This window comes from Felis catus, chromosome A1 (assembly GCF_018350175.1).
Source record: "Felis catus isolate Fca126 chromosome A1, F.catus_Fca126_mat1.0, whole genome shotgun sequence".
NCBI classification, from domain to species: domain Eukaryota; kingdom Metazoa; phylum Chordata; class Mammalia; order Carnivora; family Felidae; genus Felis; species Felis catus.
The window spans coordinates 184733650-184877828 of record NC_058368.1 but is presented as its reverse complement, the minus strand read 5'-3'; the positions used below and the strand labels follow the sequence as shown (position 1 = coordinate 184877828).

General features: G+C 39.1%; 1 long non-coding RNA gene across 1 annotated transcript; it reads left to right on the top strand.

Moving 5' to 3' along the window:
• Window positions 1–31434: 31434 nt before the first annotated feature.
• LOC109503252 lies at window positions 31435–118929 on the top strand. Its single transcript, XR_002744981.2, has 6 exons — window positions 31435–31486; window positions 33015–33099; window positions 64175–64219; window positions 65058–65110; window positions 74880–74971; window positions 117534–118929. It is a non-coding gene; the product is annotated as an uncharacterized LOC109503252 (long non-coding RNA).
• Window positions 118930–144179: the final 25250 nt, after the last annotated feature.

Below are 144179 nucleotides of genomic sequence, written 5' to 3'. Positions count from 1 at the left end.
AGTGAGTTGATGGAAAAGTCATTGTATAATATTCACTATGTGCCACACTAAGCAAAGAACTTTGTAGATGTAGCATGTGGTAGAACCCTATCTGTATCATACTAAAGCCCACTTTTCTTGGGGAAAACCCATTCCATGTGGTTCTTAGAGACTGAACTCCTCCTCCCTGCCTGTCAAGGAGTGGTCATTTGATCAGTACTTGGGCAGAGTACCCCGTTTCCATGGCCGAAGGGATTGGATTAGAAATGGGCATATGATCCAGTCTGTGTTAATTTAACCTCTTCATGGGATTTTTGCTGTGACTATCAAGAGTTTTCTCTTTTCTCTTAGGAAAAATAGTTGTAAGGGTAAGCATTAGTGGCCATCTTGGCCACCATGTGTAGGCTAGAATGTAGTCTAGGAATGAAAGCTGAGAAAAGCAGAGCCAAAAGTTTGAGAGAAATATTTGAATTCCAAATGACATCAGTTGAAACCTTTGATTCAGCTATGCCTGAAGCCAGTCTCATTGCCTGGAACTTGTCAATGACATGGGACTCCTTGGAGTAATGGCATATTCCAGGGCTGGAATTATGAGATGCACATAGGTGCCAGAAAATAAGAAAGTGATCAAAAAATAACAGGGGCATGTCAAAAAGACATAGGAACCAACGTGAAGACTATCCCAATAGCCACATCTAGGACAATTTTAGCATAACAACAATAATAATAATAATAATAATAAATTATATCCCATAGAATAAATATTTGTGAATATGGACTTACAAATATTTCAATAAACTATTTAAATTATTTAAGTAAATAATGGAATAAACAAATAAATCAGGGAAATGGGTCAACTCTTTCTTCACAGTAGAATTCCAGTTAATAAATGTAGGATGCATGGTGGAAACAGAAGTTTACCATTTGCCAAACACCACGCTAATAATTGTTGCAGGCAATAATCATTGTGGAGACTAAAATGAGTGAAAGTGTGATGAGAAAAAATATATTTATACTTTCCCAAGGTATCACCTTGCAAAATACTTACTTATGAAGGAAAAAACTCTACAATAGAAAAATTTTGTAGGCACTACCCTGACCAAATGATCAAAGTTAATATCACAGCAATGAGACATTGACATGTGGCTTCTGATATGATGCCCTAAGAAGGGCACAATGTCACTTCTATGGCATTCTTATAAAAAATGTGTAATCTGAATCTAAATCATGAGAAAATATCAAACTCAAGTTGAGGGACTTATTTAAAATTCTAGCTAGTATGCTCGCTTCGGCAGCACATATACTAAAATAGCTAGCTAATATTCTTCAAACTTGAGGACACAGTGTTACTTCTGTGGTATTCTTATCAAAAATGCATAAGTGATTGCCTGGGCGGCTTGGTCGGTTGAGCATTCAACTCTTGATTTCAGCTCAGGTCATGATCTCATGGTAAAGCCCCTGAGCCCCTAGTCGGGTGCTGTGCTGACAGTGTGAAGCCTGCTTGGGATTCTCTCTCTCCCTCTCTCTGTCTGCCCCTCCCCCACTCATGCTCTCTTTCCCTCCCCCCCCCCAAATAAATAAATATTTTTTTTAATGTATAATTTAAGGGGTGCTTGGGTGGCTCAGGTCATGATCTCAGGGTTCGTGGGTTCCAGCCCTGCATTGGGCTGTGCACTGACAGCTTGGAGCCTGGAGTCTGCTTTGGATTGTGTATCTTCCTCTTTTTCCCCACCCCCCCATTCCCCCCACCCCCCACCGCCACCCAGCTTGTGCTGTCTCTTTCTTTTAAAAATAAATAAACTGGGGCGCCTGGGTGGCGCAGTCGGTTAAGTGTCCGACTTCAGCCAGGTCACGATCTCGCGGTCCGTGAGTTCCAGCCCCGCGTCAGGCTCTGGGCTGATGGCTCGGAGCCTGGAGCCTGTTTCCGATTCTGTGTCTCCCTCTCTCTCTGCCCCTCCCCCGTTCATGCTCTGTCTCTCTCTGTCCCAAAAATAAATAAAAACGTTGAAAAAAAATTAAAAAAAAATAAAATAAATAAATAAACTCCTCAAAAAACTAAAAATACAACTACCCTACGACCCAGCAATTGTACTACTAGGCATTTATCCAAGGGATACAGGTGTGCTGTTTCGAAGGGACACATGTACCCCCATGTTTATAGCAGCACTATCAACAATGGCCAAAGTATGGAAAGAGCCCAAATGTCCATCGAAGGTTGAATGGATAAAGAACATGTGGTATATATATACAATGGGGTATTACTCAGCAATCAAAAAGAATGAAATCTTGCCATTTGCAACTACGTGGATGGAACTGGAGGGTATTATGCTAAGTGAAATTAGAGAAAGACAAAAAATATATGAGGACTTTAAGAAACAAAACAGATGAACATAAGGGAAGGGAAACAAAAATAATATAAAAACAGGGAGGCGGACAAAACAAAAGATTCGTAAATATGGAGAACAAACTAAGGGTTACTGGAGGGGTTGTGGGAGGGGGGATGGGCTAAATGGGTAAGGGGTACTAAGGAATCTACTCCTGAAGTCATTGTTGCACTATATGCTAACTAATTTGGATGCAAATTTAAAAAATAAAAATAAAATCAAAAATAAATATGTAAATAAATAAATAAACAAACATTTTTCTTAACGTGTAATTTGAATCATGAGAAAATATCAGACAAACTCAAGTTGAGGGACTTATTTAAAATAATTAGCTGGTATTCTTGAAACTTGTCAAAGTCAAGAAGGATAAAGACAGACTGAGGAACTTTCCCAGATGGGTGGAGACCAAGGAGATATGAAGCCTCAAAGCAACATAGCATCCTGGACCACAAAAAGACAATTGTCAAAATTTGAATTTGAAACTGGTTTTCATAGTTTATGACAGTAATTTGTTTATATTTGGGGAAGCTGGGTGAAGGGTGTATGGAAACTGAGTAACATTTCTGTAATTCTTTTGGAAATATAAAATTATTCTAAATAAAAGCTATTTCCCTCTTTTGTTATTTTATGTTAGGTTTCTCTCTGAAACTGAAAATTCCATAATTGAATAAAATATACTTATTTTGTTGAATTTTCACAACAGCCCTCTATAAAAAAGCTTTAGGTGGTTTAAATAATTTTCCGAAGATCACATAGTGAATGACAAAGCCAGGATTTGAATCTACATCTGCTTGACTTCAAAATTTTATACATGTTATAAAAATAACCAACTGAGTAAGCAATCCAGCTTATTTTAAAATTTACTGGCTTTTCAAAAATGCTGCCTTGTTCCAGAGAAGACTTGAGGCAGAAGACTTGTGATTTGAGTGCAGGTTAGGAGAAATATTGGCAAAATATTAGAAAATGTTTTGGTGTTTATGTTTTATAAGCATACAGCAGAACTCTGTAATTATGTGGTGCAGGAGGGCATACCAATTAGCCTCAATATGGACTTCCTCTGAAAATAATTAACATTTGACAGACAGTATGATCTAATAAACCAGATGACTGAGGCATTTTCCAATGGGATACATACTTAGTTTAAGCCTTCGATGAGTTGTTTTTTTATATGGGAGTCGTTTAAATTTAAGAAAAAGCAAACAGTAGGGCATGTTAAAATATCTATTAACTAAACACCCTGAAAGGGTATAAAATGCCTCCAGCTGCCAAAAAACAATTAGGCTGCAAATATGCCTTTGGTTACCTAACTACACATTCCCTAAACATTTAGTTCTAATTAATTTTCTTCATTACACAACAATGCCTCTCCTAATTACACTAGAGAAATTCTATAAACCTACCAGCTATTCGAAGTCTTTATTGCACAAATTATTCTGGTAGGCCCCTATTAGAAGCAAATCCTCACTCTCTAATTTATACATACCTCATCTCAGCGGACATGGGCTACTTAGTAAACCCTTGACAGCCAGGCAAACTAATCCTGTATGTGACCATTTTCCAAATTAGTAATTTCAGCGTGATGGAACATCAAGGCTGAATAATTTAAAACATACCAAGGTAAAGGTGAAAAGCACAAGCACAAGAACCGTGTAGCATCTGAATTTGTACACATGGTGCCAAAGCTTGTGATCCCTGGATCAGCAGTAGAGGCTGACTCAGAGGAACAGAATGCCTGTGCTCTCAGTTGAGTACAAAGGGTAAGCTAAGTACAAAGGGAAGGCGGTGGCAGTCTGCAGGCACCAGAAACAATACAGCAAGTACAGTAAGAAAAAAGGACTGAAGGGGCCATAGAACCATAGATTTTTAAGGGTAGGCAAAGACCCCAGACCCATCACTCAATAAGTGAGGAAATCAAGGCCCATTGAAGTGATGTGGGCTGATAGCAGGACTCTTCGAGGTCCTGACAGAGCCAGCTACACAGCACACTGTCACTCTAGAGAGGGTTAGTACACTTTATTGGAACCTATTAGCTGTTTGAAAGTTGGACAAAGGCAGAGTTTGATTCCTGCAAAGCCATTTTGTCTCCCTTTCCTGGAAGATGGCATGTAGGCCAATCAGTACAAATGCATGCTTAGTATTCAAAACTCAAAACCAACTGATGGTGTTTTGGTAGCTTCACTTTCTACGCCTGGGGTATGCTGATTAGCCAACCATTTCAGCCCAGGCCTGGGGATCTGCTTCTGACTTCTTTTTTTTTTGTACATATGAATTTTCTCTCATGACATTAGATAAAAAGTAACTTAGAGTTTTGCTACTCAAAATGTGGTCTGTGAATCAGCAGCATCAACGGCACTGGGGAGATTATTAGTTCCCAAACCTACTGAAACAGAATTTGCATTTTAACAAGATCCCCAGGTAATTCATATGCTCACTGAAGTTTGAGCAGCACGGGTCTACAGCAGTAATCCTCAAATTTTAGCACGCTTCCACTCATCCGGAGGGTACCCCATCCCCAGAGGTTCTTATTCACTAGGTCTTGGCCGAGGCCTAGCACTCTCATCTCCTAACAAGTGTCTCAGGAGACTTCTGAGACAAAACCTTGGATTCTGGCATAGACTCTGCTTTGTCAGATCTTTGCAGGGGTTGGATATTCAATTGCTGGAGGTTTTGGTAGACAAGCGCTCTTCATTGTTCACAAAGTGCCGATTTGTGCAGTCTTTTAGGTGATTCTGGAAATTCTACACATTTGAGGATAGCAATAAGTCAGGTAAATTGTCAACAATGCAGATTCCTGATCCCCACCACCAACCCTCCCACCTATTTTAGTGGGTCCTGGATGAGATCCAGAAATCTGCATTTTCAATAAACATCCACATGATTCTGACAAGGGTAGTCAAACAACACAGTCAGAGAAACATTGATTTAAATGCGGAGCATCTTAGGGCAGAAGCAGGATTTGTGCCCTCTCAGCAGCAGGATTTCAACGTTCTCCCAGTGCGGCAGCAAGCCCTTCTCATAATTTAGCATTTGAAGCAGTTCCAGGAAATCAGTCCATTGAGCCTTTCCCTCACCGAAGCCCCAGTAGAACTTGCTCACTCCTCCTTTCTTAATTATGTCTGGCCAGCAGTGAGCACTCCAGCCGCTGTGTTCTTTAATCTACTTATCCATCTTACAACTGCAATTAATCAGGTGCATCCATCCATCTGGTTAATATGAGGACAAGCTGTTAATTTGTGAATGAAGATAAAGGTCTATAGACAACAAACAAACTAGCAAGAAGCTCTGGAAGGTGACATTTACCCCAATCCTTGCAAAGCAGGGTGAAGGAACAGGGGAATTCATTTGTTATAATAAAAGAAGGAAATGCTTTTTGGTGGAGGGAAGTGAATATAGAATTTAGGCACCCCTGGGTACCCATGTGGCTTGCCCTAGGTCATCTCTGAGTGGAGAATCTTTAGCTGAAAATAGGAAAATAATAGGACTTAATCTTCATCTCAGGGAAGTGAGGAGACTCCACTGAGATTAGGTGAGACAAAACACTTTGTAAAATGCAGCAGAAATATTTTTGGTCATTTCTGTGTATTTCTTTTACTCATTTAATACATATACATAGGGGAATCTCTTTTCATGCACATCTAACACTGAGATTTCTAGCAAGCGGATTGTGCACTTTGATCACATGGTAGCTTTACTGTTTTATAGTCTTCCAAGTTTTTTTGCTTTGTTTTGTTTTCTTTTTTGGTTTCTAAAATCCACAGGACAGATTCCCCCATCCTTTCCAACCCCAGTATTAAACTTAAGTGCACATTTCAGTGTATTATGGACTGAATGTGTCTCCTTCAAATTCACTTGTTGAAACCCTTACCCCCCAATGTGATGCTATTTGGAGTTGGTGCCTTTGAGGGGTAATTAGATTAAAGGTTAGTGCCTTCATAAGAAGAGAAAGAGAGCACCTAGGAAAGGCTCTGTGAGCACACAGCAGGAAGGCACTCTTCATCAAACTTGGAAGAGAGCCCTCACTGAGAACTGAATCTGTCAGCACCTTGATATTGAACATCACAGCCTCCAGAAGTATGAGAAATAAGTATTTGTTAAGTATCCTGCATGCCCCTCCCCCGCTTCAGCTTATGCTATTTTGTTATAGCAGCCTGAGCTGACTCAGATGGTGGGCTTGCTGCCACAGTTTCTGATTCAGTAGGTCTGGGAGGGGCCTGATAATTTGCATTTTTTGACAAGATAACTTTCTTTTTTAATTCTGCTAGTTGTGGACTTCATTTTGAGGACCACTGCATTAAAACAAAATTTCCCCTGATTATGAAATGTAAGCTTTCTTTACTTTAAAAAAGTTTATGTTCTCTACCTCATATTTCTGCTCCTCGTCTCCAATTTAAAAGGAAGCATACCCCAGATTTAGAGCTAAATGAAGTGTAGTAGAAAATATACACCTAATGACCTTGGATGCACTTTTGTCAACAACACTGCGCTAAGCACAATTTCTTTCTTTCCATGTCATTAAGAAATATTTTGAAAGCCTTTCAGCTACCCCAGGAGTTTACGATCAAGCTGGGGAGACTGAATATATCCTGTAAAACACTTGGCGAATAATTACTGAGCAAAATAAACTATAAATGCAAAACAGCCTTGCCTAAAGTCCCCAGGTGAGAACACTGTCACATTCCTAAAAGGAGAAATTGATATTTAAATCCCAAATGCTCAGAAAATCTACTTTATCACTTCAGCATTTTTTACAGCTAGCTAGAGGCAAACCTCTTGACTTCAGTTCAGTCACAGATGGGGTAAAACTTTGAGGCACTTCCATTGGCCTAACGGCCTGTCCTGTGTCATTAAATAAAGTCTGAAACCACTATTTCTCAGAATGTGATCCATGGACCATCTGCAGCAGAATTGCCTTAGAAACATATTCATTGTACACATTAAAAATGACCTACCCAAAAACAACAACAACCACCACCACCCTTGGAAGCCAGGTCATGGAAACTTGTCATTTACCTAGCTCCTCAGATTAATCTTATGTTTAGTTTGAGGGGACATCCTCCAGGAACTTCTCCCTATCCCCACCCAGTACATCTGACTTTGGGATGACCACTTTGTTCTTAAGACAACACCATGCAGTAGGCAGCAGTAAGCCTGAAGATGCAAGGAGATGTTTAGTTTTCAGTTTGAGTCTTAGTTTTTGGGTAGATACAGATAGGATAGGAACCTTCTGTTTGCACCTGCAAGAAACACAAAGATCTGTGATGGACAAATGGGAGGCAAGACTTTGGAACATAGATAAGAAAAGGAATCCAAAGTAAGAGAAAGGATCAGAGGATACTTGGAAGAGCCATGTTGCTGTTGCGTGAGTCCCAGGGAGTTTAACAGATTAGGTTGAGATTATAGTGTAAACCCTGACAGGTGTTGTATGTTTGTTTGTTTGTTTGTTTGTGATGCAAGTGCCTGATTTAAGCTTTGATGGCCCAGGCATCCATTTCAAAGAGGCATCCATTTCAAAGATGACTATTTCCCATAAACACATGCCAGCCAGTGAATAGGTATAGAGCCAGGCCACCTCCCCTTTATAGTCATCTTTTTTCCCCTTTAAAATATATTCTGTAATCTGATTTTTAAAATGGCTACATAGTTTCCCATCATATTGAAATTATGTTTTTTATAAATAGCCATTGATTATGGGGGGCAGTGTCCTTTGATAGTTCCCAACAAGATCTATTTTATACCAGATGGCTTTTCCTAGCTCTTGCTTAATGATCAAGGGGTAATGTTCTGATTACAGTAGTTGTTCCATTTCCCTCCCTCTAGATCACTTAAGTTCTCATATCATCCTTAGGGGCTTTCTAAAAGCAACTGCAGCATTCTCAACCCCTTGTATTTCATCCATTAATTTATTTATTCATCAAATATTGAGGAAATGGAGGTGACAGATACAAACCCTGCCTTTTGTGGGTTTGATTCTGGTTTGAGCTCAGGAGCAATATACAAGTAAAAATAAATATAATACCAGGTAGTGAGAAGAATAACTTAAATAGGTCTAGACTTAATTGCTCTTAATTGGAAGGACATCTGTTATACTACAAACATCACCTTGAGCAAAATCCGGGTAGCAGGCTTAGGTCATTATAGGTCAAGAGAAGGAGGTTAGAGACACTTCTCCAATATATATACACTTCTTGCTCTGTCACTGATGGTATCCCCTTTTATGGTACTGATGGAGCCATATAAAGAGATGATCCAATTAATAGCTCACTGGATGACAATATTCAAATTAGATGGAGAATACCAAACCTCCTTGCTGAAGCAGATCATTTTATTTATAATGGTCTTGCCTTTGGCTTGCTGCCTGCTATTTGTGTGGTCTTTCTCTCTCCTCTCTTTTTTTCTTTCTTTCATCAGTGAAGGATTTAGACTGGATGGATAATGTTGGGAGTCTGGTTAGTATTTTCAAGTTGGAGGGCTGCCTGGGTGGCTCAGTTGGTTGAGCATCCCAGTCTTGATTTCAGCTCAGGTCATGATCCTAGGATTGTGGGATTGTAGGTAAGCATGGAGGCTATCTGAGATTCTCTCTCTTTCTCCCTCTGCCCCTCTCCCACTTGCTTGCGTGTGTTCTCTGTCTTTAAAATAAAATAAAATAAAATAATAAATAGTTGAACATAATGTTATTTATTGTGTATTTCTGGGGTCAAGCAAATCAATAAAGGAGGCCAACAAAAGTTTGTCCTTCAGAAGTCACCAGCTCACTGAATGTGTGTTGTGGCAAAAGCAGAACTATCATAAGAAAGAGGGATGGATCCCAATATTATCTGACTTCTCCACCTAGACCACAAATGAAGAAAAACCTGTCTAAAAATTGTTATGTTTCCTCACTGGACTTTCAAACGCCTGTTCATAAATGAGCTTCCAATTAACCAAAATCTGGCTCCCATGAGGTCACTAAAAATCTGACACTTTTTCAGAAGTAAATTTTAGAGTGACTTTCTGGTCATTTTACAGAGTACTGAAGCATACAAGCATTTTGCTTTCCAACGGAAGTTCTTTTCTGTTAGTGTCAAACATAAAGTCTCCATGATCCCTTCTGTTTTTCTAAACATCATAGCTAAACAACGAAAGGAACTTTTCCATCATTTTTCTATAATTTAAACCTAAGCAGGCTTGAAGGGAGCAGTAATGATATCTAGGATGGCTTTGTGTAGACCCTATGGCTTTTGCATATTTTCATTATGCATTTATTTAGTAATCAGTGGAAGTTATTTGCTTCTTATATATCCAATTCCTCAGACAAACAGAGTAACGTCAGAATAAAGTGAACCATCAAGTGTTATAAAATATCCATATTAGAGGAAAATATCCTTTTAGCTTTATTTTTATGAAAAGGTAATTAGGGAGTGCAAGTTCAAAATCTGGTTAAGTCTGACTATTGTAGAATCTATTTCCTTAGTATGGCATGGGTCAATTTTTGTGGGTTAAAAAGCAAGGGTGATGTATTAATTGACTTGGGCTGCGACTTGGGCTGAGTAGCTTAAACAATAGACATTCATTTTCTCACAGTTCTGGAGGCTGGAAATCCCAAATCAAGGTGCTGTTAGGGTGGGTTTCTGGTAAGAGCTCTCCTTTTGGCTAGCAAACAGAGAAGGCGCCTTCTCACCTTCTCACTGAGTGTTTACATGGCCTTTTCTCAGTGCATGCGCAGAGAGAGTGCTCTAGTTTCTTTCCCTCTTTTTGTAAGGACCAGTCCATTTGGATTAGGACTCCACCCTTGTGACCTTATTAACTTTAATTATCTTGAAAGCCTTATTTTCAAATATGGTCACATTATGGGTTAGGGTTTCACCATATAAATTTTGGGGGACACAATTCTGTCCATAACAGATGGATCAATTCTGATGGACTTTTGTGTGAGATCTTTCTGACAGAGTTCTTCTCAAGTGTGAAAACCCTGTAACCTCTATCACTGAAGTGGGTAGGGAGGGGAATGATAATTTGAAGTGGAACCTTTCCTACGTGCTGACAGAGCCTCAGACCTGAGCATTCATGTTGATCTGGGACCCATAGTCCTTGTTCAGGAGCTTTTTGAAACCTTTGAATCTACCTATGTGAGGGTCCCCTAATTCAAGCCTGGAGAATTTCCACAGGGTAGTGTGATACTTTAGTTTCCCAAAAGCTTTCTCAGCTTTCTTTCTTAAGTAAGAAATATATTTATTAATAACCAAGTCACCTTTTCCTTTACCTTTGGTGCCAATCTCCAGCCAAGCTAAACACATGTTTCTGAACTGGATTTAATGCATATCTAATGGCCACTTTTGTCAAGGATTTATGCAGTCTTCCTTGTACTCTTTGAGAAACTTCAAGTTCACATAATTTTTTTTAACCTGCCTCATTCTACTCTATACATGTCCAGCCTCTCAGTCTTTGTAAGGGAACAATTGTGCTCTCTTTGGAAATAAATGCTCTTGCTGCCAGTGAAATCAGGTCTGTTTGTTCAATTATAGGACTCTCTCTGGATGCCTATAATGGAACATTGTGTCTGGTCAGTTAGTGGTCCGTTTACTTCCAGGTAAAATCTGCATGGCCAGGAGAAGAAAATTTATTTGTTTCTCCTGATTAAAAAAAAAAAAAGGTCATGAATGATCGTTATAGAAAACAGGAAGAAGAAGAAAAAGAGCAAACCACACATACAAGAAAGCAAACTCACAATCTTACGATGCATAAATAGTCATTGTTAACATTTTGGCTTATTTTCACCCAGTGTTTGTTTTAATAGTATTGACAGAGTATTTGTCACCTGCTAAATACTTTGCATCCATTGAGAGATAGATCTTGTTAAGTTCTTAGAAACTGCTGTGCCACACACAGACTAAAGGGAAATGTACACACTCCCTTGGATGGAGTCCTCTGTATGTGTTTCTTGCTATCTTATTTTCCTCAATATGCTATTATAGACATTTAACCATGAAAATAAATAATCTTTAAAAATATCTCTTTCACCTTTGACCCAGCAATAGGTATTTATCCAAAGAATACAAAAATGCTGATTCAAAGGGGCACATGCACCCAAATGTTTATAGCAGCACTATCAACAATAGCCAAAGTGTAGAGAGCCCAAATGTCCATCAACTGATGAATGGATAAAGAAGATGTGATATATATATATATATATATATATATATATATGTGTGTGTGTGTGTGTGTGTGTATTTATATATGTATATATATATATGTATATTGCTCCTGAGCTCAAACTATATATATATATATATATATATATATATATATATATATATGCAATGGAATATTACTCGGTGATCAAAAAGAATGAAATCTTGCCATTTGCAAAAACCTGGATGGAACTAGAGTGTATTATGCTAAGTGAAATAACTCAGAGAAAGGCAGATATCATGTGATTTCACTCATATGCGGAATTTAAGAAACAAAACAGATGAACATAGGGGAAGGGAAGCAAAAATAAGATTTAAAAAAAGAGGGAAACTAACCATAAGAGACTCTTAAATACAGAGAACAAACTGAGGGTTGCTGGAAGAGAACTGGGTGGGGGGATGGGCTAAATGGGCGATGGGCATTAAGGAGGGCACTTATTGGGATGAACCCTAGGTGTTATATATAAGTGATGAACCACTAAATTCTATTCCTGAAATCATTATTACACTATAAGTTAGCTAACTTGGATTTAAATAAAAAAAAAAAAATCCATTTCATACTATTACAGGCTGTAGATGGAACACGATGTATTTAATCACTTACCTACTATTGACTTTTGAAGTTGTTCCTCTTTTGATGCTGTTGCTTTCAGCATACTTGTATATTCTGCCAAATCAGAACTAAATTGTCTATATTCTGAACCTTGATTTTACAATAGGTATCACGGCATTTTTTTTAACTACCTGGAAATTCTCTCTTATCCAGGGTTATAGACAAGCAGGTTTTGAATATGAGCATTTCCAGAAAGGGGGAGGGGCATTAAAACTACTCTAAAGATTTGAAAGCAAGATCTCAAGTCCTCTTAGACCACAACTCTGTCTATCTCTTGACCCCTTCCATCAATTCTATACACATCTGTTTGGACGCCACTGGATAGGTAACTTTTTATTTTGATAAAATTATAACATCTCAAAATATTTGTTAAGAGTAAGAATACAAAGAAATCCCCTTTAAAAAGGCAAATTTTAAGAAGAAGTTTTAGGTTCACAGCAAAATTGAAGGGAAGGTATAGAGATTTCCCATATACTGCCTGCCCGACACATTCACAGCTTCCCACATTATCAACATCTCCCGCCAGAGAGGTCCATTTGTTGCAATCGATGAACCTACATTGGCACATCATAGTCACCCAAAGATGTTGGTTTAATTAGGGTTCACTCTTGGTGTTGTACATTCCACAGGTGTGGACAAATCTGTAATGACATGTATCCATCATTACAGTACCATACAGAGTAGTTTTACTGCCCTAAAAATCCCCTATGCACTCCCTTTCTCAGACCCATGGCAACCACTGATCTTTTTACTGTCTCCATGGATTTTGCCTTTTCCAAAATTTCATATAATTGGAATCATACAAGTCTGATCATTTTTAAGAATAAGGCACAAAAAGCTGCAGTGAGTGTGGGGGTTGTCAACTGTGAGCTTCACTGTAAGGTGACTTCACTGGCTATTTCATTAGGATAACCCAGTATCAGTATTGTTAGGTATTTCCTCTTTGACTGGTCAGATTCCCTAGAGAAGTCTTTTATTATATCATGCCTAGAGGGTATAATTTGGGTGTCAACATTCTGGGCTCAAGTAGGGGAGGAAGGCTGGCTTCTCAGGTTCTGGTATGTAAACTTTCTCTTAATTCTCTGGCTTTTGGTAGACAGTCCCTGCCTCGGCCTCTGTATTACCCTCACTGGCCCTCTGCCTGCAGAGTAGGGGAGGAAATCTGTGCTCCTAACTGCTTATGAAACAGATAACACCAGTTTTGAGGTTTTTAGTCCCATCCTTACTCCATAGTCCCAGAAGTATCTAATGTGACAAACTGCTGTGCCTTTTAGGTTCTGATGTCAAATGGGTTGCTTCTTGGATCTCTCTACTGTCAGCTGACGATTCTGTTTCCCAGGTCAGCTAGCTAAATCAATGACCACTTTGTCTGTTTTCCAAATCCCCAAATTTTATTTTCACGTTCACTTCTCTTCTTATTCTTTGGCCTTATGAGTTTATGCCTTTTTTCCTTTAAAATCCCTTTAGTATTGATATAGTGAGGTTTTGGGAGGCAGGGGAGATAATGTGTGTGTGCTGTTTCCTGAATTTTATTGAAAGCCTCCTAACACTTTCTTTAGATGATGATAAGACACTTTTGGTGTGTGTTATATTTTTATTCCTATGTACGTGAAGCATACTATTGATTACGAAGCCCTCCTAGTTTATCTTACTGCACCATTCTTAACAATCACAAGTGCTAGAGGAAGACAGAATTCTGTTCAAACAATGGCTCTGCCGTTTGTGACCCAGGGAAAGTCACTTCATCTCACCAAACCTCCATTTCCTTACTTGTAAAATGAAGATGAAAATGGTACTTGCCTCATCTGAGTGTTTTAGGGTATAACTGAGACAATAGATTTAATGTGTTATCACAGTGCCTGCCGCATAGTAGGTGCTCAGGAAATGGCTGCCTTTAGCCTTGTGCTCATCCTTAAGTCAGTGTAAGCTTCAGGAAAAGTTCGAAAGAGCTAAGACATTTTCAGGAATCGAGCCTGCTCCTGAAATGCTGGTTTCAGTAAAAAGTAAGCTTTAGATCTCACTTGGATGGGCAACTCTTGGCATTTGAAGCAGTGAGACCTAATCCACAGGTGAAGGTCATAGCAATCCTCATTCATTCATTCAACAAGGAGTGCTAGCTGTGTGGAACATTTTAAGGTAAATATTATATAGCCTGTGAGTGAATCACTGAATACTTCAGAATGCCTCTTATAAAGGGAGGTTGTTTCATATTAAGACTTAATGGAATTAACAAAGCATGCTTAATATTATCTAATATTCAGTACATTTTTTTTTCAGTACATATGAAAACTACTTTATCATAATTTTCATTTTCTAAATATTTGCTGTTTGTCGATTTGGTTTCCAAATGTCTTTTTGTTGTTTTTTCCTTTTTTTTTTTTCTCAAGTTTTTTTTTATTTATTTGGAGAGAGAGAGGGAGCATGAGCATGCGTGAGCGGGAGAGGGGCAGAGAGAGAGGGAGAGAGAGAATCCCAAGGAGGCGCTGTGCTATCAGCACAGAGCCCGCTGTGGGGCTCGATTTCATGAACCTATGAGACTGTGACATGAACTGAACCCAAGAGTTGGAGCCACCCATGGTCCCTGTTTTTTCATTCTTAAATCTCAATTTTCTTTCATCTCTATCTCTCCTGCCCGAGAACACTCCCCTTTCCTTTTTTTCCCCATGTTTTTGTTTGTTGAAGAAACAAGGCAGTCGTTCCATAGAAAGTCCTATATTCTGGATTTGGCCAACGCATCCTCCTGGTACAGTTTAACTTGTTTCTCTGTCTCTAGTACCCTGTATGTTGGGGGAGATAGGACAAAAGGCAAATTAATTTCCGCAACAATTTATTTTTTATTTGTTTTGGAAGAATATAATTTATTTGGTGCCATGCAGTTTTTATTTTATCATTTCATGTGATACATAATGTTTTGTTATTTAGCTATTAGTGATACTAATAGATCCGTGGTTTCAGGTGGTGATATTCTCACTCTTTCAGTGTAAAATTTCCCACCAACATTTTATTTAATCTTTCTGTCATCTATTATTGACTGTTATACACTGAATTGTGTCTTCCCAAGAAATGTATTGAAATTCTAACCTCTGGTACCTATGAATGTAGTCTTGTTTGTGACAGGGTCTTTACAGATATAATCCAGTTAAGATGAGGTCCTTAGGGTGGGCTTAAATCCAATATGACTGGTGTCTTCACAAGCAGAAGAAAATGTCATGTAAAGTCAGAGACACACAAGGAGAATGCCATGCCTCAAAGAGTGGGGAGACCTTCCAGTTGCCCTCACTCAGATGAAACATGGGCTGATCTGGCCCCCAGTGATCCAGCTGGTGGGTGAGAATGCTCCAGGCCAGATTCTGGACAATGTACACAAGGAGCCAGCAAGGATGCTTTCTCCTCCCACTATGCTCTCCCGAACATAATAGGCAAATCTTTTTATAACCCAGTTTCTTAGGTATAAGGGGGATGTATTTTTATTTCATTTTGTGAGTCCTGGCACTCAACAGAAAAGCCTTTTAAATATTCTTTTCTATTAGTTTTTAAAATGTACTTTATTTTAAATGTATTTTAATGTACTTTACATGTATTTTAAATATACTTAAAAAAATGTGTATCTACTTTGTGAGAAAGTGAGAGAGCACACACGTGTGAGCAAGTAAGCCAGGGAGGGTCAGAGAGAGGGGGAGAGAGAGAATGCCAAGTAGGCCCAGCGTTTTCAGCACAGAGACGGATGTGGGGCTTGTGTGGGGCTTGATCTCACAAACTGTGAGCCAAATCAAGAGTTGGACATTTAACCAACTGAGCCATCCAGGCAAACCTAGTTTTATACTTTATATATATTTTAAATACAACCAACCAGTCTTTTTCCTAGCTGATCATCTCCAAAGCATTGCTGTTTTTTACTAATAATGAAAATGGTTTCAAGGCTCCAGTTAAAAAAAAAAAAAGAAAAAGAAAAAGGCAAAGACTGAAATAATACAGCTGCAAGCCAAGGAGTGTGCAAGGATTGATGGAGCTGCCACCAGAAATGAGGACGAGGCAAAGTAGGATTCTGTCCAGAGTCTCAAAGGGAGCATTTCCCTGATGTCATTTTAGACCACCAGCCTTCAGAACTGAGAGAGTAGATTTCTGTGGTTTTAAGCCACCAGTTCTGTGGTACTTGGTTACAACATCCCTAGGAAACTAACACAGTGACCATTTTCCAGATTTGGTTATTTCATTGAATGTTGTGAAGTGGTAATATTTGAATTCTATCATTTCTTCTGTATTTATTAGCTGGAATTATTTTAGTAGAAACTTTTTTTCCTTCACTAAGGCTATTTTCATTGTCTTGAAAAATATTTACTCTAGAAAGGTATAGTATATGCTGATGTTTGTTTGTTTGTTTGTTTGTTTGTTTGTTTAAAGTAAGCTCCATGCCCAATGTGGGGCTTGAATTCAGAACACTGAGATCAAGAGTCACACACTCTACTAACTGAGCCAGCCAGGCAGACTTGTTCTCTCCGTTTTAATTATCAAATTTCAAAGTAATGACTTGACAACACTTAGTGATGTCCAGTGAGCTTATTTTGTTCCCCATTTTTTGTTTTGAATATATTATGGACTTATGAAGAGAGATTATTTAAAAAAGAATGTCATTAATAAATTATTCTGGGCCTCTGGGCTTCTCCCAGTTGTAAATGAAATGTAGGATTGATATCTTGCCCTTGAGTAAAATGTATACTAAGAAAAATGACCTTGTTAGGATGTGTAAGAAAATACCTTTTGGTGACCCAGGGGAGTCTATTTAAATTCCAGTAGGGTCAAAGTTGAGTTTGGTTCAGATAATTCTCTGAATACCAGTATATTAAGTGTAATTATATTGCTATTTGTTTTCCAGCTAGATAAATCTTGTACCTCCTTAGAATGGCCACCATTTTATCTGGGGAGGAATTAAATACTCTCAGAATTTCTTCCCTTCTTAAAACCATTACAAGCTATGAATAGAATCCTTCTTTTTATGGGGCGGATGGATAAAGAGTTGCATAGTAGCAACTGAATGGAGATTTGTGTTTGTTTTTGAAAATAAAAACTTGGGTTTGGGAGAATTAGTGTATTTGAGGGAAAAGCACAGATTAATTAAAATTAGAAATGTCCTGAAAAATTCTATTTTATAGTGTTAGCTATAGTTCCTACCTCCCCATAAAATTCAAGCTCCTTCAGTGCAACACCATGTCTAACTTATTAGTATATCCTCAAATCCTCAGTATCAAGATTTCACAGAGTGGGTGCTTCATAAATAAATGAATATAATTAGAATTCAGTGTAGGTAAGCCTCTTTAAAAGATCAATATATGTCAGACAAATTTGGAACATGATGTGAGGATAATGAATTGGATCCAATTACCATAAAATGATGTATTAATTGTATTCAAAGTGGTGTGGCAGTACACTGGTAAAGATGCCCACGACATAAAACAGGTTACAGCACAGCATACTAGTCCATCATGTAAAGAAAAATGGTAGGTAATATTTCAATATGAATTAAAAGAAACTTATGGGGCACCTGGGTAGCTCAGTCAGTTAAGCGTCCAACTTCGGCTCAGGTCATGATCTCATGGCTTGTGAGTTCAAGCCCTGCGTAGGGCTTTGTGCTGACAGCTCAGAGCCTGGAGACCACTTCAGATTCTGTGCCTCCCTCTCTCTCTGCCCCCCCAACCCCCGCCCCAGCTCATGCCCTGTCTCTCTCTCAAAAATAAATAAACATTTAAAAATGTAAAAAAAAAACTTAGAGGAATATATTATATCTATAATGGGCTTAGTCGGCATGCAGGTAAGCAAAAAGAAACCACACAAAATATTTCAACATAAGAGATTTCATATAGGTTGGAGGTGCTCAAAGAGCAGGCAGGGTTATTGAGGTGTCACAAGGACAGTACTGTGGGGAAACAGCTGCCATCTAGGAGTGAGAAACAGAGGTTGAGGTCATATGTGATTAGAATCTCAGAGGAGGGCTGTGATCTCTGGGAAGGGAGCAATGCTTCCCTTCTGCTGGGGCCTCTCTGCTGGGATGTTGTGGCAAAGGTGCTAGGTGAGCTGGAAGATGCTGGAGATTGGGTCCGGAACTCAGTGCACTCCTGGGGATGAGTGGGGTTGCTGGAGTGACACTGATAGGGGCAGCAAGCAAATCAGAAGTGGAACTTTCCTTGCTCATCCTGCCTCCAGCTCTCCCTCTTGTGAGAAATGGGAAGTGCAGAGTCTCAAGCAAAGCATCACAAAGCAGATTATAGGAAAGTAGGTGTGGAGCCCAGAGACAAGAACTTAATAAATCATGTGGGGGTAAGAGAACGCAGACACTTACTCACGTTTATGTACTTCAGCATTGTTGAATTGGGTTACAGCGATCAAACCTTTTTCTTTTTTTTGTTTTATTTATTTATCTTGAGAGAGAGAAAATAAAGAGGGCAGGGGCTAGAGAGAGAGAGGGAGAGAGAGAATCCCTAGTAGACTCTGTGCTGTCAGCACAGAGCCCAACACGGGGCTTAATCCCATGAACCATGAGATCATGATCTGAGTGGAAATCAAGAATCAAATGCTGAACCAGCTGAGCCACCCAGGTGCCCCAAACCTTAATTTTCTTTAAGCTTATTTTTTTTATTTTTGAGTAATCTCTACACCCACTATGCAGTTCAAAATTCATGACCCTGTGATGAAAACTCACATGCTCTTCTGACTGAACCAGCCAGGCCTTATTTTTCACTGAGATATATTTCACATACCCGTTTCAGTATACAGTTAAAATATACAATACAGTGGTTTTTAGTGTATTTACAATGTTATGCAGTTATCACCACTAATTGCACAATAGTTTAATCAGCCCGAAAAGAAACTTTGTGCCCTTTAGCTATCACCTCCTATCCCACTACATCCCCCACCCTCCCCTTAACCCTAAGGCAACCATAAACCTGCTTTTCAATACTACGGAATTGCCTATTCTGGACATTTAATATAAATGGAATCATACATTATGTGAGCTTCTTTCTTTTTGTTTGGGTTCTTTTACTTGGCAAAATGTTTTCAAGATTCATCCATGTTGGAGCATGTATCAGTATGTCATTAGTTTTTATAGCTAAACTATAGCTTTATATAGTTTTTATATAATATTCCATTATATAAGTATACAGCCTTTTATTTACCCACCACCCATCAGTTGATGGATATTTGGGTTGTTGCTGCTTTGGGGCTATTATGAATATTGCTGTTTGTGAACATTTTTGCACAAGTTTTGTGTGGATGTATTTTTTTTCAGTTCTATTTGGTATAGTTCTATTTTCTGGGTCATATGGAAACTCTATGTCTAACATTTTGAGGAACCATTTAACTGTTTCCCATAGCAGCTGCACCGTTTTATATTCCGACCAGCAATGTATGAAGGTTCCAAGTCTATACATCCTTACTAAGACTTGTTATTGTCTGTCTTTTTGATCATAGCCATCCTAATGGGCATGAAGTGATATCTTACTGTCATTTTTTTGTATAAAATGAAATTATATTTTATTAATAATCCTAGCATCTTTTCATGTGCTTATTACCATTTGTATATATTCTTTGGAGAAATGTCTATTCAAGTCCTTTACCTATCTTTAATTGGATTGTTTGTTTTTTGTTGTTGGGTTGTAAGAGTTCTTTATATAGGACATTCGACTCTTATCAGAAATATGATTTGCAAATATTCTCTCCCTTCTGTAGGTTGTCTTTTCAGTTTCTTAATAATGTCCTTTGATGCAGAAATTTTGCAGTTCTGATGAAGTCTAATTTATTTCTTTTTACTCATATTTTTGGTGTCATATCTCAGAATCCATTGCATAATCCAAGGTCACAAAGATTTACATACGTTTTCCTGTAAGAATTTTATGCTTTTAACACTTATGTTTAGTTTTTTTTTTAATCTGAGTTAATTTTTGCACGTGGATATCCAGTCATTCCAGCATCATTTGTTGAAAAGACTGTTCTTTCCCCCAATGCATTATTTCAGCACGCATGTTGAAAATCACTTTTTTTTCCAGATTCTCAATTCTATTCTGATGATGTATATGTCTATTCTTATGCTAGTACCACACAGTCTTAATTACTGTAGCTTTGTATTAAGTTTTGAAATTGGGACTAACGTTGGTTTTCCAAGATTGTTGGCTATTTGAGGTATTTTGCATTTCCATATGGATTCTAGGTTCAGCTTGTCAATTCATGCAAAAAAGGCAGCTGGGATTTTGATAGGGATTACATTGAATACCATGCTTACTTTTAGCAAAAACATTTCCACTGTGACCAGAAAGTCTGTTTTTCAAGATGCTAACTCTCTTGGTAATAGGCGGTAAGTGTAAACTGCATTAAGTTAGCTCAGATTAAAATCAAGATTTTTGTCTCTCTTTTGTAGAACAAATCACATTGATAACTTTAAATATATTTGGGTGAAATGCATATCTGTGTGGTTTGGTGAGGGCAAGGACTGTATCTGGTTTTGCTGACCACTGTATCCCCAGGCTAAGCCCAGAGCCTTATATGTAGAAAGTGCTCAGGCTTGTTAAGAAAGGCAAGCATCTTCCCTAACAGGTGAGGGAACAAGAGCAGAAGGATATATGGACTTAGGCTGTCCAACGTGATGCCCAAGGGCACTAGGATGTGTAAAAAGAACCCAGCTCACCCAGACACAAAAGTGCACACATTGTCTTTTTTATATGAAATGTTCAAATGTCTAGGGGGTGGGAATATGGACTGACTGTAAAACAGGTTTCTTTTTAGGTTGATGGGCATATTCTAAAATTAGATTATGGTGATGACTGTACAACTCCGTAATTTTACTGTAATTCATTCAATTATATACTTAAAGGTGGTACATTTTATGATATGTAAATATCACAATAAAACTAAAAAAAAAAAAAAAGAAGAAGAAGAAAGAAAAAGAAAAAAAAAAAAAACAAACCCTAATATAGAACTCCAGCTTGAGACTGGGGCTTCAGTCAGTTTCAATTTTTACTGGGGAAAGTGATACAGACGAGGTAGGTCAAAGGGGGCTATATTTTACTGGCAAAGGAACAAAAAAGGAAAAGAAAAGAAAAAATGGAGGTGGAGTGATTGAAAGGAATAGTGGATCTGCAAAGAGCAGTTGGGACTGAGGCTCACAGAAAAGGTAATGAGGGATCAGGGGCCAAGATTCCTGTCGGGAGTTGGTCTATAAAAGGGCCTGGAATACAAAGTAGAGAACGGACACTAGGTTGAAGGGAGACAAGGGACTGGAAGGCTAACCCATCTGCCCAGTTTTTGACAGCGAGGAAACAAAGAAGGTCATGGGCTTGCCTTTCAGCGGCACTAGGGGGACCACATTTGAAACACTCCGGGGCAGGGCTGGTCACCCTGGTGTGAAAAGACTGTAGCGGCAGCCGGAGAAATGTGGCGGTGGGAAAACCTTCTAGTTAGGAGCCATCACTTCGCCATTCACCCTTGTCAGCCCAGCTGCTGGGATGGCTCAGCAGGGAAGGGAAATGATCGATAGTGGTTCCTGACAGGTTACAAGGGAAGAAGTAAATGTTCTACAAATGGCTGTGGGTCATGTTGGCCAGGCTGTCTGACTCCCAATCCTGCCCTTGGTCTTGATGCTGGAGCGTCTGCATCCCTCACAGCCACTAAGTCTAAATCACATCCGGAGGCTTTCTGGCTTCGATACTTTTGCTCACCCCAAGCTAAAATTCACCTGGCCTTCAAAGCCTGCTTCATTTATTTACAGTGCTAGCTTTCTTATCATTCTTTAACATGTGTGATGTGCCAGGGACTATGCTAAGATCTTTCTGGGCATGCATACATTCTCACACAAACCCGAGAGTTAGAAACCGTTGTCCTCATTTTTTAGATTAGAATATAAACAAAGATGAGAATTAATTAGCTGAGATCACACAGCTGGTAAGTAGCAGAGGTGGGCCTTGATCTTGGGTGTGTCTGATGCCAAAGCCCATTTTTCTCATAGAGTACTGTCTTGTCTTTTCAAAGTGAATCTTCAATGGGCCACTCTAATTGCAAGTCTGATTAAACACTAATTTCTTACTTCTAAAGGTGGAGTAAATAAACAGCTAATTATTTCCCTTTAAGTGAATTGGGCATTCACAGAGAGCAGCAGACATGCCTGATATAAATAAAACAAACACCAGCTATTTTGCCCCCTGGTCACTAGTCGGGGAGTAAGGTTCTCAATCTTGAGGCATGGTTTCGGGCATTGGGAGTTGGGACTGAGGATTTGTCACAGCCTGCAGCCTTCAGAAGTGCTCTGGTTTCAGTTTGTTAGGACCCAGCTGTTCAGTCAGCAACTCCCAACACTGACTCTGGGAGCATGGATGGGACAGCTATTGTTGGGCTCCCCTGGGGAGGAGCTTGAGGGCTCTTCCCTTTTTGCAGCAAATTGGCCTGATTTCAACCCTTACTGGGAAGAACCAGGCATGCATGTGTTACTAAGTCACAAAGCTCAAGTAACCTACTCAGTTTTCAGATTAATACCTAAAAAATCACATTCACAAAATTTACATCTAATACTTGCACCCAAATTTAAACTAGAATATCATGGTAAAAGCCTACAGCCTTCAACTAATCTTGAGGAAGAAAGCCTTATCTTATCCCTCCAGAGAGTGATGGTAAAGATTAGATAGAAAGCATTATCCTCATTTTACAGGTAAGAAAGTTGGCTCAGAGAAGTTTCTATCCTGAGTGCGCCTGACACCTTGTTTTATGTCTGTAGATACTCCATTTTAAATATCTGTTCATTAACTGACCCCATCTCCCTGTAGTCAGTGGAGGAGAGAAGAAAATACAGGTATTATTTATGTAGTTTCAGGTATAATGTTGTCTCCTTTCTGTCCAGTTCACCAAGCTGGAGAGTTTGCCTTTCTCCTCTTCGTCTGGGCCCGGAATTCCTGCCATTCTCCCAGGAGATACTTACCCAGGAACAGCTTCTGGGATTATCTCGCCACGATGGATCTGCCATGCCAGAGTGTGGCGGCACAAAACTAATGGTGGAGCCAATAAATGAGTGGAAAGTAAAAGGTCTTTTTTCCACCTTCGCGGGATCCACGAAGCAAGGCGGTGAGGTGCGAAGCCAGGTATGGGCATGGTAGCAGGGAAATGACTGATGTCATCATTAGGTCTGAGAGTTGTGCGTCCTTGGTACTCAGCTGCTTCCTAATGACATTTTTCCCCTCTTGATTTCTTCTCCCTTTCACAAGAAAACTCAGTGCAGAATGAAACCCTGAGTCCAGGGTCTGATTTGAATGGAGGTTTTAATATAAGTGATATTTGTGTTCTTTAAAATGAAAGTTTTTTTTCATATATTGTTCCATGTTATAAATGATTTATGTTTATGAGAAGTACAATTTTTAGTCATAACCTTTCAAGCCTCCTTGGCATTATGTTTTTAAACCACACGAGGGCAGTGGTGTCACATGTAAAAGATGCCTGCCTTCTGCTTTCTGAACAGATGGCACATTTGTTAGACTTCATTGGATGTATTTTTCCTTTATCGAAGCACAGGGGAATTTCACATTTGCAGGTAGAATGGGGGAAGATAGTTAAAATTTTATGCCGTATTTTTATCTCTTTGTTTATGCTGATAAAGGCTGCAAAAGCAGTTGATTTATCCTCCTTTTTGCTGTTTTGAGAGATTGTTGTGCTAACAAGCTGGGGTGGGTGCTCATTACCACCATGACCCTGGCAGAAGATATTCTGTTGATTTTGCATTTAATTGGAAATGTCACAATGATAATATATAAGCCCATCCTTCTTCCAACCCTCCACACCCTTAGAAATGACTTAAATTCCTGCTGTTGCTTTCAGGAAAATTTTGCATTTAGTCTTTCTCCATACCTATTAGGTAGGCAGAATCTAGCCAGCTTTCTCTGAAGTTGGGACCCTGTGACCTTCCTTACCCCACGATCACAGAAAGTCTGAAGTAGCTCTTTCACAGATAGGTCTAGTCCTGCTGGGTTCCAAATGTCCCCTGGCCCTTGTGGATGCAGAGGGTCTTAAGTCAGAGCTAATCCGTTGCATCTTCTTAAGGTGGGATAATGCAAAGGTTGCTGCAGAACTGTGGACAGTTCTAGCATGTGTCCTTTGAGCATAGTTGGTTTGTCATGCTGTATTGGCTCATGCAGTATTTAATTTTTAAAAATTGCTAACACTTAAATGCTAAGAGTTCTATTAAAGATCCAGTTTCTTGCTTTTCTTGAAACATTGGACAATCAGAATCACTAGCCTGCACAGTCTCTGGGTGACAATTGGCCACAGCCACCTTCTTTGTGGCTATATGTAGTCATTACATACCCAGGTCTCCCCTTTTGTTTCCCTGACACTAGAGAGGTGCTCATTTGCACTGTTTTTGTTACAATAAAAAGGAAAATGAGAATTTAATACCCATGTCAGTCTCAGAATAGAAAAATGGAAGGTATAGTCATGGAGCCACATGTCTCAAGGAAAATGAGCCTGAATGTAGCCTTCCCTGCTGCAGCATTTAGGGAAACTACCTGCTCTGCTAGCACCTTGAATTTCCCACGTGGGAGAGCTGTGCCTTTGAAGGTGGGCAGGTGTGGGGCTGACCTTGGGTAAAGTACCAGCAGCACTCCGGTGATCTTTTTATCCCCTTGGTTGAATGGGGATAATCTCATTTAACTCCCACAGCAGCCCTGGAAGGTAATCACTGAGTTATCTGGGCACACCGCTTAGCGCAGTATGGTCGGCCAGCTCCTGGCTTTGTCTTACCTTCCTCTCGGGGGCGGTGGGTTTTCAGGCTGGTGTGCCACGGAGCCTCCTGAACGGGCACTCTTTGGTAAGTTGCAGATCCACTGCCTGACCCGGCTGGGGGAAGAAAAGGTTAAGGGAGAAGTGGGGCGGGCGAGGAAAGCCCTTTGGACGGGGTCTCAGACCCGGATGTGGCTAGATGCCAGTCCTGGAGCCTCGAGGTGGCAGCTGAGCTCCGCAGGGCTCCAGGAGGATTGGAGGAACAGACAGGAAATCCATTCTTGCTCTGCAGATTCATCGGCAAAACGCCCAAAGCAAACAGCAGAGGAAGTTTGCTTTAGTGGAGACAAACTCACAACTTTGCTCTTTCAAAGCCTCTGTTTACAAGTCAAAGCCGAGGCTCTGGCGGGCTTTCTATGCACACTCACCTGCAGGGGTGCTGCCTGCAGCGCGTTTTGCTAACTCTGGGCGCCTCCGCAGCGGGGCTCCGGATAACCAGGTGGGGCAGCTCGGGTGGAGCTCTACCCCTTGGGGATTCAGGGCTGTTCACCCCAGGCCTCCCAGGGTCAAATTTGGGAAGAGGGATGAGGAAGAAGAAAAAAAAGCCCTTAGCACTGGTGAGTTTTCCAATGGAGCATCACCTGTGGGTTATAGAATGAGGTGAGCAGCAGGAAAATAGTAAAATTGACAGATGCTGGCTTTAGGGAATTGCAGCTTGAACAAAGGTGCTAAATAAAGCATGCTGCTCACGGAATAGAAGCCACAGAAGATGTCTTTAAGGAGGGGTGTTGGTTCTGTTACCTGAATGGTGTCTACTGTTGTAACTGGATTGGGTATGTCTGTTACCTTGAAATAAAATAAACTGTACTAGTGTCTGGAAGAAAAATATGTTGGCTAAAGGGGCACCTGGGTGGCTCTTCAGCTCAGGTCATTGATGAGGTTTTTTGGGGGTGATAGTGGAATTTACGGGGTCTGGAGCTGACGGCCAACAAAGAATTCTTGAAGATGTTTTTGGTGCAAAAAGGTGATTTTATTAAAGCACAGGAACAGGACCCGGGAACAGAAGGAGATGCCCCAGGACCAGGAGGAGAGACTGCATACACTGTGGAGTTGGAGGAGGTAAAGTCCAGGGGAAGTTTCCAGTGAGGTTTTCATATGCTAAAGAAGAGTCACAGGATCCTGGAGGCCTGGCTATTGTCAAGCTAAGGTTGTTTTTCCCCCAGCAAAGCATTAGCATTAAGACAGTAAGAGAGTTCCTGGAGACACATTTTACTCTGCGCTCCTCAAGTCTTTGCCAATGGGCTGCAGGTTATAAGGAAATGTAACTTTATGTGTCATTTTCTTCTGCCTTTGTCTGCCACGTCAGTCATGATCTCACCGGTCGTGGGATTGGGCTTCATGCTGAGAGTGCAGAGCCTTCTTGGGACTCTCTCTCTCTCCCTCCCTCTCTCACACTGCCCTTACCCCACAGGTGCTCCCTCTCTCTGTCTCTGTGTCTCTCTCAAATTAAATAAATAAGGTTTAAAAATATATCTGCGAGAGGTGGAGTTTGGTGAATTTATAAAAAACAGTATCACAGATCTTACGTAACTTTGTATTCCAGTGAAAGATTTTCTGTGGGAAGGGAGGCCAAGAGGGTGCTCTCTGCTTCCTAGTGGGAAAATGGAGACCTGAGGAACCAGGGGAGCTATGAGATTGGTGAATCACTGAATTTCTTGCCTTGAGGGGCTGCTGATGAAAATGTCTTAGAGGTGGTCTGATATCATGGTTCAGCCCTAGGGTTCTGGAGGCAGCTACCTGTGTTTTGAATCCTGGCTGTGATGCTTTTTAGCTGTGGAATGTTGGGCAAGTCACATTCCTTCTTTAAACCTTCATTTCCCTGGCTAGAGAGGGGTGGAGAGAGACTGAGCATCTAAGTCACAGTGATGTAGGGCTGGAGGACAGTGCTGACATTTGCACTGAAGTGTCTGATTTCGAAGTCCTGGCTGTCTACTGTATGTACTGCCCATCGAGTTAAAAACACGTCTCACCTCCCCACCCCACTCCATCCTCACCAACATTTTCTCCCAATTTAGATTTTGAACTCTTAGATTCAGTGCATTCGGTCTTTGCTGCTTTTGTGATTCCTCGGTGCAGGAACCTCCCACCTTCTGTCCCTCACTTTCTGGGTCCTTTGTCATCTGTCCCTAATTTTTTTCAAACTGAATCTCTGACCCTTCCCGGCCATAATTTCTAGTTAACGTTTGCCCCTTTTCATGCCTTTTTTCTCAGGCCGTCCTCACTTTGTGTAATATGCTTCCTTCTCCTGAGAAGGCCTGTGTGGGTGTGGTTCTCTGCCCCTGAATTTCTTTAAACTATTCCCTCCTAGAGTGTACCCTCTGAGGGTCAGTGGCTAAATAAGTTAAGAAAACGGTTGCTTGTTTAAATGGAGTTTTATATGCTAGTATGCATTATAAATCCTTCAAAAGATGCTATTGCATGTAGGGTTTCTCACACTGTTTGGACCCAAGGAATTTAAAACACTTCCTCCTTTCTTTCTTCCCTCCCTCCCTCCCTCCTTTCTTTTCTTCTTCTTCCTTTTAATATTTCATGGGGCCAGAATGTCATGGTACATGTTTTGGAGGCTATAGCACTGACCATTATAGTTGAGGTTATTGAATTCCTACGTAGGGGAGCCCAAGGCCAAACCCTGGGACCAATTGTGTTTCCAAGTGGGGTATCACAAGGGCATCAATCAGCCCTGCTGTTGCTCTTCCGGGAAGTCATATTTTGCATCTAGTACTGTGCTCTTACCATCTTACCTGGTAACCAAGTCCCTATCTCGTAAAGCATTCCAGTAAGTGCATCCCTGCTCTTGGTCTCCTGTCTGTTATCCCAATTCCTGTGGCTTTATTTGTGATTCCAAAGTCTGGCATCCTACTCTGTCCCCAAACTTGATTCTATGTTGCTTGTCTCCCCACACAATGCCAACCTATATCTTTCAATTTGGCTTGCCCTCTGGGCCTCTTAGGATACCTTGGTCTTCATTCTTGGTCCCATGCCCCTGTAGTCTTACTCTTTTCAGAGTTGATGTGATTTAGTTGCTGAGGGGTTCAGGCTCTGGGATCTGATAAACTGAGTTCTAATAATAATTGTAAACTCTTGAGGGAGTTATTTAACTTTGGGCGTCAATTTTTCTCATCAGTAAAGCAAGCATAACTCCCTTATACAGTCCTGATGAAGATTAAATGAGATAGTCCATATGAAGTGCTTCTTGTACCACCTGTTACAGAGTAAGAGATCAATAATTATTAGCTATTATATTATTCAAGTCCCAAGGGCTTCTTTGATCAATTTAGCCCATACTGAGCTCTCTCATCTCTAAATATTATAATTAGTGTCACAGACTTAACACTTGATTTTGTTTGTGACTTAGTTACAGCTCCCCACACTAGATTTGCACTTAATTTTTTTAAAAAATGGATGATTTCAGGAGTGCTTGGGTGGCTCAGTTGGTTAAGCATCCGACTCTTGATTTCAGCTCAGGTTATGATCTTACAATTCATGAGTTGGTGCCCTGCATCAGTCTCTGCGCTCGCAGTGTGGAGCCTGCTTGGAATTCTCTCTCTCCCTTTCTCTTTGCCCCTCCCCAACTCATGCTTGTGCTTGCACTCTCTCAAAATAAGTAAAATCAACTTAATTTTTATTAAGTTTAATTTTATTAATTTTTACTTAAAAAGTTTAATTTTACTAATTTTTATTTAAAAAAATTAAATGGATAATTTCAAACGTACCATAAGTAGAGAGATGAATGGCATCCTTTGGTAGGATCCTATTTTTTTAATGTTTATTTTTCAGAGAGACATAGCACAAGCAGGGGAGGGGCAGAGAGAGAGAGAGGGACACAGAGAATCCGAAATAGGCCCTAGGCTCTGAGCTGTCAGCACAGAGCCCAGTGTAGGGCTTGAACTAGTGAACTGCGAGATCATGACCTGAGCTGAAGTTGGACGCTTAACTGACTGAGTCACCCAGGTGGCTGTAGGGTCCCTTTGTACTTGTCACTGGATTGGGTCTTTTGTGATAGTCCTTTTTCATTCTGTTCTGACATTAAATCTAACGTTGCTCCATACACAGGAGATGTTGACATAGGCTGTAACGGAGAACAAGCCACCCACTGTGTGTGAGGCTGTGCCTAGGAAGTCTCTCTGCTCAGACTTTCCTGGAGGATGAGATCACCAAAATGGCTCTCTTTTCTCTTTCTCTTAGATGTAGAGATGGAAAAATAGCAGCCTACTTCCTAGACGATATTTCATTCTCCAAAGCAAAAGCATTCCATCTCCCCTTTTCTGTTCTTCAGCTGAGTCTGGGGCAAAATAATTTTTGAATCCGTGATTTCCCATTTTCCCCTAAAGTTTTATCAGAACTGCTTTCTGGTATCAGGTTTGAATCCCAGTTCTCGACCTTTGTGGCTTAAAGCGGCAGACTTGAGAAGACAGATCTCAGAGCTAAATCTCCACCCTCCCCCCCCCCTTTTTTTTTTGCACTGGGTGATTGACATCCCGGGACACAGCATATTGACTTCTCTCAAGATGTTGAACAAAATAAAAACTATGTGCAAGAGGAAACATGATCCTACATTTATTAATGCGGCATCAGTGTCTCTGGAAGCATGTTTTATGCCACAATTCCTCTTGATGGCACTGGAGCCTTAAATATCATAACCAGTCTGGTCTTTCTCATTCTAAATCCTATTATCTAGGTTAGCTCATCTGTATTCAAAAGATCAATGTTGCATTATTACAAAGATCCTTTCAAGTGTAAAAAGGATGGCACTTCATTACAGAAAGTAAAAGAAACTAATCAAACTTTCTTGGTGAAATCATTGACTTTTTTAAGTAAAGGGCAAATTTAAGAATTTGAAAGTCCGAGATGCGAGAGAACTCTGTGGTTTGGGCTCACTCCGGCATGAATGCGTCTGGTTGTAGCGTGTGGGTCTTGGATAACCTAAAGAAGAAAGAGGCTTTCTCGAAAGAGTCTCAGTGCTTGCAGCTATTCTCGTTTCTTCTGTCATTGCCTGGTTATGTGTCTTGGAAAAAATGAGCTGCTGGTGGGAAGACTCCGAGTTATAATCCATGGTGTGCCCTATACAGGCAACATGTCAAGTGACTTGGTTAGTAGAAATTGTTAGGAAAACACTGGTAAATGTTATTTATTCATTGTCTTAGTTCTTCTGTTAACAGACAGCTCTTGTTTCTTGTTATCACCACTTGTGTTCTGTGGCTTGTGTATTAACAGGGAGGATGCTTGTTAGGGATGCTTTGGGGGTCAACACCTGTGGAATGAAGGGGAAAGAAGTGGGATGGGGTAGGGGGAGATCCACAATGCATGCCCAAGGATACATACATAAGAAAGAGCGCCTCTGGAGCAAGAATGGCTTTTTGGTGCTGTCTTTCCTAAGGAGGAAGCCTGCCCTGTCATATAAACAAACAACCTTGGAAAAGGTGCTTGCTTTTTAGCCAGCCTTTGGTTTTTAGTCTGAGCAGTCCCCAAAGGGAGATGATAGTTGAGGGCTATTTGCTGGCAGCACTCCCAGTAGCCGGGGCAAAATTCCTTTTATTTCTGAAAGTTGGATCTGGGCAGCACATCACACTCTTTTTATTATTATTTTTTAATGTTTATTTATTTTTGAGAGGGTGGGAAGGCAGAGAGAGAGGGAGACAGAGGATCTGAAGCATGCTCTGTCTGTGCTGACAGCAGAGAGCCCGATGCAGGGCTCGAACTCAAGAACTGTGAGCTCATGACCTGAGTCAAAGTCAGGTGCTTGACCCACTGAGCCACCCAGGCGCCCCCTACCACCCTTTACAACTTAAAGGAGAATGTTCATTGACCACCTTCCAGGTACCAGAGCTGTTCTAGGTCCTGGAACTTACAGTGATGAATAAGGAATAGTCCTTGCCTTAAGGTATTTCTAATCAGCCTCTTCTGACTTGTTGATTAGTATGACATGCCAGATGTAATTCCAAGTACTCTGTACTCACTAATTTTTTTTTTAATGTTTATTTATTTTTTAGAGAGAGAGAGAGACAGACAGAGTGCAAGCAGAGGAGGAGCAGAGAGAGAGAGAGAGGGAGACACAGAATCTGAAGCAGGCTCCAGGCTCTGAGCTGTTAGCACAGAGCCCAATGTGGGGCTCGGACCCGCAAACGGTGAGATCATGACCTGAGCCTAAGTCAGATCCTTCACCGACTGAGCCACCCAGGTGAAAGGGCGGGCCTACGCCAGCCGACTCCATCTTGTTCTGTGTCCTCCACCTTGAGTGACTATGTCCCCGACATGACCCCTTTTCCGGGAAAATCGCAGAAACCTCAGACCGCGCCTCCTCCCCTTGAGTAACCTCCCGCTCACCCGTTCAAACTTCCTGATCAAAACACGCCCAGCGACCTGCGTAACAGGACTCCGACCATTCCCCAGCAAATCGGCCGAGGCCACGACCCTTCCCCAGCCAATCGGCTGAGGCCACAGCCATTACCTCACCAACTGCCCCTAGGCCCTAATAAAACCTTTGTGCTTTTGAAACTCGCTCTCTCTCTCTCCGGTATCTCACCGCTGCGTCGGTGCAGGTAGGGGATTGAGCTCGAGCTAGCTCGAATAAAGGCTCTTTTGCTTTTACATCGGACTCGGCTCCCTGGCGGTATTTGGGGATCACGAATTCTGGGCATAACACAGGCGCCCCTCACCTGTTCTTTTTTTTTTTTTTTCAATGTGACTAGTATAAATTTTAAAAATAACTTAGTAGCTTGAATTTGTGGCTTGCGTTTTGTTTTTACTGGACAGAGTTGCCTTACAGTATCTGAGATTCTTCCTATGGGGAAGTATTTTGCTCTTAAATTCAAAGAAAATCCCATTTGGTCTGGTAGTAGGATCAGGTTCTTTTGATATGCTTCATTTAATTTGTATTTATTAATAGGGATTCTATCCACCAACAGCCACTACTTGCTGGTTGTTTTGTGATTGTTGAAAACTAGTTAGAGGCAGCCTGAGTGAGATGAATTAAAGTTCTATTGTTGTAGGGGAACAAGGTCATCAACTTGGAATTAATCAACGGATTTCAAATCACCAGGAAGGGATATTTTACCCTCAGCTTTACAGTTTCAGCATGTAAATTGCTGTTTAGAGGAGAGTCTGTAAAATCAATCCAGCCTTTTTCCCTTCAGAAATTAAAAGCGATTTATTTCTATTTTTGGCGAATCCTGGGAAACACTTGTACATCCAAGTCCTTCACCCTGATGCCACCTGTATTGCATGTTGTTTTGGACCTTTGAGTAGGGAGGTGGGAAATTCGGTTGTCTTGGTGTCCCACAGGATTTGGAGGAGACCCCTCTGATCCCTGTTGGGGAGCCCATCTGTCTCCACCTGATACGTTTTATTTCAAATGAGTCAGAAACTCTAAAGCTCAACTTGGCCAAAGTAGCACATATCATGTGGACTCCAACCAAAGCCATATAAATCATCCCCAGATCATACCAAACTTGGCCCCCAAACTGGGCACAGATTTTCCAATCTGGTCCTGGAGTTTGCCAGAAGGCAGGAGGACCGCAGGGATATGTGGGTTGCAACTGGCTTTTGTCCCAAACTTCTGTGGTTAGTGAAGCTTGTCTGATCTGGGATTGGATATAAACACAGCTTGTGTACTCGAAAGACACCAAACCACCTTGAAGGGTCATTTGGTCCACGCCTCTGCAGAAATCATCCTCACAAATAACTGTATCCAACCACCCAACGTTACCCCTGCCCACTGTGCCCTCACAAATCAAGAAAGATCCAGAGATGGTTTGTAAATACATTAAGTATTCCAATTTATTGTTCTCTTAGTACTTTTTAATATCAGTACATTGCTGGTAAACCTAAACTGGAGACCCAAGTGAATGAATTTTTATATCTTTCTGATTAGATATGCAGAGGCTGCCTTATTTGGTAAAGTGACTCCAGAATATAGCAGCAGTGTATTTTGTTTATCTGATTTCTAGGGCAGGTTCTTTCTTAAAGTTTTTACTGTTGTTATTGTTTGTTTGTTTAATGGACAGGAACAATAATGATTAACTTTAATAATTCTTTGTTTTCCTTGGGCCAATACAATTTACTTTCTAGATTTCACTGAGGTGGCCCTGTGCTATATCGTATTTGTCTGATTGGTGAAGTAACCTGTTTTTGGGGAAAGAAGATGTGGGAAGTTGTAAGTATTTTTTGTCTTAAAGTTTACCCAGGAGTCCCCAAATAATTGCATCTCTCCATAGAGAGGTACTTTATCCTCAGTTTGTTTTCTTTTCTGTAACACAACAAATTGACATCCCCTTCGATAGTTAAATAAGGGCATTCCTGGAAACAAAGGAATAGGTCTGGCTGGAGCTTCCAAGGAACTTCTCAGTTAAAAGGAAGTCACTGCTTTCTGTGTGAAGGATTCCTCAGTCTACCTGAACAACTGGCCAGCTGGGTAAGAGTGTAGGATTTATTGGCTGTGTATTTGGGCAATGTACTTAACCTTTCTGTGCCTCAGTTTCTTCATCAGTAAAACAATGATAAGACCTTTTAGAGTTTTATGTGGTACAAAAAATACTGTAAAATTAATGCAGAGTCTGGATTATCAAGTGTAGGAAAGAGATTATCAAATGCAGGTGGCAGACATGGCAGTGGAGGATGATCCTTTTCAGTCCGAAAGCGTTTCCACAAAGTTGTTTTTGTTTTTAAATACCGGAAGACGTTTCTAGTAGCGTTTGTGCGATGAACATCCTACAAATAGAATACGTGTAAAATTTCTAAGGAATTAGTTTTGTATAAGCATAGTGTAAAGTGGAGTCAGGACTATGATTTTGATTGCCTCCCGAGTTAGTATTTTAGGAATAGAAAAGAGCATAGCTAGGCTACCTTTAGTTCAGACACATGCCTATAAAGTCAGTTGTTACCTTTCTGAATCACACAGTAGGATCGCAGCAACCTGGCCATACTTCTAGTTTTTTACCTTACTTTAGGCTCATTTTCAACACCCAGCCTGACCGGACATCACATGTGCCCATTTGAACATGTCCAGAGACATTGTTTCTGATATCACAATGATGCTGTTTTCATTCTTGTACCATGTAGTTCTTTATTGTGTAACACACTGAATGAATAAAACCACTTTCTATTACATTAATACTTATATACGATATAATAATATATGAAATGATGATTATATCATTATCATATCTCAATCAGCTAGTTCTTGCTTGAGTCTCTCAAGTGGTTGCAATCAAATTGTAAGTGGGGTTGGCTTGACTTGGGCTGGCTGTCCAAAATGCTTTCACCACCCACATGTCTGACTCTGGTCTCAGGTGATTTGAATGTCTGGGGCCTGAAATGGCTTGAGATTGGCTGGGCTTCTTTTTCTCCAGAAAGCCATTCCCTTGTCTAGCTTGGGCTTCCTCACAGCATGGTGGCCTCAGGGCAAGATGGACATGTTACATGGTAGTTCAGTTCACAAAGACGGAAGAAGTAGAGGCTGCCAGGTGCCTTAAAGTCTGAGCCTAACAACTGTTAGAGTCAGTTATGTTCTATCGATCAAAGAAGTCTTAGAGCCCACTCAGATGCAAGGAAAAGGAACAGATTTTGCCTCTCAATGGGAAATCAAAAAATTTATGGCTGTCTGACCCTCCACTCCCAGCTCTCTTGGTGCTAATGGCTAATGTCACCTCTTAAAACAGCTATGGTGTTCAAAACAGGACAAAATAATCTAGCATGCTATCAGAGAGGCCACAAGATTTTCTTTTTTTCTTTTATCTTTTTTTTTTTTTTTCAATTTATAATCTCCTAATAGCTTTCTACTAGCTATCGCCCACTATGGGCTCCTAATAAATACATCATTCACTAGATCCTTTAAATCCTTATTTCACAAACTGTTATCATGTTTCCTATTTGCATAACTTCCTTTTTTCACAAAAGGCAGAATATGATTTTTGCTAATTAAACTTGTTGATTTGCGCTTGTTATTGTTCTGGTAGTAGCTACCTTTAAGATGTTTGAAGAGTGTATTCAGTTTGGACAGAGTTTGTGGCCTTGCTTACTCTTGCCAATCCTCGGCAGCCAGAGTGAACTTGCCACAACACAAATCTAGTGGTTCCCCCTGCATAAAACTCTTCACAGCCCCAAGATGTTGTCCTCAGGAAAAAGTCTGAATTTTATGTATGAAAACCTTGTAAGGTTTTTCATACCTGTCTCCCGACTATACTCTGATTCTCATTTCTTCTTTTCCTTCCACTTCCCCTTCCCCTCCTCCTCCTCCTCCTCCTCCTCCTCCTCCTCCTCTTCCTCCTCTCCTTTCTCTTTCTACTTAGGAATATCCATGTGTAGATCTTTGTATGGATATGTTTTTATTTTTCTTGAGTGAACACGTAGGAATAGAATGGCTGTGTCATATTATAGGTGAATGTGTAATTAAAGAAAAAACTGCCAAGCTGTTTTCTAAACTGGATGTCCTGTTTTCTGTTCCCATCTGCAATCCATGTGGAGTTGCATTTGCTCCACATCCTTGGCTCTACTTGGTATGATCATCTTTGAAATTTTAACCATTCTACTCTGTGTATAGTGATAACTCATTATGGTTTTAATTTGCATTTTCCTGATGACTAATGATGTGTTCCATCTTTCCTCTGCTTCTCAGCTATTTGTACTTCTTCATGAAGTGTATGCACAAAGTTTTGGCCTATTTTAAAAATTGGATTATTTTCTTATGCTTGAGTTGTGGTGTTCTTTATGTATATTCTGGCTACACGTCCTTTATCTGGTATATGTTTGGGAAATATTCTCTCCCAGCCTGTGACTTGCTTTTTTGTTTTTAAAAATGTCTTCAAAAAGCAGAATTGTTTAATTCTGACATCCAATTTATTATGTTTTTTTCTTCTAACGACTGGTGTCTTATATGTTCTATTATCTAAACATTTCTGTCCACCTTGAGGTTGTAAAGATTTTCTCCTGGTTTCTTCTAGAAGCTTCATAATTTTAAGATTTATATGTAGGTCTGTGATCTATTTTTGAATTACTATTTTTGTATGATGTGAAGTAGGGAACTGATGTTATTGGATTTAGTTTGCAAACCCTTTATTTTTATTTATTTTATTTTATTAATTTTTTTTTTAATTTTTGAGGCAGGGGCAGGGGTAGAAAGAGAGGGGGACAAAGGATCTGAAGTGGACTCTATCCTGACAGCAGAGAGCCTGATGTGAGGCTTGAACTCACAAACTGTGAGGTCATGTCCTGAGCCAAAGTTGGAAGCTTAACTGACTGAGCTACCCAGGCACCCTTATTTTTTTTAATTAAAAAAATTTTTTTTTATTCTAGAGAGAGAGAGAGAGTGGATGAGTGGGGGAGAGGGGCAGAGGGAGAGAGAGAGAGAGAGAGAGAGAGAGAGAGAGAGAGAGAATCTTAAGCACTGGGATCATGACCTGAGCCAAAATCAGGAGTTGGATGCTCAACCAACTGAGCCATCCAGGCACCTCTTGATGCCTTTTTTAGTCATATTTAGTCATAAGTTATATATTTTCATAAGGAAATTATATTTATCTTCTATTTTTTTAATTTTTTAATGTTATTTTTGAGAGAGAGAGAGAGAGAACAAGGGAGGGGCAGAGAGAGAGGAAGATACAGAATCTGAAGCAGGCTCCATACTCTAAGCTGTCAGCACAGAGCCCAACATGGGCCTTGAACTCACAAACTGTATATCATGACCTGAACTGAAGTCACACGCTTAACTGACTGAGCCACCCAAGCAAGGTGCCCCTATTGTTTTTATGTTTTAAAAATTACTAACCTAAAGGTATTATGTTTTTGTTTGTTTGTTTTTACTGCCTGTCTTATTGTTATCAGTTGAGTGCTCACTGAGAGCTGTGACCAAATGGTAATTCCTCTTCCTCCTTATGAAGTGTATTGAATGATACCGTAACATCCTAAAGCAAATGAATAGCATTCCCTTCTGGTGGCATTCCTTGATGACAGCTACTCAAATAAGTTCATGTGTAATCCGGACAAATGTTGCTTTCTGACGGTCCTGCTTAACTCCAAGGTATAATTCAGAACATGTAGCCTAAACATTGATTCTCAGAAGGATTACCAGGTTCTTTGCAAAAAACTGTGAATTCCTAAACACTGTCACACATTTAGTGCTTTTGAATCTCTAGGGATGGGACCCAGGAGCTGAATTTTCAATTTTTTTTCATTTTAACCTACTTATTGAAGTACAATTTATATACTACTCAATTAATGCAGTGAAAGTGTACATTTCAATGATTTTTCAGTTATTCATGCAGTTGTCCTATTATCACCACAATCCAAAGGATGCTGCATTTTTAACAAGGGACTTCCCATGAAATGGTTGGGGCTCTCAAGTTGAGAAACCCTGTTTGACAGGATCAAATGGATAAGCTTCACCCAATTTGCTTTGAGCTTTAGTGTTGTTACATAGGTCTTTGGGCAGAAGGGAGTTCACCATTGTTTCACAGAAATCTGGCAATGATACATTTAACAGTTTTGCTTTCAGTATCCTCAGGTGATTGTATGAGCCCATTAATGCACTAAAATTTACTTTGGCTAAAGTACAGATCTGAATTCTATTCCCTGGGTCATCAGCTAGAAGACTGAGTCCCTCAGCTAATGTGTGATTCTAGTCAACTCTCCAGCATCCATATCTCAAAACAGTTTGTATGTGTTGTACTCGTAGGCACGATAGCTAGTTGTCTTGGAACTGGTAAATTGGGCTCCAAATCAAAGCTCTGATTGTCAATACTGGAAATGCAAGGCCTTAGATTTCTTTCATTCCCAGACAGAAAATAAAAATTTTGGATGCATTTAAAACGTATGCATGTTGGGGAGGGATGGAATGGGTAATGAAATGTTAAGTTACCTGCATTAGCAATATAGGGATTCAGGAAGTTTGTGGCATTAGAAATGACAAGGTACCTTACGAAGGGTCTTCTCCAGCATTTCTCAAAATGTAAATCAGCATGTTCCTTGATATAATGTAAAGAATGAGATTTGTGGTTTAAATAACTCACAATCCCCTGAAAGGTTAATCCAACTAATTTCTGCAAGCTGTTTCACGTCTACTGTATATTGTAAATCTCTACTGGGGTCATGTGTTTTATGGTGGAATTTAAATTTTTCCATAGAGTGTCTTTGCAGCAGTATTGGCCAGTATTATTTTTCCAGTCTCAGTGTCTAATTTATCTTATTTTGATTGCACAATATTGAGAAAATTATAACTCACAAAGATAAGTAGTTGCAAACGGTAGCAGTTTTTGAAATAGATTGCTTTGCTGTGTCAAGATGCTTGTCAATTAAACTAGGCAAAAAGTGTAAAAGAGGAGCAATAGGACATTTTTGCCTCGATTGTCTATGTTTTATCTTCTGTGCATAAATTGTTTATGTCTTTTGTTTAAATACATCTATTTGGGGGGGCGCCTGGGTGGCTCAGTCAGTTAAGTGTCCAACTTGATTTCAGCTTAGGTCACAATCTCACGGTTCATGGGTTCAAGCCCCTCATTGGGCTCTGTGCTGACAGTGCGGGGTTCTCTCTCTCCTGCTCTCCCTGTCCCTCCCCTGTTAGCTCTCTCTCTCTCAAATATAAATAAAAACATTAAACATTTTTAAAAAGTCTCTTTTTTGACCAGTCCCTGATTTGAAGCTGTTTTGTACTACTGACTGAGATAGGATCTATATGCTTTTTACTAGTGTTACTTAAGTTGTAGTATGTAGACCAGTACTGTTTGTTACTGGTCTAGGTCAAGAAAAGAATAGAAATTGGGAATTAGCATTTAGAAATTTTTACAGCAATTTGTCACTGCCCTGACATCCAATCAAGTGGTCAGTGGATTCTTTTTGTTAATCAGGGTCTCATCTATCCAGGTGTTGTCACACTCACATGATGAATCACGTATAGTTCAAGCTACTTATCATCATCAACCTCTAATGGAATGGCAGTTAATAAACAAAGAAATAAAACCAGACTTGTCCTTTACCACAGACAGGTTGAGAAGAACTGGAGTAAAGGACAATTAAGCTGTTGGTCATGTGTAATTAGATACGATTTATATATACTTTTGAAAGGAAGGAATCAGGTTGTTGCTATATCCATGGCATTATAGATGTTATGCCACTAGAAATGCTTCCATACACATTTTGAAACCTTCTGAGGTTTCTAGAATTTTCTACCAGATAAAATCCAGTTTTCTCTCTCAGAGCCAGACCCAGAGGTAGTTTCTTTTCCATTGGGAATTTTCCTATCACAGGACATCCGGAAGCACCAAGGGGGTTGGTCTACCCCCATTCAATTAGTTATTCACCCTCTTACCATTTTTAAAATATGGTCCATTGGAATTTTCTCAATTTATAAATTCTCTGAAAGTAGAGCTCAAGCCCAACCTTCTTTCAGATTGCTTCCTTTAGTCTCTGCCTGTATAGAAATTCTGGAGCAGCTATGACCTATAGATATTGGACTTTAGTGCTCTTCTTTTTCTTTTCCTTTTTGGCTAACACTTTTACAACTACCACTGTGACTGGATCCTTGTAAGAGCTCAACACACGTTAACAATTACTAAAATTATTCTTTGATTTCCATATGTGAAAAAAGACAACCAAAGCATTTTTACAAGGAGAAGTGTGGAATTGTCTCCTTATCTGATAATTTTAGAAGACAATCACAATGATAATCACGTAGGGAGTATTTGATGGCTTAGTTATAATTGTTAAAAATATTATGCCTGAATGCCTTCACATATTTCTCCTTCAGTAATGTATTCTTGAATTTTTTAAAAATGAGAGCTTCTTGCCTTCTTGATTTTCCTTTTCCTTTCTCAATATTGACCTCTTTCTAACATTTATATGGATGGGATGAAACCTTATGGCTTGTTTTCTAATTTAATTTTTCTCACTTAACGATATAACTTGAGCTTTCCATGTTGGTATAGTCAATATAAGTTCACCTCATTTTTTTAGATGGTACTTGAGTTTTCTGTTGAATAGATGTACACTTGTGGGTTCTCTTACCCTCTCACTAATAGATACTTAGGCTTACTGGCTAACCCAATTGTCTTTCTGACTATATAGACTAGTCATGTTCTAGAATATTAATGCAGATAAAATATTTTCTCATCATGTAAATTACCATGTGCTGAAGGGACTAAAGGAAATCAGCTTGGCCCTAAAGGGAAAAAGGCAGCAATTTCAAAGACATTTGAACAACAACTCTAAAATAAAATTAATTAACTTCCCTTTAAACAAATTCTTTTAAGTTTTCATGGCAATTTGTGCTTCTGAAAAAATTCTTGGCATGTCTTCTATAGGGAAGACATTTATTCTCTGTAAGCCCTAAAGATAGGAGGAAAGGAGGATAACTCCAAGTAGAAAGGGAAGACTGTTAACACTGGACAGAGCCGAAAAATATTTTAGTTGGATGATTGTTTGCTTAAAAGGCCCTTTGAAGCAATCTTGAATTGCAGTGTTAATTCCATAGTAAAATTTCCCCATGGAATATTACAATACAGGCTGGCTATGAAACAGTGTCTAGTTTGTTTTCAGGCACATTGTAGGTGCTCAATTGTTTGTGGAATTAATGTGGTTGTGAGAGAAATGACCCAGAAACAGTGATGTGACTGAGGTCTCCTTGTGAGCCCACAACTGCATGGACCACGAGCCCTGAAGATGGTTGGCTGCCCACTGACTCTCAGATGGCCTGAAAATTGATCCTAATATTCAAATAATCCCTATGATCTGGAGTGTAGGGAATAGGATAAATGTTTCAACCAGGGTCTTCATCTCCTCAGGAGCCAGTAAAAGATAGGAGAGTTTCCTGCTGCAGAAGAGCCCTTGTAGGGACCATGCATTGACCCAGCAACATAAGTTTCTTACAAAGTTGAAGGATGATTATTAAAATTAATGGGTGCTCTCCTTTTGGGATGAGCACTAGGTGTTGTATGGAAACCAATTTGACAATAAATTTCATATATTGAAAAAAAAATTAATGGGTGCTCTTAATAAGTAATGTAAATCTACTATAGAGATCATTTAAAAAGTAATTGCTAAGGGTGCCTGGGTGGCTCAGTCAGTTAAGCATCCAGCTTTAGCTCAGGTTATGATCTCACGGTTTGTGAATTCCAGCCCCGCGTTGGGCTCTCTGTTGTCAGTGCAGAGCCTGCTTCAGATCCTCTGCCCCCTGTCTCTCTGCCCCTCTCTCCCTCACTTGCTTGTGCCTGCTCTCTCTCTCAAAAGTAAGTACACATTAAAAAAAGTTATTGCCATACATTTTATATTTGTTTTTAATTTATTTTTAAAATTTATTCTTGGCATATAATTGACATACAATGTTATATTAGTTTCAGGTACCATATGTTTTTTAAAAGAAATTACATTTTTATTTTAAGTTTTTATTTTTATTATTTTATTTTTTAATGTTCATTTATTTTTGAGAGAGAGACACACACAAAGTGTGAGCAGGGGAGGAGCAGAGAGAGAGGGGGACACAGAATCCAAACCCGGCTCCAGGCTCTGAGCTGTCAGCACAGAGCCTGACGCGGGACACAAACCCACCAGCTGTGAGATCATGACCTGAGCTGAAGTGGGACACCCAACCAACTGAGCCACCCAGGCACCCCAAGTTTTTATTTTTAGTTTAGAGGGAGAGAGGGAGAGAGAGTGTGAGCAGGAAAGAGGGGCAGAGGAAGAGAGAGAGAGAATCTTAAGCAAGCTTCAGATTTAGTGTGGAGCCTGACATGGGGTTTGAGTCCATGACCCTGGGATCATCACCTGAGCCAAAATCAAGAGTTGGATGCTCAACTGACTGAGCCACCCAGGCGCCCCTATTCCAGGTGCCATATGTTTTTAATTGGCGTCTGTTAACCATAGAGTAGATCTGCAGTGTTTGACATACACAGAGAAGGAAAACACAGACTGAGAGACTCCAAAGAATATTTGACCCTTCTGCCTTCTAATTGATGTGGAAAGATATTGTTTGCATCATGTGATAGATAATGATCTCTTTAAATTATCACCTTGGCAACAATGTAGCATGATGTAATAGGTCAAGTAGAATATCTGGGGTCTAGTCCTCATTTTTGCTCTTTAACTACTTTTATATCTTTGGGCAAGAAACTTAGCCTGATTAGGCTTTATCATCAGGAAGCTGAGAATAAAAATACCAGTCCCGCTTATTTTGCAAGGTTGTTGCAAGGATGAAATGAAATAAATAAATAAATATGAAAACATTTTATAAACTGCTGTTATACAACTATAAAGTCTCATTACTTGCTGAGATTACAATATCCTCAAATTTTAGTGTGTAGATAAGAGTCATTTGTGGTGCTTGCTAAGAATGCAGTTTCCAGAACTTCTATTTCCAGCAATACATAAGGCAACAGAGCCCGAAAAACCCTCCCGCTACACAACTCCTAGAAATGTTGGATAAAGTATATCCAACGTCATTATAAATGCATAACTGAGCTTGTGATCAAGAAATGAAAATTTCTAGGGCCAGAAACTGGAAGAGGAAGAAGTGACTCAGAGAGGTAATTGGGTGCTAAAGACACAGCTGCCTTGAGGGACAATAATATATAGTAGAATGTTTTAGGCTAGAAGCAGACAGAAGACAATGTCTGTGGCTCACCCAAGGTGTAGAATCAGACCCGCGACCTCCTGTATATCCACTTCTCACAAAGGGCATTTTTCCTCATTAAAAAGTCAGACCAAAAGACAAATCTACCATTGACCAAGGGAAGGGACAAGGAGCCTAACCCTCCTAGTGGTTTACAAAGACCCCAGCTGTGAAATTAACTCTAAGCTCCTGAGATTGTGGAACTGAAGCACCAAGGGCAGAAGCCAAAGGATGTTTCCTTGTAGTTATGTGCCCTCTGCCCAAGGGTCTGTGGATTCTAGAAATAAAGCCCCGTCTAACATTAACTCCAGTTCCCAAATCCATTTGTAATAAGACCTAGCAGAAATATAGACTCTCAAGGACTTTAGACATTGGATATAAGGTACAGAATGTAAGTATGTATAAAATGTTTGAAAAGTGCAGATACCTGGGTGCAAACGAATCAATAGTTGGGGTGGGCCTGAGAATCTGCACTTTAAGAAAGCATCCTAAAAGGGTTAAGATGCAGATGGCCTTCAGAAGACCCACTGGGAAATGTAGCTTTGCCAGTTTTCCAAAATGGATTCCACTAGCCACTTTAAATACTAAAAGGTATTCATATTTGGCTCTACCTCCATGTTAGTGGGTTAAAAAGAGTACCTTTTAGTTTTTTTTTTTTCAAATATTTATTTATTTTGAGAGACAGAGACAGAGAGCATAGGGGAGGGGTAGAGAGAGAGGGATCCCAGGCAGGCATGCTCCCAGCTGTTAGCATGGAGCCCAATCCCACGAAGCCATGAAATCAGGACCTGAGCTGAAATCAAGTCAGACACTTAACCGACTAAACAACCTAGATGCCCCTAAAAGGAATACCTTTTAATGAGGAATTTTCTTTTCTGCTCTGGGGTTAATCAGGCTTTATCAGTTTTCTGACTTAAGTGGATAATTAGGTAGCCAGAATTTTTTTCCTTTGGCCCAAAAAACAACCAAAGAACAACAACAACAACAACAAACAATGATACTCAATGAGTGTGCCTGGGTGGCTCAGTCCGTTAAGGATCTGATTCTTGATTTCAGCGCAGGTCTTGATCTCAGGGTCATAAGTTCAAGTCCCGTGTTGGGCTCCATGCTAGATGTGGAGCCTACTTTAAAAAAAATAGCTAAATAAATAAAAATAATGATACTGAAACAACATGGAGAGTAAATGGAAGTGCCATTCTCTTCCCCTCTTTTGCCATCTGCTTCCCTAGTGGCCTCCCTTTATTGCTGCTGAGTCTGCTCAGGCTGAAAATGCCCCTCATCTTGTTATAACTTATGGGGGTTAAAATGGTGCATAATGGACGATTGAGGCAGATGGTGACTTTATTAACTGTTTATGTTCCTCCCATATTGAAAACTTGTAGCTGCTCCAGGTGCATTTTGGCCTTTGGTGAAGGGTTGGGGAAGGGATTGAGAAAGGGTTAGAGGAAGGTCTCAAGAGAACAGCCACCAGAAAAATTTTAGTCCTGGCTTCCCATCTTCCTATTCTCCATCACCTTTTTATCTATTGAACTCAACATGAGTCAGGTTTTGCTTTTGAAAGCTCTGTGCAGGGAAGAGTTGTTTTTCCTATCTTTGAGCTGTTCAGCCATCTGTCCCAGTTTCTTCCTGGTTTCCTGTTATTTTCATTCTGCCTTTATAAAGATTAACATGCGGTGCAACCACATATTCTATTAAGCTTGTCTCCTCACTACTTTATCTCATTAACTGCTTGATCACTATGAATAAAAATAATCTTCCATTAAGTCACAACTTCAAACGTCTCTGAGACTTTAGATCAAGCAAACCTTCAACAGCTTAAAAAAAATCTCTTTAAATCCAAGAGGTTCACTTCAAAGGAAAACCTATGGGTGTTCTCAACCCAACTGACAGGTAAATAGTCATTTGTAACTAAAGATATGCAAGTAAGGAAACACAGCTTACTCTGGAGTTTATACCTTCTCTTAACTTTTTCTCTACTTAAAAGGGCAACTTAAGACCTGGCTGGAGATAGGATTGGCTTGGATAACACAACACTGTACACATGGAAATAGCGTAGTATTGGAAGCAACCATACAGCTTTCTGTCCTATTTCATACTTTTTTTTTTTTGTATTTACAAAATTAATACACAAAGAAATGAAAGAGAAAATGGGGACAAAAGGAGGCAGTGTTGATAGGGACCAACATCACCCAACCAGAGATAACTACTATTAATAATTTGATAGTCCTTGTAGTTTGTGTGTGTGTGTGTGTGTGTGTGTGTGTGTGTGTGTATTTGTGTGTGTGTAGATTAAAAAAAAGGATAAAATGCATATTCTTTCATAGATATTCTTTTTTTTTTTTTTTTACATCCATATACTTTCTTCATGTGAAGGATAACTTTGTGTGTGCTGTTTTCTTTGCCTGAACTGTCCTTCTTTTACCCAAAGAACGCCTTTCTTCTTCAGAACTCTACTCTGAATCTCCTTGCCTTTGGGAACCATTTTTGATCTGCTGACTTTTTTATCCCCCACTGGATGTTTCCTTTGCTTAGTGGTCTCCTCCTGGGCACTGATCATAGTTGTAGTTTTTTATTCCTGTGTGCTTTTTTTATTGTTTTGTCTCTCCCACTAGACTTTAAGCCTCGTAAGGGTACAGGTTGGGTATTCTCAGGGCCCAGCACAGTGCCTGACACAAAGTAGGTGCTTCAAGAACTTTGGTTTGGATGAAAGAATGGTAAGTTTTCATATATTCTATGCTTGTCCAGCTATCATTTAACTTTGAGGCTGCTTATTGGCTAATATAAACACGATAATGGGCATCACTGTATGAAACAGCCTTGCCCACAACCTTAGTTATTTCTTTAGAAAGATTCCTAGAAGTAGAATTACTAGACTAGAGAGTATGGGGCACTTTAGTGCCTTAGATAGATACTTCCAGAAACATGTCAATTATTACAGTCTTTAGTAGTAGAAAAGAATGCCTATTTCCCCATATTGTCATACTTAATTCTAATTGGTAATTTTTTTTTCCTGCAAATTGACTATTCCTAATCTTTGTCTTTTTTTTTCCTACTTGGATATCTATCTTTCTGTATTTATGACAATCCTGTGAATTAAGATTCTTGGCCATGTATCACAGTCTGTCTTTTGACTTAAACCTTTTCTTTTTTAAATCTATCAATTGATGTATGTGTATTTATTTGCACAGATGCAAAACTCTCCATCTTTTTTCCCTTGTTTTGTTTGTTTGTTTGTTTTTATCTTTATAAAGCTTTTCCCACATTAAGATTATAGAAATAATAGCTGGGGGAAAAACAAACAAACTAAGGGTATATATATGAGTATACAGAGGGAGAAGACTGGATTAATCTATAAATGAAGGTGGTGAATTGATCAATTATATGGAAGGGAAAAAGTTTGTCTCATCTAACATCTTACATGAAAGTATGCTCCAGATGGATTCAGATCAAATTTTTAAAAGTATGAAAGAATTGGAAGAAAGTATTGGTGAGGACCACTTATCTGTCTTAATTGAGTACTCAAATAAGAGTTAAGAATCTAAGAATTACTTTGGATGAAAAAATAATTTCCCATTGTTAAAAGTTTTGGTTAGAGATTTTGATCAGAGATTTCCCAAGTAGTTCAGTGTTGAGAGGGAGATTCTAACCTTGCTCTCTAAATACCAACTACTTTTTTCTGAGCTCCACAACAACACTTCTGGTTAAAGTAAGCCAGGGAAGTAAATAGTGTGGTAGAGAAAGGCCCTGTACTTGCAATGAGAAGACACAGTGTCCGATCCTGGCTGTATCTCATTGCTCATCACATAGTTAGATCACCTGGGGAGAACTTTTTCTTAGACATTTTTTTTTTTTAATCTGTAAAATGTATAACAAAAATCTCTGTGCCATCCACTTCACAGAGTTGTTGGGAAGTTCAAATCAGGTACTACAAATGGGCAGTATTATTACTGAAGAGTGCTGTACATAATAATAGCTCAATGTGTTTTATTTTTTTATTTTTTTAAAGATCTGTCCAAAATTTTTTTTAAATTTTTTTTCAACGTTTATTTATTTTTGGGACAGAGAGAGACAGGGCATGAACGGGGGAGGGGCAGGGAGAGGGGGAGACACAGAATCGGAAACAGGCTCCAGGCTCTGAGCCATCAGCCCAGAGCCCGACGCGGGGCTCGAACTCACGGACCGCGAGATCGCGACCTAGCTGAAGTCGGACGCTTAACCGACTGCGCCACCCAGGCGCCCCGCTCAATGTGTTTTATATTGTTCCTCTTTATGTCCCAATCTATGTTTCCTGCAAAACTATTTCTTTAAGAGCAAGTTTGTTCCTCCCTGCATTCTGAAGCTGTCTGGCATGATGGCTTTCCTTAAAGATTATACTCTGAAGTAATGAAGAGCCCTGACTGGAGTCCTGCTGAGTTTGGTTTGAATCCAGGTTCTGTGGTTTGTATTATTGTGACCTTGGGCAAGTTATGTAATCTCTCTTATGTTTCAGTTTTCCCATCTTTGAAAAGAGGATAAAAATAGCACTTGTCTTGGTAAGTCAAGGCTCTGGTTATGTCAGTAATCCAAACTATGGTTGTTGAAGTAATAAAGGGAATGCAGTAGCTTATCAATCTCTATCTCTGTCTCTATCTCTATCTCTATCAATATCTCTATCTCTATCATCATCTCTATCTCTATCTCTATCATCTATATCTATATCTCATGTGTTTCTGTCTCTGTCTCTGTATCTATCTAGCTGTACTTTCCAGGAGTGGTTAGTTAAGGTATGATCTTGTCACTCTCTTTTGATTTGCTTTTTCTTTTAGCCTCAACCTCTTTTGATTTGCTTTTTCTTTTAACCTCAACCTTTTATTTTTCCCAAACAAGATTTATCTACACAGCAGAGAAAAAGGTGTTATAGTCCCTAATTTACGTCAAGTAAATGTATCAAGTTCTCCAACTTGATATTTTAACAATTCACACATTAAAAAAAAATCTGGGTAAAATGTCTTCATTGGTTCTACTTTGGTCATATTCTCACCCTGAATTAACCATGTGGTCTGGTGAATGGGGTGCTTTGGTTGTTTAGACTTGGTTCCCCTGTCCTTTTATGACTGTGGTCATGTGGGGTTCTAGGAGTGTCAGTCCTCCCACTATCACATGATTAGAGAATGGGAGAAGCAGTTCCCCAGAGGAGAGGGTGTATTAACACACAAATATAACCAATGTCTATGAGTTTCCTCATAGGACTGTCGTAAGAATTCAGTGATCGAACTTTTTGTACCATTGGTACATAGCAAGTGCTCAAGAAAAAAGAAAAAAGTTAGCTTTTACTAGTATTATGATTCAGTGGAATGTTATTTGTTTCTAGGCATCTTGCAGATATCAGTCACCTTCTGAATTGTTGCAGTTAAACAGCCTTTGACTAGGTTTAGTGTAAACATCTAGGAAAGAGTTGTAGGAGATCAGGTGATAAGAAGAGAAAGGAAAGGAAGCCATCATGACTCCTTACAGGAACCAGGACCCAGAAGGGCACTGGGGCTTAGAGCAGGGGAAAGAAGCCTGTCTTTTCTGATGAGTGGTTTCCTCATAATAAATGCTTATTTTCAGTGGCAGCTGTAGGAGTATGCTAGCCTTGAGTCTCTACTGCCATTCCCAACCTCTCTTCAAGAGTCAAATAGTTAGGCTTAACCACGATTACAGTGACATAAGACTCTGGCTCCTCTGGTTTTGTTTTTTGTTTTTTCCTTCCAACTGGTTAGTCTATTGCCCCTACATTTTTGCCCTTTTGTCTCCTCAGACTTGGATTTATCTCAGTTTTGACTTTTTCCTTTAGCATGACTCTGGTTACATACAGATAATGCCCAATAATAATACCTAATGAGAAAGATGGAATTTAGTTTAGCTTCCTTGTATGTGTTGCATTGTTGAGACTAAAAAAAAAAAAAAAAAAGGTTGAATCTTTTGACTTAGAGCCATGGAAACACTCTTCTTAAGAACCATCAACTTAAAGTTGAGGCTTCCAACTGGCGTAGATCTTCACAGCAAGCAGGCAAATCTTTTGAAATAAAACCAATCTTTTCTTAAAGACAGACATCAGGAGCACATAAAAAATCACGTGCACCACAATGTATTTTGGGGGTAATTTTCCTTGATTATAAACAACATTTTGATGTACTTGTATCTAGAACATCGATGAGATAGAGTTCGAGTGAATAAATAATTTCTGCATTTCATGATGTGATTTTAATTCCTCCACCTTGGCTGCTTAGGAATAACAGCTTAATCTGATATCACTGAAAATAAGAAATATCTGTATTTCCGTGATCACTGAAAGTTCATATTGGATTGTAAGCTCAGATAGAACTGACCTGAGGCTTATCAGAGCTGAGCAACGGAGCTGCATGAGAACAGAATAAGATTTAATCAGAAAGGAAATTCTGCTTCAGAAACAGTCTTTGCCCCACCGAACGACACTTGGGGAGGAAGGAGGACAGGAGATGAGAAACAGAAAAAAGGAACATTTCAAACACTTTTAAAAAATAGCACTTTTCCCCCCTGGTAACTTCTCCACTCAGGTTTAGTATAAAGTAATCCTGCGTGTTCCTGAGGAAATCTTCTGGTTATGTTCTCGAAGCAGGTGAATAATGGAGATATCTGCCACACTGGAAAATAGTGCCGATCAATAATATTGTGATTTTTGTTTGCCATGCCTTTTTTGCAGCTGACTCACCTTCCCTTCTCTCTGGAGCTTGGATGCTTTATTTAGAGATGGGGTTTTTATCTTCTCTTTTCCTAATGGCGATGTTTGGAGGACCAAGGAAGCAGCTATGAAAGTGACTCTGGAGGGCAAATACCCAAGCCTTTAGTACTGCAGTGATTTCCTGAACTCACAACCCGTTGCGGAGTTACTGTGTTACTGAGACCGCAGCGCATATACCTCACCCTGTTCTGATACTATTCAGGGCAGACAGATGTGGCCATCAAAGCTCTTGCTATTGGAAGATTTTTTTCTGCTCCTGCAGAATGATGTACTGTAGCTAAAACTTTAATTTTAGCAAGTAGGATGATTGTTACTTCTCTAATGCCTCTGATTAAGGTCAGCAGCAGACATTACTTGGGAACTAAGATTGCTCTCATGAGCAAATGACACAGGGGAAGAAATTAAAAAAAAAAAAAGTTTCTGTCTTGAAAATGGAGGATACCAGAGGGAAATGTGTGGTGTACAGATTGTATCAGTTTTCTCATACCATGTGGTATGCAAGACATAATGGCTTCAACAACACCAATTTATTTACTTATACTTTTGCCATTTAGATAGGGCTCAGCTGGTCTGGCTCATCTCTGTTTCCTGTGGTGTCGGCTGGACTCAGTATGTGTTTGTGGTCAACTGGGTAGCTTGCACAACCTCTCCGACATGCCTAGCAATTGGCTCGGTGGCTCTCCTTTGAGTGGCTCCGCAGCGGGATAGCCTGGGCTTCTTCACTGCATTAACAGCTTTCCCAACTACGTACCATAAATCTCAACCTCCATAAAGAAATATTTCACCCCCTTCCCTGGACCATTTCCTGTAGTCATAAATGTTGTCAAAAAAGACCCTTCCACTGAAGCTGTCCTGCTCTGCCAGCTACTTCAAATTTTGCTTGTCCTTCCATGTGTATTCCAGCATGGCAGGGTTGTCATTGCAGCCATGTCTTACTATGTACCTTCATCCATGCACTGGACCCTCATACCCCTAAAGCAGTGTGGCTCTCCTGGGCAAGGTGGCAACACTGCTCCTTCTCCCTCTGGACTATTATTTTATTTTATTTAATTTTTAAAGTTTATTTATTTAGAGAATGAGCAGGGGAGGGGCAGAGAGAGAGGGAAAGAGAGAGAGAATCCCAAGCAGGCCCCACATCATCAGCACAGAGCCCAATGTGGGGCTCGATCCCACAGTGAGATCATGATCTGAGCTGAAATCAAGAGTCAGACGCTCAACCAACTGAACCACCCAGGCAGCCCTTCTCTGGGCTACTATTTTAAAGGGGCTCCAAGCAGGACTGTCATATCCGCATTTTGTTCCCTTCATCCTCTGTTGTTGTTCTTCTATTTTAGACATGAATCCAGCATGGGCTTGGCTGGGAATGAATGGATTTGACTAGGGCACACTACTGAATTAAACCAATGGGATTTTACTTGCTGAAGCCTATCGTGTCCCATTCTTTCTATCTTTAGGATGAATTTTCCCAAGGTCCTAATTTTCTAGATAGCAATCTAACTATCCAGCTCGGACACCCCCTGTTTCACTCATCATCACTTTTTTCAACTAGCACCATTATCAAGTGAGGTTTGTCCCGTTTTAAAGGTGAAGAAACTAAGTAAAGGAAATGGGAAATTTAACTCCTTTGACTTATGCAGCCACTGTAGGTTAGGGGAAAAAAAAATAAAGGCGACATTCCAGAACTCTATTTAGTCCATTCCTCAGTTGGCAAATCCTCCTTATCCTAAGAAATCAAAGATATCCTGTGGGGGTAGCAACGAGATACTCCATATGGTGTTCTGCTCTTTCTCACCCTTTTAATTTGGCTCATTGTTCAATCTTAATTTGCAATTGTCACAGCTGCGATCGCATTCCCAATGTTCCACCAACTCCAAAAACCCTTGAATCCGAACCCTCGGTGGTTTTAATTTTATTTTTGTTGAGAAAGGTTATGTTGTCACAATGGGTAAAGGTAGCTCTTCAGTGAGGGAAAACATTTTTTTTTGGGGAAAAAGATACTTCTAATTTCGTATTAAGCTTCAGAATGGGCTGCCACTGTGGAACCTCAAGTGCAGGGGAGTTGACAATTCAGCCATAATCAAGCTAACTGAATTGGACAGAGCAATGTGAGACATAATTAGCAATTCCGTTCAGCGAGCTGTCTCCTGAAAAACTTAAAATACCTTCCCTGCCTCATGCATATTCAGTGCCTCATTTGCTATTGTTTTTATCCAACAGGTTGAAATTCAAAAGGAAAAAATTCTGAGTTGTCTGTCTCATTTTCATCCCCCGCATTCTCTCTCTCTTCAGCAGCCCCCCCACCCACCGCCTGCCCTGCCACCCAGCCAGTCCCATTTCAATACAGCAGGGTCACCCCAGTGCCAACTGCACACTGATGAATACAAAGTCCTCTGAGCACATTTTTTCTCTTGCTAGTACCTTTGTCAACCTTTCCTCTTAATTAGATAAACTGAGCATGTATGTTTGCACTGTGGAATTATGACCATTCGGTTGTTGTGGTCAGGCTTCTGTTGGGCATTCTGTGTCACATGGTTATTGGGTCAGGATAGGTTTGTGCAGAATTGGAGATTGATTGGTGATCCCGTGCTTTTCCTCCTGATCTCTATCCACCTTGATGGGTTAAGCTTTCACTTGGCTTGATGTTTCAGCGGGTTAGACTTTTGCCTTGTAGATGTGCAGCAAGACGGAGACCGCAGAAGTAATGAGAGGGAAGGGAAAAAAAATCAAACACATTCCCTTCTGTTGCCTACAACCATGGTTAGCTGAGCCTACAAATTCCCCTTTAGAAGACTGTCTATGGGGCGCTTGGGTGGCTCAGTGGGTTGAGCGTCTGACATCGGCTCAGGTCATGATCCCGAGGTCTGTGAGTTTGAGCCCTGCGTCGGGCTCTGTGCTGATAGCTCGGAGCGCAGAGCCTGCTTTGGATTCTGTGACTCCCTTTCTCTCCGCCCCTCCGCTGCTCATGCTTTGTCTCTGTCTCTCTCTCTCTCTCTCTCTCTCTCTGTCAAAAATAAATATAAACATAATAATTAAAAAAAAAGACAGTCTATACAATGTGTTGGGTGTGAATACTCTGGAAAGACCCCCTGAAGGGGTTGTCTGCAGAGGCAGTATGGTGTAGTACAAGCAAGAGTTGGAGTTAGATCTAGGGTCAAATCCTAGCTCTACTTATTAGCTGTGTGGTCTTGACCAAGTTACTTAACCTCCCTAATCCCCACATGCTTCATTTGTACAACAAAGATCATACCAACCCTGTGTGTGAGTGTCATTATGAGGAATACATAAAATAAGCTATAGGGAAGACCTAATTGAGTGTCTGGCACACTCAATTGTGTTCAATAATTGTGTCCTTCCTTTTCTTTCCTCCCCTTCTTCATATTAGTCTTTCCTTTCCTTTTTCTTTCTGCTTTATTATATTTTGTAGTCTGCAATCAGAAAATGTAAAATATTCTAAAATTTCTGGAAAATTACTCAGCACTTTACATCTCGTTCCCTACAAAGCTTCTTTATCTTAAAAGACACATTCTAGCAATTAGTACATGCTGATTTAAGTTTCATCTTCTTTCCCCTCCCCCATTAATATCTGCTAAAGGTGACAGGCCAAAGGTATAAATTGAGTTAAATGAGAAATTAAAAGTTTTCCTAATCCTAAATCCCCAGAAGCATCACTATAGTTCATCACTTCAAAAAATAGCTTCTTTCAGATTTTAGCTTTTCCATTTGGGGAGCATTAGAATAAGAAAAGCATATTGATAAAATTTCATGTTAAAAAATTTTAATTTGCTGACCTAACTTGGAAGGTTTAATTTTCACATCTTTTTTTTACGTGAAAAGTAGGAATTTCAGGCAAACTCAGGCTTGTAAATATTTTAGAAGAAGCTGAGATATACTCTAAATGGATTCTGTATCAAATACAACGGTAATGTTCAAAAGAGAGTTCTAACGGGATATAAAAGGAGAACAAAGGTCGCCAGTGTTGTAAATCAGGGGAGGAGAGTTGGGAAGTTATTCTTTTTCAAAGTTAAATTTGTTGTAGCAGGTTGGCATCTGAATAAGTTGGTAGGATGAGCAATGAATGCAAAGACTAGGCCAAGTAGAGGTACTTCTTTTCCTCCCCTCCTTCCTGAAAGCATATGTGTCATACCAGTTGGCAGGTGATTTTAGCCTTCATTGATTACCATCACACACTGTCCCCTGTTTTCCAAGCAAAAGTCTTGTTTTGTTTTGTTTTTCAAAATAATGCAGAATACTTGAGGTGATGGGTCACCTCACTTATTTGATGTGGCCTCCCACAGCTTCTAGCCCACCCTATATATGTGTTAAGCGAGAAAGGAATCTTTGCACACTGGAACTAGAATGAGAGAAAATGAAGCCGTGAACCTATCTTCCATCTGCAGTAACCCTCACGAATGTGTTACGGCCAAGGCTATGAGCCACCAGCCTCGCCAACAGAAATGGATGTACAGGAGGGATGAAGAGATGAAGGCCAGATGGGAAGCCTTTGAAACAAATATGTTGAACTCCAACACTGGAAAGAGATGAAGAATGAAGTGAAAATGGAGAGAATGTGAAAGATGAAAGAAAAGAGGTGGTGGCTCACCTCCCACGGAGAGAATTTTGACTGTGACCAAGTTCCAACACAGTTTCCATGTCATACATGGGGAGGGTAGAGGAGGGACTAGGAATCATGACCCCTTGGACTGAACACCTTTAGTTAGGTCTTAAACATAACCTCTTGTGTCTCTCAAGCAGGAACTTGATAAGCAATACTTTTGTTTTTAAATATGAAATTTATTGTCAAATTGGTTTCCATACAACACCCAGTTGTACAACACACCATTCCAAAAGGTGCCCTCCTCAATACCCATCACCCACCTTCCCCAATAAGCAATACTTAAGGGAGACTTGAAGGAGCCCATACCCTGAAGAATGAAGACAGAATAGAAGCAGACATTTGAAGCATAGGGAGAGATTTGCACATTGTTAGTAGTGGAAAATATCATCCTTTGCCTCTGCCTCCTTGAGCAAAACTTCCCAGAGTTTTGAAAGAAATTAATCTGATGTTTCTACTTTAACCCCAGTAGAAGCCTAAATCCTGAAAAGTCTCTGCAATAAGTATATTTTGTTGACAGGTTATTGTATAGGGTATAACCTCCCACAAATATCTTGTCTAAATCCACCAGAATGGTGAAAATGAATGATACTGCATCAAAGTCATGCCTGTATTTGTTACATAGCCTTCAATTTTTTGCTTCTTTCTCCCTTATACTTTTTAAAAGCAGGGAGTCTATTGAGAAATCCTATTAAAAATCACAAACTGAACAGCAGACCCCCCTTTTTTTTGAGAACCAGAAACAGATTTTAAATGACAAAAAAAAACCCTCCTTTAATCTTTTTGTAACATCTTGACAGTTGTGCCAGAAGATGTCTGCTTCTGCCTTCAAAGTATAATTGCTTTTGGTCTGAAATAATTCATTTCCCACTCTTTTTCCTCTACTAGAAATCTTTGCCCTTTAAGCTGGATATTTCCCCTTAATTTTGTGTCTACTTTTTTGGAAGGTAATGGAAAGGGGTAGGGAGCTGGTAGTCTAAGGAGTCCAGAGTGAATGTCACAACACAGTACCTTGTGAGGGTGTAATGTGGGATATAGCATCCGTGAACCAAGGCGGGCGGGAGGGGGGGCGAACTAACAAATTTTGTCATAAAAATGAGGTTAACTGTAACACTGTTGGCTATCTAGTGTCATCAAAGGTATTTGACCTTTTTAAATCCATCAGAGCATGTTTCTATTTGTTCTGTTTTCAATAATTCAAGTGAAGTCATACCACAGTTGAAAAGCTTTTTAGCAGTATAATGTCTTAAAGATGCCAGATCTTGTTTTTTCCAAAGAATCCTTTATAAACATTGGAGTAGGAGTGTCCTCAGATTTCTGTAAAATCTGTATCTGTGGACTCTTTAGCAGGAAACATTTCTGATTTGGGAAATAAGCCTAGTGGGCAATAGAAATAGGTGATCTCAGCAAAAGGGGGATCTTCAATGGTGGGATGGGGAGGGTAGGCAGCAGTGAGAATCCATAACTGCAAAGTGGCATGGTATGTCCTTCGATTGCCTAAATTCAAGTCCTGAATCACAAACTACTGAGAAGAAAGATAATAAAGGGAAAAAGAGGATGTGAAAGAGAATCAGAGTGTTGACCATCACAGTAAACTTAAGAGTTTTGGGCTCCTTGTCTTGTAGAGTATCTTTTTCCCCATATATATCTGTCATTTCTTTTTTCCAAACCAGTTCTGTGAAGGTACGTGTAGTCCATCAGCTCTTTTATGACTTAGTTGTACAAATGTTTTTGGCTTCCTTGCATCTACCTTTCTCTATATTCACTAAAGCCCAGAAAAGGACTATGCCATGCACGTCGTGGGGCTTATGGGATTAAGCAACTCTCTGCTGCCAACTTCTGTCCAGATTTGATGTGCTGGATGAATGAAGATTTGTCTAATAGAGTATCTTCTCTGCTTTTATAATTGCTTGCGAAAATAGGAAATACGTGAATAAAACAGGGGCTGGGGGAAGGGAACTCCAAGCCTTTGTTGCAGTACTCTCAACTCCTTGGAAGCTATCAGGCACACTATTGCTTCCACTTGCCTTGACGTTACTTAGCTACTGAGAGGCAGGGTGGAGGTGGTGCATTTCATACATAGGCAGGAATTTAAGGTACTTTTGGAGAAGCAAATCTAGGCCCAAGTTTTCTTCTTTCTTTGGAAACACAAGGATGAGAATTAACATGCACTGAGCATTTACTATGAGCCAAGCACTGTGCTCGGTGCTCCTTATAATATGTGGTTGGGCCTGTATCCCATTTCCCAGTAAGACACAATCACCAACATTCTGGGAAGGACCAGTTGCCTTAAAATTAAACCCATGGTTTATGCTATACATTATTCTGGTCTCTTAGGAGATTCTCAATGGATGAAAACAAAGATTCAGTCTTGCTAGCTGGGTCCAAGACATAGAAGAAGAAACTGATTATTTTCCTTAGGTTTTCTTCCAATCCAGGACTTCATATGTCTTTTTCACTTCTCTTTATTAGTTATTTAATGCTATCTGTCCTTCCTGGGATATAAGATCTGTTTAATTCTGAGTCCCATTTCCAGGATTCCCACTATACTCTATTACTTATAAGTCCACTTTCCTTCTGAGGAGCATGGCTCTTATCTATTTCAGTCTTTGGGGATCCCAAGAAGTTTTATGCAAAACTAATGATCTTTTATTATTATTAAGAGGTCTCGTTTTCCTGGAGGATTTAACTCTAGAGACCATCTCATTTTATCCTTATAACAGCTTGGCAAGGTAGGTTGGCACAACCTTATTTTACTCTGAGGAAAGTAAGTTCAGAGTTAGATAAGTTGCTTAAATCACGTAATTAGTAAATGGTAGAGCCAGAAGTTAAATATGGGTCTGTTTGGGGCTAAAGGAACTATGTATGTTCCTTTTACACAATCATCTGTTAAAATCTAACATTTATTGAATGCCTACTGATGGGTCAAGCACTGTGCCAAGGCTGCTATGCTGAGGAATCCTGAAATGGAGTTGGCATCAAATGGAGTTGGCTTTCTGAAGTACTATGATGAGAGAGATTCTGTGATCTTGTCTACACTCAGTGGGAAAGGATGTTGGGATTCATCGTTAATGTCTGTCATGGGAGCATGATAAGGTGGCTTTGCCAATTATTCACCTTCTCTCACAGAGCCACCCAACATCAGGAGTAGGATAATATGATATTTAAGAGCTAGATTTGACCTGTTACAGACCAGATTCAAGTCCTGAATCCACAATGTAACTGCAATGTCTTGAGGAAATCACTTAAACTGAGTCTTCAGTATCTCATTTTTTTTTTTTTGAAAGAAAAAGCATGAGCATGAATGGAAGTTGGAGGGGGGCAGAAGGAGAGGGAGAGAGAGAATCCCAAGCAGCACCCCCATCCCATGTGGGGCTTGAACCCACGAACCATGAGATCATGACCAGAGCAGAAACCAAGAGTCAGACACTCAACCAACTGAGCCACCCAAGAACCCCTCCATTATCTCATTCTTTATTATTTTGTTTATTTATTTATTTTGTGTGTGTGTGTGTGTGTGTGTGTGTGAGAGAGAGAGAGAGAGAGAGAGAGAGAGACACTTGCACAAGCTGGAAAGGGGCAGCTTTCCATGAGATCTCGACCTGAGCTGAAATCAAGAGTCAGATGAGCCACCCAGGTGCCCCTCTCATTCTTTAAATAAGGATGATCATGATATTCACTTTGGGTTACTATGAGCCTTAAATGTGACAATACACTAGAAGCACATAATGCAATGCTTGGTACATTAGGTCTTTAGTAAATGTTACCTGTTATAAATGCAATGTAAATGGAAGGTTAACTTGATAGACCGCTTACTATCTTTTTCTTTTTCTAATTGTATAGAGGTTACTTCTCTAAGGATACCTAGTTGACATATTTTTCACGGTGAAATAAAAGAGTAATTATTTTTCCCATTTATTTCTCTGACGGACTCCTCTTCACTTCCTTAAGATTAGAAATCCTGATTTGGCTAACTGATCTGGTCAGTAATGAGCACCAAATACTGACTGGGAGACTCAGGTAAGAAGTCATCTGCAAAACCACAGATGAAGGCCTGGTACATTTTGAAAAGTCAGGATGAGTGTAATAAATTTAAGGGGCTTATAGGGGATGCAGGGCAGAGAAAACTCTAATGTCTGTGTTTTGGGTGAAGACGATATTGGTTTTGCAGACCACAGTTTCTCTGTCTCTGCTGCCGTGTTGTGAGATAAGAGAAGTATGAAAGGGTTTGGCGAGGGGCTGAGACTGAGAAATGTAGCCACAAACCAGTTTCTTGTCCGAGTTCCATTAGCACCGTGCAGGCGTGTGCTCCAGTGCTGTGAGTGTACTTAGGGAGCTTGTAATTGCCCTGTGCTTCAGTCAAGAGATGGGTAATTGCTCCTATGGGCCATGGATTTCCTGCTAGCAGCAGCTGATTGAAACCAGCCATTTATTGTGGTTAAAAACCCCAGACTTACTGCAGTGTTTACAGATAAACCTTCTGTGCGACAGTCATTTACCCAGCCATCCATATATTAAAGATATTACATACTACCCCCTCCCTTTCTCTTGAAGACAGATCAACTGTTCTTTTCAGTTTGATTAAATTTCAGTATGTAGTGTTGACATGCCAACTCTTGTATTTTGTAGCTTATGCTTTAAATAAATTTGCATTTCTTTGGACCAAAGTTCTATTTTGGGGGTGTTTGTTAATAGACACACTACTATAGTTTTAGTTAGATACTTTTGCAAAGTTGCTTTTCCTCTTTTCTGTTCCTCCTGTGAGCCAAACACAGATCTTAGCCTGTGTCTCTGTTGATGCTCTCATGAGTTGGAACGTAGTAAAGGTAGGCCACTTACTCAGTAGTCATAAATTTTTAAGTTTTGGGGAAGCTGAGAGAGGATTGTGTGTTTCCTAATTTCAGTGGCACCTGCATCTACAGCAGGTACAATAGATGCTGCTACATGATATCACAAGGTGGAAGACATTCTGTGTCCACTCTCACCGTACTGGTTTCCCATTCTGCTACCCTTGCAATTCTATTGAATTTATTTTTGGGGGGCACCTGGGTGGCTCAGTCAGTTAAGCACCCGACTTCAGCTCAGGTCATGATCTTACAGTTTTTGAGTTTGAGTCCTGCATCGGGCTCTGTGCTGACAGCTCAGAGCCTGGAGCCTGCTTCCGATTCTGTGTCTCCCTTTCTCTCTGCCCCTCCCCTGCTCATGCTCTGTCTCTCTGTCTCTCAAAAATAAATAAACGTTAAAAAATAATTTAAAAATTTTTATTTTTTACTTAAAAAATGTTTTTTTTAATGTTTATTTATGTTTGAGAGAGAGAGACAGAATGCAAGCGGGGGAGGGGCAGAGAGAGAGGGAGACACGGAATCGGAAACAGGTTCCAGGCTCTGAGCTGTCAGCACAGATCCTGACTCAGGGCTCAAACTCACAAACTGCAATGTCATGACTTGAGCTGAAGTTGGACACTTAACTGACTGAGCCACCCAGCTGCCCCTTAAATTTAGGTTTTAGGGGTTAAAAGAGCAGATTGATATCTGCATATGATTCAGGTCTGTCAAGTGGATCTCAAGGTTTTGGGTGGTTTTAATTCAGTTTCTCTGTTTATGAATAGGAACAGTGATATCAACTTCTACTTGCTCCCTTCGTTCTTGGGCCAAGAATGAACAATGAGCACAGTTAGGGATAAACCAGGAATGCCCTGGACTTGTGAAACCAGAAATTCTGTGACTTCCAACCACGCCCCCCCTTTTTAAAAACTTTCCTACCAAACCTTGGTAGAATTCATGAGTGATTTATGTTCTTTCTATAGCAGTGGATGGGTTTATCTGTTAATCTTGACATTTATGTATAAATTCTCTAGTTGATCGGTGGGAAAATGGTTGATCCATTTTTTTTTTTTTTAACGGAGCAACTGTGAAAAGTTTATATTATCATGGTCAGACCTGGTCAATTAACAAAAGAGGTGAGATTTGTCTTGAGCACGTCTTCTCTTCTTGCAGCTGTATCTCCCCTAGACACATGGAGCTGATGGATTTGTTTGTAATGCAATGTTAAGGAATATATTAATTAGGACTCTCAGGTCTGTGTCTAAGCCTGTGTTCCTGGAACCTCAGATAACGACTACTAATTTATCTTCTAAATTCCGAGGTTGAAATTAATGGTTTGAGTAGAAGCCAAATGAATTAAAGCAAACACTTGCCCCTAGCACACGAATATGGGAATTTGGTTTCCTAGTAGATAGCAGATGGGGTATGTATGTCTGGGTGTTTAAGAACATGCTACAGGACAAGAAAACAAAAACTTGACTCCTATGATGGTATAGTTCTGTGACTCATTTCAGCAGATTCAAATTTAACACAAAGATTAACGGAGTAATAATTAAATTTATAAAAATAGTTCTTCGTAAAAGACCGAGGGAAATAGTTAATGAATGCTTGCTTCTAGGCCCTGCTACTTTACTTGATGTCTTCTTATTTATTGTTTCCCTGATGAGGTAGATGTTTTCTTTTCTTTTTTTAAATTTTATTTATTTACTCAAGTAATATATACACTCACCATGGGACATGAACTCACGACCCCAAGATCAAGAGTCTCATGCTTTTCTGACTGAGCCAGCTAGGCGCCCCTAGATGTTATTTTCTTAAAGATGAGGAAGCAGAGGGGCGCCTGGATGACTCAGTTGGATAAGCATCCAGCTTCGGCTCAGGTCATGATCTTGCAGTTTGTGAGTTTGAGCCCCGCGTCAGGCTTTGTGCTGACAGCTCAGAGCCTGGAGCCTGCTTCGGATTATGTGTGTGTCTCTCTCTCTGCCGCCCCTCTCCTGCTCATGCTCTGTCTGTCTGTCTCTGTGAAAAATAAACATTAAAAAAAAAAAAAAAAAAAGATGAGGAAGCAGAGGGTCCCAGGGGTTAAATAACTTGGCCTATGTCATAAAGCTTGTAGGAGGATCATTTGGGATTCCAGTACAGGCAGGCCTGGCTCCTAAATCCATGTGCTTTCTATTATTCACCCAGTCCGTGAAGTTTTCTTATTTCTCTGAATATCCAATTTCCTGGCGCATTTATACATGATTTGATTGATCAGCATTTGGTGTCACTTGGCTTTTTAGGAACTCATTCAATTATTGATTCATTCAGCTAATATTTATTTTTGTATCTCCTGTATGTCAGGCTCTGCTAGGCACTGAGAATACAAGATTAATGAGATGTGGTTACTGTTCTTGAGAAACTTTCAGGGAGAGAACAGATATGTAAAAAAAAAAAAAAAAAAAAAAAAAAAAAAAAAAAAAGCAAAAAAACTTTTGATCCAGTTTGAGAGCCACATTAGAAGTACAGTAGAACCCGTGTCCCCATCCATGGTTTTCCTTACAGGGTTTCAGTTCCCTGTGGTCAGCCATGGTCTGGAAGCAGATGATTCTCCTGGCGTGTCATAGCCTAACACTGTATCACAATGCTTGTATCATTCACCTCACTTCACCCAGGCATTTTATCATGTCCCATCATCACAAGAAGGGAGAATACAGTACAATGAGGTACTTTGAGAGACCCATATTCACATAGCTTTTATTATAGTATATTGTTATAATTGTGCTACTTTATTATAGTTATTGTCGCTAACTAATTTTATTATTAGTTATTGTTGCCAACCTCTTACTGTGCCTAACTTAGAAATTAAACTTTATCATAGTTATGTATATATAGGGTAAAAATAGTATATATAAATTTTGGTACTATCTGTGGTTTCAGTCATCTGCTAGAGGCTTTGGAATGTAGTCCCCCCAGATAAGGGTAGACTACTGTATGTCAGGTTTCATGGGTGAAAAAACAAGTAATTGACATGTTTGTGAGAAGAGGTTGTGTTTGGCAAAGGGTTTTTGCCAAAAAAAAAAAAAAGAGCTTTAACTGGAGTATTAAAGGATAGTGATGATGATAATGATGATAGCAGCGATAATAGCTAATAGTTTTGAACACTAAGTATGTTTTTGAAAGCTACCTGATTAAAGTATTCCTTTATTTAACCTCTCAATATCTCTAGGTGTTATTCCTTTTCACATCTTGGTGATGGGGAAACAAAGGCACAGGGAGTTTACTACTAGATGGTAGAAGTAGGATGCAAATCAAAGTTGACTAGTTCCAAAGCCAGCCCCATTTTGTGGTTCTGTTTTACTGAAGCAGTGCTGAGCGAGGGTTTACCTAGAAGATGGTCAGGTTGGGGTAAAGGGAAGGTTGTGGAGTTTGGAAAGTTTTACCTGAGTAAATGAGCAGCATGTGCGAAGTCGAAGAGACGGGAAGCCACGTAGCACATAGTGGATGTTTGTAAGGAGCAGCATATGGCTGAATGCGCCTTGTGTATTTAGGGTTGTTGAAGAGGGTTGCCCAGATCAGGAAGAACCTATTTGAACATGGTAAGTTTAGATTTGGTGACACTGAAGGATTTTAAGTAAGGGAATGAGATGATCCCATCACTTTTCATCACTAAGGTATACACAGGAAATGAGGAAAAGTCGAGGTATCAGGGATTTGAGTTAAAGCCCTCAAAATACGTTAGTAGCAGGAATTTGACAACCTCAAGTTAAAATCATTTTAATAGCATACATTATTTATCTCAATATTTAAATATGTGATAACTTCCACTTTTAAAGCCGTGCATTCTTTCTAGTCAAAACACTTCTAACAAAGAGGTTAGACCAGTCCTTGGAACTGAAATCTGCAAATGCCATGATCATTTACGCAGGTTTCAGACAGGCCATGTCACCTGAGAAAGACACTCATTCTAGATCTGAGCTTTAGATCAAATTGCTTTCTCCTAAAAGAGGACCTCATGGAGAATTTGTAAATCATAGATTTAGCTTTTTTGTGTTTTTAGGAGCCCATTCTAATGTTTCACAGACCATTAGCTAAATTCCAGGCTCCTGAACCTACATACACGCACTGACAAACCAATTTGGGGAGGGAGAGCCATGGCTGAAAGGGCCACCAGGGTTACTGGTTTTGACTGCTGCCTTTCTAGGCACTGCAGTTATCAGAGGGAATGCACCCCCTGAAGATTTAAAGCCAATAGCAGTCTTTGCCTCTCCTGATATTTTCCACCTTAGATTGGATCAAGCATTGCCTGACACTGGTGGTTGTTTTCCCTGACTTGTTTTGCTGTTATATGATGACCTTTTCTTTGTTTATTGTTTTATTTGAACTTGCTGGGAGTTTATATAATTGATGGGCTTGTATGCTGTAGTATGTCTGGGAATCTGCTGCTGATACACTACAATGTCTGAATGTGTAATTTTTTCTTTCATTCTCCCCACCCCCACTCTTACCCCTGATGTCAGATAGTCCACATCCCAACTGGTTGAGCTGATATGGTAATAGAGATTCTTCCTTATCTTGTAAGCAAAAGGTTTCAGTTAATCAGAGTCACCTAAGGGTCAGTGTATATTGGAAATTTCAACATTTTGTTGACAATCTCTCAAGCTCTGGTATACTACCTGAGTTTTAGGTTTTGATGTATTTCTGAACCAAGATCAGTCTCTGCCTATATTACCTCAGCTTTACTGGGGTATTGAAATGTACAAATCATGCAGTTGTTCATTACTTATGAAAAATAAGTAGTATGTAGTTGCTAGCTAATCACTTAACATTTTAATCTGATTTTAAAAAGTATAGGCATTAGAAAAATTGGGGCACCTGGATGGCTCAGTCAGTTAAGAATTTAACTCTTGATTTTGGCTCAGGTCATAATCTCTTGATTGTGGCATCAAGTCCCATTTCAGGCTCCATGCTGGGTGTGGATCCTACTTGAGATTCTCTCTCTCTTTCCCTCTGCCCCTCTCCCCCATTCATGCTCTCTTTCTAAAACAACAACAGCAACAACAATAACAACAACAAAAGTGTAGGCATTAAAGACAACAAAAATGAAAAAAAACCCCACAAATTAAAAACAGTACAGTATATAGGTTCCCATTTTTGAACTAAGGTATACATGATCTTGAATGAAAAAGATATGGAAGAAAAAATATCAGAGAGCAGTAGGCATAATCTGGGTCATGAGGACTTTCTGTGTCATTTCTCCCTGTGCCAGTACATGTGTAATTTTTCTTTTGTATTTAAAAAAGCTTAAAAGCCCAGGAATTATTTATAATACTGGCATAACTCAAAAGCTTATAATATGCAAGAGGATTGAGTGACTAGCAAATAATTCAAACGTGTTGTATGTTTCAAAAAAAAAGTTAATTGTTGACATGGTTAAGTGTGAAGTTTCTTTGTTGTCTTTTCAACTGTGCTTGGGTTTTGCAGCAATGATTGAGATTCTTACATCTTGACACTAAGGAATCAGGCTTGGTAAGTCACTACTTTCATATTCTTAGAGTCTTATTCGAGTTAAACATTAAAAACACTTCCACTAGTTTTGGGAATTGATATGCAAACAGATATACTTGTGATACCTCTTGCTCACCTGTGATGTTAGCCTTAGTCTTATCTCAGTACCTTCTCTGTCAGTCAGTCGTGTCCAACATCTGTTGGAAGCCAGTGGTGTGCCAAAACTCATGACAGGTGTTCAGGATAAAAAATGCATGGTTCCTCAAGAAGCTCACAGTTGCTTTGAAAAAGAATCCAGGGTAAATATTGAATTTCATTGCTTACATGTGTTTTCTTATAGAGAAGAAGGTAGTTTCTAAAATGGGTTATGCTTTGCCATCCCTTCTGAGAGGTGCTCTAAAACAAGGCATAACTGCCAGGTGAGGCTGTGATTGGATATTTTATCAAGAGCATCTAGTTAATCATTAGACATCTAGTTTGGTGCTAATTTAGCAACAATTCTCCATGAATATTCAGAGGTGAGATTTTCTTTTTGTTCTTTGAGAGTGAATCTGGATTCTGCAGGCAAGAGCTAACGTGTCTGATTTGGTTGAAGGGCTCTATATGGAGGGTCTTTTTGTTTTAGGAGTTTCTGTGGGATCCTGTAAAGTTGGTTCTTCATCCCTCTTCATGGAATAACACCCTAAATGAGGAGCTTGCAAGAGATAAAAACCAACAAATAGGCAATGAAATGGGCAAGAGAAATGTCAAACTCCGAGGGCATTTGTCAAAGGTTTATCAGTGTTTTAGTTCATTTGGGCTGTTTTAGCGAGGTAACAGAGATTGGGTAGCTTATAAACAACAGAAATCTATTTTTCAGAGTTCTGGATGCTGGGAAGTTCAGGATCAAGGCACCAGCATGGTCATATTCTGGTGAGAGCCCTCTTCCTGGTTTATAGTCAGTGCCTTCTTGCTGTGTTATCATATGGTAGAAGGGGTCAGGGATCTCTCTGGAGCCTATTTTATAAGGCACTAATCCTATTCATGGGTTCTCCACCCTTCATGGTTTAAATACCTCCAAAATCCCGACCTCCTAATACCATCTTTGGGGGTTAAGACTTCAACATATGAATTTGGGGGGCGGGGGGCACAAACATTTATACCATAGCCATCAGGTACTCACCGGTCCAGAGTGGTCCCAAGTTATCAGGAAGGGTTGGATCTTTGTGATCAGAAAAACCAGCAGGGGGTGGGTTGCATGTTGTCATAGTACTCAAGGTTGCTCCTTGAGTTCCATATCTCCTACAGCAAATAAGTTTGTTGTGTTTATGTCTTGATATGCAAGATATCACAACACCAAACTTAAAAAAATAGTAGAAAAACCTGTGCCGGAAACGTTTCAAAGGTAGAGAAGTATGCTATCCTTTAATGCCACCGTTTTGAGAACAAGTATTCAGATTTTTGAAGGAAGTTAACATTTTCCTATAATATCTGCATTCATATATAGATTTATCTTTCTATCATTGACCTCTCCATCTATATGGATTTGATCTACATGCATATATGAATTTGATGCAGCTGTTTGGTTTTAGCATAGTTATTTGCTGCACTCTCATGTGTTGAAGAGTAAAAGGTAGGGGATTTTAATTTAGCATTTTAATTCGCAGGATACAATTAATAAGTATTAAATAATTTAGAAGGGGAATGAGTCTTTCTGGGCCAGACTTTTCTTCTGAGAAATGACTGTATTCTAGATTTTACTTACATCTGCTCAGGGTCAGAACTGTGTCATACTGTGGTTTATTTACAATGTATGGTTTATGTTATGGGAATTTATTGTGCAGAAGACAACAATAAATTTACTGGGGAGCTGACACTTTGACCTCCCTCATTCTTTCTTGTGTTCTCTGAGTCCAGACTCCAGGAGAATATGTATATTGGATTCATATTTTGTATTTTTTGAAATCATATTACAAAATACAATAAAAAAGAGCCTTCACCATTTTCATCTTAATTTTCTTTTCTATTGTTTTTTATCTAAATTTTCTGAATTGAATTTCTTCTTTTATAAGACGGGGATGTTGATGTCCCTCTCTTCTGGTTTGAGGATGTGGCCTGGTACATTACAGGCACTCAGATCAGTTTGCGGAACTAAGTTTTAAGTGCTTAGCAAACAATAAGGTGTTCAACAAATGTTATACACCTTCCACATCTTTTTGGGATCTGAAGGTGAATGAGACACAGTTTCTGCTTTCAAGGAGCTTGATACCTGGTGGGACAGAAAACCAGGTCAACAGAGCCAATAAAACCTCTTATTCAAAGTGCTTTTTGGGACTAAGGAGGCAGTGTACTAAGGATCTTTGTGTTCTCAGCCAGCCAGAATTGTCCAAGTCAGCCATATTATTTACAGTATACAACTGAGTGTTTGCCCAAAAGACCTAAAGTCATTGACAACCTATAAAAAAGGTTGTAGTGGTGAAAGCTGTTAATGTGTACACTGAGTGGAAAACAACTTTAGCCATGGGTCCGTACTAGTTTACTAGGGTTGTTGTGACAAGGTACAACCAACTGGGCAGCTTAAATGACAAAAATTCATTATCTCACAGTTCTGGAGGCTAGAAGTTGGAGATCAAAGTGTCAGCAGTGTTGATTCCTCCAGAGGATTATGAGGAAGGTTCTGTTCCATGCCCTTCTCGTAGCTTCTGGTGGTTTGCTGGCAATCTTTGGTATTCCTTGGCTTCTGCTGCATCACTGAGATCACTGCTGCATCACTTCATCTTCACATGATGGTCTCCTTGGGGCCTTCCTGTCTCTTTAAATGGTGTTCTCTTTCAGATGTATTGAGTAGGGGCCTACCATACTCTAGTATGACCTTATATTAACTAATTACATTGACAATGACTCTACTTCCAAATAAGGTCACATCGTGAGGTAATGGAGTGGGGAATTTAACATACACATTTTATGGGGAACACAACTCAACCCATAACAGGGCCCTTTCTGATATTAAAAAAGTGCTTCTTCTTTGTATTTTCCAAGTGACAGCTGACTAGCATTTCTCCCAAATGCTACAGACACTGGAAAGTTATATATATTATCCTGATGAGAAAAATGGAAGAGCAGGTATTGGGAGAGAAGGGATGGAGCCATGCTTCATTGGACACTTTTTATAGCTTAGCCACTATTAGGTTCTTAGTCTATGTAATTTCACTTGACATAATTTATTTCTGATTAAAACATGTTTATAAGATCATCTTCATGTTGCCAGTGCAGAAACTGAGGCTCAGAAACATGGGATAACAACTCAGAGTTGGGAGGCACAAAATGGGGTAGAACTGAGATTTAAAAGCTAATACATTGAGTGCCAGGAAACATGTTCTTTCTCTTCTAGTCTGGTGTCCTCCCAAGAAAAGCTGTGATGATAATATAGGATTGTGGAAGCTAAAGATCCTAGAACACCTTTCACATAAAAAGTGTTTATCCCCAGGTGAAGTAACTTTACCAGTTACATTCTTGGTCATATTTTAAAACTATATAATGGGAGCAGATACCTCAATATTCTTTAATTCTTGCCAAGATTGTTTGATAGGCGGATATTAGAAGCTCTTCAATCTAAACTTCAATTAAAAAATTTACAGTTGTCTACATTTTCCTATCCCACTCATCAGGTTGTTGACCATGATGGGAAAGAGCTGAATTCACAATGGAATCGCAAGGAGAGACTCTTGGGATAGTTCACATGGAAACTTTAGGCACTTAAAATTTGACTTTCTTCTGTTTGGCATCCAACATGTTCTATTTCTCCCCCATTCCCCTTTCTTCTCTATTCTTGTCCTACCACATCCGTGTCATGAAAATGGCTACTGAAATAAATTAGTTTAATTTGCGAAATTACATTATGGTTCTCTCTGCTCATGCCAGTTTACCCAGATTAGCCCGGGCAGATGGCTGCGGAGTTTCATTGCTGGTGAGAAAAGGGGCCCTTTCCAGAGATGAAGTACAAATGTGGGAGAAATGTCGTGGATGCCAAAAAGCTGTATGCTTGAGTTTTTGGGCGAGCAAAAGCAGTGCCGTGCATCAGGGCGACTCTGCCTTCTCAACAGAGGGCTTACTGAGAGCTAGAAGCAGCTGGTTCTGGAGAAAAGATGGCTTGAAAAGAATCAGAGGCATTATGAGTCTTAAATTATTTAAGTTCCTCCTGTGGCAGCGAACTGTAATTGCTTCCTATTTCTGTAAATATTAGCAGCTGTGAGCCTTTCAAGTAAGAAGCTAAAACAGCGCTCAGTGTATCATACTTAAACTCTGGAATATTGTTAAATATCTGACCTTGGGCTGTCAAAGCACACTCATTACCCACACTAGTCCTTCTGCTGGGGAGCTGTTGACACACTCTGAACTGGTACATTATTTTCAGCCTGGTCTGTAATAGCCTCAATAGATGCAGAATCGGCAAAGGGAATTGTGAGTTACCAAGTAGCAATGTCATGATCCATTTCCTCGGGGGAGGTCGCCTTTGTGCTTGCTGCCTTTTAGTTGTTTTTACACCTGTGATTCCACCTATGACTGTCATGGCGAATCCTTTATCAAACTGGCAAAAAGTTGAAACAGGACTAATTCGAATACCAGCTCTTACCTCTTTAGTCTCAGTTGATCCCTCTGCCTTATGTTCAGTGGTTTAGTCATACAGAATTTTTTTTCCCAGCCTTCAGATTCATCATATTCTCACTTGTCTCTTGCACTTGGCTTATGCTGAAAACTTCTATCTGGAACACACTCTGCTTGTCCCATAACATCTCCATACTAGCTTCTACTTATTCTGTTGATGACACCTGCTCTTGGAAGCCTTCCCTGACCATCCGTATGTGGGCTAGTTATGTCTTCATTATCCCATTTGTGTGGGCACTTTACCCATAAGAGCACACATCATATTGGATTATAATAACATATTTAGTGGTCTTTATCTGCCTTCGTATAGTGGGCTCCCTGAGGGTAAGAAAAGTATCAGTTCTATCTATTGTTTAAGTTGCAGGGTCTGTGGGGAGACTGGTAAATAGAAAGTGATTGACAAATGTTTGTTAACTTGAATTCATACTCCTGTATCTAACATTTCTGGGATATAATACCTTTGGGCTTAGTCTTGAGTAGAGCTGCCAGAGCAATCTGTGTATGTGCCAGAATCTCATAGATGTCTTCAGATAGCCACTTAGTCTTCTTCCTTACGAATATATTTGTTTGGGATAGAATGTGCCCAGCTCGCATAGGTGAATCAAGATTGGCCTAAGCCAGTTACCACAATCTCATTTCTTTTTGTCAGTGGTTGGTGAAATATGCCAGAAATTGTTTCATTTCTGGTAGTGAAACATAAAGAGAAGTATGTTGAAGGTTTTGGGAATTATTTTTCTTTTTACTAATAGAGTGATGTGAGAAGGAAGCCATTTTTACTCTCATCCTTCCTTTTTTAAAAAAAGATTTTATTTTTAAGTAGTCTCTATACCCAATGCGGTGCTCAAACTCACAACTCTGAGATCCCGTGCTCTACCGACTGAGCCAGCCAGATGCCCCTTGTCCCTTTTATTTTACTTGGAAGCTTTCATAGAAGATAAAAAGAAATGCTACAACTATTTGGCAACCATGAAAAAATAGAACCCCAAATGAAAGCAACACATGAGCAAGGGAAATTGGAAGGATGGACAGTTCTTAGGTTCTCAATGATGTTGACCCATCAAAATCAACCCTGAGACAATTCATTTCTGGATTTCTATAAAGTAAAATACTCTTCTAACTGAAGCTACTTTTGCTAGGTTTTGTATCATCCTGATACAGACACCAGGAAAAGGAAAGTGTGTGCATGAAATTTGGGGCTCATTTAAAAAATGGAGACTGTGCTATGTAGAAATGAGAGAAAGCAGTGTAGAAAATGTCTTGAGCTTGGGATTGACACATCTGAGCTCAACTTGTGTATTTCTTGTGTAATTCATCTTGGATGAATCACTTATCTCTCTTAATTTCTAGTCGGGCAATCATTTATTCAACAACTACAAAAATTGTGTTTAATTGCCAACTGAGTATTATATACTATGTTGAGTGTTTAGGAAAATGGAGTTGAGCTAGGTGATCTCTAAGCTCCTCTGTTTGTAAAACTCTGATTCACCTTTTACTTTTACATCCTTCCTTTCTTTATTTTTTTTAAGTTTACTTATTTATTTTGAGGTGGGGGGAGTGGCAGAGAAAGAGAGAGGGAGAGAGAGACTCCCTAGTGGCTCCACACTGTCAACACAGAGCCCCATGTGAGGCTTGAACTCATGAACTGTGAGAACATGACCTGAGCTGAGCTCAGATGCTCAACCAACTGAGCCACGCAGGTGCCCGCATTTTTATGTCCTTGAACATAGTTTTAGGAACTGTGAGTCTGTAAAAATCCTGTATATCTTACCCCCCTAAATCTGCCTTGATTCAAATCATGTTTATCATTGGCCTTTCTCTTCACCCAAATTTCTTATGGATCCCTGTATGAGAGAATTTAAAAAACAAAAACCAGAAAACAACAAAACCCACAAGCATCTGTCTCTAGCAAGCATGCTCATGAGTCACATCTCCTCCTCTGCAAAGCAAAGTCTCATGAAACCAGCTGATTAAAAGGAGCCCTTAAAGAGGAGGCAATCTGTTAAATTTATTTTAGGTCTGGCCCCCTAATTTCCATTCCACATGCACTCATTTATTTAGCCACCAAGTCTTGGCAGATGCAATCTATTCAGGTGACCCTGCTCAGGCTCACCTCTCAAATTTCCCAGCTGGAGAAAAAAGGCTATTGAGCTGTCATCAGAGGTTTTAAAGCCACTGCTGACTAGATTCTGTGGATGATTTGCAACTGTTTCATCATGGCCTTGCCTTGATTAGGACAGGGCTCTGGATTCAAACTACCATGACCCTACAAGTCATCTGTGTGTGGTAACCTCACACTCTTGGTAGTAATGGTAGGGTGAGATTACCCTTGTGTCAGGCTGTTAAGTGGAGGATCATCCATGCTTAACGGGAGCCTGGGTAATCTCCAGAGCAGAAATAATCATCACTCCAATGGGACTGAGGATTATGAAGAACCGACCAACAACAATTGGTGGTTGTGAATTTTGGGATATTGGTTTTGGCTGCTGAGTGTAAGCCATCTAGGACTTATATAGTGGATCCATGGTGTGGGGACCCAGCAGCCTCTGAACACCTTCTGCTGCTCTTCATGCTTGGCATGTGCTTTCACTATGTCTGAATTCCAGGAAGTGGGAAGAAAGCCAGAAAGAATAACAGAATTTCACGTGTCTTATTTTTTTATGGATGTGACCAGAAAGTTGCACAAGTAACTTCTACTCATATTTCCCATTGGCTAGTACCTGGTCACATACCACATCTAATTTTAGGGAAAGCTGGGAAGTGTAGTCTTTAACCTGGCAGCCATGTACAGAGAAAAGACTTGTATTATTATAGAAAAATGGATATGGGGTGGGAGACTAGAAATCTCAGGCACAGTAGTCCTCAAAGGATGGCCACATGAGTAGCATCTTGGTGAGACTCAGCATCTATGCAGCCATAAATTCTTTATGGAATGATTCTGGATGCAGTAACAGCTCTAGTTCCCCTCTTCTTCTTCTTCTTCCTTGTTTGTGTTCTTGTCTCTTCTCCCAACTTGTTTCCACCTTGTAGGAGTGGAAAAAGCCTATTTTATCACTGGACCTTTCTATACCGGGCTTAGGTCAGTGGCGTTTTTCATGAGTTAAATAGTATTTGCACAATAGCTTATGTTTTTACAATTTGGAGAAGCAGACTGACACCTTAACAAATGCCTTGAAAATATAATTCTGCCCCATCCTTTCCCTAGATATGTAGCAGAGCCCTTTGCCTTTAAAGGAGAGAACAAAACCCTGGTCCCAGCTGAGAAGGCATGAAAAGACATTTAGAGGCAGTTTTTTTGCCTGGTGAGGATGTGTTCTCTGGAGATGCATGTGCCTTATTAGGAAAAACCAACCAAACTGTTTTTGGTCTCTGTTTAAGATTTGTAAAAGACAGCAGCAGGTAACCTGCTCATTGCATACTCTCCAGACACTTCTACTCTCCCTGAGAGCTAAGGAGAAATGACATGTTATCTGTTTCCTGACAACATGATCCAGGAATATTCCTCCAAGAACAATTCTTGATTTGTACTTTATTTTGTCCTTTTAAGAGATTCACTACTAGAGAATTTAAAAGCTCACTACTAGTGAATTTAAAAGTTGTAATATTTCATACATGAGGGATGAAGATTTTTTCCCTGCCCATTATTTTGGTTGTGAATTAGTGACATTTGCTCATTCCCCAATTGCTCATTCCGCCAATATTTCCTTACAGAAATTCATGAGCAGAGAGATCTATGCTCTGGTTTCTTTAGTGAGTGAAGAGAAATTCTGAGCAGTCCTCCTATAGTGTTCTATATATAATTAATAGTTTAAAAAGTGAAAAGTTTATTTGGTTGACTTACGGTTGTTTAGAGAAAGGCAGACATTGGTGGAATTTTATTTTCTTATTGTGTGGATTTTTCTTGTGAAGACATGAGGAGAATCAGGACTAAGTTGGTGTTATGTGGGGATTAAGCACTGGGAGAATACCTGGCTCCCATTCCCTTACAATGTTCTCTTGATTTTTGGTTCTGAGTTTGCCGGAAAATGCCATCTTGGTACCAAATGTCAGCATCCTCTTTTCTAGATATGCACTAGGCTTTGGATTTCTACCATCCTCTTCCATGTGCACAAACCTTGTGTCGTATGTCTTATGTCTTCAGAGGCCAGTTCTCTGTGAGGTGAAGGGCTGATCAATGAAAGAAGATGCTCTAATGATGGGAACATTGGGTACTTAGGTAGTTGTGCTGAGGACATATTTTTGGGTAGATTTTTTTTTTTTTTACACTCCTGTGAGGCTCAGTCCTGTCTGATTTCAGAGCCATGGACTTTCTTGAGGTAAGACAACTCAAAGATTAAATATTTACACGTGAATGAGGAGCTGAAAGAAACTTGAGGGATGGGTTTTTGACAGTGAGACAGTTCCCTATCTCTCCTTTTTATCTAGCTTTATTTTATTTTAGAGAATATCTATCTCTATATATGTATCTATCTACCTATCTAGAGGGAGGATTCTCTATGTAGGTACGCTGCCCCCAGACTTGCTTTTTACTATTTAAGTAAAGATTGAAGATTTACTATTTAAGTAAAGATTTGACTGCCAAAATGAGGTTGATATCAGTATAGATTTATTGATCCAGTTCGTCCTTGTGAGAGTAATGATCTTTTGTAGAATCAAAGCATTTTTGCAATCTGCAGAAATCTGAAGACTATCTTGTCCAACTGCTTATTTTACACATGATGGAAACTTCGAGGTTCAGAGATAAGTGACTTGCCTAAGGCCACACAAATAAATTGCTCTGTTGCTTTACTTTTCGAAAGTAAACTTTTTATTAAAGGATACATACATTAAGAAAAGTGCAAAGATTTTTCCAAAGGGACTAGATTTTTGTAACTAGCTTGTAGATCAAGGATAGAAAGCTACTCCAAAATTCTCCCATCACTACCCTTTTCCCCTCTCCAAAAGGTAACTATTATTCTACTTAAAACATAGCTTAATGTTGCCTGTTTTTGAATTTTGTGTAAATTTAATCATACAGAATCTGCTATTTTTTTCGTTTCTTTCTTTCTTTTCTTTTTTTTCTTGGTCTGGCTTTCTCATTCAACATGATGTCTACAAAATTATCCATTTTCTATGTTGCTATATAGTCTGTCCATTTGCATTGCAATACTTTATTCCAGTATGTGAATATAATGCAATTTATTTTTTCTTCTCCATTGCTTTGTGTTTAAATGACTAGAGATTCCTAGTGCCGATTTTCATGTCTATTTTAATTATTTTGCTTCTGGATAGTAGTATTTCCTCAAAATCAACCTATAAGGCTGATTAAGTATGAATCAACCTATACATCGAATCCTTAATTACAGCAACCAGGAAGCAAAAATATATCACTACTGATTATTTGCTACAGCAATTCCTGTTTTTCTTTGGCCCGTCTTTCTCTGACTACTGAAAAGTTAGTTGAACAAGAGTCAGATGACATTCTTCCCCTTCTTTTTTATTCTTTATTATGGCCTTTTGCTATTAAGAATTGATTTACACTTGGGGTTTTGAACAACTCTTGTGAAAGTGGCTTCTTTAGAGGAGTGACTTTCCTTGTTCATTTTCTCCAGATCCTCTGGGAGAATCCAGATGGTTCTTGCATTTTTAGTGAATGAACACTTGCCATCTTGCATAATCTAATTGTTTAAAACTGCCCACATGCTTACCATCTGAAGGAGTGCTGTCTGCCAAAGGTGTCAGGTTATCTTTCATATGGCTTGAAGAAGGAAGGCATTGTAGCCTGAAAGCGTGGCCTCAAAAATCATCTCTCCTGGGTGGCCAAAATTGACAGTTCTTCAACTCCTTTATTAAAAATACAATTCACCAGTCTGAAAAAGAAAATCTAATTATTTAACTGCTAGCAGTTTTCCCTAAGGTAAAATAAACCTTAAGTGTTTACAATCAAGTTAGCTAGATTTCAACCAATTTACTTATTTAACCAAGTATTAAAAAAAAATCCATACCATACCTTGTAAGTTCTCCTAAACCTTTTTTTTTCTCATTGATTTTGATTAAATAGGTAATTGGCAGTTGATCACTTGGCATGATCCTGATGGGCTGTTTTGGCCCAACCTTCTGTGTGACAGAGCTCCAGGAAGAGGGAACCTAGAGGTTTGCTGACACTCCAATCTATCTTCAACGAATACAAGCTGGCTAATAAATATTTAATGGGCAGTTGTTTGCTGTTTAATAGAATTAGATAATTCTATTAGAATCCTGTTTGCAGGCCTACAGGTATCATATATCACAGCTGAAGACATGGTTAATAATTTAAGCTAAGTGACTAGTAATTAGACAGTCAGATTAAGAAGGAACTTTTGGTTTTAAGCCATTTGGGAATTGTGTGTGTGTGTGTTTGTGTGTGTGTGTGTGCGCGCGCGCGTGTGAGCGTATGAGAGAGAGGAAGAGAGAGAGAAAGAAATTATGTAGGATTTTAGATTGTAAACCATTACAAGGATTAGCTAATGCAGCAAGTCTGGGCCAAGCCTTAAACGTGGTAACAAAGCATGAGGCCCCTGGGGTTTATTTAATATCTCATCCTCTTAGTTAATGAGATGGAAAATAGTTCACTGTTTATCTACAGTAGATTGAGCAGATGTTGCCAATTCTGTTTTATGGAATGTAATCTTGGTAAGATTGTCTTCTGCCCATTACCTTTTCATGGCCTCAATCTCTCTTGTACTCTTCTTATTTGGGGGGATGCAGATACCCTCCTGGCCATGGACTAGATGAAAAAATCTCTGAGTTAGGACTTAGTGGCCTTTTCACATTCTGAACACTCAGTCACCTTTATTATGGCAAAGTTGGTTGGTTGACATAGAAAGGTTTGCTAACAACACAGGACTTATAAACTGTGCAAAAATTTACAAAACTTTATAAAATGTGAAGACTGTTAACTTTCCTAATTACTGTTTATGAAATTCCTCAGGTTTGTGACTTTATTTCATTTGCCTTTTTTACATGTCCCTATTTTACAAATGTATAATATATTAATTGGAGATTGAGTCTAAGAAGCCTAGTACGATCTTTTTTTTTTTTTTTTTCCTGGTAAGCAATTTTAATTTTTCAGAACCATGGAGTAATTAGTATTTTCCTAAATTGTGATATCAGGATAAAAAGGCTAATATTGGAACATAAGGTAGTAGAGATTTAGTTAAAGGCATTAAAGTTACTTTAGGATGTGGCCTACAGATTTGTTAGGACTTGCCTTTGTCTATAGCAGAAAGCTGAACTTGTAATAGGCATAAAACATATAAAGTTTTCATCTTTCTCATATAAATATGTCTGGAGGTGTATGATGTCTGGTATTAGATGAATGGTGCAAGGATATGTGCTTCAAAGGCCCTGGGATTCTCTTACTTTTTTTCCTTATGTTCCAAGATGTCTGCTTCGACTCAAACCATTGTTTGCATTCCAGACAGGAACTAGCAGATAGGAGGTTCCAAGAAACTCCCAGGAGACATTCACTTATTTCTCATTGGTCATAAATGTGTCACATGCATGCCCTTAGTTGCAAGGACATCTGGAAAGGTGGGTTTGTATCTCTCTAGTTCTTATAGGAGCAGAAGGAAAGGAAAGGGAATTTGAATAAGTATTGCATGAGCCAACCTACAATATTTGCCAGATTCTTTAAGGAAATTTCCTTATTTTGTAGTAAATACTGACATAAATCTCTTCTACCAGAGAACAAAGCCTTCAGGATTTCTTTAGGCCCAGTGTTCTAAATGCTATTTACGAAGTCTTGCATATGGTATATTGGAAATTCTTAATAAGTTATGCTATATTCTTGGGGGGAGGAAGTAGAAAAGGGAAGAATTAGGGCAAGAGGTGGAAGGCAGGGAACAAAGGTGATGTTCATTTATGTGTAACTAAAAACAAACAAAATATTATACTGAATCATTAGAATGTTCTAATCCTTAACTATCCCCATAATTCTGGTTAGTTAAAATTTTAAGTTCAACTTTTTTTTTTAAGTTTATTTATTTATTTTTGAGAGAGAAAAAGAGAGACAGACATAAAGCACAAACAGGTAGGGGAAGAGACAAGGTGAGAGACAGAATCCCAAGCAGGCTCCACACTGTCAGCGTAGAATGTGACTCGAGACTCAATTTTATGAATCATGAAATTGTGACCTGAGCTGAAATCAAGAGTCAGATGCCCAAATGACTGAGCCACTCAGGAGCCCCTAGGTTCTATTTTATTTATATTTACTAAGAAGTTATTATTGAGATGTTATCAAGTAATATTTCCACTTGAGTTTTTATTAACCTTTTTTTGTCTTACTGTGTTAAAAATATTTACTTTTACCTCAAAGTAATGTATAGCTGTTGCAAAATTTTTGAAAACATATAGATAAAAAGAGGAAATATTCAAAACCTCACTAAGGAAATATTTTATTGTAGAATAAGACCTTCTATGGTGCAAACTGAAGCAAGTGGTGAAATGATATGGTGCAAATATCAATGATAAATTTCATGTATGGATTTGAAGTAAGAATTCTCAGGGTGCTTGGGTGGCTCAGTAGGTTAAGCGTCCGTCTTCGGCTCAGGTCATGATCTCACGGTTTGTGATTTGAGCCCCACGTCAGGCTCTGCGCTAACAGCTCATAGCCTGGATCCTGCTTCAGATTCTGTGTCTACTCTCTCTGCCCCTCCCATGCTCATGTTCTGTCTCTCTCTGTCTCTCAATAATAAACAAACGTTAAAAAAAATTCGAAGTGGGGCGCCTGGGTGGCTCAGTCGGTTGGGCGGCCGACTTCGGCTCAGGTCACGATCTTGCGGTCCTTGAGTTCGAGCCCCGCGTTGGGCTCTGGGCTGATGGCTCAGAGCCTGGAGCCTGCTTCCAATTCTGTGTCTCCCTCTCTCTCTGCCCCTCCCTCGTTCATGCTCTGTCTCTCTCTCTCAAAAATAAATAAAACGTTAAAAAAAAAATTTAAAAAAAAATTCGAAGTAAGAATTTCTCAAATTAAAAATTAGAGCATACAAGGGTATACTTTCAAAGCTAGGGTCCAATAGGAATTACAAAGGGGTGTTTAGGGCTGAGGGTTGAAGTCATTATGGTTGGTAATCCAAAATCTCCAGTCAGAATTAGGCTTTGGTGGCTCATTTGCACTGAAGTGACCACCCTAGATATCTTCCTTTGTGTGAGTTGTGTTTACCTAGATAAAAATATAAGATTGTGCTCTATGTGCTTTTTTTTTTTTTTTTTTTGGCAATATCTTATTTTAAATATTTGCCTAGGTTGTTATCTTATCTTGTCCTGAACAGATTTGCATAGGCCAGTGAAAGAAATGTTCAGAAATGCTTGTTATCATTAACAGTAATGATAAAGGACCTGCCATACAATTTATTCTCCTTACTTTTTTTTTTTTAAAGTAATACAAACAAGGTTCACATTTAACTAATGTTTATTGATCTCCAGTTATGTTCCATGCATCATGCTAGGCAGAATTACAAGCATTCATTCAGTAAGTGCTCAGAAATAATCCTGTGTGGTCATGTTATCTACTTAGCATTATCCTCAACTTCATTTTCTTTCTTTCTTTCTTTCTTTCTTTCTTTCTTTCTTTCTTTCTTTCTTTCTTTCTTTCTTTCTTTCTCTCTCTCTCTCTCTCTCTTTCTTTTTCTTTCTTTCTTTCTTTCTTTCTTTCTTTCTTTCTTTCTTTCTTTCTTTCTTTCTTTCAGATTTTATTTTTCAGTAATCTCTCCATCTAGCATGGGACTCAAACTCACAACCCAGAGATCAAGAGTCACATGCTCCACTGACTGAGCCTTCCAGGTATCTCTCCACTTCATTTTCTTATCTCTCATATCTAAGTGGCAAATCGTACTGGCTCTACTATCAAAATAAGTCTGACTCCGATCATTTACTATCTCTACCACTATTACCTTAGTCTAAATCACTGCCATCCTTTGCATAGGTGGCTTCAAGAGCCTCCAAGCTGCTCTTTCTGCTTCCACTCCGCACCTTTCCTTCCCTCCCCCTGGTCTATAATCATTTTCCTGCAGGGAAGACGCAGTGGGAAAGTGTGCCCTGGTTAGTACAGGAACTACTGTACTGCTGCTAGCATCCAATGTATGTGGGGAGAAGAGGAGAAGACAGATTTGAAAGAACTTTGTACATTTATTGTTATTTTTAGAAGAGTTTTGTACATTTAAATAATCAGAAATATAAATTTATTGAGGTTAGAGTGGAAGAGAGCCAAAGCCTAAGAGACTCTTAAAAACTGAGAACAAACTGAGGGTTGATGGGGGGTGGATGATGGGTATTAAGGAGGGCACCTTTTGGGATGAGCACTGGGTGTTGTATGGAAACCAATGTGACAGTAAATTTCATATATTGAAAAAAAATAAAGTTATAGAAGGAGGATTCAGTTTTTACTGACGTCTAGTCAAAATGGAAGTGTGGAGGAATATGTTTCATTATGTAATTCAGGCAGCTTAAATGCATCATGTTTTTTCTTTTGTGAATCATGAAAACTGATTTGTCAGAGTTTCTGTCTTAAAAGAGGACAGATCTCAGTATTACAAACAGGGAGTACACCTGTGTGTGATGTTGCACGTCATCCCACCTTCCGTGATGAATTTTGATCGCTATGCTAGAAGAAAGACTTGAACTACCTTATTATTCCCTTGAAAATTAGAGTAAAAACCTATTGTCATATAGACAGGTGATCAAAGAGCAAGCAGATAAAAGGAATAGAACAAAGTTATTACAGAAGCGTTATCAGTCAGTTAATTAACAAGAACATTAGGATATTTTTCTGGGTTTTATGGTATTTGTGACACTTGTCAACATTTAAAGATTTGCAGTTTGCTGTGATTTCTCTTTTTTGATACTCACTTTCATACTTAATTTTGCATTTGAAATTAAAGAGATACCCTCACTTTATTGTTTAAGCTTTGGGCCCTACAAAACCTGGATCTTGCTTTATTTTTGTGAGCTATCCAGAGGCTCCTTCTCAGTTTGAAGTGAGTTTCTGTTTCCTACCACACAGAGCTTTGGCTAACATAAATACCTTTAAAGAATTAGTGGCAGAGTGGGACCCAGGGGAAAGAAGAGAACATGTGTGGCAGGTAGGCAAAGAAAAGTCCCAATTATAGGACAGTTCTCAGGGAGAACATGGCTATAGAGGGATGGGTGGTGATGGCGATAGGGTTGATGGTATTCCTAAAGATCCCAAAGCAACCTCATAGTCACAGGACAAAGAAAACTCCCTAGCTCCCAGCCCCACAGAGAAAAAAAGCATGGAGGGAGACTGGAGCAGACTGGAGAATTCAGCCGGCAGCCAGTCTGCTCCTTTGCAAGTTGTACACACTCCTCAAAACAGTGTGTTGACTTTGTACAAGGAGGCTGAGGTGCTGCTAGCCATTCAGACAACGCTGGTGCGTAATGAAAGCAGAACAGCAGGAGCTGTACATTGGAGAGGGCGCTTTTGATTTGTGGCTCCTTTTGTTGCTTTCCTTTTGAGTTTCCTTGGTTCTGTGGTTTGGACCTCCACAGACCTAGAGGAGTTCAGAAACTTGAAAGGGAAAAAGCCCTTCCTCCCCAGGGCCGGCTCCTCCACTTTCATCCTGTGTCAGGTGTTCACGCCTCACAAAGATGGTGCTAAATGGAACTCTCTACAACCTCTGGGTAGCTGGGAGTCCCTTTGAGATGTTATGTTCCTGCAATAATGGAGTCTTGTCACTACAGGCTGTTAACATACACCCTTCCATTGTTGAAGAAAGACATCCAGGCAGCCACAAAGCACATGGCTTCCAGTAGCATCTCAGGCTCGAGGATCTCTCAGGGAGTTTGCTTCTTGAAAGGAACATAGAAATCTCAGGCTGTTACTTCTCACAGCTCTTTCCCTCTCTTTCTCTGAGTAAGCTGTTTAATTTTATTTCTATGTTTTGAAACACAAGGGGTTTATAGTAGATGGTTGTAGGAAACAACCAATAAGTATAAGCAATTTCGGGGAAGGTGCTTTGAAGTGTAGTTGTATTATCTTCCTTGAAGGATTCAGATTCTAAATATCTATATATTGATTCCTATATCTATATATGTTACCTATATCTATATCTACACAGTAGGCTAGATACCTTGCTTTCTGGAAATTTTCTATGTATTCTTCTTCTTTAACTAAGAAGGACTATATTTTAATATGCCACCATACTCTGTCTTTGTAGACATTGCTATTTGATCATGGCATTTATTCCTATAAAGCTCTGATGTAGTTTCCCAACTATTTTCAAAGACGATTCTAGATAGTCACCTTCAATCGACAGAAATTTGCGCCTTATGAAAAAGCTTGTCTAGGGGATGAAGTTCTCTTTATGTGATTCTAAGATCCTATTACCAAAGGCATTTTTAAAGGCCAGACACTTATTTGCCTACTTCCAAGATAAAAAAGGAGAATGTGAAAGCTCATAGAAAGTTTAAAATAAACATGGGATAGTAAGGCTGGTGAAATGTGAAAGAGAGAGAGAGAGAGAGAGAGAGAGAGAGAGAGAGAGAGAGAGATGTGTTTAATTTATATTAGGTATTTTTGTCTGCTAGGCTGTTTATAAAAAAAAAAGCTACCTTAGCAAATCAATTATAGTTAGAATGACAGGGTACAATAGTAATAGTTGAGACAAGCTTCATTAGGCATTTGTGAGTGTGTCTTTTTTTCTTCTCAAAGGTCTGCCTGGGTCACTGGAATAACTGTGAATTTGGGTCAAGGACCCGCGTAAGCAGGGGAAGGCTCATTTATCATCAAAGAAGGGTGAGACAACTGTCATCACTCCATTTGACTCCAGCTGTGAAGTGAACAGCTTATTTTTGTTTTAGTGATGATTTGAGAGACCCATCAATAAAATCACCAATACTCTTTGCAGTGCGGCCATCTATCTGCGTGTCAGTGTATGCATGCGTGTGTGGACGTGCACATGCGCTTGCTGAAAGCAGAAAGGGAAAAAGTAGGGAAAAAAACTTTACCTTGGCACACGTATTTATATAGGATTCCCTTCTTTGTGTTCACTCATGTTAGGGACTCATCTCAGAGTCTCCAGCTGGTTCATCATTGTCCCTGATGGTTAGCATATCAAGCTGGTTTCACAGCTTTATTTGCTCAGATGTGCTGTGGTTGCCTACTGTGTTGCTCCTAAAACCAAGCCCAGAGGATTCTTTGAGGAAAGAGTGATTAACTGGAAGAAATGGACTGACTAGACTGTCATCAATCACTTTCCTTTATTTTTAAGAGCTCATCTCTTGAAACTTAATCATTCTGAGGCCTCTAAAGTCCTTGTCATAATTTCCTGGGTACTTACTAAGCTAACACACACTCAGCACTTAAGATGTATGAGGCCCTGTGCTTTCTTTTTTCATGATTTCATTGACCCTCCACTACCACACAGTGGGGTAGGTACTATTATTTTCCCCAGCGTTAATTAGTGTAGCCTAACTATTCTAACAAATAGGCCCAAAATGAATGATGGCTCAGATACTGTAGAAGTTCTTCCTTGCTCACAAAGGAGTACCGTGTAGGTGGAAAGTTAGAGAGGGTCACCTGCATATCCATACAGTCATTTGGGGACTGTATGAGAGAGAGAGAGAGAGAGAGAGAGAGAGAGAGAGAGAGAGAGAAAGGAAGGAACAGAGGAAGAGGGATAGAGTATCTTAAACAGGCTCCATGCCCAGTGCAGAACCTGACCCAGGGTTTGACCCCACAACCATGAGATCATGGCTTGAGCCAAAAATCATCAGTCAGAGGCTTAACTGATTGAGCCACCCAAGCACCCCTAAACAAGTAGTTTTTAGGGTCACCCTGGGGGATCATGTCCATTCTAGCCAGCTGAAAAGTGACAATATGGATAGAGTACTGGGTGGGGGTCTTTATGTGTCAGGTCTGGAAGTCATGGTCATCAATTCTGTTTACATTTAATTGGCTAGAATTTAGTCACATGACTACCACTCAGGGTAAGAGGAACTAGGAAATGTAGTCCCTAGCTGACCAGCCACTTCTCTGAGACAACTCTACACTATGTGGGGCAGTGTAACACAGATTTTTGGTGATCTGTTAGCCATCTTTACCCTACTTCGTTCCTCTGGCTTCTAAATATTTCGGAACACCTTTCTTCACATACTGTTCCCTAAGAAAGACAATCCAGAATCCCATTCACTTACCTCATCCAGGTCAAAGTCCAGGCTTTCAGGATAATGCACTGTCCTATGTCCAATGTGGATGGATGTGATTCCTGGTGCCTTGAAATCTATGAATGAAAAGCTAAATTATCTTCCCAACCCCTACTGTACACTCAATAAATAATGACAGTATAGCAACACACACATAAACTTCATCTTGGAAACTGAAAGCATGGGAAACTCACAGCCACTACGGATCTGCTGCAAAGATGAAATCATCTCTGGTCAAGTATATGATGGACTTTTGAAAAAAATGTTTTATAGGCATTTGAATGCAATGTGTCTTCTCTGTTTGGTACACACAGACACATGTATACATATATAAAATATATTATAGGGGTGCCTGGGTGGCTCAGTTGGTTAAGTATCCGATTCTTGGTCATGATCTCATGGTTTGTGAAATCTCTCTCCCCTGCTCTCTCTTTCCCTCTCTCTCAAAATAAAGTTTAAAAAATGTATATTACATATTTAATTCATATGAATTTATAACGGTCTCTATGAATATATTATTCATACTTATATATGAAGAAAGAACATATATGTAATGGTGATGAACCTTGTTATTCAAATCCTCTGTATCTTTACTTCATTTTAAACCTTTTGGTTATGTGAAATAAAGCATGCATTAAAAGAAGTGCTTACACAAATGTACAGTTTAACACAGTAATGACATGAGCATCAGTGTACTCATCATGTAGATTAAGAAATAACATTACCAGCACGCCAGAAGACCCTCTCTTCCATCACTTCCTTATCACAGGGAAGTTCTATTATTGCCTAAGGTAATTACTCTCCTGACTTAATGAGACTCGCTTTCCTGTTTTCCTATGGCTTTACCACCTAAGCATGCATTCCGAATGTACACACTTTAAATCTGTTTGTTCTTGACTGTTATATGCATGGACTCATACTGTGTGCATTTTTGGTGTCTTATTCTTTTCACTAAACATTGTAATATTTGTTGAATATTGCTGTCATTGACTTATTTTTTATTCATGATTTAGTAGGCTTATCTCTGGGGTGCCTGGGTGGCTCAGGCGGTCAAGCATCGGACTCTTGATTTCAGCTCAGGTCATGATCCCAGGGTCATGGGATCTCACCCCTCCTTGGGCTTTTCACTGAATATGGAGTCTGCTTGGGATTCTCCCTCTCTGTCAAACTTTCTCTTTTCTCTGCCCCTCTCCCCCGCCCATGAGTGCTCTCTCTCTCTCTCTCTCTCTCTCTCTCTCTCTCTCAAATAAAATAAAAAAAATTCTCTAGAAACTGAATGCTTCAATTTATTTATTTTAAAATATTTTAGTGTTAGAAGTTGCTTTCTTACTAAGGAGCACATAGTCTTATCTCTTAAGCAAGTGAATAAGCTCTTATTCTAGCTGTTACCTTTTTCTTTTTTTTTTTTTTTTAGAAAGAGCACATGAGAGCCTGACATGAAGAGGGGAGCGATAGAGGGAGAGGGAGGGAGATAATCTTAAGCATGAGATAGGGATCTGAGCCAAAATCAAGAGTTGGCTGCTTCACTGAATTAGCCACCCAGGTGCCCCTAGCCTGTTACATTTTTAAGTCCTACATTTTCAGGAAATATATTTAATCTGCTGCTTTGCACTGTTTCTTTGACAAAAATTAATCAACAGTAACTATCTTGTACATTGATTCTTTTTTGTTTGTTTACTTCAGCTTTTTTCTTTTTTTTTTAAATTCATTTATAACATGTATACAATAAAGTACACAAACTTTAAGTGCCTAGCTTGCTGAATGTTTACAAATGTAGGTACATGTAACCACCACCAGGATCAGGTTCTAGAACTTTCTAGCACCCCAAAAGACTTCCTCATGCCCTTTCCAGTGAGTACACACCTTCCACAGACACTGACTATTCTGATTTCTATCCTCATAAACTAACTTTTCCTTTTATTGAACTTCATATAAGTGAAATCATATAGTAAATTCTATTGGTATCTGTTCTGTACTTATCAGCATATTTGGGGGTTTAATTTGTGTCATTAGGTCTAACAGTAATTTGTTCCTTTTTATTGCTGTGTAGCTTTTCACCGCATGAATATATCACAATTTGTTTATCCACTCTTGATTATAATGAATAAAACTGCTCTGAGCAGTCTTGAACATGTGTTTTGTGGATATATACTCACTTATCTTGGAAATATACATAGATGTGGAATTGCTGTGTAACAAGACAGCTGTGGATTTAACTTTATTAACACTGTGTTCTAAACAGTATCGGAAAGTGCCTCTAATACTTTACACTCTAACTGGCAATGCTGCACATTCTGGTTGCTTCTTATCCTTACCAACACATATGTCGTCAATCTTTGAAATTTTAAACAGGAGTTGGAAATTTTTTTCTGCAACTGGACAGATAGTATTTTATTTTGTTTATTATTTATTATTATTTTTATTTTTAGTGTTTATTTATTTTTGAGAGAGAGTGCAAGCAGGGGAGGGGCAGAGAGAAAGGGAGAGACAGAATCCGAAGCAGGCTCTAGGCTCAGAGCCAACAGCACAGAGCCCCATGCAGGGCTTGAACCCATGAACCATGAGACCATGTCCTGAGCCAAAGTCAGACACTTAACTGACTGAGCCACCCAGGTCCCCTGATAGTAAGTATTTTAGACTTTATTGTCCATAATGCCTCTATTACACCTATTCAACTCTACCATTCTACTGCAAAAGCAGCCTGTTGACAGTAAGTAAACAAATGGGCATGACTATTTTAGATGATCTTTGGTCTAAAATATCCATTTCCATAACATTTGCATTTCAATTAATAGGAAGAGGAGTGGGAAAGTGGAAGTCATTCTTTTCAGAAAATGAGTTACAATTGCACATATCACTTTCATCCACATTTTACTGGTGAGAATTTTGTCACAAGACCGGTTTGCAAGAGAGGATGACAGATCATTTGGCCTGGTCCTCTGTGATTAGCTAAAATTCTCAGGGTTCTATTAAAAGAAGTCAGGGAGGAAGGCTACTGGTGTGCAACTAGCTATTTTTTCCACAGTGGGCCATGTCCTGTGGAACATTTCCTTAGGTCAAGGAAAATTGATATTTATTTCTTTCATTATATTCTCTGTACATGTTTGTCATTCTTCTAGAATTCATGGTAGACAGATACTGGCTTTCTGAGATCTATCTTGAAAGATCTAAGTTCTTCTATCATGATTCTTGTTTTTAGTCTTATAATTTCTCTCTTTGATAGGGTTTCATGTGGTTAATTCAGTTTTAATTGATCTCCATTTTGGTATTTCAATGATTTATTTAGTGTAAAAAAATCTTAGCAATTATGGTTTTAATTTGCAGACTGACGATTGATTTTCAAAGAGCCCTTTTATAGCTATAAATCCTATCAAATCTCTTGAAGATAATTATTACATATTTAAATTTCTATTCCATATTGTTTATAAGCTCTGTTTATAGGGATTGGTTATTTTTCTTTTCAGCTTTTATTACTTTGGCATTCTTGCTTATATATAGAATTTGGAGTTTGGAATGGGTTTCTCCAGCACAAGTGAAAATAGGCATTCTTTTGGTAGATAATTCAGTCGTGATTATGGGATGAGCAGCTCTATAGCTATGCAGGACAGGAGAACAGAGGAACATTTGGCTATGGAGACTTTTCCTTAGCTGCATGAGTAACTTTAGTTTGGGATGGGTGGTTTCATGCAACACTACCATTATTACAATGACACTGTTCCAAAGCTCATCTGGGGGCATTTGGAGGCATATCCTCCACTTTATCTAGAGTAATAGATTTGAGGCTTGTCGTTCAAAATATAGTGAAGTCACCTTGAAAGCAGGGACCAATGCAGTTGTTTTCCAGCACTTTAATTTTTTCATGGGCAATCACAGTATATGTTGTCTCTGCCAGGGCTTGCCCACTATGCCCGATTCTCTTATTTGAGGATTATTCTGTAATTCTGTTTGTCTCCTCTTTTGTATGCATGCGATTGTTGATTTCTCATTTCTTTGGGAGTCTGCTGTCAATCTTATGATGTGTGTTTTTTCCTTGATGAAGTTCCTTGATGATCAGGTTGTCTTGTGCTCCATCAACTATCATGAAGTTAGACTGCCTCTATCAGTTGGATTTTGTTAGAGCTATTGGAGAATGAGCCAAGAATCTCAACAGGGTTCTTGGAATAGGCTAAACTTTGAAAGCAATGTCCTTTCTGTGTTTCAATAACTTGTTTAAAAACATTCCAATAGAATGTTTCATTTTGCTGGAATCTTTTGGAAGGACAGTTTTGTGGTAAGCCTGGGAGGTATATATCTGGAAAATAGCGCAGAGTCTGGTATATGAAGCACCATGGGACTGTCAAGGGAGCTAGTTTCCATGCCAGTTAAGGCCTGGAGGAATGGAACCAAGTGACCAAGCGGGAGATGGGGGAGGCCTCATATTTTAGTTTGCTACATTGGTGCTGTGGTTTTGTTTGCCTTTATTTAAAATTAAGCCCATTGACTAATTTTCAAATTGATTTTTGGCATTTTTATAACATTTAGAGGAACAAAGTTAAAATCTAACTATTGTTTGCATTCATTAAAGAATTATTCTATGAAAACAATTATTTCACTTAAGCTCTCATTTCCTTAGTTAAGTTTATTATATTACATGTTTGCTTTCCTTATTACAAAAATAAAGTATGCTCAATTATAAATATTTTTAGAAAATGCAGATAAATTAAATAAAAGTAATTTAAAGCCTAATCCCTCCATCCAGAGGTGACTACTATTTACTTTAGAAGATCTATCTATCTATCTATCTATCTATCTATCTATCTATAGCTCTTTTTCCTTCATGTGTGAATTAGGCTTAATAGAAATTAAGTTACTTACTGATGATCATATAGTAGGTAGTGAAGCCATGATATAGAACAAGGCAGACTTATTCCAAAGCCTTTGCTCTTAAACACTACAATTTATACTTTGCCTAATGGATTAAATCCTGGCCTTAGGAAGTCTTGGAAGATGTAGGATTATGGCAGTTTGTAGCCAGCAGCCAGGGGCTGAGGAGAGGAGGTTGAGGACTGTGAAACATTCTGTCGGGTCCCAAAGGGAGTGTTGCTCTTTAAGGAGTATGCTTCTCTTAGTTTTCCAAGGGTCCTACTCTTGTTGATGACTCCAATCTTGTTGGCTCTGAAATTCTACTCTCTTCCAAGCATCTTACAGAGTGGATTCATTATGTTTAGGCTTTTTTTTTTTTTAATAGAAACTATGCACTGTTGAACTCTATGGAAAAACAAAACTCACATGGATTCTAATCTTGTAATTATCGACTTGGGTGCAGTCTTCTCCGTGAGGTTGAGCAAAGATAGAGGAGGCGCTGTGTATACCGCAACCTTCTTCATTATCCTTCGATTTGCTCATCTTCTTGGCAGGCTCATAGATGTTTACAAGGACTCAGAGAACTGGGTTGCCATAACATCTCTCTAAGATCTGCTTCAGGTAGTGCATTTCAGCAAAGAGCAAGCCATGTAAGATCACAGGTATCAAAAATAGCAGGTGATGGTCCAAATTCTTGGCTCCAACTATAAAATACTGATTTCTAACTCCTATTCTCTGGGCTTTCTTGCTCTGAGGCCAGGCTGGCACTGTTTGCATAAAGTGCTGTTCCATTTAAAAACAGCTGTGCCTAGAAGCAGATGAGAGTCGGCAAAGTAGGGATCATAAGTCAGCAGAACTGTGCTACAGAGGCATTTTCTGTTGCTGCTTTTGGTGGATGCTGACTAGAAAATCAGATTCTCTATAATCAACAGAACTTTACATCATGCATTTTAGAAGTTAAAAATCTAAGCCCAGAGATCCTTAATGATTTACTACCCCGGACAAAAGTTGCAGCTCATAGAGTCTGTGCTTTATGGCACAAATATTATGATCTCATTGAAACAAATGTTATCAGAATACCCCTTTTAAACAGGTTTTTTGAAGTTTGCTAAGTTATGATTACAAGGTCTGTCTTTTCCTGCTCTCCTGAATGTCTCGTGGTCTCATTTTCCCTACTTGAGTGACATAAGCTACTCCTACCGGCTGTCCATAAGACACATCTTGGTGGGGCTCTTAGCTATACACAGGGACAAAAGAGACACTTCCATTACAATTTTATAAAGTGGGGATTGGTGGTTCTTATCACCTGGATTGTGAACACTCTCCTGCTTCCTTCAGTGTAGCTCCTGTGAATGACACTTTTGGGGGTTTGTTCTGTTTTTACATTGATCAGTCTGTTGTCTTTTTCCCACGAAGTCCAGCCATCCCTGGATGCTCCATCACTTGTAAAGGTGATGTACAAGATACAATTCAAATAAGAAATGTAAGCCAAGCTGGAGTTTGAGACTTCAACTGATATGCCAAGTAAGGCATTCTTAACACATCTCTTCCTTCTCTTGCATGCCATCTATCATCTTGGACCACAACCTCTAACCATCATCTATACTCCCCTCCCACAGTTAGCACAGCCATGAGTTGTAACCCTGATTTTGGCACGAGTGTGGACAACCTCTTGATGTTGACGGCAAAACTAGTTTGGACTCACATCATGATCCAGGTGCCTGAGGCAAAGTTAGACATTATAACCAGGCTGTCACCATACTGGATGTGAAGCCTGGAATCAGAGTAGCCAAAAAAGTGAAGACAAATCAGTAGTTTCTCTTTCCTCACAAGAAAGGCAATGGTACCATATTCCTGCTTCTATTATTACATCTGGACCTAATAGTGTACCTGTGGGTATCTTTATTGTCTGGTTGGATATCCTCCAATATCTTGAAAAAACAAATTCAGCACGATACCATATAAAATTACTAATGATGAGGAGGTAGGAATATGTGATGTAACACTTCTAGTCAATGATAAGGTACAAGTTAAAATAATTGGGATCTAAAAACAGCTCCTAAGTAGAAATATTTATATAAGAGAGTATGTGATTGTAGAAGAGAATAGCTCTCCAAAAAAATTTAGTGCTGTGTTTTCCATGGTACAGGATCAACCTTGGGAGGAAATTGCCCACCTAGGGGACTACATTTCCTGGTCCTCCTTGCATGCAGATGTGGCCTTGTGACCATTTTGGCAAAGGAGCAGAAGTATTATTTCCTGGGCCAGTTTTAAAATGCCAGTGTCTCTCTTACTCTCCTTTCCCCTGTCTCTCATCTGGATACAGGAGATTCCAGAGGCCTAGGAATTGACCGAGTCACAAGATGGAAGGACCCTTGTTCTCTAAATCTCCATGTGGAGGAGAGTGGCCTACTCACCAGGAACACTTTCATGGGATGTAACAGTTTTATTTTTAAGAGCAGCTGGCAGTACCCTAAGGAATACAGTTGGAGAGGCAAGTTGGGACAATGTCCTTGCCTGTATTTGTGTTTTGCATTTCCATAGTCCAGATGATGTTGTATCCAGATGCTAATGTCCAGATGCCCCAGCAATTGATATACTTATATAAGTTAAGCTACAGGATCCTATTCCTTTGCCACTTTATTTACTAGCAAACGTTTAAAATGGAATGCTCTTCTTTGTCTGAACACATACTATCAAAGTTTTTCATCTACCGAGAGTGGTAGAAAACATAACTAACAAGTCTTATTTCTTTTAGAACTATTTTGGTATGTCTCAAAATATGGGATATTTTGGTGTATTCTCAATGTCATTGGTACTAGCCTCTCACACCTAAGTGATCATCTGGCTTTCCCTAACATAGTTCTTTGATTTCATTGAGAACAGCCCTTTGTCACATTTAGGTGGCATATGTACTAATCATAGTTTAATTGGTCTCTCCTGGTCTGTGTTGGTACAGGTGTGATGCAAATAAAACATATATGTGCAATGGAAGTGATTGGAATTATGGTCAACTGACAGGAGCCATCAACCTTTCAGTGCTCGAATAGCTGGTTTATTGGATAAGACAGGACAATTACCACAACTGGCCTGTCAAGATGGTTAGAGCTCCCTACAGGCATTGAGGCAGGTGTTTGTGCCTTCAGTTTAATCTCTTCCTTTCTGGTTCCAGGCTGGATGCAGCTCTTGGCGCCAGCAGAAGTGTTTATACAGAAATGAGGGTCACCTGGATGCCCAGCCCAATGGATCTGTGTGCTCATTGCCAAACAAGGCATGAGCTCCCTGTAATGCAAGCTCGATTTCTCTGGGGTAAAGGTAATCTGACTTGCAATCTTTTTTGGATCATCTGTGTGTTTGATTTAGTAGAGTTGTAGAAATTGAGAATGCTTTTCATTAGCTCCAATGGACCTTCTAGAACCTATGTTGTTCAATCTCTCATTTTACAACTGAGGATTCAGGGTCTCAGAGAGGTTAAGTGGGTGCCCCAAGCATGGCCAATCAGCAGGGAGCCAGGACGAGGTTTTAGGGCTTCTCAGCCAGTGCTGATTAAGTGACCCACAGCTGCTGTTTTGAGCCTGTTTTCATTACCTGTCAGCTCCTGTTTATAGGAGTTGAAGCTTCAACAGCCTCTAGAGATTGGAGAAGCAAAACAGCTCCAGAAGGAGAAGTTGTGAATAACTGTTTAATTCTTTAATGCCTCTTTGTCTTTCTGCAAGGATTTGTGTATCTCATCTCAAAGCATGTTATTCCGTGCGTTTCTTGCTTAAAGTTGTTTGAGACCTTTGACAGTTCTGCCATTCTAGTTCATATATTATGATTGATCATTACAGTTTTATTTCATGGACAACATGTTTGGTAGTATTATTATTCATATTTTTAGAGATACCAAAACTAGGTTTGAGGACTATCTTAATAACTTTCCTAAGGTCACTTAGGCATGGCAGAGCTGGGCTTTGAACATGAGACTGGCCTCCACCAAACCTGTGCTGTTGACCTCATCATACATGATCCTGCAGAGCACTGAGTATTTCTTTTTAAAAAAAACTTTTTTAATGTTTTTATTTATTTTTGATGGGGAGAGAGAGAGAGAGAGAGAGAGAGAAAGAGAATGAGTAGGGGAGGGGCAGAGAGAGAGGGAGCCAGAATCTGAAGCAGGCTCCAGGCTCTGAGCTGTCAGCACAGAGCCTGATGCGGGGCTAGAACTCATGAACCACGAGATCACAACCTGAGCTGAAGTCTGACGGTTTACCGACTAAGCCACCTAGGCACGCCCTGAGTATTTCTATAATAGTTTAACTTACTCCCAGAAAAAAGGCTCAGCCTTGGGAGGATCTGTTTCTTAAGGATAAGAGATTTTTCTCAAAACTCCTCTTTCATGATGAAGATTCAGATGAAAATTTTCTTATTCGAATGTGTAGCCTGAGCATTGTTTCAGTGATCGATATAGGCTCAAACTTGGGGTTACAGAAATGGGTCAGAGTAGCAGAAAGATCTAGAAGTCTGGGTGATGGTACAGCCTTCTTGAGAATCTCTGTCAAGAAAATCACTCTTAAGTTGTGTTAGATGTCATTTCATCCTCATCTGGAAGTAACTTAGTTCCTCTGATTTTTTGGCAAAAAATGGTCCTGGCTATATTTTCTGTATTTGTCACTTTCCTTATAGAAATAAAGTCCTTGCTACTTGGATCATTTCTGTCAAAACTAAACAATTTCTAGGCTAGTAAAAAAAATGGAGCATTACTGTTTTATGGACCAATTTGTAAAACTGTCAACTTTCTAGATGGTATTTTTTTATTTGTGGATATTTCTTAAAAAAACCCCATGACTTGAAACAATATTTATTAATTTGTTTTTTTACAGTTCATTTCATACCTTTAACCACCCCCCCCCCCCATGATATCCTTGTGACTATATACAATTCATCCAGTTTCTCTTATTCTTATTTCAAAGAGCAAAGGGGATAAAGGTGGTAGAATGGCTTAAGGAGTCAAGTTCTGGGTGGCTCAGTTGGTTGAGCATCTGATTTTGGCTTAGGTCATGATCTCACGATTCATGAGTTTGAGCCCCACATCAGACTTTGTACTGCCAGCGCAGAGCCTGCTTTGGATTCTCTGTCTCCTCTCTCTGCTCCTCCCCTGCTCTTGTTTTCTTCTCTCTCTTTCAAAATAAACAAATAAACATTAAAAAAAAAAAGAAAGAAAAGTTAAGTTCTGGGATAAATTGGAAATTGGAAGACACCACTCAATTATTGGTTTAGGAAAAATGCTTCCAAATCCTTGTTTGAATGGCAGGACTGAATGTGAAATTTGGGAGGTGTTCTAATCCAGATGGTTTTCTTATTCCTTGCAAGTCTACGTTTTCTTCTTTTCTGAAGGATGGAGACAGAAAATGAGAGATAAAAACTTAGTCTTGAGTTAGCTTCATATTGTACAATTACTCTATTCCACCTATGTTTCACATATATTGCTTCTCATAATCACAAGGTAGCATATTTGAATATACAAATGAACATCACTATCTAGATAAAAACATTACAGTTTCAAAGCTTGGGGTACATATGCAAAAAACTGTTGCCCTGTATAGGGGTGCTCAAGATGAAGGTAACCTTGACATTGTTGTCCTTTCTGTGAGGAACTTGTTCAATGCCTAGGTGCACACTTTCCATGTACCTATAAAGTCTGAACCATTTCTTTTTGCCTTTTTTCCCCCTTTCTGTTTTCTTCTACAATATTATCCAACATGTGTTCTGTTTTCCTTTTCTTAATTTTTTTTCTTTTTTTTTTAAGTAGGCCCTACACCCAACATGGGGCTTAAACTCACAACCCTCAGATCAAGAGTCTCACGTTTTACTGGTTGAGCCAGCCAGGCAGCCTCATTTTCTTTGGTGTAATTCTCTGTTCCTTGGTTGGCAGATAATTTTATAAACTAAAAGGGTTTGTAATAAAACTTTTAATAGGATGAATGGAGGGTTTAGATACTTGCCCAGAATTTATCTTTACCTTTTGATATAAGAAAATTGGATTATTAGTTTGATTGAAGGGAGGAGTTTTGTTCTAATAAAAGTTACATGAAGGAGGAGAGGCAAAAATGATGAGGGTCTTGTTTTGTCTTTCTGCTTCATATAATGGAATGGGTTTGAGTTCACTTATTAATGGGTCCCTGGTCAAAAGTTGCTATAATTTCTTTAAATGTTTGTTTATTTATGTTGAGAGAGAGAGAGATCGCGAGCAGGGAAGGGGCAGAGAGAGAGGGAGAGAGAGAGAATCCCAAGCAGACTCTGTATTGTCAGTGTAGAGCCCAATAGGGAGCTCAAACTCACGAACTGTGAGATCATGATCTGAGCCAAAATCAAGACTTGGACTCTGAACCGACTGAGCCCCATTTTTTTTTTTTTTCTTATAAGAGGCTTCAGGGATTCTGTGCCCAAGCAGTGGTATTTCAGGCCTACATGTCAGAGTATGGCACAGAATAGAAGAGAGGGAAGTCTCTAAGCACTGTTTTGGCATCTTTGGAATTGACATCTTGGAAAATTCTCTGCTCTTCCATGGATACTGCCACTCACAGGGTGGGTGTAGTCAGCAGTTGCTGTCAAGAAGCCCAGAACACCTATGGAGGCAGTTGGCACAGAGAGGGAGAACATGACAATTTTGTGTAAGGGCTACAGTTGACATGTTGGTTCATGAGTACATGTGAGGCATTCCATTGGCAGTAACAGAGACTGGGGAATGTATTTAAAATTTTTTTTAATGTTTATTTTTAAGAGAGAGTGGGGATGAGAGGGGTGGAAGGGCACAGAGAGAGAGACACACACAGAATCTGAAGGAGGATCCAGGCTCTGAGCTGTCAGCATAGGGCCTGAGGCGGATCTCCAACTCACAAACCATGCGATCATGACCTGAGCCAAAGTAGGACGTTTAACCCACTGAGCCACCCAGGCACCCCATGACTGGGGAATATTTTAAGCACACCTAAGAACCATTAAAATTCAGGAGTCAAGTAATTTGTTATTTTTGTGAGGGAAGAGTTGGTCATACTCAAGTTACATGTTAATTCATAAAATCTGGTGAGTGTCCAGAACTGCGATGTTCTGAAATTTTACCCTACTTGCAAACTAACAAGTCAGCCCATGACAGTTTCATAGATACTGGCTGAAGATATGAGACTCCTGGGTGGAGACAAAAGACTTTACCATTTATAGCTGAGCAGGCAGAGCTCCACAATCTCATTGGTTCCCCTAGACCCCATGTCCCATAGGATGATGCAGAGGAGGCCCTAGGGGAATATTATGCATGCATTGGGCTTATGTCACAGTTGAGGAATGTCATGCTTAGGAAACCCCAATTTTTTTTTTTTTTTAAATTTTTTTTTTTTTCAACGTTTATTTATTTTTTAGGGGGACAGAGAGAGACAGAGCATGAACGGGGGAGGGGCAGAGAGAGAGGGAGACACAGAATCGGAAACAGGCTCCAGGCTCTGAGCCATCAGCCCAGAGCCCGACGCGGGGCTCGAACTCCCGGACCGCGAGATCGTGACCTGGCTGAAGTCGGACGCCTAACCGACTGCGCCACCCAGGCGCCCCAGGAAACCCCAATTTTTAAAAAAGAGCTATTGGCAAACCTGACCAACCTTTGCCTTGGAGGGAGATGTTATCTTTCTTAAAGTGGTCAGAAAACAAATCTGTCCTCTGTTTCAGAGGAAAACTGACTCTATCTTCCAAGGCTATTTGCTATTCAAACATCCTTGACAAGATGGTCTAGGGAAAAAACTGTCAGTGCCTCTGTTCTGAAAACTTGCATGAAGGTAAGAGACCCATGAAGAATCCTCCCCAAATATGTTCCAAAGACCCACATTTTTATAATTTTTGGAGGTAGATGATGCCTGAAGTCAAAGGAATAAAGCCAATTATGATAAAGCAAGAGGAATGTTTTGGGGACATGCCAGTTTTTTGTTCACCAAGTCATACCCACTGAGGCTTTTCCTCCTGTGACCTGTAACTTGGATACATTTTCCAGGGGAGATACCTCTTTTATTGTTACCTAAATTCATCTGGCATGGATGCTTAGGATCTGTCCACAATGCTAATAGATTTCAGCATTAGGATGCAAAGGAAAGGCTTCAGATGAAATGTTCCAGTGTCCATTAAAGAGTAGTGACAGGGACCAGAAGATATCTAACCACATCCTGTCACTGTATAATATGCTAGATTGCTTCAGCCGATTAACTAGGGAGTAATGAAAAGTCTGTGTGTGAGTGAGTGACTGTATGTGTGATGTGTGTGTGTGTGAGAAGGAGAAGGAAGAAGGGAGAGGGAAAGAGGGGAAGAGGGGAAAAGAGATGGAGAAGAAGAGGGAGAGGGTTACCAATCACAGCTTATATTGAGAAAGAGCATGTGCACTTATATGTTTTGACACTATTGGGCTAGTGTCGTTCACGTGAAAGGCATTTTTAAAGCTTTAAACTTGTTCTGTTATACTTTCAAGACCTGTGAATGATAACCCATGCTTTTTGTATGGTGATTTTATTTGGTAAACATGGAATTAGCCTTAGAAACAAACCCCCTTAATTCAGACATTGTTTAAGTCGAGGGCTCAGTAATAGAGTCTGAAAGATTTTGTAGGTAGGTAGGAGAAAAGAAGTCAGTCTTTTAATTACATATTTGAAAACAAAGTGAAAGAGGGAAAATGATAAATAGTTTATAGGAAGAGGCTTTTAGGCTTTTTCAAAGCTAATTTGTTGGGAATTCTTTGGCTAAATTGGAATAAATGTATTATCAGAGAAGCTCTATCGAGCACAGTGTGATGGTAGCTTAATCTGACTGTGACTGTATCTCACAGATCACTGTACCCAGTCAATACTCTATTATTGCAAGTTAAGTGGTTTGCTACAGTATTCCACACACAGGGTATTAGGAGCTCTGTTCCCTAATTTCCTAAGCAATAATGGTATAAGCAGTATGCATTTTTTATTATAAAAACTAACAATTGCCTCCACAGAGTTAATGGTTTTTTATATACTGTTGGTACCCAGGAGATTCAGTCATAAATCAGAGCAAAATTAAATGTAAAATGTACTAAATTTTGGCAGAATTAGATTTTCTTTGCAGAGGCTGAAGTCTTCAGTTTTCCTTGGAATCAAACTTTGGTTTTCTTCCTGGTGCTTTTATTTTCATTTTATTTAAATGAGTGTGTTGTTTCCTGATTAAAATTGATTCTGAATAATTATACCAACAGTAATTCACAGCATGAGCCTGGGCAGCGTTCTTTATAGCTCCTGGAGGCTGTCTTCATCCAGTTTTTCTGAGCTTGCCAGTTTTTCAGTGTTAACTATATTCTCTGCGCAACAGGGTTATGAACCACCCAACAAAGACTAGAGTGCAGGATCATTCCTCCTTTCAAATGGCTGCTGTTTTTACAGGTTGGGGACTCTACGCAGGTCAGAATTTACTTGGTGAATTGCTTATTTACTCATTTCACAGTAAATAGTAGGGAAGAAAGGACAGTGGTTTGGGGTGTCTGGATAGCTCAGTCGGTTAAGCATCTGACCTCCGCTCAGGTCATGATCTCATGGATTGTGAGTTCGAGTCCCATGTTGGGCTGTGTGCTGACAGCTCAGAGCCTGGACCCTGCTTCACATTCTGTGTCTCCTTCTCTCTGCCCCTCCCCCACTTGTACTCTGTCTCTCTCTCTCTCTCTCTCTCTCTCTCTCTCAAAAATAAATAAATGTAAAAAAAAAATTAAAAAATAAAAGGACAGTGGTTTCTCTTCATTAAGATACTTGGTTAGGATTGTTAGTTTCCATGTATCAGGAGCTGGTGGCCCAGGAAGGAGGGGGGGAGAAGTGGGTTATTCAGAAGGCACGTGAGTGTTTGGTTCAGACTAGAGGTAGAATTAGAGCTGCTGGTGGGTGATAGGAACAGGACGTTAAAAGTCAACACCGTCAAGCTTACACTCTAATCTCTCTTAGCGGTCTCTCTTTTGCTCTTGCTTCGTTTTTCTTTATGCCATTGGACATTTTCCTGCCTCTTTCCACTTGTGCAGAATATGGTGGCATCACAGGATCCCAGACTCACATTCTCATTCTCAGTGACCATTCATTCCCACTCACTAGGCCAGAGTCAGGCCCAAAGGCCTTTAGGAGCTGGGCCACATTTCGGTTAATAGTGAGTGATGGGACAGTGGCAATATGCAGAATGCATTTCTTGCTTAAAAGCATTCAAATTAGGGGCGCCTGGGTGGCGCAGCCGGTTAAGCGTCCGACTTCAGCCAGGTCACAATCTCGCGGTCCGGGAGTTCGAGCCCCGCGTCAGGCTCTTGGCTGATGGCTCAGAGCCTGGAGCCTGTTTCCGATTCTGTGTCTCCCTCTCTCTCTGCCCCTCCCCCGTTCATGCTCTGTCTCTCTCTGTCCCCAAAATAAATAAATGTTGAAAAAAAAAATTAAAAAAAAAAGCATTCAAATTAAACAATATTAATGGCAAAACTAGACATAGCCACAGTCTGCAGACCAAATGTAGTGTTGAGGCTACATTTAAGATCCCTTGACCAGTCTTTATTAGACCATTTCCCAAATTCATGGGACACCTAGCTTTGTCGGCAGAGATGAAACTAAGATGAGGCAGTAAGGCCTTGGGTGTAAAATTTAAGGTGATGCCCAAAAATATCAATAATACAGATAAATAATATTTCAATGTAATGTTTTTGTTTTTTATTTATTTTTGTTTTTTAGAGAGAGAACACGTGAGAGGAGGAAGAGGGCAGAGAGAGAGAGAGAGACAGAGAGAGAGAATCCCAAGCAAGCTCCATGCTCAGCATGGAGCCTGACATGTGGCCTTATCCTACCACCCTGGGATCATGACCTGAGCCAAAATCAAGAGTCAGATGCTCAACTGACTGAGCCACCCAGGCACCCCTCAATGCAATGTTTAAAAAAATACAAATTAATACAAAAAACTCCATGATGAACAAAATACAAAATTATAAATATAGACAGGATCACTATTGCTGATTTTTCCTTTTGCCTCAAGCTCCAGTATGGCTCACAACAGCATGGTTCACTAGGTGTCTACTCATAAGCCAGTCAGTTATGGACAGGAGAGGAGTCCCATCAATACCCTCTGGGTGGAGGAGTCAGTTGTCAGCAGTAGGGATATGAGCCAGGCAAGCAGATCCCAAAAGATGTCTCTAAAGGATGTTAGAGCATGATACTTTGTTCTGGGATACAGACTTTATTAGTCAGCTGGCCATAACACAATACCATAGGCTGGGTGGGAATCTAAGATCAGGGTGCCAACGTGTTTGGCATGATTCTGGTGAGGACTCTCTGGCTTACAGATGACTGCCTTCTCACTGTGTCCTCGCATGGCCTTTCTTCTGTGTAAGAATGTGGGGGCAGAGAGAGAAGCCTAGCTTTCCTTTCCCTATCTCTCCCTATAATCCTATCATAAAGGGCCCACCCTCATGACCTCATCCAACGCTGATTACCTCCCATCTTCACATACCATTACATTGGGGTTGGGGGTTCAACATGTGAATTTTGAAGGACATGAACATTCAGTCCATAACAGCTCTACATATTAGGGATGTGCTCCAAATATTCTTAATTCCTCTTTGTAGTCTTCCTTGGACTTCCTATGTATTAATTACTCCTTACTTTAAAAAAATCTAGTTATCTTTTGACAATTGTGCCAAAATATAAACCCAGTAAAGTAAGTTAAGATTTTGTCATTGACTTTTTATTCCAAGTTAGTTGCCACAGGAGTATCGTTTTATAAAGCTGAATTAATCATTAGAAGAATGACTCAGATTTAACTAGAAGATGAAGTTTGGGTGCTTAACCATTTCTGAAACTCCTGGGACCTGACCAATAATTACACTTCCCATCCGTAAGAAGACAGAAACATTTAGCATATGGTTTTTCTTTTCCATATAAAATCAATCAGAATATGTCACTTTATGGCTTAGTGTAGTTAGTCAAAATGTTGTGCCTAGTTCTTCTAAATGTAAATCTCCTAAAACATTTTTCAGAAAGTTCTGTCAAATTATTAAATGACAAGAATGTTGGTAGAGAAAATAAATTCCTTTAGACGTCTTATAGGAACTAAAGAATTAAATTCTTTTTTTCTTTTTATCTTCCCCCCCATCTCCTTAGGGTTTTTTTTTTTTTTTCCTGGTTTTGATGTTCAAACACCATATTGGAAAACATTTAAACTGTGAATATAATTCTGCAAACACTTTGAGCCATGACAATATCTGTCCTGGGCAACCTCGTATCAAGCTGGCAAAACAGATCTTGGAAAAATGGGGAAGTATTTTTGTTTTCAGAATGCTTTATATGCAATTCCCCAGAAACAGTTCAAAAAGATAGATACTCTTTTCTAAAAGGTTGCTGTTTTAGCACTTCCCAACTTATAAAGGTTGGAATTTCCCACTGGCTCAGCGGAGAGATTTGTATCAGTTATTTTAGATTCACTTAATAGCACATTTGTGTTTGAGATGAAGTGTGAGTCCCATCAGACAAGTTAAGATTGTTCTTAAAAATTGGCCTCCTTCTCCCTCCCCCCATGTATACTCAGATCTAAAGTAGAGTCTTCCAAATGTTATTCCACAGCTAGGTATGACATCCTATCTTAAAACAGCAGCAATAGCTGCTGTTTCTTTTTGTAGAGAACATGGCTGGGTATATAGCAAGTGAATCTGTCAAGACCGGTGATTTTTCAGTTCTTTAAGTGAAGCCTTGATTATTCCCCCCTCCCCTGCACCGTACTGGTATAGATGGAAGTGAGGAAGGTGGTAACACATAGAAAAGTACTTCCAATGTTTGTACAAAATGCAGTAACACTTGCCTAATCACCTGTGACTTCAGTATAGTTATTGCATTTTGTTTTTACTTCTGCATTCATCATGTTCTATCCTTTTATTTTCCCTCCTGCTTGTCACCTTATTATGTTTTTTTTTTATTTACTTTTTTAGAGCAGTTTAAGGTTCATTGTAAAATAGAGGGGAAGATAAAGAGTTTTCCCATATACTCTCTGCCCCCAAACCTGCATAGCCTTGCCATTAATTGATGAACCTACATTGACAGATCATAGCTACCCAAAGCCCATAGTTCACTCTTGTGTCACTCTATGGGTTTCGATAAATGTATAGAGACATGTTCATTATAGTATCATACAGAGTATTTTTACTGACCTAAAAATCTGTGCTCTACCTATTCAGCCCTCCCTGCCCACCTTAAACCTGGCAACTGCTGATCTTTTTACATGTATTATAGTATAGCTTTTTCCAGAATGTTATATAGTTAGAATCATAGCATATGTAGCATTTTCAGATTGGTTTCTTTCACTTAGTAATATGCATTTAAAGTTCCTCCATATATTTTCATGGCTTGATAGTTCATTTTGTTTTGCCACTGCATAATATTCCATTGTCTCAGTATACCACATTTTATCCTTTTACCCAGTGAGGAACATCTCAGTTGCTTGCAAGTTTTGGCAATTATGAATAAAGCTTCTATAAACTTCATGCGCAGGTGTTTGTGTGGACGAAAGTTTCAAGTCCTTTGGATAAATACCAAGGTGAGCGATTGCTGGACTGTATGGTAAAAATATGTTTAGTTTTGTAAAAAACCACCAAACTATCTTCCGAACTGGCTGTACCACTTTACATTTGCACCAGCAATGAATGAGTGTTCCTATTCATCCACATCCTTTTTTTTTTTTTTTAAATAGACTTTATTTATTTATTTATTTATTTTCAACGTTTATTTATTTTTGGGACAGAGAGAGACAGAGCATGAATGGGGGAGGGGCAGAGAGAGAGGGAGAAACAGAATCGGAAACAGGCTCCAGGCTCTGAGCCATCAGCCCAGAGCCTGACGCGGGGCTCGAACTCACGGAATGCGAGATCATGACCTGGCTGAAGTCGGACGCTTAACTGACTGCGCCACCCAGGTGCCCCTCATCCACATCCTTATCAGCATTTGGTTTGGTTTTGGAATTTGACCTTTCTAAATAGGTGTGTTGTGGTATCAGGTTCTACCTTGTTTGGCTCTTAGGTTTTACCTTCTCTGCTAGTTTACATGCTTCTTAAAGGCAAGGGTTATGTACATCTTTTTATCTTCAATCACTCCTTGTGTAATCACTTACATGTAAAGTTCACTCAGAAGTGTGCCAAAAGACTGAAGATGCTGAATGTGTTTGAATTGGTTACAAGTTCAGTTACAAGGAAAGGAATCATTTATTGAATAAATATGCCAAGCATTTGAAATACTTGCACTTTTCCTGTTAATCCTCACAATAGTCCTATGAGAAAGACAAAATTATTCCTACTTTGCTAAAAATGGACAAACTGAGGCTTAAAATAGTAAGTAAATTACCTACCATCAGTAGAGTCAGCTAGACCCATAGTTCTAAACCAGGTCCATTGGCCTAAAGCTTCATTAGGCCATTAGGATGGGCTGCGCCTGCAATTAGAGCCAAGATCCCCAATGTTAGATGCCCATGGGGCCAGGTAGACAGGGAAGGATGCTGGTCAGGGGGGAGGGGTTGGGATAAAGAAGTGGGCAGTCTCTACTTAGCTCTAACCAACTATTAAACATTTTTAGAAACATGAATCCATAAATCTGGATTTTGCAAAATCTTCCAAGTTTTCTATTTTGGCACCTAATTTAATAATAATACTTGTAAAAGTTAATATAGGTCTGTGGGCCAGATTTAGGCCACAAAAGAAAAGTTTCTAGCTGTTGTATTAAAGAGTAGTTTTTAAAACATTTTTTAATGTTTTTTTATTTTTGAGAGAGAGAGGGAGAGAGAGAGATAGAAGAGAGATGGGGGGTGAGTGGGGGAGAGGCAGAGAGAGAGGGAGACACAGAATCTGAAGCTAGCTCCAGGCTCCAAGTTGTCAGCACAGAGCCGGAGGCAGGGCTCAAACTCCTGAACCTTGAGATCATGACTTGAGCCAAAGTCGGACACTTAACTTATTGGGCCACCTGGCACCCCTTGAAGAGTAGTTTTAAAGGGTTGCAACTCCTTTTCCCCAAGTATGTATTGTGATCCCAAATGATGTAAAGTATTGCCTGTCAAGAAAAATTTAGAGAGCTGTCATTAATAGTTTACTCTTTTGTTGGTAGGTAAAATGTTCACAGATAATACTTGTTAAGAAGTAGTTACCTGTCTACTACTCAGTGTGGAGCCCAGAGTGTGAATGACGATGGTTACTATTTTACTTACTGTAGTTGATACGAAGTTCCGATCTAGAACTTCGTGAAAATAATAAAAGCATTTATTGAGTTGTGAACTGATGCTGCATACTAAACTATACATAATTTTCTAAGTATTTTATGTAAATATATGCACTCTCCCACAAGAAATTACAAATGACATGCATATGTAACCATATGTAGCTTTGGTGTTAATTACTAGTTGCCCATTATGAGTATGTAGATGAATCCCTTTGTTAGAAGCAGCTAGAGTGATCTCTTGTTCTTCCTCTTGGAGTTTTCTATCTATTGTTTTCCTGATCCAGGTCACCAGCCTGTTTTATCTTTGTCACTGGCCCAGAGTATTTGAGTCTCTCTTTTGACATAGTGTTGATAGGATAATCACAGAAAAATTCTATCTTTCTGTTACATCTCTTGCAGTTTGCATCTGCACAGAGTTTAGTTGAATTTTTATGCTTTAACAATGTTTATTCCTAGCAGCTCTCTCAGGACATGCTGCAGGGAGGTGAAGTTCCCTCACTGTCAATGTTGGCCTCTAAATGTCCTCATTGGGCACTCCTTTAGAGAGAGAGATTTGATGAGACTCCATGATTTCTATGTAGAAAAATAGAATGTCTTCTAGGATGCTGCTAAGGCTCAGATTTGTCAATATGTTCTTTAATGATCATGCCCCACCTTTCATTGTAAATATGTCTACTTTCCTATTGCAAGGATATTTCTTGTCCCTGTATTTTTCAAGTTTTCCTGCTCTTTATTTTTTTAATTTTTTAATTTCTTTAATGTTTATTTGTTTTTAAGAGAGAGAGAGAGATAGAGCATGAACAGAGGAGGGGCAAAGAGAGAGGGAGACACAGAACTCGAAGTGGGTTCCAGACTTTGCATGGTCAGCACAGAGCCCAACGCAGGGCTCAAACTCACAACCTGTGAGATCATGACCTGAGCTGAAGTCGGATGCTCAATGACTGAGCCACCCAGGCGCCCCTCAAATCTTCCTGCTCTTTTAAAATGGTGCTGTGTTCATTTACTTTAGTCCTGCTTCCCTCTCTTCTGCTCTTCTTGTTTTGCTCTTCCAGAGAAACCACTTTAGTTATTTTAACTTATTTTGGAATTTAACATCATGCTTCTAAATAACATGCTTTTATTGCTATTTGTTGATTTAAAAATTTTAAGTGTTATCTATGCAGTTTCAAATGAGAAAGCTCAAGGAAGATTTAGCTCTATTTCATGCTTGATCCCTACCACAAAATGAAATCGTATTTTTCCAATAAATTTAGTTGAAATTTGTTAGATTGGTATTCCAATATGCAAATGTATATATTATTATGGCTTTATAGGCACTGTTCACAATCAAGCCATTTAGTATGCTCTGATGTATTTTTCCTAATGTTCTGAAGTTTTCACATTGATGTGTTTTGATGTACATTTATTTTCATCCATTTTTCTGGTAACTTAGTATACCTTTTTAAATTTGGAAGCTTATATCCTTCCATTATGGGAACTTTCTTGAATAATAATAATAATAGTTCTTGTTTGGATGGTTCACTTATCTCCATTTCTTTTATTTTCTTATTCATTTAATGATGTTGGACCTCCTGGACTATACCTCTAATGTTATTATCTTTTTTTCCCTATTTTCTTATTTTCAGTTTCTATATCTTTCTGTTATGATTTACTCTTTCCTCCTTTGTCTCCTCTTATGTTTTCATTGGGTTTAGTTTGCTCTCTCTCTCTCTCTCTCTCTTTTTTTTTTTCTAATTTCCTGAAGTGGAAAGTTAGGTTGCTGACTTAAGGTCTTTCTTCTGTTTTAATATAGATTTTTATAGTTATAAATTTCCTTTCTTGTATTACTTCAGCTACATCCCATAAATTTTGGTATGTTGTATTTTGTTTTCATTCATTTTAATGTATTTTTCTAATTTTCCTTGTGATTTCTCTTGACCCATTGGTCATTTAGAACTCTATTGTGTGATTTCCACATATTAGTCAATTTCTCTAATGTCCTTCTGTTATTGATTTTTAATTTCATTTCATTGTGGTTGGAGAACACGTTTTGTAAGATATAAATCCTTATACATGTACTGAAAGCTGTTTTATGGTCTAGCATATGGTATATCCTGGGGAATGTTCCATGAGCCCTTAAATAATTATATTTTTCTCTTGTTGGGTGGAAAGTTCTATAGATCTCAGCATGGTCTAGCTGGTTAATAGTGTTGTTCATTTCTTCTGTTTTCTTGTTGATATTTTGTCTAGTTATTCTATCCATTGTTGAAGGTGGGGTTTTGAATCCTCCAACTATCTTTGTTGAATTGTGTATTTCTTACTTCAATTATGTCAGTTTTGACTACATTTATTTTGGGGTTTTATTAGTTGAATATATTTATAATCATGTCTTCCTGATAGATCGACTTTTTTATCATTATAAATTGTCTTTGTGTTTAGTGACAATTTTATCTTAAGGTTTATTTTGCTTGATATGAGTATCACTCTAATTTTTTTAATTTAAATTTCTATTTAAATTTTAGTTAACATACAGTGCAATATTGGTTTCAGGAGTATAATTCAGTAATTCATCACTTACATACAACATCCAGTGCTCATCACAACAAATGCCAATTTAGGACCTGTCATCCATCTAGTCCGTCTCCCATTCACCTCCCTCCATTAACCCTCAGTTTATTCTCGATTGTTAAAAATGTCTTGTGGTTTGTTTCCCTCTCTCATCTTTTACACCTTCCTGTATGTTCATCTGTTTTGTTTTTTAAATTCCACATATGAGTGAAATCATATGGTATTTGTCTTTCTCTAACAGACTTATTTCACTTAGCATAATACATTCTTAGCTCTATTAGTGTCATTGCAAATGGCAAGATTTCATTCTTTTTGATGCCTGAGTAATATTACATTATATGTATGTGTGTGTGTGCGCGCGTGCATGCATATATATATGCATGCCACATTTTTTTTATCCATTCATCAGTAGATGGACATTTGAGTTGTCTCCATAGTTTGGCTATTGTTGATAATGCTGCTGTAACATCAGCGTGCATGTACCCTTTCAGATCTGTATTTTTGTAACCTTTAGGTAAATACCTAGTAATGCAGTTGCTGGATAGTAGGTAGGTGTATTTTTAGTTTTTTGAGGAACCTCTATACTGCAGACCTGCACTGTTGCTCTGGGGGAGGATCTTGCTGTGTTTTGTCATTTGCGGGCTCCTGTGAGGAAAGCAGTCACATGACCATGCAGTGGTTCAGAGTTTATGGCAAAACAGAGCAGAAAGCCAGCATCCAGCTTGCTGCTCTCCACCTGAATCTCTGCTGCTATGCCTGGGAAAAGTGCAGCACATTGTCACCACCCTTTCTTCTTGTGATGCAGGAGTCCTCAGACCATGCTGTCACTCCTGGGATTATGCCTGCTTTGCCACCTTTAGGCCAGGCATGTCCCCCATGGTAGAGAACTTCTAGAAATTCAGATTTTGTGCTCTGCTGCTTATAATACTTTGCAGTAGCTTCTGTGAGCAGACTCCCTCCTCACTGCCTTATCCATAGCTATATCGCTCCCGAGTCAGCTCTTTGCACCTCCTACCTTCCCAGAGGAAGTTGCTTTTCTACTTGTAGACTTGCAATTTTTGTTCTCTCCAACATCCAGTTGCTTTCTTGGGTGTTTAGAATGATAACTATCTAGCTGTTTTAAGGATGTTTGAGGGATGTGTTTTGGGATGTTTTGAGGGATGAGACAAGCTTAGAGTCTTCCTACTCCTCTGCCATCTTAACTTCTTCTCATCACTCTAACTTCTTTTGGTTACTCTTTGCAATGTATATCTTTTACTGTCCTTTTACTTTCCAGCTATTTGTGTCTTTGGCTCTAAATTATATTTCTTGTATCTCTTGATCTGTCAATCTCTGACTTTTGATTGGAGTGTTTACGCCATTTACATTTAATGCGATCACTGGTAAGGTAAGATTTATATGTGCAAGTTTGCTATCTATATCTTTATGTCTTTTGTCTTTTTGTTTCTCTGTTTCTCCATTGCTGTTTTGCTTAGTGTTAATTAGGTTTCTGAGTATACCATTTGAACTCTCTAAGGCTGCTTGTTTCCACTGCTCCCGGTTTTGTTAGACTCTTATTTTCAGAACTATTGCAGAATTAGGTAGAGGGTGATGGGAATAGGCTAAGTTAGAATACCACAAACCTCATTGTCCTTATTGAGACTCAGATGTTTTCATTGAATAAAGAATCCTTGAATTGTTTTATATCATTGGTTAATTTCTGAGTTCAGAATAAGTTTGTCAGTTTTTGCCAGTGTTCCATTGCTTTTATGGGTGAGAAAATTTTCAGATATCCTTTTTCCACCATTACAGAAGTGCTTTCAGAGATTCCTTGAAATCTATTTTCAATTCTTTCTTTTGGCCATACTTATTCTCTATTATTATTATTATTTTTAAATGAATGTCTGCTCTTGTTTCTTGTACACAACGGCCAGGATATTTTATCTCTCTGAGGATATTCACATAAGTTAAAAAATTTTCCCCTACATTATCTCTATTTCTTCCAATTTGCTTTAGCTTCTTCATTTTGTCTTCTCTTCTATGTTACAACTCTCTTCAGACAACAATGGCAACTGTAGTAGCAGACATTTATTGAATACCTACTATGTGGTCATCACTCTTCTAGTGCATTATACGTATTAACTTACTCAATACATGTTAACTTATTTCATTCTCACATTAAATATTAGAGGTGAGTATTATCAATTCCTCAATTTTACACATGAAGAAGCTGAACTATAAAGAAGGCAAATAACTTGCCTAAAGTTACACAGTAAGAATTGCAGAGTTGGAATTCAGGTCTAGTCTAACTTCTACATCCTCTTTCTCAGATGGCTCATCCTTAGGTTATCTGTTTATGTGTCCAGTGGAGCTATGAACATTCTGGTCATATGGGTGGGACTTATTGACTATGTAGGTGTCATCTGTGAAGTAAATTGGGTTTTTCTTGGCTTTTCTTATTTCTACTTTATATTGCTAGCTTTTTCTTGTGTCCTAGTTAATTATCACTAGTCCATTAGCTTTTTATCCTCTAAATTTTTTTTTCCTGTTTTTGTTCTCATTTTTTTTTTTCTTTCTACATGTATGAGTTTATGCCTTATGGAGGAAAAAGGTTTACTATCATTTTAGTAGGGCTTTGGGAAAAGCCAGAACTAAATGCATGCATGCTTTCAATACATTGCCCTTTTAATCATTTTAAGCATATTTTTTTGAAAAAAAAAATCTGTTATCTGAAGTTCTTGGAAGTCTAGTCCTTCTGTTTATCTGCTGATTTAACATGAATACTAGATTTTTCCTCTTCAGCTCTATAATTTTGTTTTGCATGTGTATCCTCAGTGGGAGCTTTATCTATGGGATTTCTGTGTGATTTAGGCTGAGTTTTTCTTCATCTAAATAAGTTTCTCATTTTCTCCTGCTGGGTGCTCCAGGATGTCTTTTTATGTTAATGTCATGCCTTAGGAATACAGGACTCTGCAAGGAGAGTGTAAAATAAAACCAAACTCATGGGATTCTGGTTAAAAATTTTTAGGGGGGGTTCCTCCCCTCCTCATGCCTGAAATGTAGAATTGTACCAACCTCCTCATTACATTTCTTTTCCAGTGAGAACACCATTTCACTGAAAATGCAGTCCTCTAAAGTTCCTGGATTAAGGACGAGGGTCTCATTTCCAGCTTTCTGCTTCTCATAGGTTCCAGGTCTTATGTAGTATGTGGTCAGCTATTAAAATCAAAGCCCCTAGGCTGAGACCAGATCCATCCCTTCCCCAATCACCAAACCAGGATAACATGATACTATCTCACTGAGTGTTATCTTCATTTTTGACCTCTGGGTATTTCCTGTACTTTTATTTGAGTTCAGACATGTATTTAAAAGGATATTTGTGATATTTTAACCAGAATAGCTATATGTTTTATAGCAGAAGATTTCATGTTAGCTGATCTGATATTGTTGCCTGAAGTCCTAAAATTAACTTTTCTTGTTGAATTACTTCATGTATACTCCATGAATGTTATCCTCACTCTGAAAGTGTGTGTCCATTATATCACTGCTAAGCCAAAGAATGTATTTTCCCCAGCTTCGTTGAGATATAATTGATATGTAACATTGTATAAATTTAAGGTATATAACATGCTGACTTAACACATTTATAAGTGGCAAAATAATCACCAGCCACTATAGTGTTAGCTAACACACCCATTATATCACATCATTACCATGTCTTTTTGTGGTGAAAACATGTAAGATCTACTCCCTTGGCAACTTTCAAGATATAATACAGCATTATTAACTGTAATCACCATGCTGGACATTAGATCCCCAGAACTTATTCATCTTATAACTGGAAGTTTGTTCTCTTTGACCAATATCTCCCCATTGCCCCTATGACCTAGCCTCTGGTAACCACCATTATAGTTTCTGTTTCTGTAAGTTTGCTTCTTTTAGATTCCACATATAAGTAGTATATAACATTTACCTTTTTTCTGTGTGGGTTATTACACTTAGGATAATAAGGTCCGTCTGTATTGTTGCAAAAGGTGGGGTTTCCTTCTTTCTCATGGGTGAATAAAACTCCATAGTATATATACCACATCTTCTTTATCCATTCATCCATTGACAGACACTTAGGTTGTTTCCATATCTTGCCTATTGTGAATAATGCTACATTGAACATAGGAGGGCAGATATCTCTTCCATTCTTTTGGATAAATACTCAGAAGTGACATTACTGGATCATGTGGTAGCTACATTTTCAATTTGTTTGAGGAATCTTCACACTGTTTTCTACAGTGGCTGTGCCAATTTACATTTCCACCATCAGTGTTCAGAGGTTCCCTTATTTCCACAAACTTGCCAACACTTGTTCTGTCTTGTTTTGAGGATAGCCATTCTAACAGGTGTGAAATGATATTTCATTGTGATTTTGATTTGTATTTCTGTGCTTATTACTATTGAGTGCCTTTTCATGTTAAAGACCATATTTTTAAAGTAGCCTAATGGAATTTATGACCAGGACAATAGAGGTAATAGTTTCTTTATATTTTGTGCTGGCAAGACCTAACTAGAACATGACATTGTGTTCTGGATACTGCACTTTACAGAATATTAATAGACTTGTGATATGTCATGACAGGGACAGTTAGCATAGTGAAACATTGGGATACTATGTCATATGAGGATGAGTTTATTATTTTATTTTATTTTATTTTATTTTATTTTTAATGTTTATTTATTTCTGAGGCAGAGAGATACAGAGCATGAGTGGGGGAGGGGCAGAGTGAGAGAGGGAGACACAGAATCTGAAGCAGGCTCCAGGCTCAGAGCTGTCAGCACAGAGCCTGATGGGGCTTGAACTCCCAAACCGTGAGATCATGACCTGAGCTGAAGTTGGTCACTCAACCAACTGAGCCACCCAGGCGCCCCAAGGATGAATTTAAAACACAGGGAGATTTAGCTTGGAGAAGGGAAAATTTGAGGGGGTGTGATGAGTTGTGTTGTGGAACACCAATTAGATTTATTCTTTGTATCTCCAGAGGGCTTTATAATAGGCAGAAGTTATAGAAGGAGATAAACTTTTTTAACATAATTTATTGTGAAATTGGCTAACATACAGTGTGTACAGTGTGCTCTTGGTTTTGGGGATAGATTGCTGTGGTTTATTGCTTACATACAACAACCAGTGCTCACTCCAGCAAGTCCCTTCCTCAATTCCCATAACCCATTTCCCCTTCTCCCCCCCCCCAATCAACCTCATTTTGTTCTCTGTATTTGTTCTCTGAGTCTCTTATGGTTTGCTTCCCTCCCTCTCTGTAACTATTTTCCCCCCCTTCTCTTCCCGCATGGACTTCTGTTAAGTTTCTCAAGTTCCACATATGAGTGAAAACATATGATATCTGTCTTTCTCTGATAACTCATTTCACTTAGCATAATATCTTCCAGTTGCATCCACGTTGCTGCAAATGGCATGATTTCATTCTTTCTCATTGCCAAGTAGTATTCCATTGTATATACAAACAACATCTTCTTTATCCATTCATCAGTTGATGGACATTTAGGCTCTTTCCATAATTTGGCTATTGTTGAAAGTGCTGCTATAAACGTTGGAGTACATGTGCCCCTATGAATCAGCACTTCTGTATCTTTTGGATAAATTCATAGTAGTGCTATTGCTGGGTCATAGGGTAGATGTATTTTTAATTTTTTGAGGAACCGCCACACTGTTTCCAGAGCGGCTGTACCAGTTTGCATTCCTACCAATAGTGCAAGAGGGTTCCCATTTAGAAGGAGATAAATTTGGGCTTGATATGAGGGAAACTTCTTGCTGAATTGAAGCATCTGTGCAAGAAGCATCACCTTCCAGATGAGTGATGACTTTCTCCTTTCTTCATCACTGAGAGGGATAAAACGTAAGTAGGCATTATCTTATCTATAATAGTTAAGATCTCATACTCTGAAATCAGATTATTTGAATTTAAATTCTGGCTTTATAATTTATTAGCTTTGTTGCCATGGCAAGCTATTTAACCTCCATGAGTTTCTCTTTGCCTATCTGCAAAATGCCATCATAATGGTAAATGTGTCATAAGGTCACTGAGAAATTTAAATGGAGTAATACATATAAAGTTGTTGTGATGGTGCATGGCACAGAGTAAGCCCTAAAGAAATGTTTATCAATATCATTATCATCTGCCAATGATATAAAGGGGTGTCTAAAATAAAAAGAAATCACAGGACACTGGAGTTGTGAATGCTTTATTAGTTTCCCACGGCTGCTGTAACAAGTTACCACAAACTTGGTAGTTGAAAACAATAGAAATTTATTATTTCATATTTCCAGAGGCCAGAAGTCTGACATCAGTTGTAGTGGGCCAAAATCAAGCTATCTGCAGGGCTGCATTGTCTTTGGAGACTCTAGGAGAGAATCAGTTCCTTGCCTCTTACAGCTTTTGGTGGCTGCTAACATTTGCTGGCTTGTGGCCACATCATGCTTTTCTCTGCTTCCATGGTCACATTGCCTTCTCTTCTGTGTGTAGTCAAATCTCCCTCTGTCTCCCTCTTGGAAGGATACTTGTGATTGTATTTAGGGTCCACCTGGATAATCCAGGACAATCTCATTGTTTCAAGGTCCTTAATTTAATCATATCTGCAAAGTTCTTTTTTTGCCATATAAGACAATATTCACAGATTCCAGAGATTAGGACATGAATATCTTTGGGGGTCTATTATTCAGCTTACCACAACAATCTTTGTGGACGCCAAACTATCCTCTTTGCTCTGAGAACACTCTCTACTACATCCTGTGCAAATGTCCTCCAGTTTCCCCTTGAGTAATATCAGTGTTAGGGAACTAATATCATTGGCTGTTAGACTGTACTATAATAACTTTTAACCCCTTCCAATTCTCAAGAATCCATGCTTTTGGAGTCATTGTTTTTACGTTCTTTTTGAGATCTGGTTTTATATTTGTTTATGGTCTCTTTGTACAATGTGTATAAAAAAAGAATGTGCTACATTGAGGTCAATTTACCCAATCCATGCCTGAACAATTATTGAGGCTTCATAGTGACCTGTAACACTTAAAATGAGGAAAGTATATCAATCAAAATTTTATGTTTGCAAATGTTCAAAACTAACTGAGTGAGGTGCCTGGGTGGCTCAGTTGGTTGAGCATCCGACTCTTGATTTTGGCTCTGGTCTTGGTCCCAGGGTTGTACGATCAAGCCCCACATTGGGATCTGCACTGAACGTGGAGCCTGCTTGGGATTCTCTGTCTCTTCCCCCTTGCCCCTCTTTCCTGCTCTCTCTCTCTTTCTCTCTCTCTCTCAAATTAAAAAAAAAAAAATAACTAAGTGACTAACGCAGTGATAGGAATTTATTGGTTTATATACCAGAAAAACCCTGGAATACATATAGCTTCAGCTGGATCCAGGTACTGAAATGGTAACTTGGTTGCTCAGGAGTTGGTCTCTCCATCTCTTAGTTCTATATGAATTTATTTAGCGAGCTAATGCTAAGATGACAAGATGATCACCAATGACCCAAGCAACTGCTATCTTCTTAGACATCAGTGGAAAAAGCTTCATTTAAAACAAATATTTCCAGGGGCACCTGGGTGGCTCAGTTGGTTAAGCGTCCGACTTTGGCTCAGGTCACAATCTCACATTCTGTGAGTTCGAACCCCATGTTGGGCTCTGTGCTGACAGCTCAGAGCTTGGAGCCTGCTTCCAATTCAGTGTCTCCCTCTCTCTCTGCCCCTCCCCTGCTCACGCTCTGTCTCTCTCGCTCTTAAAAATAAATAAACATAAACAAAATTAAAAAAAATATTTCTAGAATTTGCATTCATTGGGCTAGGCCAACCTTGAATTGAGCCAGCCTCAATAAACTCCAGGGACATTGAGTAAAGAATGATGGTCTCCCATAAAATATTAAAAACGCACTATCAGCAAAAGGGAAATATTTGTTGGTCAGGCTACAAAAACAGATGTACTATGCAAAGCATCACATGTAATATGCAAAACATTACATATGCTATATGTAATCATAGTTTCAGTGGTACGTTTTGCTGGAGGCTTATGGAATCAATCCCAGCACTCTATAGTTGTATGTCAGGCTCTGTGTACATTTGTTTGTTTATATTTTAGATAAAATTTACCAGATGGGAGAAATCCATTGGTGATGCCTAGCTGGCTTGGTGGAAGTGATCAGAGGATGTGGGTAAATTCATCTTTGAACAAATGAATTAAATATGCACAGTAAATGGTTTAATGCACAGCAGGAAAGTGGCGCCTAAGCGTTGGGGAAGAAAGCAAAGCCAGCAGAGCAGCAAGCCTCGCGCAGTTACTCCTGTGGTCAGGTCTGAGAGGTGGTGATAGCCAGGAGGCTAGCAGAGTGCTTTGTAGCACAGAGCTTGTCTGAGTGTGCAATATGTTACCTACAGCTGGGTCTGGCATAATCATCCCTGACTAATGGGAGGTGAGAGGAGGGGGTTCAAGTGCTGAATAAATAAATTACTTAATTACATATTATCAGAGAGAAGAACAGATGGTCAGCTTAGCCCATCTCCTGATGCCTTTGGCTTCAGAATGGAGAGTAGATCTCACGAGACTGGAGCAGGTTGGGCTCTTGATTCTCTTTATCTGCTGGTCCTACCAGAGGTTCATGGTTCAGGAATAAACAGGCCTCATTTCCCCAAGGCTGGAGGGCACTGGGTGCTCCAGTGCCCATTCTGAACTAAAGCTGGGCAGGTCTAAACTACTCGGCATTTTCTACTTTGTTAATTTTGGCACCAGATGGAGGTAAAAATGCATTTCATTTCCTGTAAAATGGTTGAAAAGTGATTTTCAATTGAGAATCTAATAAAATGTGAAGGGAGTAGTTGAGCATTTATTTTATGTGCTCAGGAGTATCTCCTATCATGTGAGACCATACACTTGTTTTCCTTGGCTTTCGATGTCCCCGTGGAGAACCCACTTTTTCTGTGTACTGGTTGCTCTGGTGTCAGAGGGAAGGGTGGCTGAGGTTGGATTCTGGAAGCACCATGTTTGTTTTCAGATGCCTCAGTTTGGCATGGGAAGGTCTTCAGAGAGGGTGGCTGGTTCCCAAATGCTGGTGTGGGGATGGTTGCCAGATTGGCTGCGTTGGAATCACCTATGTTGTTTATTGAAGCTATTTGTTCTTTAGCTCCAAGCATAGAGATTCTGATTCATTAGGTCTTGGATAGGCTCTGGGAATCTGTGTTTCTAAAAAGCTTTACAAATGATTATGAATTAAGTTTGGAGATCACTGTATCATATCAGTTGGGTGGCAGGAAATGGAAAGTCTCTTTGAGAGGTTATTAAAGACACTTTAATAACCGCTTATTTACAAAGGTGTGAGCAAGTTTAGGGGGGACTGTTAAGGGATGATGAGCCATCCTAGCAGTAGTAGGAAATAGGTGCAAGGGGAGGAAGTAGTTACCAGAACTTGGTGGGACTTATAGCTGTAAGAGAAGACTCCTGCACAGGCACCATGGACAGCCATTGTCACCCCATCCTCTGGCAGGGAGGAAAACTTCTCTCTCCTTTGGCCCTTTGATCTCTTTCTGGTGCTTTTCATTGGCCAGATCCATAAGGCCAGGAGTCCAGGCGATGCAGTCTATAAAAGTCAGACTTCTGAGACACCAGACAAGATGGAGAAGGCTGGAGAGTGGAACTGAAGGAGCAGATAAGGAATATCTAGCACGTGTTGGTATAGATGATATTTTCTAGTTACACATTTGTATCAATATGGGAATGGCAAATATGTGGATGTGTTTTTGTTTACAGACACATTTTTTTTTGGGGGGTATGAAATTGCCTTCTCAACGATTTCATCATAGAGACCGGAAACTCTTAAGGAACAGGGCTGACATCTTTAGAATTATCTTCCTGTGCCCTGCCCATGGTTTAGCCAGTTAATATTCTTACTCTGGAAAGGGCTGTAAGGAGAATATTTTGGAATATTACACATTTTAGAGAATGTTTTGGAAGTTGTGTACCTGGTTGGCAACTTTACATTTAGCAATATATTTTTGGGATGCTCTATTCTCTCTTATTAAGTTATTGTGGCTCTATCGTTCCATATTCTGTGAATTTATTTATACTTTATAGGGAGCTGTTTATATTTGTAACCAATACGATCTTCATGCTGAATATGTCTCCTTAAAGAAACCACCTTTCTATACTTCCTAAAAGATTGAATTTAGTTGTATTGCTTTCTTTTTTTTTTTTGGTTTTATGTCAGAAATTTATTTCACTGTATTCGAAGCTTGCATAAATGCTTATTTGTGAGTATAACGCCATATCAGAAGGATTGGATTAATTTTGATTATAGTGTGTTGCCTGTGAAGATTTGAGCATATCTTAATATAGCAGTAAAAAAAAAAAAAAAAAAAACTTTATAGGAACTGTCCATGGAATCCCTGGAGATTTATCTACAGCTTCTGTTTTAAGACTCCAGCTCCTTCCCCCCCCCAGTGAAGAAGTGTTTGGCATGTAGAGTCTCCCTTCATGATACAAACTAACAGCTCAAAGACAAAGTCTTCCACTACAGCTATTCATTAGGTCTTCTGTGTCTGGTAAAGAGGACAGTTCTGGTCTCACACCAAGGGAATAATATGCATACTGATTGCCAGCATCTTTTAGTACCTAATGTGTCCTGGGCACTTGACATACAATTTAGTTCTTCCAGTTGCTCAGGAAGAAAGCTTTGGAGTAAACTTTGAATCCCTTTTTTTTTTCTTCACATACCTATATAAATCTACTCCAGATTGTCTATAAAACAACTCCAGAAGTCTCTACTTTCAAAATATATACAGAATCTGGTCACTTCTCACCACGTGCAATGCAGGGTGCTAGTTCAAGTCACCATCATCTCTCCCCTGGATTCGAGTAGTGACCTCCTAAATGCATTGCCTGTGTCTCTCCCTTCTCCCTTCCATCTTTTTTTTCTATAGAGCAAGCAGAGAAAGGCCTGTTAAAGATCAGATCATGTAGCTCTCTATTTATAGCCCTCCAGTGGCACCCACCTCACAAAGTCATTACCATACCTTCTAAGGTGGAACCTTATCTTTTCTTAACTCTCTCTCTGACCTCATCTCCTTTTGCTCTCCTCTCGTTATATCTACCTACAGCATACTTCTGCCTTTGTATAGGCCATTCCTTCTGCCTAGAATCCTCTTCCTCCAGTTTTTTACTCTCTTATTTCATTCAGGTCTCTTGAAATATGACCCTCTGAGAGAAGCCTTCTCTGAATACTGTATATATAGCAGCCACCATTACTCTCCTTTCACCGCATTGTGTTATTTTTCCTTGTATTACATATCAGCACCTGACATATTTACCTGTTTGTTTCTTCTGCATGCAAATTAAAGCTTCTTAAAGGCTGAGACCTTTGAGGTCCCTGGTCTATCTCTGGCACCTGCTTTAGTAAGTGGCACATAGATGGTGTTCATCAAATATGGGTTAAGTAAATGAGTGGATTTAGGAGTAAATCAATTGTTCTTAAGAAATATATTATGTAGCGTTTAACAAAAATAACTCAGAAAATTTTCATTTTAAATAATATTGTATTGAGTACTTACCTGATACTTTGCTAAGCATTTTATCAGCCTTATTGCCAATGAAGGATGTTTTGGTTTATTGTGAAGGAGGGGAATATGCGTATCACATACACACGCATGTGCACGTGTACATGCAAATATACACATACATATATGTTATGTATGAATGTGCATGTTCATGTATGTATGCATGTGTGTGAGTGTGTGGAAGAATGTGCATGTGCTTTGCATGTGTGTGCATGAGTATGAGTGTGTTTGTGTTTAAAACTTTTCTTGGCCCGGGAAGGAGATACCTTCCTACTCAATACTTCATTGGGAAAATCTCCATCTTCTGTCCTAGGAGCCAGTGCCAAAGGTGGACATGGAAGAAGGAGACAGTGGGGATCTGCACATGAATGAAGAGACCTGACTGTGGAGTATTAGAGGATTTATTAAAGGATTGGACAGTTTTCCTTTATGGTCTTTGTGAAGCCTCGGAGTTACTAACTGCCAGTGCAATATGGTATCACAAAGATAACAGCCTTTACTAGAAGTTCAGTTTTCTATTCCTACCTTGGAAAGCAGCAGCTTAACAAACCCAAGTGGTCAACGTTTATGGTACTCCTTTCTTCTAGGACCCTTCGAAATATATGTCTTTTGAATTTAGTTTTGCTGGAAAAATCTGCATCCAATTTGAATGAAATTGAATATGTTTCAGGGCTCAAGCAGCATGCCTTCCATCTGAAGCAAAATGGAGATGAATTTCAATTAGATGTTCCCATTATAATCTGTCTCCACCTGTAGTTTTCCATAAAAATTGCTAGGAAGTGTGGTATAATGTATGATCAGGATTTGCCCACTGGCAGCAGTGTCCCATTATCTTAGTAAAAAAGCACAAAATAATTAGTCTGATGCATATAGATAGCAGCTTCTTACAGCGAGTGACTTTAATTGTGGTGAGTAATATATACGGAGTTTGAAGTATTATATATTTCCCTCCCAAGAAGATACCAATTACTAATTCAGTTGACAAAGTAACAATATTTCAGAAGATTTAATGCAAACTGAACATTGTAGTCAATAGCCACTGTAAAATGTCCATTTTATGGCCTTATTTTTGCCTGAGCTTAATTTATGGTAATTTGGTAGTTGCATATAGCCTGGAAGTATGCTGTTGGCTTGAATTAGTACTTGGGTATTGCATAAATCATACTGAATGTTTTGGCTTCATCTAATGCCCTTCTTTCTCCTACATTTGGAATCCTTCTTATCTTGTCATTTCTCTCTCCTCAATCCTACCTGTAAATTCATGGGGCTCTAAGAGCTCAGTATTTAGGAGATCACTTCCTCATAGAGTAGCATCTTCCAAATGCCAGATAGAGTTCTATGCTTCAGAGGGAGGGAATTTAGCAAAAATTTTTTTTGTGGGATAGAGTATTTGTATCATCCCACCTTAAGTGCTTTAAAGGAAAATACAATTCCCTCTCCCTGTCCTATTTGCCTCTAAAATCCATGCTAATATAAAAGGCAAGGTTTAAAAGTATTATATTATTTGAACTAATTTTTCCAGTGCTGGTTTATATTAGTTTTTTCAATTTTGTTTTTTAATCTGAAACATAGGACAAATATGCCAGCATGCTCTAAGCTCACAAGTAATCTACCTGGGGACCTAAATAATATGAATCATCCAACTGTATGGTAAGATTTAGTTTAGGTGACTGGGCTTCAAAGAAATACATTGGATGTTTCAGAACTAATGAGATAATTGCTTATGTTCTGCTGTTCTTTTATACTTGTTGATAAAGATTTTGAATTTTTAGTTGTGGTTAGTCATTTTTAAAAATGATTAAAAATTTTAAGTCAATAAATGTCACATAGACATCTAATTGTGAGCAACCTCATTTTAAGTGTTGTAGGAAACCATGTTTTAAATTTTTTTTTTCAACGTTTATTTATTTTTGGGACAGAGAGAGACAGAGCATGAACAGGGGAGGCAGAGAGAGAGGGAGACACAGAATCGGAAACAGGCTCCAGGCTCCGAGCCATCAGCCCAGAGTCTGACGCAGGGCTCGAACTCACGGACCGCGAGATCGTGACCTGGCTGAAGTCGGACACCTAACCGACTGCGCCACCCAGGTGCCCCGGAAACCATGTTTTAAAATGTAGGTTCTTCTCTTGAACCCATAAAATCATAATACAATATTGACATCTCTTCCTAAGTTGGATAACAATATTCTTCTAATTTAGTTACACAACTCTCTTCCTTTACTTATAATCATAATAGTTAACATCTGTACATAAATTATACCGAACTTTTATAGGCATTACCAGTTTTAACCCACATATCACCCCCCCATGTTGTAAGCATTATTATCTACAATTTAAATGAAGAAACAAGCAAATTTAAAATGGTATATTTTCTAATTATAAAATGACAAATGTTTATTGTAGGAAATCTCAAAAGTGTCAAAAGTACACAGGTGTTGTTGGGAAGACTGACCAAACAACAATATAGAAAAGACACAAATTACCAAAGCATGAATAAGTCGATATCACTACAGACCCCACAGATATTAAAAGGACACTAAAGAAATGCTACAAACAACTCTATGCACATGAATTCAATATTCAATAATAAGAAAAATGTACTAATTCCTTAAAAAATACTATTACCAAACTCACTGAAGATGAAATAGGTAACCTGAATAGTCCTATCACTTTATTAAAAAGCTGAATACATAGTTTAAAACCTGTAAAAGAAATCTATGGCCCAGGTGGTCTGACTGGTGAATTCTAGCAAATATTTCAAGAAGAATGAACATAAATTTTATACAGTTTCTTTTTCCTTTGTCAAAAGTATAAATACACAGATCATTGGAGAATCCAGAAATAGATCAACACAAATATGACCATTTGATTTTATTTGCATTTGAGTATCTTATCTATTTTAATGAAAAACTATCTTTTTTTTTTTCTTTTTTTCAACGTTTATTTATTTTTGGGACAGAGAGAGACAGAGCATGAACGGGGGAGGGGCAGAGAGAGAGGGAGACACAGAATCGGAAACAGGCTCCAGGCTCTGAGCCATCAGCCCAGAGCCTGACGCGGGGCTCGAACTCATGAACCGCGAGATCGTGACCTGGCTGAAGTCGGACGCTTAACCGACTGCGCCACCCAGGCGCCCCTGAAAAACTATCTTTAAACAATTTTATATTTACAGAAAAATTAAACAATTTTATATTTACAGAAAAACTGAGAAGATAATAGAGTTCCTATATACCCCCTACCCACAGTTTCTTCTATTATTAACATCTCATATTAATATGGTACATTGGTGGGGCGCCTGGGTGGCTCAGTCAGTTAAGCGTCTGACTTCCACTCAGGTCACCATCTCGCGGTCCGTGAGTTCGAGCCCCGCATGGGGCTCTGGGCTGATGGCTCAGAGCCTGGAGCCTGCTTCCGATTCTGTGCCTCCCTCTCTCTCTGCCCCTCCCCCGTTCATGCTCTGTCTCTCTCTGTCTCAAAAATAAATAAACGTTAAAAAAAATATATGGTACATTGGTTATAATTAATGAACCAATATAGATACATTATTATTAACTAAAGTTTGTACCTTTTTTATTTAAAGATTTCTTTAGCTTTTACCTAAACTCTTTTTTCTGTTCCAGAGTTCGATGGAGGATACACATTACATTTAGTTGTCACGTGTACTTAGGTTCTCTCTTAGCTGTGGCAGTTTCTCAGACTTACCTTGTTTTTGTTCACCTCGATAGTCTTGAAGAGTATGGTTGGGTCTTTTGTAGATTGCCCCTCAATTGGGATTTTCCTGATTTTTTTTCTAAGTGTTTATTTATTTATTTTTTAGTTTTTGAGAGAGGGGGGAGAGAGAGGGGGAGACCGCGAGTGTGAGCAGGGAAGGAGCAGAGAAAGAGGGGGACAGAGGATGTGATGTGGGCTCTGTGCTGATAGCAGAAAGCTTGACATGGGGCTCAAACCCATGAACTGTGAGATCATGACCTGAGCTGAAGTTGGACGCTTAACCGACTGAGCCACCCAGGCGACCCCCTGAAGTGTTTTCATAGACTGTGGCTTTATTTTTGGGGGAGGAAGATCATAGAGGTAAAATACCTTTTTCATCACATTAAATCAAGAGCACATACTACCAATGTGACTTACCACTGTTGATGTTGCCTTTGATCATCTGGATGAAATATTGTTTGTCATTTTTCAACTGAAAACTTTTCATTTCCCCTGTTTTCCATACTTAACTATTTGGAGGCAAGTTGCTATACCTAGCCCATACTTAAGGAGTGGGGGGTTATGTTCCCTCCTCCTTGAGGAAAGACTGTAACTAAACTACCTGAAATTCTTCTGCATGGAAGATTTAGCTCTTTTCCCTATTTATATCTATCTATCTATCTACCTATCTACCTGGGAGTATGGGTCCATGAATATTTATTTTATGGGTTATAATCCAATATGACTTTGTTTTGTTGCTCAAATTGTTCCAAGTCAGAACATTGGGAACTCTTTCAGTTGGCTCCTGTTTCACTTTCATATGCCCTGATGGTGTTTTTTGTTTTTTGTTTTTGAAAGTACTTCCTTAATTCCTGGCACTACAAGTTGCTCCTGGCACATCTTGTACATTTCCTACTAGGAACCTCTTCTATATTTTCTGTTTCAGCCCTAGAATCCCCCCATTCCTTCATTCTCCAAGAAGACCTGGTTCTTTTTCTTGGATAGTGGTATTAGAAACCAAGACCTGAACACTAAGTTTGTCCACTGCTACTGAGATGTTACTGACTCTAGGCCCTTTGGTTGATGGATCAAGGAAATTTATATTTGTATACTGTGTGTATACATGTGTTTATAATTATTTCTGCATGTAATCATTTTAATTGATATTAAGGTAAACAGGAGTTAATGATGTCTCCAACTCTAATATCATATGGATCTTTCTAGCTCCTTCTCTTGTTTATCCGTAGACCCCACTCCAACAATAAGAACTTGGGCTTCCATCATTCACCATTTATACTCTTAATTGTTTAATTCCAGTATACATGTATAGCTGAGTTAAATTTGTTAACCTTTTCTTGCATGGGAAAAATTTTATCAACTAAAGCATAGTGTTTACACTTGATCTTAGCCAAAATGATTAGAAGTGACTGAGCATAGCATTTAAATAGAGTTTCTTTTACCTTTAATTTTATAAATTCCATTAATTTCCAAAGTTACTTAGGTCAGCATCACCTCTTCCAGTGAGGTAGTTTTATACATTTGTAATACTGTTAGATTGCTTTGTCACATTCTATATTCCATTCTGGGATCATATGTCATCCTAAGTAATTTTTAAAATTTTGCATACATTAAGGTCCATTGTAAAGTTTTATAAGTTGAATGGCTTTGACAGGTGCATAATGTCATATGTCAGGAATCATACAGCATAGTTACACCACTCTAAAAATTCCCCATGCTTCAATTCTCCCTTCTAAACCCCTGGCAATCCCTGATCTTTTTACTGTCTCTATAGTTTTGCCTTTTCTACAATGCCATGTAATTGTCATCAGACAGTATATAGCCTTTTCAGACTGGCTTCTTTTACTTAAAGATATGAATTTATGATTCTTCCATGTATTCTCATGACTTGATAACTCATTTATTTTTGTTCATAAATAATATTCCATTGTATAATTGCCATTTGACTTTTTCAAAGGTGCCTAAGTGATTCAATGGAAAAAGTATAGTCCTTTTGACAATGTTGGAACTATTTGGGTCCATTTACAAACCATGGCACTCAATCTTGTATAAAATCCTTGTATAAAAATCAACTAAAAATGAATTGCAAATCTAATTTTAAAATTATAAAACTTTTAGAGGAAAATATTCAAGACCTGGAGTTGAGCAAAGTGTTCTTAGATGGAACTCCAAAAGCAAGATCCATAGAAGAAGTTGATAAATTGGAATTTATCAAATATAATACCTTTGCCCTGCAAAATACACTATTTAGAGAATAAAAAGACAAACTACAGACTGGGAGAGAATGTTTGCCCACCACATGTCCAACAAAGGACTTGCATCCAAAAAACATAAAAACTCTTAAAACTTGGCACACTGGGGTGGCTTAGTAGGTTAAGTGTCTGACTCTTGATTTTGGCTCAGGTCATGATCTCATGGTTGTGAGACTGAGACCCAATCTGGGCTCTGTGTTGACCGCACAGAGCCTGCTTGGGATTCTCTCTCTCTCTCTCTCTCTCTCTCTCTCTCTCTGTCAAAATAAATAAACAAACATTAAAAAAATTCTCAAAACTCTATAGTAAAGAAACAAGCAAACTAATTTCAAACTTGGGAAATACTTGACTTTACCAAAGAATATATACAAATGGCACATGAAAAGATGTTCAACACCATTAACCAACAGGGAAGTGAAAATGTGTGGTCTGTCCTCTTGGTAGGTCTCTGAATTCCTCTCCTGTGTTTTCCTACCTCACTTGCTCCACAATCAGCCGCAAGCATATCTTTGCTGTTCTTAGAACATCCCAGATACAGTCTTGACTTCTACTTGAAATGTACTTCATCCAAATATTCCCAAAGCTAGCTCTCTCACCTTTTTCAAACTTTGCTAAGTGTCACCACCCTAATGAGGCTTACTCTCTCCATCACATTTAAATTGCAATCCCCTGTCCTTGTGCTCTCAGCTCCTCCCTGTTTTACTTTTTCATAGCGTTTATTACCTTCCAACAAATTGTATAAAGTACTGATGGTATTTATTGTTTGTTGATTACCTTTACCTAGTAATATCTAAATTCATGGAGACAGAGATTTTGGGTTTTATTTACAGATGGACTCCAGTGGTTTGCTTACAGTAGATTAATAGTAAATATTTATTGCTTATATTAAAGAAATAAAGTTATTGCCCACCATTTTATAGAATGTTTATATTATGCTTTAAATATCAAACATCATTTTTATGTGCTTTAAATCCTTATTAATTTAGTGGTTAGTTATAGGGGGTAGTTGTGTACCATTACATTTTTCTGTATGTGCATTAGAGTGACATGATGATTTCACACAGAATCACTAATTCTAAGACTTATGACTGAGTATTCTGCTTTCTCAATGTTACTTTATCTTTCTATATCTTTCTGTCTTCCTTCTTTCTTGTTATTTTTCACAGGAATTTATAATTAGGATAGATTAGTGGTATTCTTTTTTAAAAATTTTTAATGTTTATTCATTTTTGAGAGAGAGAGAGAGATCAGGAACAGGAGAGGGGCAGAGAGAGAGGGAGACACAGAATCCGAAGCAGGCTCCAGGCTCTGAGCTGTCATCACAGAGCCCAATGCAGGCCTGAACTTATGAACCCTGAGATCATGACTTGAGCCAAAGCCAGACGTTTAACCGACTGAGCCACCCAGGTGCCACCCAGGTGCCCCAATTAGTGATATTCTTTTATTCTTTTTCCTCAAGTATGAAATAATGCTTTTTTAAGAACTCAGGAGTTTACGGTAGTGTTATTAAATACTATTTATGAAAATAGTCTGTTTTTCACAGTAAGGGATGATGTTGCAACAGAACAAGGCTTTGCCTTTTTATTCACCTAAAATATGGAATTGGTACCAAAGCACCCAAGTAGAACCTATCAGAAATAAACAAGTAGATGTTCATTTTCCCTGAACAAATTAGGTAAGTTTATGGAAGCAGAAGTTTAGCTAGTTCCATTTTTACCGTATTGCTTATGTCCACAGTCAAGCTTTTTGGATATACCTTCAGTGAGAAGAAAATATCAAGATTTTTGGTTTTGCAAAGTGTTACTCAAAACACATATTATGGATGTCTCAGCTCTTAGTTCAGTTCTTAGCTCAAGCTCATGCTTGAAAGTACTGATGTTGTTACGTCTGTATAAAATAAAGCAAATGGCACAGGTTTAAAAAACCTACACAGGCAATCTTTACATTGAGAGCTGTCTAGGTTTAAATGGCTATTTGTTCTTTGACAAATCTCTCCAGAAAGCAGTAGAATGAGGACTACCTTTGGAGCCAGAAAATGCTGGGATTCAAGAGGAGAAAAGCAAATTCCTTGGTTTCCCCGTGAGTACAGCCTAGTGGGGAACTGGGTATTTAATAAAATAATCACAATGACATGTAACCACAAACTAGAAGAGCTTCCCAAGTAGAGTAAAGGGAGCTATAGAGAGGATTAGAGAGTGGTGGATCTGTCCGGGAAGCACAAGGCAGGTATCCTTGGGTGTTTTAGTTGTATGTAAAAAGTGAGAAAGTGTAGAAGGTGATGTGAGATGAATGGGAAGAGTTTCCAGCCCGAGGCAACAGTATTAAAAAATCCTGAAGGCAGAAAGGACCATGGCATGTTGGCAGAGCAGGATAAAGGCCAATAGGACTAAAGTATAGAGAAGGGGGGCAGGGCGGGGCATGTTCTTAGCTAAGAAGTAGGTAAAGGCTAGACCAGGCATTGCCTTATGGGTGCCAGTTGGAATCTTGATCTATATTAAATAATTCCTAACAGTTTTGGGAATTCATAAAAAGGTTTTACGCAAAACTCAGATGTTTAGAACTTGGTTTCAAAATATCACTTGGCATTACCAAATGTGGAAAATCAACTTAAGGGAGCTGGACTGGAAATAGGCTAGTTAGGAGGCTATGTAGTGTTAGTAATAATCAGGCGAGTGATGGTTTGGACTAGAGTGGCTTGGACGAGATCAGTCAGGAGGCTTCTATATTTAAAAAAAAGTTTTTTTTTTTATGTGTATTTATTTTTGACAGAGAGAGAGAGAGACAGAGCATGAGCAGGGGAGGGACAGATAGAGAGGGAGACACAGAATCCAAATCAGGCTCCAGGCTCCAAGCTGTCAGCACAGAGCCTGACACGGGGCTTGAACTCACGGACCATGAGATCATGACCTGAGTTGAAGTCAGACGCTCAACCGACTGAGCCACCCAGGCGCCACAGGAGGCTTCTATATTAATCCAGGCAGGAGATGAGGGTGATTTGGACTAGAATGGTTGTATAGGAGTTGGAGAGGGACAAATGTGTTCTCCATAGCTTTCTTGTTTCTTCAGTGTTGTATGGACCAGTATAGGCCATCCATGTAATTGATGCAATGAATTAACTGCCTAATGTCAGTTGATAGGAAATTTTCAGGTGTGGCTTTGGTTTAATTGATCCATTTTGGAGATCAAATAGTGCAGTTTTTTAAAGGACTGAGATTTCTATCACGATTTTCCTACAGTTTTAAGAAGATAGGGGCGCCTGGGTGGCACAGTCGGTTAAGCGTCCGACTTCAGCCAGGTCACGATCTCGCGGTCCGTGAGTTCGAGCCCCGCGTCAGGCTCTGGGCTGATGGCTCGGAGCCTGGAGCCTGTTTCCGATTCTGTGTCTCCCTCTCTCTCTGCCCCTCCCCCGTTCATGCTCTGTCTCTCTCTGTCCCAAAAATAAATTAAAAAAACGTTGGAAAAAAAAAATTAAAAAAAAAAAAAAAAGAAGATGGCATGATGTTGTTAGGAATAACAGTGCAGATAATCTGTCAAAGCTCTAAGAAAACACCAGAAGAGGAGGGCCCTTGATTCAGGAATTGATGCAATGGCTGGCAGCTAACACAGCAGCAGAAGGTAGGGAGGTGACAGACACGCAAGGCAGATGTTCTACTGAGCTCCTCCATCTGGATGGGGCCTTTTGGTTCTACTGCTCTTTCCCAGCCATGCAGGAAGCAAGTGCCAATGATGCATCTTCATTAGGATGAACAGGACTTTGGATAGATGAAAAGCAATTGCCACTTACCGAAAGCCCAGGGTCAATGAGCACCCAAATATGGTATTGATAGCACTGGGGGAAAGTGACAGGACCATAATCTATTCAGCAAGTTTCTTCTTTTGAAAGAGGACTTATCGGCATCTAATCCCAACCTGCATCAAAAATACAGGAATGAAATGTGTCAACAATAGCTATATTTTGATCACTCATTCTGCCAGAGTCTCTATGATCTGCTCCATTCCTTTCCCCTTATTTCTCATTTCCCCCTACTCCCCCCATTGACCACTGTACACAAGCCACCACAACTTGCTCATTATTCCTTGAAGATCCCAAGCATGTTGCCATCTCATGGAATTTGCACTTGCTGTTTTCTGTTTAGAATTCTCTTCTTCCATGTCTGTGCATGACTTGTTCTATCACTTTAATGGGTCTCCTCTCAAATTCATCTCCAAAGAGAGGCCTTGCTTGATCATCCTATCCCCAGTTAGTACCTTTGGTTACACTCCAGCCTTTCGCACTGCTTTTGTTTCTCTACATAGTTCTTTGCACTGCCCAACTGTAAAATGGACATATTTGTTTATCACACTGATTAGAATGGAGGTTCAGTAATGTGGAGATTTTGACAGTTGTCTTCATTGTGCGATCCTGAGTATGTAGAACAGTATTTACACAGAGTAGGCACCCAAGAAGTACTGGGGTGAATCACCAAATGGATCTTATTTAATATCCACAGTGCAATCTGAGAAATAGGTGTTATTGTTATCCAATATAACAGAAGAGGGAACAAGATTAAGTATTTTATACAAAATCAAAAAGATACTGATTTTAGAATCTGCTCTTTTTACTTAAACTGTTTTGTTCCATTTTAATCTTTGATTTTCTCTGAATCATATAAAGTGAAGAGGAACATCAGATAATACTACTTACTTTTGTTATCAAAACTGTCCTTTTGCTAGGCCAGAGGGTATAATACAGAGGATGATGGTATGGCTAGTGTTTAGGTATAAGAAAACCCCTTTGATACTGGAAGTAGAAACAGAAAATTGTTATGGACTAAATATTTGTGCTCATCAAAAGTCCTATGTCGAAACCCTAACCCTAATATGACAGTAGTAGGAGGTAGAGTCTTTGGGAGGTTTAGATGAGGTCAGGAGGCGAGTCCTTATATGAGATTAAGAGCTCTTTTAAGAAGAGGTAAGAGAGAGTGACATTTCTTTCTCCCTTTCTCCCTTTCTCTCTGTTTCTCTACCATGTGAAGACACAGCAAAAAGGTAGCAGTCTGCAAGGGGGCTTTCACTGGCAACCAAATCTGCCTGTACCTTGATCTTGGACTTTCCAGTGTCCAGAACTGTGAGAAATAATGTTTGTTGTTGAAGCCACCTAGTCTATTATATTCTGTTGTAGCAACCCAACCTAAAACAAGAATATTCTCTGAGCATTTATGCTCAAGGTTGCCTCTTTTGCAAGTTATACAAGAGACTTTATATGTATATGTCTCAAAGAAGAGGCTTGGCATGATGCTTCTGAAGAGCAGACAATGACCTTTCTGGACAAAGGACAAATGAAAGAAACTGAAAATAAATGTCCAGGAGATTCTCAGCCTCTAGCTAGAGTTCCCCAGGAAAGAAAATTGTAACCTCTCAGTCTCCTGAAGATGAAGCTCAGAAACACCATTTTTTAATTTAACAGTCTGTGTGGCTAGAGGCAGAGAGTGGCATCACTGATGAGGATTTAATGATGTGAGGCTCTATTTGTGTAAATAACTGTAGGAAATCCCAGAGTTTACAAGTGGTAATGACCATAGACTCCAGCTTCCTAAAACCAGGTGTGCAGTGTAATCTTTTCATGCATGTCCTGATCTACCTCAGGTTGAATGCTTTTGGTGAGAGCCATTATATTAATTTTCCTTCCCTATTTCTCAATTCCAGGTTAGCTTGTATGGAAAACCAGACACTCTCCTCACAGAAAGATCTAAGCTGCTGAACTTCTTTGCGAACTATTATGAGTATGTCCTTGAGTGGCTATTTTTTGTGTCACCAGGTGTAGAAATATGTCTTTGTTAACAAGCACATTACTGTAGTATGTGCATTTTAAATGCATTTTAAAAACTTGAATGCTGGGTTATTCTGGATAATTATTATTTTTTAAAAAAAAATTTTTGATTAGCTGAGAGTTAGGCACCGTCTTCTTCTTTTTTCCCTGACACTGGAAATCAGGAATAATGCTTGAGTTCACTCCTCTGTCATTAAAAACAGTATATTAAACCTAATGAGAGCCCCTTTTAATTAAAAATCTAGGAGTGTACCAGGTAAATCCTTTCAATTTATCAATTTTCAGTGATTATTGTAGATATAAGATTGGCCTAAGTGTTGGTTGGTTATAAACCATATCTAGAATTTAAAAAAATAATCACCCTTTATAAATACCCTGTTTCATTCAAATGGGAAAACCCTAGTGAGTAGAATGTTATGGTAGTTTGTATTTCAAAGCTCCATTATATTTTTAGATTTTCTCTATGAAATATTGATGTTTCTGTTCCTTCTTTTCTTTTTAAATATCAGTTTAATATCTCCACAATCTTATAATACCTTCATTTCAATGCTATTCCTAAACTTCTAAAAATGTACTGAAATCTTAACTTTAATTGTAGTTGTTACATGGACTTATTTGATTTAAGCAATTTTAAAATGCAATTGAGATTTCTTCCACCATTTTTTGAATGTGAGAAAGAAAATAAAAATGATTGGTTTAGTAAGAACGAAAATAAATGAAATATCAAAATAAGACAAAAAACACAATTTACACAATTTATTATTACAATCGTAATATGTATTCCCATTTTAGTTTTATTTAACAATTCTTTATGTAGACCTCACCATATTCCAGGCATGGTTCTAAGGCCTGGGTGGATATTAAGTCTCTTTGTTAATCCTTAATATTACCCCTATGAAGTTTTTACTGTTATTCCCATTTTACACATCAGAAAATGAGACACAGAGAAGTTATATAACTTTCTCAAGGTCGCGGTACTATTAAATGAAAGAGTTGTGATTTGAAACACCCAGATTATGTGCTTTCAACTATTATACTATGCTGTCAGTCTTGGCTGCTTAAAAGACAGAAATGTTCAAAATGTCAACTTCCAGTACCCATCACTGTTTAGGGCTATTAATATCTGGAAATAAATGAATTTTATGACCTATCTTTCATACCTCAGGAATATATAATGAATATTTTATAAGTATGCATTTATGCATGTCACACACACACACACACACACACACGCACACTACAATAAAAATACAGTCTTAACTATATTATAGTTCTGGCATTTCCTTACGATTTGTCCTCTCCAAAGATTCAGGCATTTCCAGATAATCCCAGAAGAAGCTAATGGAGATGGCCCTGTCCTCATCATTCTGTAGTTATTATTTTTTGTCCTGCTTCACCTTTGGGTGCTGATTATCTCTGTGTTCTATGCTTTTCCACATTCTATGCGAATCCATGATACACTCATGCATAACTTATAGCATGGTTGATTTATGACAGTCAAAAATACCGAGTAGCCTGCAGTTACTCAACTTTCCCTCTGAAATAAAATCAGAAAAGCCAAAATTCTCATTATGACTCAGATGTGAATAAATATATAGCTTTTTTCCCCCCAAACCGATTTCCTATTGCTCTCATGTTTTTCTTTTAGTTATTCCCTCTAACAGAAGAAAGAAGAATAGAAGAATAGAAGTTATTCTCTTCTAATAGAAGAAAAAAAAACCCATAAACTTGCCAGTCATATTAACTGGGACGCCTCTAGTTTGAAACCATCTCTTATAGATACAAAGTAGTCAATTTAGGGTTGGTGCTAAAGGCTATTTGTCCTGGGCTAATTCCTATGGTATTGAATTGTTTGGGTCCCCCAAATGCTGGCATCTGCCCTGGATCACCATGGGCCCTATTCTTGTCTCTGGTTGTGAGGTCCCTACTCTGTGACACCTTGTCCTGAGTACTGCTCTTCTCCTGTTCCCTAGACCTATTAATACCCATAACAGAATGCTGCAGTAGGATTTTTCAAAGGCACAAGGATGTTATAGATGCTCCTTAACTAAGTAAGTGCCAGATTAGAACAGCCTATTTAAGGGAGAAGAAAAAAAAAAAAAGGAGAGAGTAATCTTTCAGTCAAATTGAAATTATAGAAAGGAGTCAAAATGCTGACAGGAGAGGATTTGGTGAAAAGATTTCCTTTACAGAATGTTATGCTAAACCCTGTATTAGTCAGGTTTTTCCAGGGAAACAGAACCAGTAGGATGTGTGTGTGTGTGTGTGTGTGTGTGTGTGTGTGTAGATATGTGTGTATATGTATGTAGGTATATATAAAGAGAGATTTATTTTAAGAAATTGGATAATGCAATTGGGAGGTGGCTGGTAGGAGAGCCTACAGCTGGGACCTCTGTGGACTTTTGGACTTCACTCAGGTCAGAAAGAGCTAGAGGAGCCTGAGTAAAGGCAGAGAGAGCCCCTGAGAGACTACATTTAGGAAATAACTACATGTCCACTAATGGACAAACAGATAATGCATCTTTCCCATGGAGCAAATGAGGGCCACATCAAGATCAGACCTATCTCTGAACTGCTTTAGGTTCTGCCCTGAAGGAGGGCAAACAGCTTCCAACTGTGAAAGTCTGTGTATTAGAGTGGCCACTGGGGAACCACATTGAAGGAGAAATCTCATCCCTGTCATTGGAAGCACCTAAAAGGGTAGGAGGCTTTGCAATGCCCACAAAAGTACCCAGTTTAAATATCTGCCAGACTGAGACGGCATGATGTTGCTCTATTACCTTCATGCCATGTGGTATGTAGTGCCGGATGAATACTTAGTTGGGCTTCTCTGAGTTGCTTCTGACTTCCTCAGCTATACCCATGGAATGGGGCACCTACTCCCAGTATTCTTAAATTCCAACAACATTGTGTGCATATTTCTGTGCCTTTTCCATCCTGAAGGTTGTAGATTTCTGGGATGTTCTCATCTTTCTCTTTTTTTCTTCTTCCCTCCCTCCCTCCCTCCCTCCCTCCCTCCTTCCTTCCCCTCCCCTCCTCCTTTCTTTCCTTCTTTCTTCCTTCTTTCCTTCCTCCCTCCTCTTTCTTTTCTTGCTTTCTTGCTTTCTTGCTTTCTCTCTCCCTTCCTCCCCCCTCTTTCTTTCTCTCTCTCTCCCTACCTCTTTCTTTCTTTCTTTCTTTCTTTCTTTCTTTCTTTCTAGCATTGTAAAAAGTTCCCTTGTTCATCCTCCTTTCAGGCAGGAAGTTTTGCCTTATGTTATAATATACTATTTTTCTACTCCTTATTAGTGACATAATATAATGCAAGAAAAGAATGCAAGGAACCAAGTGTATTTTAGCAAAACCAAAAAGTATTTAGGGAGATGATCTTATGGCTGTTTCATTAGAATAGCTTCTCTCCTTTGTTCTGCTGCTGTCAGTGGAATTTCATGGACTTGCCTTGTTTGTGGATGTTTGAGTACAGCCCTTAATGCACTAAGAACCTTAACTCATGGTTGCCTGTTACACTACACAATAAATTTCTCTTTATCTAGATACATATCCCTTTTATTCTTCTTTTCCTTTTTTTGTATTTAAAAATCATAAGGTTAATTTTCCAGCCTGGATTAGAGAAGAATTATAATAACCCTATTTCAGTATTTTACTCTTTTTCTTCTATGTTGCTTTACAATCCAGGGTCAGTCCAGGGTCCTTTGGAGTCAAAGGAATGGATACATTGGAAAATAACTATAGTAAAATCTGTTTAAAGGTGCATGAGGAAAATAAAATCTTGATTTTCTTTAGACAAAAAAGATACATGAATATTCAATCATGGTGATTTCTAATAATTTTACCATTTTGTCTCAATAGATGGTGGAGTGACTTTCTTTTTTTCTAGTGGGGGGGTTGGAAGCATATTTTCAGTAAAGATTTTAATTGTGTAATTTGACTTCTTAAAAATAGGATGCTAGATGTAATATCTGTATATGCATTTTCATTAAACATTCTTTTCAATCAGATATATTTAAAGATTCTTGTTTGGGCTAAGTCAGATTTGTCAGCTCTTCAATCAGTTTGTAGTACATTGTAAAAGAATATACTCAAAACAGAGCTAAGCTGTCAAGCTGCGACAACTTTGAATGAGGAAGATTTTCAAAAATTATGAGTGAGATATTTTAAATGTCTCCTTGACATCCATAGCACTATTCAAAATACTTCATCAGAGGCATGTGCTTTACAAATGTACTTGAAAATTAATGTGAGGAGTGCAATTTGTCAGTCTTTGTCTTAGCAAGCGCATCACTGACAGTCACAGAACATCTACAGTAATACAGCACTGAATCTCTCCACCTAGGTGCTGCTGGGATGGGGAAGAGATGGAATGACCTATTCAAGGGGCAGTTAGAAGGGCCTCTAGCAAAGCAGAAACATAAGAGGCTTGATTCCAAGTCCTGTTGATACCTGTTTGAGCCCGTGGCGAATGGCAAACTCCATTTGTCCTTTGCCAGGAGGATTGTGTGATTTAGTGATTCCTCAAAGGAGCCATTTCATCCTTAGCTGTGAGTCAGGGACATGAGCTATTTGTCCTGACCTCAGCTCATAATAGGGAAGGCTATGGCAAAGAGACAAAGCCTTGGCTATTTATTTTAAATAAGTCTCTTAAGGGGTAAAGAAAAATCACAGGCCTGGGGCTGTCCTACCCTAGCTTCTTCTAAATTTAAGGAAATCTTTCCAACACCTGACCTGGAAGAACCCTCCAGGGACACCACTTAATTGGTGAAGGGGCTTAAGAATGGATCACATTGAGCCATAGACTTTCATGTTTCTTTTCACTGCTTCTCAGTACCTGTCAAGTGCATGTGTTGTATGCTTATCTGTTGCTAAAGTTTACGAAATCAAGGTGGGGAAGGCACACAGTGCTGGATATTGAAGAGAAAAACTTAAAATAGATTAAAGGTCATCCTGTCTTCCATCCATTTGCATAGTGTCTCTGGTCTTTTAAGGTGCCCCAAAGGGAAATTCACAGCAAAGATTCATGGCAGTGTCACAGAACCCAAACTTAGGAAGGTCGGGTTCCAAGACCCAAAAGAAACATAGGTGGCCACTGCCTCTTGGACCTTGGTGCCTTCTCTTCTGTGTTTCTGCCTTTCTCTCTGTCTCTCTAGAGAGAAGAGGAGGTGCCTCAAGAATGGAGAATGGTCAACAGTATTAGATGCTTCTGAGGCATCATAGTAGAATAATAGGGGCTGTACAAATAGCCCCTAGGCTATTAAGGTCATAAGGGTGACCTTAAGGAGAGCTGTTTCAGTGGAGTGGGGAGGCAATACGTCATAATGGAGTGGGTTAAGAAGTGTGTGAGCTGTAAGAATATGGTAGTAAGATAACTACTTGATACTTTACCTAGTCTCATTGTTCCATAGCTAACCAACTACGTAAAAGGGGACTCAGAAAGATTCAGTACTTTACATGGGATTACACATTTAGTGAATGGCAGACACAGGATTCAAACATTTAAATGTCTGCCTTGCAGGGTTGAGCTCTTACCTGCAGTTAACTTTTCTACCACTTTCATCAGGGCCATGGGTATGTGGCTGCTTATGGTCCCAGGGCATACTGAATATATTTGTGACCACTGATACTGTACAAAAGTGATAGCTGCCATGTTTTGCTTAGGCTCACAAAAATATGACATAGCACAAGGAAGTAGTTTGTATTGTTAATCCACTTATTAAGGTAGACTTACTATCACATAATTGTCTAGTTTGTTCCAACCTTCCAATATCACTTGCAGGAACGATACCATTTTGGTGGCCTACTGTCCCTTATCAGGGCACCTATAATGATACAGTATTTTGCTATTTGACTTGTACATTCTATGTGTGGGTTTTAGAATAAAAGAATAATAGAGACAATTAGCTCTGCTAAATGCATCTTGGAGCCATGTGCTAGCTTATCTATGGATTTTCTCCTTAGATGTTTAAATATTCCCCCTGCAATTTAGGTTTCATGAAACAAAGGAGATCTGATTTAAGATAATTCTCTTGGTAAGAAAGCAATTGCTGTTGCAATCTGCCATTCACCCAGAGCCATTGATCCCAGGATAAACATTCATTTATCAGAGAATTCAAAATAAAACACAACATATGCTGTCGTTTATAACCAATTGATGGGTAGAATTCTGCATTCTTCTTAGGTTCTCCTATCTAAGCATTGTTTCATACATTTGGTGAAAATTACCGTAATATATCAGTTTTGTCTCCTCTTGCCATTATTTTAAACTCAAACTATATGCTGGTTATTATTATTATTATTTTTTTATAAAATCAGCCCATTATCTTAAATAACCTCATTGTACTATTAAAAAGTTTATTTAAAACTGTCTTTTCAAAGCATTATTAGGATATTTAAATACGGTCTCTTTTATAAGCCACTCCATCGTTTGGAGTTGTTGAGTCCACAGTGTGCTGGTAGGTGCTTGGGAGGAGTTCAGGCATCTGGATTGTTACTTTGGTCTTGTGTGGTGACATTCTTACAGCAACCATATAATCATCTTCTAAAAGCTGTGGTCCAGGTGTAAAGAGGTTGTGGCCATGAAGACATGCTTTTCATTAGAATTGTTATTGAGTTTTGCAATCTGCACATAGCAGGCAAAATGACCATGAGATGGTAATTAATTGGTCTGTTTATTATTTCAGAAAGGAAGAAAAGTTCACAATTCTGGTCATTGCAAAGCCTCCAAATTGGAGATTAAACAACAACAACAACAACAACAACAACAAAAAACCATAAAACACTTGTGTGAACACAGATTCCCTCCTTTCATTTTTTAAATGTAGATATTTTTTTCTTGAATAATGAGTGTCTTGTAGGACAAGAGGCTCTTGACTGAAAGTTGGCATTAAAATACTTGCTATCTAACAGCAGTATAAGCAGATTGTACAAAGGAGACCACTGTTTAATCACTGAAGTTCAAAACCAAGGTTTCTCTCTGCGAAGGGTGTTTGGAGCCTCTAAAAAATGCAACAGATGGGTACCTCAAATTTAAATTCTTTTGATAATGATTAAGGATTTTCTGCTTAAAAATGATGAAAATAAAACTTTCACTGACAGCCTTTGAAGATGACAGGAGAAGATCTATCAGGAAATTATAAATTTTTTGTGGGTTTCATTTTAAAGTAAATGGTTTTTGCTTCTCTGTACTATATGATCTGACTTTTCTGCATTTTAATAAAAGTTTTCACTTGAGCTCACGTAAAACTCAGAAAGAAGCAATAGTTATAAATAAGAGTATATGCATTATTTCTTGTACTTTTACTGAATTGAAAAACTTGAAAAAAAAATTTAATCTCTGGTGCAAAAAAAAATAGAGATGGTTCCAACTGAACTGTTAAATTATTTATCTTTTCTCTCTTAGTCATTGTATAGAAATTTACCACCTCAAGCAAACAAAACCTATCGATGAGCTACATGACACCATGGTGATCTTCATTTAGTTGTCTGCTAGTCTTTTCATCTGTAATCTGGATGGGATTATGTAACATTCCATAAACATCAACAATGAATATATTTTGTTAATTCCTAATATTTTTTAGAGAAAGAGAGAGAAAGCATACAGATGCAAGTGGGGGAGGGGTAGAGAGAGAGAGGGAGAGAGAGAATCGTAAGCAAGCTACATACTCATTGTGGAGCCCAGTGCAGGGTTCTGACAAGCCTGAGATCATGACCTGAGCTGAAGTCAAAAGTAGGACACTTAACCCACTGAGCCACCCAGGTGCCCCTCTTCCTGATAAATTTTTAAGTTGCTTTCACATATTTAAGGAGTTGTTTTGAAAACTTTCCACTGTAGTAGGTCCCACAGTGCAGGTTTTAACATGCAGAGGAAGGCTGTCTTGAACATATTCATCTTCAATTAAACTTAACTGTATAGGCTGACATGATGTTTATTATGTCTCCCTATAAAATTTGTCATTTTGGTAGCATACCAGTGCTTTGTTAATTCAATAACCACATATCTAATAAATTAATTCTATATCTTTATAGACTCTTAAAAAGCACATTGTGTACTTATACTTCATTAGTATGTCAAGGAAAGCTTTTTACATCATAAACTATCAACAGTTATTGATTGGATTAGAGAGGGTTGAGGAATTTTGGAGTGGCAAATTTGTACTAAGTATAAATGAAACATTCTACAAAATCATAGAAGATTTCTTAAGTTCCGGAAGGGACTTTTTATATCATCTGTCTATTTTATAGTTTGGATGGCATACTGAATATGGATGAAAAAAATCAATATTAAATGCATTTTATTTAAATTAAAAAATATACATCATATTCAAATGCAACAGCTCAATGGTTACACTAGAACAATCTAAAAGTTGTTAATTCCACAGCATGAGGCCCTATATATGCAAAATGAGATGAAATCTACTATGTGCCAGAGCTCCAGATTGCGGGCTGCCTTTGCCTTCTGATATATGCAAAAGCTCAGTAAAATATGCGATGTGAGAAAAGAAATCAGTGGGTTTATATTATTATTTCTAGTAGGAAAGGCTACATTTCTTTGTTTATTAAGAACTTTAGAGGTCCATTGTTCATTTTTCTTTTCTTTTTATTTTACATTACAAATTCCTCTTAGAATTTAGTCGAGTTAAAAAAAATTTTTTTTTAGATCATTACCTTTAAGGAACTAGTCATAAATCTACATATATTAGGCTTCTTAAAGCTGCATTTGCATAACTGATTTGAAAGTAACATTTGTTATAAGCTTAAGTCTTGATGCTATTATCCCATGGCAATTAATTCCAACCACTATGAAATGTCAAGGATGATCTGTTTATAGTATGACCCTGGTTCTTTTCCCTTGCCAAAGTAGAAGACATTGATAAGTACTTAGATTCTGAGAAGTTTAGGAATAGGCATTTAATATGCTCCATGACTGGTTATTCTTTACACCAGTCTCTATGGAATTAAAGGCATCCTTAGCTGTTGGGCGCCTCCCTCTTTTTCCCTTTTGCTACTTCCCATTGGTTGCTACTAAGGTTAAATCCTAAAGCGCACATCCGATTATGCATCTCATTGCCCTCAAGTTTATATTCTTAGAGAGGCCTTCCCCAGCCACCCTCTTTACAGCTGCTGCTCTCACAATGTAGTTTTGAAAATGGCATACTTTGCTTCATATTTATCATTTCATTTATCCCTACCTAACATTATATTCATTTGTTTGTTTTTACAGAGAACATTTTTCACAGTTCCTTACTAGAATGTAATGTCTGTGAGGGCAGGAGCCTTGTTTTCTGTCCTGAGGATTGGACCTGGCACATAACAGGTTCTCAATAAACATTTTTTAAACAAATGAATGCATTTTTTAGAAGTTTATTTATTTTGAGAGAGAGAGAGAGACAGAGAGAGTACAAGAGCAAGTGGGGGGGAAGGGCAGAGAGAGAGAGAGAGAGGGAGAGAGAGAATCCCAGGCAGGCTCTGTGCTGTCAGCCTAGAGCCCAACACTGGACTTGATCTCACAAACTGTTAAGTCATGACCTGAGTTGAAATCAAGAGTCAGATGTGTAACCAACTAAACCACCCAGGCACCCCTGAATGCGTTTTCTTTAAAGGCAAATTGTATCTCAACATTCCCTCCTTCAGTCTTGTGGTTCCATTGTTTTACCATAGCAATATGTGTTATTCCCCATTTATTATCCCAAATAGAATATTTTTCTTTTCGGTGATGGTGTGTGATATATTTATTCAATGCTTGGAGATGCCCTGGCTAAAAATGTATTTATGAGAAATAATCAATACAAATGACAATATTTGTGTTAAGCTCTTTTTTTTCCCTGTGAAATAATTTCTTTAGAATTTTGCTTCCTCTAATCTTTCCAATCTGCCGTAAGATTATCTGTGAAATTGCTACAAGATTTGCTTGTGGTCTCTGGGTGTAGGACCGCAGCATGAAAATTACACTGGAATATTTTAGAAAAGTACATCGGGATTAATTTTTTGTTGTTTTTGTTCTGATCTATAAGCAGTTTAAATTCTTACTGGCCTCTGCTGTGTGTGGGAGAAATCCATAGATAATTTGCACTTTCATTTATTTATTTATCTATCTATTTATTTACTTTTAATGTTTATTTATTTTTGAGAGAGAGGAAATGAGAGAGAGAGAGAGAGAGAGAGAGAGAGAGAGAGAGAAAGCAGGGGAGGGGCAGAAAGAGAGACAGAATCCTAAGCAGACTCCAAGCTGTTAGCACAGAGCCCAACTTGGGGCTCAAACTCACAAACTACGAGATCATGACCTGAGCCGAAGTCAGATGCTTAACCTACTGAGCCACCCAGGCATCTTGATAATTTGTGCTTTTAATGATAAAGGTTCTCACAATGCTTTACATGAATGTACTGACAGAAAAGACAAAATTGCCTTTTTGCCACTTAGAAATGCAGGACAAAGCAGCTGACAAATGTCATCTGGAATTTTAGATCATACAAACGTGCTCACTCCCTGTGTCAGCAAGGGTATGCCTATAGGATTTTAGCAGTTTCCTTCCAGTTTCTCCAGAAATAATGGGTTAGTTCACATAAGACAGTCTCAGGATTATTGATATAATCACAAATTGAAATGGGACCCTGAGCTCTCTGTTCACAGAAAAGCTTGCCTGGCTCTCTCTGTATTTGAAGTGATTAACGATGCTTCAGCATTATGGGAAAATGATATGTCTATAATTATATGAAGCCACAGGAGGGAGAAACCCTTTCTGATACCGGTCTTTGAAGCCACCCAAGTTATTTGAGTCTGAGCCATTAGGGGGAAAAACAAGCAGAAAAAGTAAGACAAATATAAGAAAAGAAAAAATCAGAATATGCAATAGTGATACAGGTTTAGGGGTAGACTGTGTGCAAGAAAGAAAAAAATGGTTTTAGCCATGAAAAGCTAATCACTGGGGAAAATATTGTCTCAGAAGTTAACAAACCACATAAAGTCAGAACACTCACCTGTTCTCTAAGTAATTATCTTCCTATTTTTCCTATCAGGTCACCCTCCTTTCTAATTTGTAATGGAGATAACATTTCTCACCATCTCTGTAAGGCACAATGACACAAAAGGACTACTAAAAATCTAAAACGCTATGTAAATATTATAAACAATGATACAGAAGAGGTGGTCTTCATTGCTCTTCCCTACCCCCACTGCATGGGTGTTCATTATAAAATAGTCTTCCTTGGGGCACCTGGGTGGCTCAGTCAGTTAAGCATCTGACTTCGGCTCAGGTCGTGGTCTCATAGTTTGTGAGTTCTAGCCCCTCATTGGGTGGGCCCTGCACTGACAACACAGAGCCTGAAGCCTGCTTTGGATTCTGTGTCTCCCTGTCTCTCTGTCCCTCCCCCTATCGCGCACTTTCTCTCTCTCTCTCAAGAATAAATGTTAAAAAAAAAAAAAAAAATTAACAACATCAGTCTCCAAAAATTTAGGATAGTTTAGGGCTTATGTGGGTTTCAGGATCACCTTTAAAATGTCAGGGGTATATGGGGCTCCGTTTTCCTCCCCAGTCTTGGTCAACCGCTCTGAGGAGATGGACGACAACCTCCAGGTGCCTGAGAACAGCGTTGGATTGACATGCCTACAGCCTGCTCGGAGGATGCAAATACAAACTGGCAGCCCAATTCCCTTCCTGACCACTTGGTGCCACTCTAGCTTTAAGAACTGCTCAGCTGCAGCCAAATCCTGGGAAACCGCTTTCTCCTAGATTGGCTTCTGTGGTTTCAAAGACAGTCATTGTTTTGAAGAAGGTCATTTGGAGAGTTCGATGGCTGATGTGATTAGAATGTGTACAGCGAGTCGCATTCCAGGTGCTTTGTGTGCTAACACTTAGGTGTTATTACCAGCATTAATTATCCAAGGGACATGTAGCAAACACAGGTGGGCCCTTGTTGGTTCATTAAAAAGGCAAGGCTCTGCAGAATGCAAACCACCAGGTAGCCACCCAGGCCTTTTAACTTGGAGTTTAATTTGAGAACAGGCTGGTGCCCACCAGACCTACTCTATTCATAGACTGGACGTTATAAAAAGAAAATTTGTTCAATATTAGTTCCTCCCCAATATTTGTTACACACACACACACACACACACACACACTGAAATCAGAAAGCAATGAATTCAGAAAGGGTTCAGAAACAGACACCCCTGTAGTGAAAACAGGAAGGACCTGAAAATGCTGTTGAGTATGTTTCCTGACATACGATATTTTGTTTTTTTCCCCCGTCTCCACATTCTTTACTTGCATAACTTTTTATTTATCAATAAAAAGGGCATTTTCCTTTACAGAAAGAACCATCTTTCATGTGAGTTAACTACCTCTAGTGATATCCAAAATGTTACCCAAATGACACATCTTCATCTCTTTCCCCACCTCTCTTTTTCTTCTGGGACCACAAAGGACTCAAGGAAGGAATCTGTGCATAGGCGTTTACAGCTTTGAGATGACTTTCTCAATTGGAGGACATTGCAGCATTTAGCTGAAGGTCCTGTGTTCTGTTTTAATCAGAGCCCAGGAGGGCGGCTTGCCTACTTCTGAAGATGCTATTGAGAGGAGTGCTTTTCTGACTCATTAATTTGGAAAGGCAAGAGAAAGCTGCCATTAAGAAATGTCTTTGCAATTAATTGCATGTAAAATCTCAAGGTTTTTTTTTTTTTTTTCTCTTGACTCATTTATAGAAAGTGCTTTGCCTTGTTTATGTTGGGGTACCTGTGGCCTTAACATGACTGGAGCTGTCCCCAGGCAAAATTGAGTGGCTGGCAAAATCTGTTTCTGAGTCCTTTCTGATTTCATTGCTTATTTTTCCCTTCTCTGAGCCTAAAACTTCTTTCTGTTTCCCCTTAAAACTTATGAGTTTTGAATTTAATTGCCTCTGGCATTTGGCTTACCAACTTTGGGTTGTCCTTGGGCTTTGGGGTCTGGGAGCTCTGTTAGGATCCTGAATCTGCCATTTCCTTGCTGTGTGAATTTAGGCAAATTATTTAACCTTCAGGTCCCCGTCTGTAAGGAGGGCTATTTTGAGCAATAAATGAAACACCACTTATAAACCTCGGGGTCTGGCATCAGAAGCATCAAGCACTTAAGATGATTGTTAAAAATGAAGACTTTCTGAATATTATTCTAGACAACTGACTCAGAATCTTGAGGGAAAGGCCCAGGAATCTACAGTTTTAAAAGACCTCTTACACTCACCAAAGTCTGAGAATTCCTGGCTTCAGGAATAAATCTTATGAAATGTAATTGTTGTTATGAAAGGATCAGGGAAAAGGGCATAATCAAAAGGAAGGGATGAGTAGCTGAAGGACCCAGGCATCATAGTTGTTTTGTTGAGAGAGATTTTAGGGCAACTATAGGGCATGATTTGATTAGGGCTGTCCTGAATCCTATGCAGAATGGAATATGTGGACAATTTATTCAGGATGTTGCTGGAGTAAAGTATGCAGTGTCTTCTTTCTAAAGTGAAGATGCTAAATCCATCTATTTTACTACTGTAATTTGTCATTTTTTTTTCCAACTGTGTTTTGTTTTGGGTATCCATATGTGTGTATTTAAGGCAGGGATTACTCCCCCTCTGTTTCTGCTGGTTAGCAGACTCTTGTTCACTAGACTGTAGGCTCTACAAGGGTAGACATCATGATTTTGTGCTCCTTTGGAGTTTCAGGGTCTAGTACACAGCACATGTATACGGTAGGCATCTGGTTAATGAGGGCATGAGTTGGGAAGGAAAATGGTTTCTTAACCTCTAACATACACCAATTAACCTCCCCTTTTCTTCCTTCTGTTCACATTCACACACGTACTTAATGCTTAATCAGATCCAGGTTCCTTGAGTAATAGAATCATTTGGGGCTGGGTTGGTGCTGACACCCTAGATGAAGCTAGGTCATCTAAAAATTAGGGATGACCAGATATATGGAATATAGATTTTAAGGGAAATTAATTCAGTATTGGCTTGCTGCTGGGCCATCTTTCTAGTTCAGATCATCTGGGAGATTAAAGATCCACTGACCCAATACGAGCCTGATTTGCAGAGCTTATTGACCATGTGGAAAATTGAGCGATGGAAAGCAAGTTGCTGCCTGCTGGGCTTTGTTGTTGACCCCAGTATTTAATGCCTGCTCAGAACATTTTAAGAAGTGACAATGGAAGGATTGTTTTGAATATAGTTAATATTTCCCAGAGGCATTCACAACCGTCTAATTTTTCTCAAAATTTAGTGTAATAGGAGAAATGCAGATTTCTGGACCCTATTCCAGATCAAACCTACATTTTCCAAATGGTAGGTGTGAGGCAGGGCATAAGAAAAACTCAAATGAATTTGGTCTGAATGAAGCTGTTCATGAGATCCAGGCCATCCCAAGTTACCCCCACTCTGCCTTCTGGGGTACTAAGGGGAGTGATATCTGATATCTGTAATGTATTTATTGCTCTCCATGTATAAAACTGTGGCACAGGAGTAAGTGTATTCTTTGCTCTATAAATCCTGTAGCCTTTGACATCAGGATTCAGCCTTGTCACGTCTTTCATAATCAAGGACCACATAATTTTTTATTTTTTTTTCCCACTAACATTTTCTTTTGTTAGGGCAGTTTTAGGTTCACAGCAAAACTGAGGGGAAGGTTCAGAGATTTTTCACAAACCCCTTGCTGGGCACATGCACAGCCTTTCCCATTACCAACATCTCCTACCAGAGTGGTACATTTGTTACAAATGATGAAGCTACACTGCCACATCATTATCACTCAAAGTCCATAGTTTACCTTGGGATCCACATAAGTTTTTTAACTTCATTTGCTTCTCCTGTAAATGGTTTCAAGTGAGAGAACTTCTCTCCTGTGCTCTGGACGTTCCTATTTCCATGTTTTAAGTAGGTAACAAGAAGAGTTTTGTAGATTTTTGTTGTTAACTTTGAACTCTTTAGATTAAATGGGCTAGAAGCCCTATTTGTCCTTTTAGTTTAGTGATTCTCAAAATGTCCCTGAGCCAGCAGTATCAGCATCCCTGGGGGAATTTGGTAGAAATGTCAATTCTTGGGCCTGACCCCAGACGTGCTAAATCAAATGCTGGAGTGAGGCCCAGCAACCTGTATTTTAATCAGCTGCTCAAATGGTTCTAATGCTGCTATAGTTTGAGAGTCACTGGACTTAAGGGAAATGTTGCTCGTTGGCTTAAAATTTTAA